This window comes from Oncorhynchus kisutch, linkage group LG14, assembly GCF_002021735.2.
Source record: "Oncorhynchus kisutch isolate 150728-3 linkage group LG14, Okis_V2, whole genome shotgun sequence".
NCBI classification, from domain to species: domain Eukaryota; kingdom Metazoa; phylum Chordata; class Actinopteri; order Salmoniformes; family Salmonidae; genus Oncorhynchus; species Oncorhynchus kisutch.
The window spans coordinates 2,778,227-2,922,405 of record NC_034187.2 but is presented as its reverse complement, the minus strand read 5'-3'; the positions used below and the strand labels follow the sequence as shown (position 1 = coordinate 2,922,405).

Genomic DNA, 144,179 nt, shown 5'->3' with positions numbered 1-144,179 from the left:
AGAAACAGGTACAGTCTAACCCCTGGCCCTGGGGGTATCTAGAAACAGGTACAGTCTAACCCCTGGCACTGGGGGGCGTCTAGAAACAGGTACAGTCTAACCCCTGGCCCTGGGGGTATCTAGAAACAGGTACAGTCTAACCCCTGGCCCTGAGAGGCGTCTAGAAACAGGTACAGTCTAACCCCTGGCCCTGGGGGTATCTAGAAACAGGTACAGTCTAACCCCTGGCCCTGGGGGTATCTAGAAACAGGTACAGTCTAACCCCTGGCCCTGGGGGTATCTAGAAACAGGTACAGTCTAACCCCTGGCCCAGGGGGGGTCTAGAAACAGGTACAGTCTAACCCCTGGCCCTGGGGGTATCTAGAAACAGGTACAGTCTAACCCCTGGCCCTGGGGGGGTCTAGAAACAGGCACAGTCTAACCCCTGGCCCTGTGGGCGTCTAGAAACAGGTACAGTCTAACCCCTGGCCCAGGGGGGGTCTAGAAACAGGTACAGTCTAACCCCTGGCCCTGGGGGCGTCTAGAAACAGGTACAGTCTAACCCCTGGCCCTGGGGGCGTCTAGAAACAGGTACAGTCTAACCCCTGGCCCAGGGGGGGTCTAGAAACAGGTACAGTCTAACCCCTGGCCCTGGGGGCGTCTAGAAACAGGTACAGTCTAACCCCTGGCCCAGGGGGGGTCTAGAACAGGTACAGTCTAACCCCTGGCCCTGGGGGCGTCTAGAAACAGGTACAGTCTAACCCCTGGCCCAGGGGGGGTTTAGAAACAGGTACAGTCTAACCCCTGGCCCTGGGGGCGTCTAGAAACAGGTACAGTCTAACCCCTGGCCCAGGGGGGGTCTAGAAACAGGTACAGTCTAACCCCTGGCCCTGGGGGTATCTAGAAACAGGTACAGTCTAACCCCTGGCCCAGGGGGGGTCTAGAAACAGGTACAGTCTAACCCCTGGCCCTGGGGGTATCTAGAAACAGGTACAGTCTAACCCCTGGCCCAGGGGGGGTCTAGAAACAGGTACAGTCTAACCCCTGGCCCAGGGGGGGTCTAGAAACAGGTACAGTCAATAGCTTAAGAGCAGTGTCACATGTTCTGGCACAAAATGGTATGTATCATTGTACACTGATTCTTCCCCCCCCCCAAGACATAAGGCTGCTGAACAATGAATCAAATGGCCACCGGACAATTTACATTGTACACAGCTGCTACTCGCTGTTTATCATCTATGCATAGTTACTTCACCACTACTTACATGTGTAAATGACCTCAACTAACCTATAACCCTGCACACTGACTCCGTACCCCCTGTATATCGCCTCGCTATTTTATTCTGTTACTGTTTATAATGTTTTCTTGACTGTATTTCTTGGACTGCACTGTTGGTTAAAGGGTTTGTAAGTAATCAGTTCACTGTCAGGTCTACACCTGTTGTATTCAGCACAGGTGACTCATTTAGATTAGATTTGTTTGAGAACAACTAGTCACGGCCAACAGGTTCGATGGAACTTTCATATTATACTGTTTTCTGTGTTGCCCCGACGGCAGTGGATCAAGACTCCTGTCTGTCAACAGTGACTTCTGTCAATAACCACACAGTTTTAGTCATTTAGCAGTAGTGAGAGGGATACATCTTTCATACTGATCCCCCCGTGGGAATCGAACCCACAATCCTGCAAGTGCCATTCTATACCAACTCAGGGTTGCTGTCCTTGTAGTTATGGTAAGAGACCAGTGATGCCCTTCCTCTCTCTCTCTCTCTCTCTCTCTCTCTCTGTCTCTCTCTGCCTCTTTCTCTCTCTTTTTCTCTGCCTCTCTCTCTCTCTCTCTTTCTCTCTGCCTGTCTCTCTCTCTCTGCCTCTTTCTCTCTCTTTCTCTCTGCCTCTCTGCCTCTTTCTCTCGCTGCCTCTCTCTCTCTGCCTCTCTCTCCCTCTGCCTCTCTCTCTTTCTCTTGCTGCCTCTCTCTTTCTCTCTCTCTCTACCTCTCTCTCTACCTCTCTCTCTCTACCTCTCTCTCTCTCTACCTCTCTCTCTCTCTACCTCTCTCTCTCTACCTCTCTCTCTCTCTACCTCTCTCTCTCTCTACCTCTCTCTACCTCTCTCTCTCTCTACCTCTCTCTACCTCTACCTCTCTACCCTCTCTCTACCTACCTCTCTATCTCTCTCACTCTCTACCTCTCTCTCTCTCTCTACCTCTCTCTCTCTCCGTCTCTCTCTCTCTCCGTCTCTACCTCTCTCTCTCCGTCTCTACCTCTCTCTCTACCTCTCTCTGTCTCTACCTCTCTCTCTACCTCTCTCTCTCTCTCTACCTCTCTCTCTCTACCTCTCTCTCTCTACCTCTCTCTCTCTCTCTCTCTCTACCTCTCTCTCTCTACCTCTCTCTCTCTCTCTCTCTCTCTACCTCTCTCTCTCTCTCTCTCTCTCTCTCTCTCTCTCTCTCTCTCTCTCTCTCTCTACCTCTCTCTCTCTCTCTCTCTCTCTCTCTCTCTACCTCTCTCTCTCTCTCTCTACCCCTCTCTCTCTCTCTCTACCTCTCTCTCTCTACCTCTACCTCTCTCTCTACCTCTCTCTCTCTCTCTCTCTCTACCTCTCTCTCTCTCTCTACCTCTCTCTCTCTCTCTACCTCTCTCTCTCTCTACCTCTCTCCTTCTCTACCTCTCTCTCTCCCTGTAGGAGTCTATGGAAACACTTCAGAGGTCTCAGTATGTGTCTGGTCCTGCTGGTGTTCCCAGGATACATGGCATATAAAATCTCCCAGTTCTTCCACATGGACTTCTGGCTCCTCATCCTGGTCTCCAGCTGCATGCTCACCTCTCTGCAGGTAAGACTCACATAACTGTAGGAGTCATCTCTTAACATCTCTTTTCTCTGAAGTAAACCACGTTTTTCTCAGTCTAGAAATGAATGCTAGACTTTTTGTTGTTGTTGGCTGGTCTCCCAGGTGACAGGTACCTTGCTGATCTACTCCCTCTTCATGGTTGACCTGTCCTGTAGCGACCCTATAGACAGCCTGGATGAGATCATCTATTGGGTCAATGCAGGTAACACAAAATACCTGTCCTGTACATACCTGTCCTGTAGTCACCTGTCCTGTAGCCACCTGTCCTGTAGTCACCTGTCCTGTACACTCCTGTCCTGTAGTCACCTGTCCTGTACCCTCCTGTACGTACCTGTCCTCTGTTCTCCTGTCCTGTAGTCACCTGTCCTGTACTCTCCTGTCCTGCCTCACCTGTCCTGTAGTCAACTGTCCTGTAGTGACCTGTCCTGTAGTCACCTGTCCTGTACCCTCCGGTACTTACCTGTCATGTAGTCACCTGTCCTGTACCCTCCTGCACTTACCTGTCCACGACTGTCCTGTAGTCACCTGTCCTGTACTCTCCTGTCCTGTACCCTCCTGTACTTACCTGTCCTGTAGGGACCTGTCCTGTACTCTTCTGTCCTGTAGTCACCTGTCCTATATCCTCCTGTACTTAGCTGTCCTGTAGTGTCCTGTCCTGTACCCTCATGTACTTACCTGTCCTATAGTGTCCTGTCCTATCCTGTACTTACCTGTCCTATAGTGTCCTGTCCTGTAGTGTCCTGTACTTACCTGTCCTATAGTGTCGTGTCCTGTACTTAGCTGTCCTGTAGTGTCCTGTCCTGTACCCTCATGTACTTACCTGTCCTATAGTGTCCTGTCCTGTACTATCCTGTACCTACCTGTCCTATAGTGTCCTGTCCTGTACTATCCTGTACCTACCTGTCCTGTAGTGTCATGTAGTGTCCTGTCCTATAGTGTCCTGTCCTGTAGTGTCCTGTCCTGTTGTACCTGTCCTATAGTGTCCTGTACTATCCTGTACCTACCTGTCCTATAGTGTCCTGTCCTGTTGTACCTGTCCTATAGTGTCCTGTACTATCCTTTACCTACCTGTCCTATAGTGTCCTGTCCTGTCCTATAGTGTCCTGTCCTGTTGTACCTGTCCTATAGTGTCCTGTACTATCCTGTACCTACCTGTCCTATAGTGTCCTGTCCTTTTGTACCTGTCCTGTTGTACCTGTCCTTTTGTACCTGTCCTGTTGTACCTGTCCTGTAGTGTCCTGTCCTGTTGTACCTGTCCTGTAGTGTCCTGTCCTGTTGTACCTGTCCTATAGTGTCCTGTCCTATAGTGTCCTGTCCTGTAGTGTCCTGTCCTGTTGTACCTGTCCTATAGTGTCCTGTACTATCCTGTACCTACCTGTCCTGTAGTGTCCTGTCCTGTTGTACCTGTCCTGTAGTGTCCTGTCCTGTTGTACCTGTCCTGTAGTGTCCTGTCCTGTTGTACCTGTCCTGTTGTACCTGTCCTGTTGTACCTGTCCTAACACTTGTCTTTGTTCTACTAGCTCTGACTTTGCTAAAGCTGTTTTATTGTGGACAGTTTGACTGTGACCGAGCTAGGCCCTCTGGGTAAGAGAGAGTCTGCTAAATGACTCAAATGTGACTCCCAGTCAGCCGCGTGCTGGAGTTCGTTGTGGCTCTCTGCGTGGTGGCCTACGGGACCTGGGAATCTCTGTTTGGGGAGTGGAGCTGGATGGGCGCCTCAGTTATCATCATACACTGCTACTTCAACGTGTGGCTCAGAGCCCAGACCGGCTGGAGGAGCTTCCTGCTTAGACAGGAAGCAGCCAAGAAGATCAACTCCCTCCCCCGGGCCACGGCCAATCAGCTGCAGCAACACAACGACGTTTGTGCCATTTGCTTCCAGGTCAGTCAGTCATAAAACGCTGTATGATGTATCCTACATGTCAACCCTATTCTCTATATGGGCCCTGGTCAAAAGTAGTGCACTTAAAAATGGGATAGGGTGCTATTTGGAACATCAAATCAAATGTATTTATATAGCCCTTCGTACATCAGCTGATATCTCAAAGTGCTGTTCAGAAACCCAGCCTAAAACCCCCAAACAGCAAGCAATGCAGGTGTAGAAGCACGTTGGCTAGGAAAAACTCCCTAGAAAGGCCAAAACCTAGGAAGAAACCTAGAGAGGAACCAGGCTATGTGGGGCGGCCAGTCCTCTTCTGGCTGTGCCGGGTAGAGCGGAACCAGGCTATGAGGGGTGGCCAGTCCTCTTCTGGCTGTGCCGGGTAGAGAGGAACCAGGCTATGAGGGGTGGCCAGTCCTCTTCTGGCTGTGCTGGGTAGAGAGGAACCAGGCTATGAGGGGTGGCCAGTCCTCTTCTTGCTGTGCCGGGTAGAGAGGAACCAGGCTATGAGGGGTGGCCAGTCCTCTTCTGGCTGTGCTGGGTAGAGAGGAACCAGGCTATGAGGGGTGGCCAGTCCTCTTCTGGCTGTATCGGGTAGAGAGGAACCAGGCTATGAGGGGTGGCCAGTCCTCTTCTGGCTGTATCGGGTAGAGAGGAACCAGGCTATGAGGGGTGGCCAGTCCTCTTCTGGCTGTATCGGGTAGAGAGGAACCAGGCTATGAGGGGTGGCCAGTCCTCTTCTGGCTGTGCTGGGTAGAGAGGAACCAGGCTATGAGGGGTGGCCAGTCCTCTTCTGGCTGTATCAGGTAGAGAGGAACCAGGCTATGAGGGGTGGCCAGTCCTCTTCTGGCTGTATCGGGTAGAGAGGAACCAGGCTATGAGGGGTGGCCAGTTCTCTTCTGGCTGTATCGGGTAGAGAGGAACCAGGCTATGAGGGGTGGCCAGTCCTCTTCTGGCTGTATCGGGTAGAGAGGAACCAGGCTATGAGGGGTGGCCAGTCCTCTTCTGGCTGTATCGGGTAGAGAGGAACCAGGCTATGAGGGGTGGCCAGTCCTCTTCTGGCTGTATCGGGTAGAGAGGAACCAGGCTATGAGGGGTGGCCAGTCCTCTTCTGGCTGTGCCGGGTGGAGAGGAACCAGGCTATGAGGGGTGGCCAGTCCTCTTCTGGCTGTGCTGGGTAGAGAGGAACCAGGCTATGAGGGGTGGCCAGTCCTCTTCTGGCTGTGCCGGGTGGAGAGGACCCAGGCTATGAGGGGTGGCCAGTCCTCTTCTGGCTGTGCTGGGTAGAGAGGAACCAGGCTATGAGGGGTGGCCAGTCCTCTTCTGGCTGTGCTGGGTAGAGAGGAACCAGGCTATGAGGGGTGGCCAGTCCTCTTCTGGCTGTGCTGGGTAGAGAGGAACCAGGCTATGAGGGGTGGCCAGTCCTCTTCTGGCTGTGTCGGGTAGAGAGGAACCAGGCTATGAGGGGTGGCCAGTCCTCTTCTGGCTGTGCTGGGTAGAGAGGAACCAGGCTATGAGGGGTGGCCAGTCCTCTTCTGGCTGTATCGGGTAGAGAGGAACCAGGCTATGAGGGGTGGCCAGTCCTCTTCTGGCTGTATCGGGTAGAGAGGAACCAGGCTATGAGGGGTGGCCAGTCCTCTTCTGGCTGTGCTGGGTAGAGAGGAACCAGGCTATGAGGGGTGGCCAGTCCTCTTCTGGCTGTGCTGGGTAGAGAGGAACCAGGCTATGAGGGGTGGCCAGTCCTCTTCTGGCTGTATCGGGTAGAGCGGAACCAGGCTATGAGGGGTGGCCAGTCCTCTTCTGGCTGTGCCGGGTAGAGAGGAACCAGGCTATGAGGGGTGGCCAGTCCTCTTCTGGCTGTGCTGGGTAGAGAGGAACCAGGCTATGAGGGGTGGCCAGTCCTCTTCTGGCTGTGCCGGGTAGAGAGGAACCAGGCTATGAGGGGTGGCCAGTCCTCTTCTGGCTGTGCTGGGTAGAGAGGAACCAGGCTATGAGGGGTGGCCAGTCCTCTTCTGGCTGTATCGGGTAGAGAGGAACCAGGCTATGAGGGGTGGCCAGTCCTCTTCTGGCTGTATCGGGTAGAGAGGAACCAGGCTATGAGGGGTGGCCAGTCCTCTTCTGGCTGTATCGGGTAGAGAGGAACCAGGCTATGAGGGGTGGCCAGTCCTCTTCTGGCTGTGCTGGGTAGAGAGGAACCAGGCTATGAGGGGTGGCCAGTCCTCTTCTGGCTGTGCTGGGTAGAGAGGAACCAGGCTATGAGGGGTGGCCAGTCCTCTTCTGGCTGTATCGGGTAGAGAGGAACCAGGCTATGAGGGGTGGCCAGTCCTCTTCTGGCTGTATCGGGTAGAGAGGAACCAGGCTATGAGGGGTGGCCAGTCCTCTTCTGGCTGTATCGGGTAGAGAGGAACCAGGCTATGAGGGGTGGCCAGTCCTCTTCTGGCTGTGCTGGGTAGAGAGGAACCAGGCTATGAGGGGTGGCCAGTCCTCTTCTGGCTGTATCGGGTAGAGAGGAACCAGGCTATGAGGGGTGGCCAGTCCTCTTCTGGCTGTATCGGGTAGAGAGGAACCAGGCTATGAGGGGTGGCCAGTTCTCTTCTGGCTGTATCGGGTAGAGAGGAACCAGGCTATGAGGGGTGGCCAGTCCTCTTCTGGCTGTATCGGGTAGAGAGGAACCAGGCTATGAGGGGTGGCCAGTCCTCTTCTGGCTGTATCGGGTAGAGAGGAACCAGGCTATGAGGGGTGGCCAGTCCTCTTCTGGCTGTATCGGGTAGAGAGGAACCAGGCTATGAGGGGTGGCCAGTCCTCTTCTGGCTGTGCTGGGTAGAGAGGAACCAGGCTATGAGGGGTGGCCAGTCCTCTTCTGGCTGTGCCGGGTGGAGAGGACCCAGGCTATGAGGGGTGGCCAGTCCTCTTCTGGCTGTGCCGGGTGGAGAGGACCCAGGCTATGAGGGGTGCCAGTCCTCTTCTGGCTGTGCTGGGTAGAGAGGAACCAGGCTATGAGGGGTGGCCAGTCCTCTTCTGGCTGTGCTGGGTAGAGAGGAACCAGGCTATGAGGGGTGGCCAGTCCTCTTCTGGCTGTGTCGGGTAGAGAGGAACCAGGCTATGAGGGGTGGCCAGTCCTCTTCTGGCTGTGCTGGGTAGAGAGGAACCAGGCTATGAGGGGTGGCCAGTCCTCTTCTGGCTGTATCGGGTAGAGAGGAACCAGGCTATGAGGGGTGGCCAGTCCTCTTCTGGCTGTATCGGGTAGAGAGGAACCAGGCTATGAGGGGTGGCCAGTCCTCTTCTGGCTGTGCTGGGTAGAGAGGAACCAGGCTATGAGGGGTGGCCAGTCCTCTTCTGGCTGTGCTGGGTAGAGAGGAACCAGGCTATGAGGGGTGGCCAGTCCTCTTCTGGCTGTATCGGGTAGAGAGGAACCAGGCTATGAGGGGTGGCCAGTCCTCTTCTGGCTGTATCGGGTAGAGAGGAACCAGGCTATGAGGGGTGGCCAGTCCTCTTCTGGCTGTGCTGGGTAGAGAGGAACCAGGCTATGAGGGGTGGCCAGTCCTCTTCTGGCTGTGCTGGGTAGAGAGGAACCAGGCTATGAGGGGTGGCCAGTCCTCTTCTGGCTGTATCGGGTAGAGAGGAACCAGGCTATGAGGGGTGGCCAGTCCTCTTCTGGCTGTATCGGGTGGAGAGGAACCAGGCTATGAGGGGTGGCCAGTCCTCTTCTGGCTGTATCGGGTAGAGAGGAACCAGGCTATGAGGGGTGGCCAGTCCTCTTCTGGCTGTGCTGGGTAGAGAGGAACCAGGCTATGAGGGGTGGCCAGTCCTCTTCTGGCTGTGCTGGGTAGAGAGGAACCAGGCTATGAGGGGTGGCCAGTCCTCTTCTGGCTGTATCGGGTGGAGAGGAACCAGGCTATGAGGGGTGGCCAGTCCTCTTCTGGCTGTGCTGGGTAGAGAGGAACCAGGCTATGAGGGGTGGCCAGTCCTCTTCTGGCTGTATCGGGTAGAGAGGAACCAGGCTATGAGGGGTGGCCAGTCCTCTTCTGGCTGTATCGGGTAGAGAGGAACCAGGCTATGAGGGGTGGCCAGTCCTCTTCTGGCTGTATCGGGTAGAGAGGAACCAGGCTATGAGGGGTGGCCAGTCCTCTTCTGGCTGTGCTGGGTAGAGAGGAACCAGGCTATGAGGGGTGGCCAGTCCTCTTCTGGCTGTATCGGGTAGAGAGGAACCAGGCTATGAGGGGTGGCCAGTCCTCTTCTGGCTGTATCGGGTAGAGAGGAACCAGGCTATGAGGGGTGGCCAGTTCTCTTCTGGCTGTATCGGGTAGAGAGGAACCAGGCTATGAGGGGTGGCCAGTCCTCTTCTGGCTGTATCGGGTAGAGAGGAACCAGGCTATGAGGGGTGGCCAGTCCTCTTCTGGCTGTATCGGGTGGAGAGGAACCAGGCTATGAGGGGTGGCCAGTCCTCTTCTGGCTGTATCGGGTAGAGAGGAACCAGGCTATGAGGGGTGGCCAGTCCTCTTCTGGCTGTATCGGGTAGAGAGGAACCAGGCTATGTGGGGTGGCCAGTCCTCTTCTGGCTGTGCTGGGTAGAGAGGAACCAGGCTATGAGGGGTGGCCAGTCCTCTTCTGGCTGTATCGGGTAGAGAGGAACCAGGCTATGAGGGGTGGCCAGTCCTCTTCTGGCTGTATCGGGTAGAGAGGAACCAGGCTATGTGGGGTGGCCAGTCCTCTTCTGGCTGTGCTGGGTAGAGAGGAACCAGGCTATGTGGGGTGGCCAGTCCTCTTCTGGCTGTATCGGGTAGAGAGGAACCAGGCTATGAGGGGTGGCCAGTCCTCTTCTGGCTGTGCTGGGTAGAGAGGAACCAGGCTATGAGGGGTGGCCAGTCCTCTTCTGGCTGTATCGGGTAGAGAGGAACCAGGCTATGAGGGGTGGCCAGTCCTCTTCTGGCTGTATCGGGTAGAGAGGAACCAGGCTATGAGGGGTGGCCAGTCCTCTTCTGGCTGTGCTGGGTAGAGAGGAACCAGGCTATGAGGGGTGGCCAGTCCTCTTCTGGCTGTGCTGGGTAGAGAGGAACCAGGCTATGAGGGGTGGCCAGTCCTCTTCTGGCTGTATCGGGTAGAGAGGAACCAGGCTATGAGGGGTGGCCAGTCCTCTTCTGGCTGTATCGGGTAGAGAGGAACCAGGCTATGAGGGGTGGCCAGTTCTCTTCTGGCTGTATCGGGTAGAGAGGAACCAGGCTATGAGGGGTGGCCAGTCCTCTTCTGGCTGTGCTGGGTAGAGAGGAACCAGGCTATGAGGGGTGGCCAGTCCTCTTCTGGCTGTGCTGGGTAGAGAGGAACCAGGCTATGAGGGGTGGCCAGTCCTCTTCTGGCTGTGCCGGGTAGAGAGGAACCAGGCTATGAGGGGTGGCCAGTCCTCTTCTGGCTGTGATGGGTAGAGAGGAACCAGGCTATGAGGGGTGGCCAGTCCTCTTCTGGCTGTACCGGGTAGAGAGGAACCAGGCTATGAGGGGTGGCCAGTCCTCTTCTGGCTGTATCGGGTAGAGAGGAACCAGGCTATGAGGGGTGGCCAGTCCTCTTCTGGCTGTGCTGGGTAGAGAGGAACCAGGCTATGAGGGGTGGCCAGTCCTCTTCTGGCTGTGCTGGGTAGAGAGGAACCAGGCTATGAGGGGTGGCCAGTCCTCTTCTGGCTGTGCTGGGTAGAGAGGAACCAGGCTATGAGGGGTGGCCAGTCCTCTTCTGGCTGTGCTGGGTAGAGAGGAACCAGGCTATGAGGGGTGGCCAGTCCTCTTCTGGCTGTGCTGGGTAGAGAGGAACCAGGCTATGAGGGGTGGCCAGTCCTCTTCTGGCTGTATCGGGTCGGAGATTATAACAGAACATGGCCATGATGTTCAAAAAACATCTCTATCCAGGTTTGGTCATGGCCATCTGCTTCCGGGTCAGTCAGGGTCATGGTGACCTCATTGGTCAGAGGATGGTGTCCATACTGGTGAATGGTTTAACCTGTTATGTGAATATGTTTAGGTTACCGTAATAACCCCCAATAAATTCACCATCAACTCAATGAATGATTTCTCCTCCCCGTAAAAATAAGAGAATTTATAAGCCAGATTTATACCAAATAGTTTAACTTGTTACTTTTCTCTTCAGAGCAGGGACCGCTCATTAGATTGACGAGGTTTTTCCGAGCTAAACTGACCAACACGCTCCTCCAACAACACATAAATCCTCACATAATTCTGCTCAAAAAACAAATGCCATATTTCTCTCAAGCCGTGGAATATGGGCTTTTTTTTTTTTTTTAGGTGAGCGCTGATGCCTCCCTATGATCAGCAGTGCTCAAGCACAATATTCATCTGGTCCATTCCCAGGGTGCTGTTGGAGAGATGCATCGACGCGACGCTTCACCACCGTTCTTCGGACAAAATAATAATCTAATGTAAATCATGTAGCACATAGAGGCAGTGGTAGAAACATGGTGGTCATTTCTTTCAGACCTGGAAACAAAATGGATGACAATGGAATGAGACGGACACTTTTTTACATCATGCAGGTTTCTCCCATCGAATAGCCTGACCTAAATGCTGCCTAATCAAATAAAACAAAATGGCCTGACATGTCAACAAACGGAACAGGTCAAAGTGGAAATGGACAGTATGGAACAGGCAATCGGGCTGTACCAGGAGTTTCATCCTGTGGATCAAACTGTCTTTTTTTTGGTGATCAGTGGTTTCAAGTTTGTATCGCTACATTTTTTGACAAGCTGATCATATTGAAAAAGGACATAGTTCTGTATTTCCTGCTTTTGATTCTTATTGTAAATCGGCTCAGGATAACTCCTGATGAAGTTATGTAGCGGATATTCAGAGGTTAAATAGCCAAATTGATTAGTCACAGGAAACAGGACTAATAAAGTCAATGTAACGGCCTGTTTTACAAATGGTGGGTCTACCACATGTATGGGTCTACCACCTGTATGGGTCTACCACCTGTATGGGTCTACCACCTGTATGGGTCTACCACATGTATGGGTCTACCACCTGTATGGGTCTACCACATGTATGGGTCTACCACCTGTATGGGTCTACCACCTGTATGGGTCTACCACATGTATGGGTCTACCACATGTATGGGTCTACCACATCTATGGGTCTATCACCTGTATGGGTCTACCACCTGTATGGGTCTACCACCTGTATGGGTCTACCACCTGTACGGGTCTACCACATGTACGGGTCTACCACCTGTATGGGTCTATGGAGCCTACCGCATGTACGGGTCTACCACCTGTACGGGTCTACCACCTGTACGGGTCTACCACCTGTACGGGTCTACCACCTGTACGGGTCTACCACCTGTATGGGTCTATGGAGCCTACCGCATGTACGGGTCTACCACATGTACGGGTCTACCACATGTACGGGTCTACCACCTGTACGGGTCTACCACCTGTACGGGTCTACCACCTGTACGGGTCTACCACCTGTATGGGTCTATGGAGCCTACCGCATGTATGGGTCTACCACCTGTATGGGTCTACCACCTGTATGGGTCTACCACCTGTATGGGTCTACCACATGTATGGGTCTACCACCTGTACGGGTCTACCACATGTACGGGTCTACCACCTGTATGGGTCTATGGAGCCTACCGCATGTACGGGTCTACCACCTGTACGGGTCTACCACCTGTACGGGTCTACCACCTGTACGGGTCTACCACCTGTATGGGTCTATGGAGCCTACCGCATGTACGGGTCTACCACATGTACGGGTCTACCACATGTACGGGTCTACCACCTGTACGGGTCTACCACCTGTACGGGTCTACCACCTGTACGGGTCTACCACCTGTACGGGTCTACCACCTGTACGGGTCTACCACCTGTATGGGTCTACCACGTGTATGGGTCTACCACATGTATGGGTCTACCACCTGTACGGGTCTACTACGTGTACGGGTCTACCACGTGTATGGGTCTACCACGTGTACGGGTCTACCACGTGTACGGGTCTACCACGTGTACGGGTCTACCACATGTACGGGCCTACCACATGTATGGGTCTACCACGTGTACGGGTCTACCACGTGTACGGGTCTACCACATGTATGGGCCTACCACATGTATGGGCATTCATAAAATTCCATTGCTGGCTGACATGGTAAGGACTACACCCCAGTAAGCATGGGCTGATGTCTTTTTTTGGTGTTTTACCAAAGGTCGGCCTAACACATAGATGGACATTCCTAAAATGTATTTTCAGTGAACACTGTAGGCTGTACCTCAGAAAGGACGGGCCGACGTCTTTTTTGTTGTTGTCCTGTCCAGACTACCCTTGATTTCTACGTCGACTTCCATGTCTAGGTTTGGTTGCGATTTAGTCCGGTCGGGAACCAGCCTTGATTTGGCTCAAACATAGACTTCTATAAATTACGTCTGTTCAACTTTCATTCAGAACCAAAAAATTAACCTGATTTCAACGTCTGGAAAATACGTCTGATCAACTTTCATTCAGAACATAAAATAACATAACTTCAACGTTTGGGAAAATTCGTATTTTAGATGTCTTTCTTTTGTTGTCTTATCTGGGGCAGCAGAACAGCCCTGGTTCAGAGAGTTGGTTAAAGAGGTTTCTATTAGAGCTTGGAGAGGGTTTTGAGTTTGGTTAGTTCTTGTTAGTTCATTTGAGTAATAAACACATCTCTTCCTCTGCAGGAAATGAGCTCAGCCGTGCTGACGTACTGCGGACATTTCTTCCATGGAAACTGCCTGCGTAAGTGGCTCTACGTCCAGGAGACTTGCCCCATGTGCCACCAGGCCGTCCGCCCCACCCCGCCAGCCCCAGCCCACACGGCAGGAGACTTCCAGGCTGCTCCTCTGCCCTCTAGAGGTACTGGGCCAGGCCGGGTAGAGGAGAGGAGACGCTCCAGAGATCAGACTCCAGGCAGGGACGCCACACACCAGCCCCCAGCTAACCTGCTGTCCCCAGGCTCCCCAGATCAGCAGGAAGGGACAGAGAGCCTGGGAGAGGGAACCAGTGGTTCAGATAGAGAGGACAGAACGGGACGCCCACTTAGGAAACCTGTCCAGGATCTCCACTTCAGCTCCACTGGGGACTTTGTAGGCTTCGTCAGCCCAGGCTCTTCTGAGGGTAGTCCTAGTCCAAGGAAGCAGAACCTGGAGCCTTGGGATGGAGCTCATCCTACCAACAGGTACAACGGTGAAGGGGTTGACTACACGATCAAAGGACTATTGGTACAATCTGCTCCCAAAGAGCAGAATGGCAGAGTATTGACTAGAGTGAATGGGGCTAGAGAGAACTGCCAGACTGAGAACAACATTGTAGGAGAAAACCAATGTAGACCTATGTCAGGGACAACAACCAGAAAGACCTCAAGGTCTAAGAGTGTGAGCGGGATAGGAGACGTCACCCAACAGATCCGCGAACACAGGGGACGACCACGGTCACACACTCTAGATGGTGGACATGCACAGCAGGATGAAAGCCAATCAGAACTGGACACGCCCTGGGATGTTAAATCTACCCGGCGACAGAGATCTAGGCTACGCAGTAGCACCAGAACAGAGGAGGAGGGACTCCGTCACAACAGAACAGAGGAGGAGGGACTCCGTCACAGCAGAACAGAGGAGGAGGGACTCAGTCACAACAGAACAGAGGAGGAGGGACTCCGTCACAACAGAACAGAGGAGGAGGGACTCCGTCACAACAGAACAGAGGAGGAGGGACTCCGTCACAGCAGAACAGAGGAGGAGGGACTCCGTCACAGCAGAACAGAGGAGGAGGGACTCCGTCACAGCAGAACAGAGGAGGAGGGACTCCGTCACAGCAGAACAGAGGAGGAGGGACTCCGTCACAGCAGAACAGAGGAGGAGGGACTCCGTCACAGCAGAACAGAGGAGGAGGGACTCCGTCACAGCAGAACAGAGGAGGAGGGACTCCGTCACAGCAGAACAGAGGAGGAGGGACTCCGTCACAGCAGAACAGAGGAGGAGGGACTCCGTCACAGCAGAACAGAGGAGGAGGGACTCCGTCACAGCAGAACAGAGGAGGAGGGACTCCGTCACAGCAGAACAGAGGAGGAGGGACTCCGTCACAGCAGAACAGAGGAGGAGGGACTCCGTCACAACAGAACAGAGGAGGAGGGACTCCGTCACAGCAGAACAGAGGAGGAGGGACTCCGTCACAGCAGAACAGAGGGACTCCGTCACAACAGAACAGAGGAGGAGGGACTCCGTCACAACAGAACAGAGGAGGAGGGACTCCGTCACAACAGAACAGAGGAGGAGGGACTCCGTCACAGCAGAACAGAGGAGGAGGGACTCCGTCACAACAGTACCTTGGCGAAGTGGTGAAGTCCACTGAAAATCCCCACAATGCCTTGTTTTTGTGAAACAACGTTGGAAAACTAATGTCCTACCTTTCAGCTGGCAGTCTGATAATACATGTGTTTATTTAGTTATTTAATTAATGGTGTGTGTACTGGATTGGATTTAGGGGCAAACATGTAAAACCCAAGATAAGAAATGATATCTATGAAATGCACAATTATAGATTAAGGCTGGGCGGTATACTGTATGGGTCAATGATGAGTAAAAAAATTTAAAGTAAAAAAAATTTTTGGCGGAAAAATATAAATTTTTAAACACTTTTGTATGTTCCCTATGCATATTCAGTGTTTGTCGCACAATTTAAAAAAAAACATTTTGACTGTTAAAATGTACCTCCTAAAAAAAATATATATATATAATAATTCGGGGAAAAATATAAAAATATTCAGACCGTTATTTAAAACAAAGAAGAGTAAAGCATGAATATGTTCATGGTCTCAAGTAGTCAACAGCAGAGCAGTAAAACAACTACACAGTATAACGAATCTGAACTGGACAATCCCTCATGTTGAATGATTGTCAACTACGATATCTCTAGACAAATGAAAACCATATCAAATTTAACAAAAAAAATGTATTTTTCTCTTATAGACTGAGCGTCTCTGCATTTCTGATACAAAAATAATGCTGTTTTTTAACATTAAAAATACTGGTTGAGCCAAATGATTTATTTTACGGTGTCATCTCTCGCTCTCTCTTTCCCTCTCACTCAAACACACCGTGTTTTTTACTCAACAACAACGTTGCCTTTAATGCTTAATCAATTACCAAAACTGTGACTCAAATTATTTGCCATGCTGAAACATTTTATCATGAACATGGCAATGAACTTCTAAAAACAGGATATAAATGATACATTATGAGGAATTTTTAAGTGTTAACAATAATTTTTTATACATAAATAGTAAAGTTATTGAAATCCAGTAAGATTTCAATTACAAATGGAATAAGATGGCCCCGACCGATATGGAAGCTCTGCTACTATCTCCTAAGACATGACCGATATGGAAGCTCTGCTACTATCTCCTAAGACATGACCGATATGGAAGCTCTGCTACTATCTCCTAAGACATGACCGATATGGAAGCTCTGCTACTATCTCCTAAGACATGACAGATATGGAAGCTCTGCTACTATCTCCTAAGACATGACCGATATGGAAGCTCTGCTACTATCTCCTAAGACATGACAGATATGGAAGCTCTGCTACTATCTCCTAAGACATGACCGATATGGAAGCTCTGCTACTATCTCCTAAGACATGACAGATATGGAAGCTCTGCTACTATCTCCTAAGACATGACCGATATGGAAGCTCTGCTACTATCTCCTAAGACATGACCGATATGGAAGCTCTGCTACTATCTCCTAAGACATGACCGATATGGAAGCTCTGCTACTATCTCCTAAGACATGACAGATATGGAAGCTCTGCTACTATCTCCTAAGACATGACGGACATGGAAGCTCTGCTACTATCTCCTAAGACATGACAGATATGGAAGCTCTGCTACTATCTCCTAAGACATGACGGACATGGAAGCTCTGCTACTATCTCCTAAGACATGACCGATATGGAAGCTCTGCTACTATCTCCTAAGACATGACCGATATGGAAGCTCTGCTTCTATCTCCTGGATGGCAGGAAGCTTGCCCCCAGTGATGTACTGGTCCGTTCGCACTACCCTCTGTAGTGCCTTGCAGTCGGAGACTGAGCAGTTGCCGTACCAGACAGTGATTTTGAGAATCTCAGGACCCATGCCAAATCTTTTTAGTTTCCTGAGGGGGAATAGGTTTTGTCGTGCCCTCTTCACGGTGTATTTGGACCATGATAGCTTGTTGGTGATGTGGATACCAAGGAACTTGAAGCTCTCAACCTGCTCCACTACAGCCCTGTCGATGTGAATGGGGGCGTGCTCGCTCCTCCTTTTCCTGTAGTCCACAATCATCTCCTTTGTCTTGATCGTGTTGAGGGATAGGTTGTTGTCCTGGCACCACACGGCCAGGTCTCTGACCTCCTCCCTATAGGCTGTCTCGTCGTTGTCGGTGATCAGGCCTACCACTGTTGTGTCATCTGCAAACTTAATGATGGTGTTAGAGTCGTGCCTGGCCGTGCAGTCATGAGTGAACAGGGAGTACAGGAGGGGACTGAGCATGCATGTTTCAGTGTTACTTGCCTCAAATAGGTTTTGATTATGTTTTACTGGTAATGGGAACATACGTAAATGCCAACAAAATAACTTTTTGGTCATTGTGGTGTGTGACCTTTATTTAACTAGGCAAGTCAGCTAAGAATAAATCTTCTTCAAATTCTTCTTTACAATGACAATGACGGCCTACCCTGGCCAAACCCGGACGACGCTGGGCCAATTGTGCGCCGCACTATGGGACTCCCAGTCACGGCTGGATGTGATACAGCCTGGATTCGAACCAGGGACTGCAGTGACGCCTCTTGCACTGAGATGCAGTGCCTTAGACCGCTGCGCCCGTGTGTGCTAACTATTTAACTGTACTAGAATGCTTAAAAGGTAGCTAAAATGTTAAATATCGTATATCGGGGGGCGAACGAAAATATTGGATATCGGTATCTGACAAAAATGTCCTTTCGGTTCGTCCCTAGTATGTACGTACGGTCACTGTGGGGATGACGTCATCGATGCTCTTATTGATAAAGCCAGTGACTGATGTGGTGTACTCCTCAATGCCATCGGAGGAATCCAGGAACATATTCCAGTCTGTGATGCAAAACAGTCCTGTAGCTTAGCATCTGCTTCATCTGACCACTTTCTTATAGACCGAGTCACTGGTACTTCCTGCTTTAGTTTTTGCTTGTAAGCAGGAATCAGGAGGATAGAATTATGGTCAGATTTGCCAAATGGAGGGCGAGGGAGAGCCTTGTATGCGTCTCTGGGTGTGGAGTAAAAGCAAAACCTTGAGACTTCTATAGAAATGGTTCTCCAGCTGTTGTTTACAAATATACATAACGGATGTGAAACTGCTAGCTTACTTAGCGGTGGTACTGATGTAACGGATGTGAAACGGCTAGCTTAGTTAGCGGTGGTACTGATGTAACGGATGTGAAACGGCTAGCTTAGTTAGCGGTGGTACTGATGTAACGGATGTGAAACTGCTAGCTTAGTTAGCGGTGGTACTGATGTAACGGATGTGAAACGGCTAGCTTAGTTAGCGGTGGTACTGATGTAACGGATGTGAAACGGCTAGCTTAGTTAGCGGTGGTACTGATGTAACGGATGTGAAACTGCTAGCTTAGTTAGCGGTGGTACTGATGTAACGGATGTGAAACGGCTAGCTTAGTTAGCGGTGGTACTGATGTAACGGATGTGAAACGGCTAGCTTAGTTAGCGGTGCGCGCTAAATAGCGTTTCAATCGGTGACGTCACTCGCTCTGAGACCTTGAAGTAGTGGTTCCCCTTTGCTCTGCAAGGGCCGCGGCTTTTGTGGAGCGATGGGTAACGATGCTTCGTGGGTGACTGTTGTTGATGTGTGCAGAGGGTCCCTGGTCCGCGCCCGGGTATGGGCGAGAGGACGGTCTAAAGTTATACTGTTACATATACATAGCCCGCTAACCTTTGTCTTACCAGAGGCCGCTGTTCTATCCTGCCGATACAGTATGCCACTGGGGATTTTATTTATTTATTTTACCTTTATTTAACCAGGTAGGCAAGTTGAGAACAAGTTCTCATTTACAATTGCGACCTGGCCAAGATAAAGCAAAGCAGTTCGACAGATAAAACGACACAGAGTTACACATGGAGTAAAAACAAACATACAGTCAATAATGCAGTATAAACAAGTCTATATACAATGTGAGCAAATGAGGTGAGAAGGGAGGTAAAGGCAAAAAAGGCCATGATGGCAAAGTAAATACAATATAGCAATGCTAAACACCCCTAGGGACACTCTTGCCAAGCTGGGCAGGATGTGTCGTTTATTTTCTTTGTTCTGTAGGTAGACCTAAAGGATTTTCTGTCAAAGAATCCTATCAAAACAGAAAGCTCACTGAAAGAATATGCCTATTGGGCCAAAATCAATGATGGGTCTTCTATGGTATAGATAATAGAATGACAATGAAGAAACTTTTTAAGGGTTTATGATTTATTTATTTTTTAAATACTTTGCTACAATGATAGGTTTAGCTAGCTACCCACCTCATTACTTTCTGTTAGTATGTACATTTAGTAAATACACCACAATGATTATATAGATGTGGACACTACGCCACCACACTCCCTTTGTTTGGTCGTCCTCATCTTTCTGAAAATATTTAGCATAGTAAATGACAGTAGCTAAAGCAAGGGGCGATAGCAGCACACAAGTAGACTACAAAGGCATGCTGGAGTGGGCATGCCCTGAGTTCGTGTAGTGAGCACTACTGAAGCAGGCGAGAAGGCAGACGCTCAGCTTTTGGGAAACTTCGGCTGCACGCTCATATGCTCTGCTCGGTCACAAGAATGTATTGGCAGGCTAGCTGCAGGACGAGCAGGCGAATTACTATTTCCCATCGTTTATCAGTGCAATTTTTAACGGTCAACTAGCTGAACAGGTTTAAAGAAGGTTTATTTAATGTTTCCTTCGTTAGATTTGAGCTCATCTAGCTCTGGCTAGCATTAGTTGTTGATCTTGTTGATGCGCATATGGGGAAATATAGCCGACCTTTTCATGGTTGTTTGATCAATAGGACCGTAAAGTTCCCAAATATAAGAGGACTCCTGTGGTGTTTTACATATTTTCAGATGGGTTGCACCAACATCGATTGACTCTTAAGCCGGGTCAAATCAAGGTTGATCGATTAATCTTGTTGCACCAAATTTTAAACCTAGTTTTAAATTAACCCTAGTTAAATTAAATCATTCCTCTTATTTAAATGTAGTTTTCACTTTAAACCTAGATTAATTGTAAGCATGTTGCTCAATTTAATAAAAATATATATACACTTAGATTGGAGATTCATTCTAAACTGCCACTTGAGGTGGTTTAATTGATAATATGGGCAGCATAACTACTGTGGAGAGACCAAAACGAGTTCCTCGGAGAACAATTATTATACAACCTGCTGAAACGGGCCTGATAACGGTAACATTGTTGTGAAGTAACGTTAGCTTTAACGTGCATTATAGGCATGAATATTTAACAGATATTTACGTTTACTAAATATTGGTGGGTCCAATTGTCCGTTGTCATTATGGGGGTTATGAAGAGGGGCAAACATGATGGAGAATCATCTCGCGTATCTATCGAACGCCGTTTGGGTGTTTGCGTGTCAAAAAGATAAAGGGTCAAATAATGACGTGCAAACGTTATAATAATGACACTCAGCATAATCCCATACTCACGCACCCCACGGTAGCTGTTGCAATCTGTAGCAAGGCTGTTGTGCCGGATTAACGTTACTAGGCTGTTGTGCCGGTGTAACAGTATAACTTTAGACCGTCCCCTCGCCCATACCCGGGCGCGAACCAGGGACCCTCTGCACACATCAACAACAGTCACCCACGAAGCATCTTTACTAGTGAAACACTATTTAGCGCGCACCACCGCTAACTATGCTAGCGTTTCACATCCGTTACACTGGTTCATTATCGTTACTAGGCTGTTGTGCCAGTTAATTATCGTTACTAGGCTGTTGTGCCGGTTAATTATCGTTACTAGGCTGTTGTGTCTGTTAATTATCGTTACTAGGCTGTTGTGTCTGTTAATTATCGTTACTAGGCTGTTGAGCTGGTTAATTAACGTCTGTCTGAACTCTTGTTAACGGGTATGCACAAAAACACGAGAGAGAGAGAGCTCAACATTACATTGAAACTACTCAATCAGTGTGAGGAGTGAAGTCTCTGATGGGTGTTGACTAGAGCAGTGAAGTCAAGTATAGTTTCTGACGTCACTATGGGCAGGATTGGTGAGAGTCAGTAAGAGATGATCCGTGCCTTGACTTGTTATATTTCATCACTGAAAATGTCTGTTCACATACATAGGTTGACCCAAACAGTACAAACGTCTTCTGAGCTCGACTCCTAATCTTTGGAAAGTTTTGTTCATTGAGAGATGCATAGAACCTCGTCAGTGACATTGTTTTGAATAGTTCTCCAATCACCGCATCAGACTGAAGATCGATAAGCTCAAGTTGCAGGTCAGTGGGAGCGTTATCCACATTGAAGGTGAAAGGAGAGGAAACCAACAGCATGTAGTTTTCCAACACTTTGAAATCCTCAAAACGACGAGAAATCTCACCGTTTAAAGAGACACAGCAGCAGTGATGTGTGCTTCTCCCTCTGGTCGTCTGATAGGGAACAGACTAGTAGTGTCATCTGATAGGGAACAGACTAGTAGTGTCAGAAGGTCATCTGATAGGGAACAGACTAGTAGTGTCATCTGATAGGGAACAGACTAGTAGTGTCATCTGATAGAGAACAGACTAGTGGTGTCATCTGATAGGGAACAGACTAGTAGTGTCAGAAGGTCATCTGATAGGGAACAGACTAGTAGTGTCATCTGATAGGGAACAGACTAGTAGTGTCATCTGATAGGGAACAGACTAGTAGTGTCAAAAGGTCATCTGATAGGGAACAGACTAGTAGTGTCATCTGATAGGGAACAGACTAGTAGTGTCATCTGATAGGGAACAGACTAGTAGTGTCATCTGATAGGGAACAGACTAGTAGTGTCAGAAGGTCATCTGATAGGGAACAGACTAGTAGTGTCAGAAGGTCATCTGATAGGGAACAGACTAGTAGTGTCAGGTCATCTGATAGGGAACAGACTAGTAGTGTCAGAAGGTCATCTGATAGGGAACAGACTAGTAGTGTCAGAAGGTCATCTGATAGGGAACAGACTAGTAGTGTCAGAAGGTCATCTGATAGGGAACAGACTAGTAGTGTCAGGTCATCTGATAGGGAACAGACTAGTAGTGTCAGAAGGTCATCTGATAGGGAACAGACTAGTAGTGTCAGAAGGTCATCTGATAGGGAACAGACTAGTAGTGTCAGAAGGTCATCTGATAGGGAACAGACTAGTAGTGTCATCTGATAGGGAACAGACTAGTAGTGTCATCTGATAGGGAACAGACTAGTAGTGTCAGAAGGTCATCTGATAGGGAACAGACTAGTAATGTCAGAAGGTCATCTGATAGGGAACAGACTAGTAGTGTCAGAAAGTCGTCTGATAGGGAACAGACTAGTAGTGTCAGAAGGTCATCTGATAGGGAACAGACTAGTAGTGTCAGGTCATCTGATAGGGAACAGACTAGTAGTGTCAGAAAGTCGTCTGATAGGGAACAGACTAGTAGTGTCAGAAGGTCATCTGATAGGGAACAGACTAGTAGTGTCAGGTCATCTGATAGGGAACAGACTAGTAGTGTCAGAAGGTCATCTGATAGGGAACAGACTAGTAGTGTCAGAAGGTCATCTGATAGGGAACAGACTAGTAATGTCAGAAGGTCATCTGATAGGGAACAGACTAGTAGTGTCAGAAAGTCGTCTGATAGGGAACAGACTAGTAGTGTCAGAAGGTCATCTGATAGGGAACAGACTAGTAGTGTCAGAAGGTCATCTGATAGGGAACAGACTAGTAATGTCAGAAGGTCATCTGATAGGGAACAGACTAGTAGTGTCAGAAGGTCGTCTGATAGGGAACAGACTAGTAGTGTCAGAAGGTGGGTGAGATTGTTGGCTTCTACTTGCCGGGTCAGGAGGAGTAATTTTCCCTTAAAGGCTTTGACAAGGCACCTATCAGACACCTTTGGGCACCTATCAGAGGTCACACTGGATAACATTTCAAAACTCAGTCACAGATTTGCCACATACTTATTAACCTCCTCCAATAAATCTTTCCCTGTGGTTGTGCTCTTTATTGACTGCACTGAAGCAAGCTCCTCTGTCATTTCAAAGTTATGACCTCGTAAGAATATTTGTGAAAAGTCATTGCTGCTTTTGCAACTGAGGAAGCAACTCTTTCGATGCACTTGCCCTCTGCTCAGAAGACATATTCCTATATTTCTCTGCCTGCGTCGTCTGGAAGTGTCGGGACAAGTTGTAGTCTTTCAAGACAGCGATGCTCTCTTTGGACACTAAGCACACAGCTTTCCCTGATACCTCAATAAATAAATGTTTCGATGTCCACTCTTGCTGGAACACCCTACATTTGTTGTCTACTTTCCTTTTCTTTGAAATGTTTGAAAAACAATTTTTTAACAGAATTTCTAGCTAGCTACTATTTGTAACTGTGGTGTGTGTGTCAACCTGTCAGTCACTGTCTGTCTTTGTGCAGTTTGTAAGGTTCTGTATTTATTTTCTTAGTCAACCTTGTGTTCTGTTTCTTTGTGTTCTGGAATGTAGCCCTGTTTCTTTTGTGTTCTGGAACGTTGCCCTGTTTCTGTGTGTTCTGGAACGTTGCCCTGTTTCTGTGTGTTCTGGAACATAGCCCTGTTTCTTTTGTGTTCTGGAACGTAGCCCTGTTTCTTTGTGTTCTGGAACGTAGCCCTGTTTCGTTGTGTTCTGGAACGTAGCCCTGTTTCTTTGTGTTCTGGAACGTAGCCCTGTTTCTTTGTGTTCTGGAACGTAGCCCTGTTTCTTTGTGTTCTGGAACGTAGCCCTGTTTCTTTGTGTTCTGGAACGTAGCCCTGTTTCGTTGTGTTCTGGAACGTATCCCTGTCTTTCATGTTTGTTCATTGATTTAACCTGTGTTAGTTACTCACCTGGTCTCATCAGCTCCTTATTTAGTTCAGTTCATTCTGTTTGTGCCTTTGAGGTATTGTTTGCCTTTTCCCAGCTCGTTTGTGAGAACCAGTTACAGCCTCCAGTCCTAGTTGTGACTCATCTGCCTGTTTGTCCACCTGTGTATGAGGATTGCCTGCCTGTGACCACGATTCCTGCCTTCTGCCAAGGCGAAATAAACACCTGCCGTGCTCTACGCGTGAATCTACACCTTTTTCTCGCTGAGTATTCACTACACAGTTGTTATTTATACGTGCTTTCAAAATAAATGTCCCACAATTGGTGGGAGTTAAAATCATTTCACAAAGAAGAATTTGAAGAACTTTTTTTTTTGCGCAAATTCCTTATGTGTTCTGAGCGTGATTCCACAGGCCGTATTGAATCAGGTCGTGGGTCGCATATGGCCCCCAGCCCGACCTTTGCTCAGGCCTGTCTTATGCCATAGTTTGTACATATCAATTGTCAGGAGAACCCATATTTGTTCAAGTCAGCCATATCAGCTCTGTTTCTTTTAAAGGCAGTAAATGAGGCTGAATTAACTGTTTCGCTGCCAGACAAGTCTCTGCTGATAGCCAAGTGTAGCAGTGGTAAGGTGTTGGGACAGCTTTATGTAGGCCCTAACAGTTTGTGGGCCCACACCATTTTAGTGCAAATAATGTATTGTTTTGTGTTGTGTTGTTGTGTAGTGGCTTTGCCACACGAAGAGTTACGTACTAAAATCGCCACTGGGCCCTTACAGTATTCTCCCTGTACAAGTCAGAACCATAGGATAAATAAAGGGGGCATATATAAGCAGACAATGAAAGTGCTTACAATATTTGAATATGTTTCTCTATAACAGGCTATAGGCTACATGTGCACCACCAAGTCAGAACAGTAAGCTAAATTATGAGGGGGAAAGGGACCACATTATTATCAAATTCTGGAAAAAAACAACGTTGAATCATGATGTCGTCAGTGATTTTCAGGTCGGAGCTCTAGAAAGAGGTCAGAGTTCAGGTTGGAGCTCTAGAAAGAGGCCAGAGTTCAGGTTGGAGCTCTAGAAAGAGGTCAGAGTTCAGGTTGGAGCTCTAGAAAGAGGCCAGAGTTCAGGTCGGAGCTCTAGAAAGAGGCCAGAGTTCAGGTTGGAGCTCTAGAAAGAGGCCAGAGTTCAGGTTGGAGCTCTAGAAAGAGGCCAGAGTTCAGGTTGGAGCTCTAGAAAGAGGCCAGAGTTCAGGTTGGAGCTCTAGAAAGAGGCCAGAGTTCAGGTTGGAGCTCTAGAAAGAGGCCAGAGTTCAGGTTGGAGCTCTAGAAAGAGGCCAGGACTTGTAATTCCCAGTTGGATGACTGTTCAAAACGTATTCTCCCAGTCGGAGCTCGTTTTCCCCCGAGTTCCCAGATGTCTTGAATTCACTGAAGTCTGAGATTTTCCAGTTGTTTTGAGTGCGGAAGAAGTCATGTTGGATTGACAGCATGGCCAATGTTAAATGTTTATCCTTTTAAACTTGGAAAAGAGACCCTTAAACCCAGACTTGGACCACACATCCACTCCACTGAATAGCAGGCTAGTGATTGCTTTGCAATGCTTGCAGTTAGAGACTGATTCCTTCCAAACCACTCATTTCCAACTTGTGTAATGTTTATGTGCAATGGCCGATGAGCACCGATATGTTTTATCTATAATTTCTCTTCATTATTTCTCTTCATATGACAAGGATTGAATAAGATTTGCCAGTAGATTGTCGACTTAATTCACAATGACTGCTAGCTCAGATTTTGAAAGTATAATGTTGACATGATCAGTCCAAAGCTTTTGTAGATATAATGTGATTTCACATCAAACTACATTGAGCCCCCTTGGATGGGCACTTTTAATGTAACTATAGCAGCATCCAAGGGGCTTGGATTTTCGAGCTCTCCCTGTAGATTTTACAGCGATGGAGTGTCCCCATGAGTGACAGAACACTGAGCCAATCACGGCGCAACTAGAGAACATTACCAACCCCAACCCCTCTGTATTTTCCACCCGCTGCCCCACCACCACAGAAAGCACTGAGCTAGGCTGAAACACCTGCACTTTGGAGCTGCCTTACTCAAGAAAACAAAAAAAGAGACCGTAGCTGCGTTCAAATACTCATACTAAACTGCACTATGTGTGACGTAAATTGACTATGTAGTCGGCTTATTAGTCATAGTATGGATATAGTAAGTGTGCCAAAAGTTCCCTAAATCCGAAGTATAAAAACAGAGGACACTCTTTCTGTACTTTTAGGGCCCATAATGCAATTCTTCACAAAATGGGCGTGGCTTCACAACGTTTTCAGATGTGAAGAAAATGCCCGGAAAATATGTAGCCGAAATCCGACGAGAACCGATACAAATTCAAATCAAATCAAATCAAATGTATTTATATAGCCCTTCGTACATCAGCTGATATCCGAAAGTGCTGTACAGAAACCCAGCCTAAAACCCCAAACAGCAAGCAATGCAGGTGTACAAAATGTTGAGAAAATGTAATAATAAAGTAATGAATTTTCAAATATGTTACGTTACACGTTTTGTTGGCTGACAATTTGTTAGCTACGCTATCCTTACGAACCGCATAGCATTACATCAGTGTGTTCCGCTATGTTACCTAGTCACCTAACGTTAGCTGGTTAGTAATACATCGAACATGCCAGGCAGTGTATTAACTTTAATACAACTAACACAGATCACTGCACCTGTACATAGCTCATCTGTAATTAGCCCATCCAATCTACCTCATCCCCATACCGTTATTTATTTATTTATCTTGCTCCTTTGCACCCCCAGTATCTCAATTTGCACATTGATTTTCTGTACACCCTACCATTCCAGTGTTTAATTGCTATATTGTAATTACTTTGCCACCATGTCCTATTTATTGCCTTACCACCCTTTCCTACCTCATAGGCACAAGCTGTATATAGACTTTTCTACTGTATTATTGATTGTATATTTGTTTATTTAATGTGTAACTCTGTGTTGTTGATTGTGTCGAACTACTATGCTTTATCTTGGCCAGGTCGCAGTTGCAAATGCGAACTTGTTCTCAACTGGCCAACCTGGTTAAAGAAATATATATATATATATATTTTTTTTAAATGCCCAATGTTTATTGACTTGATTATTCATGGAATTCTTAGCTAAGTGGTATAGTTGTGGTGTGTTCTCAATGGACATGGTTAATTCTGGCTATCTACTCCGATTTCAGAGCCACTCATCTCAGTGTGCCAGAGCGCAGAATAACTGATGAATTTACAAACGCTCAACACCCGTTGAATACGGCCGGTGTCAGTAAACGTTGGCAAAAAAAAAAACGTTATTAAATTGTTGCCAGCAGCACAGTTACAGTCACCAACGCTCTGGGTAACAGGAAAACAGCCTAACCAGCTCTGCTACGATGAGTAGAATGGTCAGAGTGAGGTGTTGTGTCTGGAAGTAGCTAGCAAGTTAGCCAACGTTAGCCAGTTAGCTTGGGTGCCGTTGTTAGGTCAGAACTCTCAGATCAACCCTACTCCTTGGCCAGAGCGCTCTGAATGTACAAACAGACAATCTGATACCGCTCTGAATTTACAAACACCCAGAGCACACTCAGAAGGCACTCTGGCACTCCACATTTAATTTACGAACACACCCGAAATCATAAAATATCTAGCTAGTCATTTGTTATGCTAACAAGCTAGCAAGAGGTTGAATAGCAACAGCATCAACTTCCAGTAGACAGACGAAGCGCTAGTACTCTCAACTGAAAGGATGCCGTTTGTTTACAGTATACTAAAATGAACTAATAGTATGTAGTATATATACTCATTAAGTATGTAGTGAGTATGGGTATTCAAACACAGCTCATGTTTATATGCGGCTTTATTAAATCAATTATTTATTTATTTTTGACATTGTTTTCAAACTGATATGTGACACGTATTAATGCCAAAATAACATGTAAAACAGGCCCAAACAGGTGGAATGACGGTTCGCCACTGGACCAGATCACTGGATTTTGTGTTTCCTAAAGAGGAGAAAGACCGTATTTACGAGGCGTATTCAAACTTTGACAGAGTTATGAGAGACATTTCCGGTTGCAATGGCTGACAACATAATTGACTTTGAACAGCGGTACAAAAGAATGCGAAAAAGAATGCGCGAGTACAACATGGTTCTCCCGGATGCAGTGTTGGGGGGACAGAGCCGTTCAGCACTACACGCAACGAGAAAAGCGTTCACTGAAGCAGAATGTTCAGAGAGAATTCTCAGAGCTCTGCGTAAACAACTTTGCCCCATAGATGAGAACTTTGGAGACAAAGTGTACTACAAACACTTCGACTGTCGAGTGGAAAGGACCCGAGGCGTCATTAATATATAGGGGTTGTTTCTGGACTGGGCATATGACTGACGTAATGTCCTCTGCTCTCAGGCCAAAGGTGCAGCAGAACGAGGTGGCAGGACACACCGTGATCCTCCATTTCTCTGGTGTATCTGCCTTCCTGTGGCTGGATGTGGGTGACGACACAGGACGATTCAGCACCAGCGTATTCCTCATGGTCACCAGGAGCAGAACACTGATTTGATTTGACTGACCTTTGACACCTGGGGTCTCACTAGGACCCAGCACCTAGCCCAGGCCTTAACCATCACTACCCTCGGAGATGTAACCATGACTACCCTCGGAGATGTAACCCTTACTACCCTCAGAGATGTAACCATCACTACCCTCAGAGATGTAACCATGACTACCCTCAGAGATGTAACCGTTACTACCCTCAGAGATGTAACCATCACTACCCTCAGAGATGTAACCATCACTACCCTCAGAGATGTAACCATCACTACCCTCAGAGATGTAACCCTTACTACCCTCAGAGATGTAACCATCACTACCCTCAGAGATGTAACCATGACTACCCTCAGAGATGTAACCATGACTACCCTCAGAGATGTAACCATCACTACCTTCAGAGATGTAACCCTTACTACCCTCAGAGATGTAACCATCACTACCCTCAGAGATGTAACCATCACTACCCTCAGAGATGTAACCATCACTACCTTCAGAGATGTAACCATCACTACCCTCAGAGATGTAACCATCACTACCCTCAGAGATGTAACCCTCACTACCCTCAGAGATGTATCCATCACTACCATCAGAGATGTAACCATCACTACCCTCAGAGATGTAACCATCACTACCCTCAGAGATGTAACCCTTACTACCCTCAGAGATGTAACCATCACTACCCTCAGAGATGTAACCCTCACTACCCTCAGAGATGTAACCATCACTACCCTCAGAGATGTAACCCTTACTACCCTCAGAGATGTAACCATCACTACCCTCAGAGATGTAACCGTTACTACCCTCAGAGATGTAACCATCACTACCCTCAGAGATGTAACCATCACTACCCTCAGAGATGTAACCATCACTACCCTCAGAGATGTAACCCTTACTACCCTCAGAGATGTAACCATCACTACCCTCAGAGATGTAACCATGACTACCCTCAGAGATGTAACCATGACTACCCTCAGAGATGTAACCATCACTACCTTCAGAGATGTAACCCTTACTACCCTCAGAGATGTAACCATCACTACCCTCAGAGATGTAACCATCACTACCCTCAGAGATGTAACCATCACTACCTTCAGAGATGTAACCATCACTACCCTCAGAGATGTAACCATCACTACCCTCAGAGATGTAACCCTCACTACCCTCAGAGATGTATCCATCACTACCATCAGAGATGTAACCATCACTACCCTCAGAGATGTAACCATCACTACCCTCAGAGATGTAACCCTTACTACCCTCAGAGATGTAACCATCACTACCCTCAGAGATGTAACCCTCACTACCCTCAGAGATGTAACCATCACTACCCTCAGAGATGTAACCCTTACTACCCTCAGAGATGTAACCATCACTACCCTCAGAGATGTAACCATCACTACCCTCAGAGATGTAACCATCACTACCCTCAGAGATGTAACCATCACTACCCTCAGAGATGTAACCATCACTACCCTCAGAGATGTAACCCTCACTACCCTCAGAGATGTATCCATCACTACCCTCAGAGATGTAACCCTTACTACCCTCAGAGATGTAACCATCACTACCCTCAGAGATGTAACCCTCACTACCCTCAGAGATGTAACCATCACTACCCTCAGAGATGTAACCCTTACTACCCTCAGAGATGTAACCATCACTACCCTCAGAGATGTAACCATCACTACCCTCAGAGATGTAACCCTCACTACCCTCAGAGATGTAACCCTCACTACCCACAGAGATGTATACTGACTCTGAGAGACCCTATCCAACAGCTAGCCCCTGTCTGTACCCCGTCTGTGCCCTGTGGTCTATACCCTGTATAGTGTTCTGCTTTTGACCAAAGGGTCTTGGTTGGAGCCCTACGGGTCTTGGTTGGAGCCCCACGGGTCTTGGTTGGAGCCCCACGGGTCTTGGTTGGAGCCCCACGGGTCTTGGTTGGTCTTGGTTGGAGCCCCACAGGTCTTGGTTGGTCTTGGTTGGAGCCCCACAGGTCTTGGTTGGAGCCCCACGGGTCTTGGTTGGTCTTGGTTGGAGCCCCACGGGTCTTGGTTGGTCTTGGTTGGAGCCCCACAGGTCTTGGTTGGTCTTGGTTGGTCTTGGTTGGAGCTCCACGGGTCTTGGTTGGAGCCCCACGGTTCTTGGTTGGTCTTGATTGGGTCTTGGTTGGAGCCCCATGGGCCCTGGTCAAAAGGTGTGCACTATATAGGGATTAGGTGCCATTTCGGACATACTTACTGGTCCAATACCCAACAGCTAAACCCTCTCTATCACCTCTTTGAGAGATGTATACTGATCCCCTACAGTACCCAGTACACCCAGAAATTATACTGCGATATAATTTATCTTGGAAGTTGAACACTCCTACTCAGGTATGTGGATGAACAATGTTGTTTGTGAGATTCAATGTAAATAAGGAATTTGCAATAATAAGGTAAATGTAGATACATTTTAGATTAGTCTATTTCAGATTATATTAGTCTATTTCAGATTATATTAGTCTATTTCAGATTATATTAGTCTATTTCAGATTATATTAGTCTATTTCAGATTAGATTAGTCTATTTCAAACTAGATTAGTCTATTTCAGATTATATTAGTCTATTTCAGACTAGATTAGTATTTCAGATTAGATTAGTCTATTTCAGATTAGATTAGTCTATTTCAGACTAGATTAGTCTATTTCAGATTAGATTAGTCTATTTCAGACTAGATTAGTCTATTTCAATATTAGATTAGTCTATTTCAGACTAGATTAGTCTATTTCAATATTAGATTAGTCTATTTCAGATTAGATTAGTCTATTTCAGACTAGATTAGTATTTCAGATTAGATTAGTCTATTTCAGATTAGATTAGTCTATTTCAGATTAGATTAGTCTATTTCAGATTAGATTAGTCTATTTCAGACTAGATTAGTCTATTTCAGATTAGATTAGTCTATTTCAGACTAGATTAGTCTATTTCAGATTAGATTAGTCTATTTCAAACTAGATTAGTCTATTTCAGATTAGATTAGTCTATTTCAAACTAGATTAGTCTATTTCAGATTAGATTAGTCTATTTCAGACTAGATTAGTATTTCAGATTAGATTAGTCTATTTCAGTTTTGATTAGTCTATTTCAGACTAGAATAGTCTATTTCAGACTAGATTAGTCTTATTTCAGATTAGATTAGTCTATTTCAGATTAGTCTATTTCAGACTAGATTAGTCTATTTCAGACTAGAATATAATGCCAATGTTCTGGGTGAGGTTTTTAGTACCGTTACTGTGTCATTGGATGAAGTGATATCCACTATCCACAACGAGGCAGTAAGAAAACATTACCTAAGAAGTTCCCTTTATATTTCACAAGGTCTTCAGTGTCCCTGCTCCACAAACTACACATGTTAACACACGGATTGAAGCAACAGTCCATTTTACCATTAGGAATTTGGCACTCCCTGTTACATGTGCATTTTTCTCATAGGGGGCTCTCAATTTATCCCCATTTAACCCGCCGTTTTAATGTTGTAATACGGTAATTCAGTGAACACGTTGGCAAGCAAGTGAAAAAGTCACAAAGAACCCATTGAAACAGCCCCCCCTGTGCCACTAAATGTCGTAGAAACAGTCACCTCAATATTCGCCTTCCAACCGGCTCATGCCGAGGTGATCTTTGAACCGCTGGAGCGCTTTCTAATCTCTGCAACTACTGATAGCATAGCCCTGCTAGGATTCATTCAGTGAACATCCCAGAGCGAACGGAGTCGAATGTGCAACAGGACCTGTCTTTATCATTGCAGTCCTTATTATAATGACATGTAACGGAAAGTTAAAGGAAATAGCTTTGGATCGATGAACACTTTGCCTCGCTGAAAAGCGTTCCTTCCGTTTTTCTGTAGGATTGTAAGCATATTTATTTCAATGAAAACTCCATGCAGTATTTCCACGTTTTCTCTTTAGAGCAAGCGACGCATCAAAACTTTCTCCAGCGCGACTCCAGGTTCAGTCCTCGCCAGATATAATGTATTACTTCAGATCTTTAGTGACGTGCGCGCTTCTTTTTATTTCATTATCGTATTGTGTACAAGTGGACAGTAAGAAAGGACAAGGCTTTCTTGAGGACATATTGCGGTTTTACGGTGAAAATGGCTCTATTTCAACAGCACACCTTGAACACTTTCTGCTGCTAATATCAACCAGAAGACCAGCTTTTATTGTGGATGAGGAAAACCCACTTATCAATTCTGAGGTACAGTGCGCCATATATTTAAGGCCATTTAACAACTTTCCTCCCAAAACAGTGTGTCCCCCCCCCCCCCCCACCATGAATATTGCATTGATCTTCTTATTCACTACTATTCTGCTAGCAGAGTCCTAACGATGACGTCATTTTCCGATGGTAATGAGGAAACCGTGAAAATAAAAACCTTTCGTTTCAAAAAATGTCAAGGTGGATAACTCATTCAAAGATATGACATTTTAATCCGTTTCTACGGTGCTGATAAGCAAATGCAAGAAGGTATCAATAGAAGAAAAAAATTGAAATAGGTTATCATTTTTTTTTTTTAAGACCACTGTTGAAAAATACAATGTTCAATAATTACTTACTCAGCACAATGTAATGCAATTAACGGTCTTATTTTTATGGAAGCCTATTGAGATAGTAAGTCATAATAATGACAAAGTAAGTCATAATCATGAGATAAGCACGTTTTTATTATGCAATAGTAACCCAGCTAGCTCATTTGATTCCTTGGAAGTTGTTGGAACGTACAATGTTTGGTTTCCCATTGGTTCTGGGAACGAAGCCATACATTTCTTGACCGGTAAAACTGAACTTTTTTTCCCAATGTTCTGAGAACTGAAGCGAAAATGCCTTTCTGGAAACATTTATTTGTAGGTTGCAGGGATGTTCTGAGAACGTTTTACTCTGGTTCCTTGAAAGTGTTCCTGGGAGGAAAATTAAAATTATGAAAACTGAAATTATCTTTAAAACTTTCACTGAATGTTTCAATTAGACTTTTATTAACACTGCTAGCTTCTTTTGGGTAAACTTTTTTTTTTTTTTATAATTCCAAGCACAGATAGGACACTTGGAAATTCATTACCTTAGGCATTAATCATGCAAACACACATTTCTTTATTGTGACACGGCATCAATGAGATTTGAACCTATAGTCCTCTATTCTCTGTCAATGGAATTAATCCACTGGGCAACCAAGATGGAGCTAACATTTTAATCTATTCGAACCACTGAAACTAAAACAAAAAAAAATAATTAAAAAACGATTTAGTCATCTAAAATAATTAACAAACCCGTTTGAAAAAATAAGCTATCTTTGACTCTAAAATAAAAATAGAAACATAATTCATTATGTTCAATTAGTTTCACTCTAAATAGTGGGTGAAACATTTACGGGGTTTTCAAGCTTTTTTTTCTAATGGGGTTTTCAAGTTTCAGAATCTGCGGGTCCCACTGAGATTGAATTGAATTTAAAGGTAGACTCAGCGAGATGACGTTGCAAGGAGCAGCACCACAGATATTGGTTGCGTTCTACTGCTCGGACGTTGCATGCATCAACCAATGGTTGCGTGCCACATCATCGACTGTGCAGTCGGGCACCAGATTGCAATAGCATGCTGATGCATGTCATAGTATGCATTCTGAGAACCCTGTGTTTCTTAGAGCTTGGTCAGAGCGTGGTTGTCCTATGGTTGTTCTGCATACAACTTTCCCACAGCGTTCTGGGAATGATGCAGGATAGTTGCTTGCCTTTGGAGCATTCTCACCACATTTAAGGAACTTTTTTTTTCATGGTATTTCATTACTTTAACAGAACGTTTCCTAAAAGTTACATTTAATTTAAAGTTTGGCAACGTTCTAGGAATGTTCTCCAACTGGTTTGACATTGGGAATGTTTTCAAATTTGAGAATGTTAAGAAACAACTTGATTCTGTAGGAATTTAAATACTTCCGCAGAACATTTCCTACAGGTTTCCTCATTGGTTCTGTTTTAAGGTCATGTTCTCAGAACATTAAGAAAACGTTCCATTAAAAAAAAAAAACACATGAAAACATTTAGTAACGTTCAAAGAAGGTTCTAAGAATGTTATTTAAAAAAAAACGCATACGGTACATTCCTTTCTCAGCTTAAAAAAAACCCACATGAAAACATTTAGTAACGTTCAAAGAAGGTTCTAAGAATGTTATTTAAAAAAAAACCGCATATGGTACATTCCTTTCTCAGCTTAAAAAAAACACACATGAAAACATTTAGTAACGTTCAAAGAAGGTTCTAAGAATGTTATTTTTTTTTTAAACGCATACGGTACATTCCTTTCTCAGCTTAAAAAAAACCGACATGAAAACATTTAGTAACGTTCAAAGAAGGTTCTAAGAATGTTATTTAAAAAAAAAACGCATACGGTACATTCCTTTCTCAGCTTAAAAAAAAACCTCTATCTTCTATCTTGTTAAGTGTGTTCAGGTGTGTTGGCTAATTGGCAACACCTGATCTGAGTGCTTGTTTTCTTTGAAATGTGGTCTGTTTGAATGGACTAAAATAAACATGTTTATGTTGTCTTTATGGGAAGGAGTCATCCAATCCAGTGCAACCTTACAAATAACAACACTATTATCAATGTGGAAACAGACACCCAGCTCATTTTACAGCCTTGTTACTACAAATATAAAAGGTAAGATGAGAAGATGACTTCAAGGTATGTTATGGGTAATTACGTGGTAATAAATGATACATGACCATGTATATTCATTGATGTTTCTTAGGTATTACTCTGAAACAGCCTTCCAGGACTGTATTACCATTAATACGCTAGTCCTTACTTGTACTTACCTTTGGGACTAAAATGTGTTACCATATAATTACATTTTGTGAGTATTTTCCTTGGTATTTCATATATATATTACATTGAAATAGTGGTGTGACTTGGTTTTATATGGTACTAGTGGTGTGACTTGGTATTATCTGGTACTAGTGGTGTGACTAGGTAGTGGTGTGACTTGGTTTTATCTGGTACTAGTGGTGTGACTTGGTTTTATCTGGTACTAGTGGTGTGACTTGGTTTTATATGGTACTAGTGGTGTGACTTGGTAGTGGTGTGACTTGGTTTTATATGGTACTAGTGGTGTGACTTGGTTTTATCTGGTACTAGTGGTGTGACTTGGTTTTATCTGGTACTAGTGGTGTGACTTGGTAGTGGTGTGACTTGGTTTTATCTGGTACTAGTGGTGTGACTTGGTAGTGGTGTGACTTGGTTTTATATGGTACTAATGGTGTGACTTGGTAGTGGTGTGACTTGGTTTTATATGGTACTAGTGGTGTGACTTGGTAGTGGTGTGACTTGGTTTTATATGGTACTAGTGGTGTGACTTGGTAGTGGTGTGACTTGGTTTTATCTGGTACTAGTGGTGTGACTTGGTAGTGGTGTGACTTGGTTTTATATGGTACTAGTGGTGTGACTTGGTAGTGGTGTGACTTGGTTTTATATGGTACTAGTGGTGTGACTTGGTAGTGGTGTGACTTGGTTTTATATGGTACTAGTGGTGTGACTTGGTAGTGGTGTGACTTGGTTTTATCTGGTACTAGTGGTGTGACTAGGTATTATATGGTACTAGTGGTGTGACTAGGTTTTATATGGTACTAGTGGTGTGACTTGGTTTTATCTGGTACTAGTGGTGTGACTTGGTAGTGGTGTGACTTGGTTTTATCTGGTACTAGTGGTGTGACTAGGTATTATATGGTACTAGTGGTGTGACTAGGTTTTATCTGGTACTAGTGGTGTGACTTGGTTTTATATGGTACTAGTGGTGTGACTAGGTTTTATATGGTACTAGTGGTGTGACTTGGTTTTATATGGTACTAGTGGTGTGACTTGGTTTTATCTGGTACTAGTGGTGTGACTTGGTTTTATATGGTACTAGTGGTGTGACTTGGTTTTATCTGGTACTAGTGGTGTGACTAGGTAGTGGTGTGACTTGGTTTTATATGGTACTAGTGGTGTGACTTGGTTTTATCTGGTACTAGTGGTGTGACTAGGTAGTGGTGTGACTTGGTTTTATATGGTACTAGTGGTGTGACTTGGTTTTATCTGGTACTAGTGGTGTGACTAGGTTTTATATGGTACTAGTGGTGTGACTAGGTTTTATCTGGTACTAGTGGTGTGACTTGGTTTTATCTGGTACTAGTGGTGTGACTTGGTAGTGGTGTGACTTGGTTTTATCTGGTACTAGTGGTGTGACTAGGTATTATATGGTACTAGTGGTGTGACTAGGTTTTATCTGGTACTAGTGGTGTGACTAGGTTTTATATGGTACTAGTGGTGTGACTTGGTTTTATATGGTACTAGTGGTGTGACTTGGTTTTATCTGGTACTAGTGGTGTGACTTGGTTTTATATGGTACTAGTGGTGTGACTTGGTTTTATCTGGTACTAGTGGTGTGACTAGGTAGTGGTGTGACTTGGTTTTATATGGTACTAGTGGTGTGACTTGGTTTTATCTGGTACTAGTGGTGTGACTAGGTAGTGGTGTGACTTGGTTTTATATGGTACTAGTGGTGTGACTTGGTTTTATCTGGTACTAGTGGTGTGACTAGGTTTTATATGGTACTAGTGGTGTGACTAGGTTTTATCTGGTACTAGTGGTGTGACTTGGTTTTATCTGGTACTAGTGGTGTGACTTGGTTTTATATGGTACTAGTGGTGTGACTAGGTTTTATATGGTACTAGTGGTGTGACTTGGTTTTATATGGTACTAGTGGTGTGACTAGGTTTTATCTGGTACTAGTGGTGTGACTAGGTTTTATCTGGTACTAGTGGTGTGACTTGGTTTTATCTGGTACTAGTGGTGTGACTTGGTAGTGGTGTGACTTGGTAGTGGTGTGACTTGGTAGTGGTGTGACTTGGTTTTATATGGTACTAGTGGTGTGACTAGGTTTTATATGGTACTAGTGGTGTGACTTGGTTTTATCTGGTACTAGTGGTGTGACTAGGTAGTGGTGTGACTTGGTTTTATCTGGTACTAGTGGTGTGACTAGGTAGTGGTGTGACTTGGTTTTATATGGTACTAGTGGTGTGACTAGGTATTATATGGTACTAGTGGTGTGACTTGGTTTTATATGGTACTAGTGGTGTGACTTGGTTTTATATGGTACTAGTGGTGTGACTAGGTTTTATATGGTACTAGTGGTGTGACTTGGTTTTATCTGGTACTAGTGGTGTGACTTGGTTTTATCTGGTACTAGTGGTGTGACTTGGTAGTGGTGTGACTAGGTTTTATATGGTACTAGTGGTGTGACTTGGTAGTGGTGTGACTTGGTTTTATATGGTACTAGTGGTGTGACTTGGTAGTGGTGTGACTTGGTTTTATATGGTACTAGTGGTGTGACTTGGTAGTGGTGTGACTTGGTTTTATATGGTACTAGTGGTGTGACTTGGTAGTGGTGTGACTTGGTTTTATCTGGTACTAGTGGTGTGACTAGGTATTATATGGTACTAGTGGTGTGACTAGGTTTTATATGGTACTAGTGGTGTGACTTGGTTTTATCTGGTACTAGTGGTGTGACTTGGTAGTGGTGTGACTTGGTTTTATCTGGTACTAGTGGTGTGACTAGGTATTATATGGTACTAGTGGTGTGACTAGGTTTTATCTGGTACTAGTGGTGTGACTTGGTAGTGGTGTGACTTGGTTTTATCTGGTACTAGTGGTGTGACTAGGTAGTGGTGTGACTTGGTTTTATATGGTACTAGTGGTGTGACTAGGTATTATATGGTACTAGTGGTGTGACTTGGTTTTATATGGTACTAGTGGTGTGACTAGGTAGTGGTGTGACTTGGTTTTATATGGTACTAGTGGTGTGACTAGGTATTATATGGTACTAGTGGTGTGACTTGGTTTTATATGGTACTAGTGGTGTGACTTGGTTTTATATGGTACTAGTGGTGTGACTAGGTTTTATATGGTACTAGTGGTGTGACTTGGTTTTATCTGGTACTAGTGGTGTGACTTGGTTTTATCTGGTACTAGTGGTGTGACTTGGTAGTGGTGTGACTAGGTTTTATATGGTACTAGTGGTGTGACTTGGTAGTGGTGTGACTTGGTTTTATATGGTACTAGTGGTGTGACTTGGTAGTGGTGTGACTTGGTTTTATATGGTACTAGTGGTGTGACTTGGTAGTGGTGTGACTTGGTTTTATATGGTACTAGTGGTGTGACTTGGTAGTGGTGTGACTTGGTTTTATCTGGTACTAGTGGTGTGACTAGGTATTATATGGTACTAGTGGTGTGACTAGGTTTTATATGGTACTAGTGGTGTGACTTGGTTTTATCTGGTACTAGTGGTGTGACTTGGTAGTGGTGTGACTTGGTTTTATCTGGTACTAGTGGTGTGACTAGGTATTATATGGTACTAGTGGTGTGACTAGGTTTTATCTGGTACTAGTGGTGTGACTTGGTTTTATATGGTACTAGTGGTGTGACTTGGTTTTATATGGTACTAGTGGTGTGACTTGGTTTTATCTGGTACTAGTGGTGTGACTTGGTTTTATATGGTACTAGTGGTGTGACTTGGTTTATATGGTACTAGTGGTGTGACTTGGTTTTATATGGTACTAGTGGTGTGACTTGGTTTTATCTGGTACTAGTGGTGTGACTAGGTAGTGGTGTGACTTGGTTTTATATGGTACTAGTGGTGTGACTTGGTTTTATCTGGTACTAGTGGTGTGACTAGGTAGTGGTGTGACTTGGTTTTATATGGTACTAGTGGTGTGACTTGGTTTTATCTGGTACTAGTGGTGTGACTAGGTTTTATATGGTACTAGTGGTGTGACTAGGTTTTATCTGGTACTAGTGGTGTGACTTGGTTTTATCTGGTACTAGTGGTGTGACTTGGTTTTATATGGTACTAGTGGTGTGACTTGGTTTTATCTGGTACTAGTGGTGTGACTTGGTAGTGGTGTGACTAGGTTTTATATGGTACTAGTGGTGTGACTTGGTAGTGGTGTGACTTGGTTTATATGGTACTAGTGGTGTGACTTGGTAGTGGTGTGACTTGGTTTTATATGGTACTAGTGGTGTGACTTGGTAGTGGTGTGACTTGGTTTTATATGGTACTAGTGGTGTGACTTGGTAGTGGTGTGACTTGGTTTTATCTGGTACTAGTGGTGTGACTAGGTATTATATGGTACTAGTGGTGTGACTAGGTTTTATATGGTACTAGTGGTGTGACTTGGTTTTATCTGGTACTAGTGGTGTGACTTGGTAGTGGTGTGACTTGGTTTTATCTGGTACTAGTGGTGTGACTAGGTATTATATGGTACTAGTGGTGTGACTAGGTTTTATCTGGTACTAGTGGTGTGACTTGGTAGTGGTGTGACTTGGTTTTATCTGGTACTAGTGGTGTGACTAGGTAGTGGTGTGACTTGGTTTTATATGGTACTAGTGGTGTGACTAGGTATTATATGGTACTAGTGGTGTGACTTGGTTTTATATGGTACTAGTGGTGTGACTAGGTAGTGGTGTGACTTGGTTTTATATGGTACTAGTGGTGTGACTAGGTATTATATGGTACTAGTGGTGTGACTTGGTTTTATATGGTACTAGTGGTGTGACTTGGTTTTATATGGTACTAGTGGTGTGACTAGGTTTTATATGGTACTAGTGGTGTGACTTGGTTTTATCTGGTACTAGTGGTGTGACTTGGTTTTATCTGGTACTAGTGGTGTGACTTGGTAGTGGTGTGACTAGGTTTTATATGGTACTAGTGGTGTGACTTGGTAGTGGTGTGACTTGGTTTTATATGGTACTAGTGGTGTGACTTGGTAGTGGTGTGACTTGGTTTTATATGGTACTAGTGGTGTGACTTGGTAGTGGTGTGACTTGGTTTTATATGGTACTAGTGGTGTGACTTGGTAGTGGTGTGACTTGGTTTTATCTGGTACTAGTGGTGTGACTAGGTATTATATGGTACTAGTGGTGTGACTAGGTTTTATATGGTACTAGTGGTGTGACTTGGTTTTATCTGGTACTAGTGGTGTGACTTGGTAGTGGTGTGACTTGGTTTTATCTGGTACTAGTGGTGTGACTAGGTATTATATGGTACTAGTGGTGTGACTAGGTTTATCTGGTACTAGTGGTGTGACTTGGTTTTATATGGTACTAGTGGTGTGACTAGGTTTTATATGGTACTAGTGGTGTGACTTGGTTTTATATGGTACTAGTGGTGTGACTTGGTTTTATCTGGTACTAGTGGTGTGACTTGGTTTTATATGGTACTAGTGGTGTGACTTGGTTTTATATGGTACTAGTGGTGTGACTTGGTTTTATATGGTACTAGTGGTGTGACTTGGTTTTATCTGGTACTAGTGGTGTGACTAGGTAGTGGTGTGACTTGGTTTTATATGGTACTAGTGGTGTGACTTGGTTTTATCTGGTACTAGTGGTGTGACTAGGTAGTGGTGTGACTTGGTTTTATATGGTACTAGTGGTGTGACTTGGTTTTATCTGGTACTAGTGGTGTGACTAGGTTTTATATGGTACTAGTGGTGTGACTAGGTTTATCTGGTACTAGTGGTGTGACTTGGTTTTATCTGGTACTAGTGGTGTGACTTGGTTTTATATGGTACTAGTGGTGTGACTAGGTTTTATATGGTACTAGTGGTGTGACTTGGTTTTATATGGTACTAGTGGTGTGACTAGGTTTTATCTGGTACTAGTGGTGTGACTAGGTTTTATCTGGTACTAGTGGTGTGACTTGGTTTTATCTGGTACTAGTGGTGTGACTTGGTAGTGGTGTGACTTGGTAGTGGTGTGACTTGGTTTTATATGGTACTAGTGGTGTGACTAGGTTTTATATGGTAACTAGTGGTGTGACTTGGTTTTATCTGGTACTAGTGGTGTGACTAGGTAGTGGTGTGACTTGGTTTTATCTGGTACTAGTGGTGTGACTAGGTAGTGGTGTGACTTGGTTTTATATGGTACTAGTGGTGTGACTAGGTATTATATGGTACTAGTGGTGTGACTTGGTTTTATATGGTACTAGTGGTGTGACTTGGTTTTATATGGTAACTAGTGGTGTGACTAGGTTTTATATGGTACTAGTGGTGTGACTTGGTTTTATCTGGTACTAGTGGTGTGACTAGGTAGTGGTGTGACTTGGTTTTATATGGTACTAGTGGTGTGACTAGGTAGTGGTGTGACTTGGTTTTATCTGGTACTAGTGGTGTGACTTGGTTTTATATGGTACTAGTGGTGTGACTTGGTTTTATATGGTACTAGTGGTGTGACTTGGTAGTGGTGTGACTTGGTTTTATCTGGTACTAGTGGTGTGACTTGGTTTTATATGGTACTAGTGGTGTGACTTGGTTTTATATGGTACTAGTGGTGTGACTTGGTAGTGGTGTGACTAGGTTTTATATGGTACTAGTGGTGTGACTAGGTTTTATCTGGTACTAGTGGTGTGACTAGGTTTTATATGGTACTAGTGGTGTGACTTGGTTTTATCTGGTACTAGTGGTGTGACTTGGTTTTATATGGTACTAGTGGTGTGACTTGGTTTTATCTGGTACTAGTGGTGTGACTTGGTAGTGGTGTGACTAGGTTTTATATGGTACTAGTGGTGTGACTAGGTTTTATCTGGTACTAGTGGTGTGACTAGGTTTTATATGGTACTAGTGGTGTGACTTGGTTTTATCTGGTACTAGTGGTGTGACTAGGTAGTGGTGTGACTGGTTTTATCTGGTACTAGTGGTGTGACTTGGTAGTGGTGTGACTTGGTTTTATCTGGTCCTAGTGGTGTGACTTGGTAGTGGTGTGACTTGGTTTTATATGGTACTAGTGGTGTGACTTGGTTTTATATGGTACTAGTGGTGTGACTTGGTTTTATATGGTACTAGTGGTGTGACTTGGTTTTATATGGTACTAGTGGTGTGACTTGGTTTTATATGGTACTAGTGGTGTGACTTGGTTTTATATGGTACTAGTGGTGTGACTTGGTTTATATGGTACTAGTGGTGTGACTAGGTAGTGGTGTGACTTGGTATTATCTGGTACTAGTGGTGTGACTTGGTTTTATATGGTACTAGTGGTGTGACTAGGTAGTGGTGTGACTTGGTTTTATATGGTACTAGTGGTGTGACTAGGTATTATATGGTACTAGTGGTGTGACTTGGTTTTATATGGTACTAGTGGTGTGACTTGGTTTTATATGGTACTAGTGGTGTGACTAGGTTTTATATGGTACTAGTGGTGTGACTTGGTTTTATCTGGTACTAGTGGTGTGACTTGGTTTTATCTGGTACTAGTGGTGTGACTTGGTAGTGGTGTGACTAGGTTTTATATGGTACTAGTGGTGTGACTTGGTAGTGGTGTGACTTGGTTTTATATGGTACTAGTGGTGTGACTTGGTAGTGGTGTGACTTGGTTTTATATGGTACTAGTGGTGTGACTTGGTAGTGGTGTGACTTGGTTTTATATGGTACTAGTGGTGTGACTTGGTAGTGGTGTGACTTGGTTTTATCTGGTACTAGTGGTGTGACTAGGTATTATATGGTACTAGTGGTGTGACTAGGTTTTATATGGTACTAGTGGTGTGACTTGGTTTTATCTGGTACTAGTGGTGTGACTTGGTAGTGGTGTGACTTGGTTTTATCTGGTACTAGTGGTGTGACTAGGTATTATATGGTACTAGTGGTGTGACTAGGTTTTATCTGGTACTAGTGGTGTGACTTGGTTTTATATGGTACTAGTGGTGTGACTAGGTTTTATATGGTACTACTTGTGTGACTTGGTTTTATATGGTACTAGTGGTGTGACTTGGTTTTATCTGGTACTAGTGGTGTGACTTGGTTTTATATGGTACTAGTGGTGTGACTTGGTTTTATATGGTACTAGTGGTGTGACTTGGTTTTATATGGTACTAGTGGTGTGACTTGGTTTTATCTGGTACTAGTGGTGTGACTAGGTAGTGGTGTGACTTGGTTTTATATGGTACTAGTGGTGTGACTTGGTTTTATCTGGTACTAGTGGTGTGACTAGGTTTTATATGGTACTAGTGGTGTGACTAGGTTTTATCTGGTACTAGTGGTGTGACTTGGTTTTATCTGGTACTAGTGGTGTGACTTGGTTTTATATGGTACTAGTGGTGTGACTAGGTTTTATATGGTACTAGTGGTGTGACTTGGTTTATATGGTACTAGTGGTGTGACTAGGTTTTATCTGGTACTAGTGGTGTGACTAGGTTTTATCTGGTACTAGTGGTGTGACTTGGTTTTATCTGGTACTAGTGGTGTGACTTGGTAGTGGTGTGACTTGGTAGTGGTGTGACTTGGTTTTATATGGTACTAGTGGTGTGACTAGGTTTTATATGGTACTAGTGGTGTGACTTGGTTTTATCTGGTACTAGTGGTGTGACTAGGTAGTGGTGTGACTTGGTTTTATCTGGTACTAGTGGTGTGACTAGGTAGTGGTGTGACTTGGTTTTATATGGTACTAGTGGTGTGACTAGGTATTATATGGTACTAGTGGTGTGACTTGGTTTTATATGGTACTAGTGGTGTGACTTGGTTTTATATGGTACTAGTGGTGTGACTAGGTATTATATGGTACTAGTGGTGTGACTTGGTTTTATATGGTACTAGTGGTGTGACTTGGTTTTATATGGTACTAGTGGTGTGACTAGGTTTTATATGGTACTAGTGGTGTGACTTGGTTTTATATGGTACTAGTGGTGTGACTTGGTTTTATATGGTACTAGTGGTGTGACTTGGTTTTATATGGTACTAGTGGTGTGACTTGGTAGTGGTGTGACTTGGTTTATCTGGTACTAGTGGTGTGACTTGGTTTTATATGGTACTAGTGGTGTGACTTGGTTTTATATGGTACTAGTGGTGTGACTTGGTAGTGGTGTGACTAGGTTTTATATGGTACTAGTGGTGTGACTAGGTTTTATCTGGTACTAGTGGTGTGACTAGGTTTTATATGGTACTAGTGGTGTGACTTGGTTTTATCTGGTACTAGTGGTGTGACTTGGTTTTATATGGTACTAGTGGTGTGACTTGGTTTTATCTGGTACTAGTGGTGTGACTTGGTAGTGGTGTGACTAGGTTTTATCTGGTACTAGTGGTGTGACTAGGTTTTATCTGGTACTAGTGGTGTGACTAGGTTTTATATGGTACTAGTGGTGTGACTTGGTTTTATCTGGTACTAGTGGTGTGACTAGGTAGTGGTGTGACTTGGTTTTATCTGGTACTAGTGGTGTGACTTGGTAGTGGTGTGACTTGGTTTTATCTGGTACTAGTGGTGTGACTTGGTAGTGGTGTGACTTGGTTTATATGGTACTAGTGGTGTGACTTGGTTTTATATGGTACTAGTGGTGTGACTTGGTTTTTATATGGTACTAGTGGTGTGACTTGGTTTTATATGGTACTAGTGGTGTGACTTGGTTTTATATGGTACTAGTGGTGTGACTTGGTTTAATCTGGTACTAGTGGTGTGACTTGGTTTTATATGGTACTAGTGGTGTGACTTGGTTTTATATGGTACTAGTGGTGTGACTAGGTAGTGGTGTGACTTGGTATTATCTGGTACTAGTGGTGTGACTTGGTTTTATCTGGTACTAGTGGTGTGACTTGGTTTTATATGGTACTAGTGGTGTGACTAGGTAGTGGTGTGACTTGGTTTTATCTGGTACTAGTGGTGTGACTAGGTAGTGGTGTGACTTGGTTTTATATGGTACTAGTGGTGTGACTTGGTTTTATCTGGTACTAGTGGTGTGACTTGGTTTATATGGTACTAGTGGTGTGACTAGGTAGTGGTGTGACTTGGTTTTATCTGGTACTAGTGGTGTGACTAGGTAGTGGTGTGACTTGGTTTTATATGGTACTAGTGGTGTGACTAGTAGTGGTGTGACTTGGTTTTATCTGGTACTAGTGGTGTGACTTGGTAGTGGTGTGACTTGGTTTTATATGGTACTAGTGGTGTGACTTGGTTTTATATGGTACTAGTGGTGTGACTTGGTTTTATCTGGTACTAGTGGTGTGACTAGGTAGTGGTGTGACTTGGTTTTATCTGGTACTAGTGGTGTGACTTGGTAGTGGTGTGACTTGGTTTTATATGGTACTAGTGGTGTGACTTGGTTTTATATGGTACTAGTGGTGTGACTTGGTTTTATCTGGTACTAGTGGTGTGACTTGGTTTTATCTGGTAATAGTGGTGTGACTTGGTTTTATATGGTACTAGTGGTGTGACTAGGTAGTGGTGTGACTTGATTTTATCTGGTACTAGTGGTGTGACTTGGTAGTGGTGTGACTTGGTTTTATCTGGTACTAGTGGTGTGACTTGGTATTATATGGTACTAGTGGTGTGACTTGGTTTATATGGTACTAGTGGTGTGACTTGGTATTATATGGTACTAGTGGTGTGACTTGGTTTTATATGGTACTAGTGGTGTGACTTGGTTTTATATGGTACTAGTGGTGTGACTTGGTTTTTATATGGTACTAGTGGTGTGACTTGGTTTTATCTGGTACTAGTGGTGTGACTTGGTTTTATCTGGTACTAGTGGTGTGACTTGGTTTTATCTGGTACTAGTGGTGTGACTTGGTAGTGGTGTGACTTGGTTTTATATGGTACTAGTGGTGTGACTTGGTAGTGGTGTGACTTGGTTTTATATGGTACTGGTGGTGTGACTTGGTAGTGGTGTGACTTGGTTTTATCTGGTACTAGTGGTGTGACTTGGTAGTGGTGTGACTTGGTTTTATATGGTACTAGTGGTGTGACTTGGTTTTATATGGTACTAGTGGTGTGACTTGGTTTTATCTGGTACTAGTGGTGTGACTAGGTAGTGGTGTGACTTGGTTTTATATGGTACTAGTGGTGTGACTTGGTTTTATCTGGTACTAGTGGTGTGACTAGGTTTTATATGGTACTAGTGGTGTGACTAGGTTTTATCTGGTACTAGTGGTGTGACTTGGTTTTATCTGGTACTAGTGGTGTGACTTGGTTTTATATGGTACTAGTGGTGTGACTAGGTTTTTATATGGTACTAGTGGTGTGACTTGGTTTTATATGGTACTAGTGGTGTGACTAGGTTTTATCTGGTACTAGTGGTGTGACTAGGTTTTATCTGGTACTAGTGGTGTGACTTGGTTTTATCTGGTACTAGTGGTGTGACTTGGTAGTGGTGTGACTTGGTAGTGGTGTGACTTGGTTTATATGGTACTAGTGGTAGTGATTAGGTTTTATATGGTACTAGTGGTGTGACTTGGTTTTATCTGGTACTAGTGGTGTGACTAGGTAGTGGTGTGACTTGTTTATCTGTACTAGTGGTGTGACTAGGTAGTGGTGTGACTTGGTTTTATATGGTACTAGTGGTGTGACTAGGTATTATATGGTACTAGTGGTGTGACTTGGTTTTATATGGTACTAGTGGTGTGACTTGGTTTTATATGGTACTAGTGGTGTGACTAGGTTTTATATGGGTACTAGTGGTGTGACTTGGTTTTATCTGGTACTAGTGGTGTGACTAGGTAGTGGTGTGACTTGGTTTTATATGGTACTAGTGGTGTGACTAGGTAGTGGTGTGACTTGGTTTTATCTGGTACTAGTGGTGTGACTAGGTAGTGGTGTGACTTGGTTTTATATGGTACTAGTGGTGTGACTTGGTAGTGGTGTGACTTGGTTTTATCTGGTACTAGTGGTGTGACTTGGTTTTATATGGTACTAGTGGTGTGACTTGGTTTATATGGTACTAGTGGTGTGACTTGGTAGTGGGTGTGACTAGGTTTTATATGGTACTAGTGGTGTGACCTAGGTTTTATCTGGTACTAGTGGTGTGACTAGGTTTTATATGGTACTAGTGGTGTGACTTGGTTTTATTCTGGTACTAGTGGTGTGACTTGGTTGTATATGGTACTAGTGGTGTGACTTGGTTTTATCTGGTACTAGTGGTGTGACTTGGTAGTGGTGTGACTAGGTTTTATATGGTACTAGTGGTGTGACTAGGTTTTATCTGGTACTAGTGGTGTGACTAGGTTTATATGGTACTAGTGGTGTGACTTGGTTTTATCTGGTACTAGTGGTGTGACTAGGTAGTGGTGTGACTTGGTTTATCTGGTACTAGTGGTGTGACTTGGTAGTGGTGTGACTTGGTTTTATCTGGTCCTAGTGGTGTGACTTGGTAGTGGTGTGACTTGGTTTATATGGTACTAGTGGTGTGACTTGGTTTTATATGGTACTAGTGGTGTGACTTGGTTTTTATATGGTACTAGTGGTGTGACTTGGTTTTATATGGTACTAGTGGTGTGACTTGGTTTTCATATGGTACTAGTGGTGTGACTTGGTTTTATATGGTACTAGTGGTGTGACTTGGTTTTATATGGTACCTAGTGGTGTGACTAGGTAGTGGTGTGACTTGGTATTATCTGGTACTAGTGGTGTGACTTGGTTTTATATGGTACTTAGTGGTTTGTGGACTAGGTTAGTGGTGTGACTTGGTTTTTATATCGGTACTAGTGGTTGTGACGTATGTATTATATGGACTGTGGTAGTGACTGGCTTTTATATTGGTACTAGTGGTGTGCACTTGGTTTATATGGTATAGTGGCTGTGACTAGGTTTTTTATATGGTACTAGTGGTGTGACTTGGTTTTATCTGGTACTAGTGGTTGTGACTTGGTTTTATCTGGTACTAGTGGTGTGACTTGGTAGTGGTGTGACTGGTTTTATAGGTACTAGTGGTGTGACTTGGTAGTGGTGTGACTTGGTTTTATATGGTACTAGTGGTGTGACTTGGTAGTGGTGTGACTTGGTTTTATATGGTACTAGTGGTGTGACTTGGTAGTGGTGTGACTTGGTTTTATATGGTACTAGTGGTGTGACTTGGTAGTGGTGTGACTTGGTTTTATCTGGTACTAGTGGTGTGACTAGGTATTATATGGTACTAGTGGTGTGACTAGGTTTTATATGGTACTAGTGGTGTGACTTGGTTTTATCTGGTACTAGTGGTGTGACTTGGTAGTGGTGTGACTTGGTTTTATCTGGTACTAGTGGTGTGACTAGGTATTATATGGTACTAGTGGTGTGACTAGGTTTTATCTGGTACTAGTGGTGTGACTTGGTTTTATATGGTACTAGTGGTGTGACTAGGTTTTATATGGTACTAGTGGTGTGACTTGGTTTTATATGGTACTAGTGGTGTGACTTGGTTTTTATCTGGTACTAGTGGTGTGACTTGGTTTTATATGGTACTAGTGGTGTGACTTGGTTTATATGGTACTAGTGGTGTGACTTGGTTTTATATGGTACTAGTGGTGTGACCTTGGTTTTATCTGGTACTAGTGGTGTGACTATGGTAGTTGTGTGACTTGGTTTTATATGGTACTAGTGGTGTGACTTGGTTTTATCTGGTACTAGTGGTGTGACTAGGTAGTGGTGTGACTTGGTTTTATATGGTACTAGTGGTGTGACTTGGTTTTATCTGGTACTAGTGGTGTGACTAGGTTTTATATGGTACTAGTGGTGTGACTAGGTTTTATCTGGTACTAGTGTGTGTGACTTGGTTTTATCTGGTACTAGTGGTGTGACTTGGTTTTATATGGTACTAGTGGTGTGACTAGGTTTTATATGGTACTAGTGGTGTGACTTGGTTTTATATGGTACTAGTGGTGTGACTAGGTTTTATCTGGTACTAGTGGTGTGACTAGGTTTTATCTGGTACTAGTGGTGTGACTTGGTTTATCTGGTACTAGTGGTGTGACTTGGTAGTGGTGTGGACTTGGTAGTGGTGTGACTTGGTTTTATATGGTACTAGTGGTGTGACTAGGTTTTATATGGTACTAGTGGTGTGACTTGGTTTTATCTGGTACTAGTCGTGTGACTAGGTAGTGGTGTGACTTGGTTTTATCTGGTACTAGTGGTGTGACTAGGTAGTGGTGTGACTTGGTTTATATGGTACTAGTGGTGTGACTAGGTATTATATGGTACTAGTGGTGTGACTTGGTTTATATGGTAATAGTGGTGTGACTTGGTTTTATTATGGTACTAGTGGTGTGACTAGGTTTTATATGGTACTAGTGGTGTGACTTGGTTTTATCTGGTACTAGTGGTGGTGACTAGGTAGTGGTGTGACTTGGTTTTATATGGTACTAGTGGTGTGACTAGGTAGTGGTGTGACTTGGTTTATCTGGTACTAGTGGTGTGACTAGGTAGTGGTGTGACTTGGTTTTATATGGTACTAGTGGTGTGACTTGGTTTTATATGGTACTAGTGGTGTGACTTGGTTTATATGGTACTAGTGGTGTGACTTGGTAGTGGTGTGACTTGGTTTATCTGGTACTAGTGGTGTGACTTGGTTTTATATGGTACTAGTGGTGTGACTTGGTTTTATATGGTACTAGTGGTGTGACTTGGTAGTGGTGTGGACTAGGTTTTTATATGGTACTAGTGGTGTGACTAGGTTTTATCTGGTACTAGTGGTGTGACTAGGTTTTATATGGTACTAGTGGTGTGACTTGGTTTTATCTGGTACTAGTGGTGTGACTTGGTTTTATATGGTACTAGTGGTGTGACTTGGTTTTATCTGGTACTAGTGGTGTGACTTGGTAGTGGTGTGACTAGGTTTTATATGGTACTAGTGGTGTGACTAGGTTTTATCTGGTACTAGTGGTGTGACTAGGTTTTATATGGTACTAGTGGTGTGACTGGTTTTATCTGGTACTAGTGGTGTGACTAGGTAGTGGTGTGACTGGTTTTATCTGGTACTAGTGGTGTGACTTGGTAGTGGTGTGACTTGGTTTTATCTGGTACTAGTGGTGTGACTTGGTAGTGGTGTGACTTGGTTTTATATGGTACTAGTGGTGTGACTTGGTTTATATGGTACTAGTGGTGTGACTTGGTTTTATCTGGTACTAGTGGTGTGACTTGGTTTTATATGGTACTAGTGGTGTGACTTGGTTTTATATGGTACTAGTGGTGTGACTTGGTTTAATCTGGTACTAGTGGTGTGACTTGGTTTTATATGGTACTATAGTGGTGACTTGGTTTTATATGGTACTAGTGGTGTGACTAGGTAGTGGTGTGACTTGGTATTATCTGGTACTAGTGGTGTGACTTTGGTTTTATCTGGTACTAGTGGTGTGACTTGGTTTTATATGGTACTAGTGGTGTGACTAGGTAGTGGGTGTGACTTGGTTTTATCTGTACTAGTGGTGTGACTAGGTAGTGGTTGTGACTTGGTTTTAATATGGTACTAGTGGTGTGACTTGGTTTTATCTGGTACTAGTGGTGTGACTTGGTTTTATATGGTACTAGTGGTGTGACTAGGTAGTGGTGTGACTTGGTTTTATCTGGGTACTAGTGGTGTGACTAGGTAGTGGTGTGACTTGGTTTTATATGGTACTAGTGGTGTGACTAGGTAGTGGTGTGACTTGGTTTTATCTGGTACTAGTGGTGTGACTTGGTAGTGGTGTGACTTGGTTTTATATGGTACTAGTGGTGTGACTTGGTTTTATATGGTACTAGTGGTGTGACTTGGTTTTATATGGTACTAGTGGTGTGACTTGGTTTTATATGGTACTAGTGGTGTGACTTGGTTTTATCTGGTACTAGTGGTGTGACTTGGTTTTATCTGGTAATAGTGGTGTGACTTGGTTTTATATGGTACTAGTGGTGTGACTAGGTAGTGGTGTGACTTGATTTTATCTGGTACTAGTGGTGTGACTTGGTAGTGGTGTGACTGGTTTTATCTGGTACTAGTGGTGTGACTTGGTATTATATGGTACTAGTGGTGTGACTTGGTTTTATATGGTACTAGTGGTGTGACTTGGTATTATATGGTACTAGTGGTGTGACTTGGTTTTATATGGTACTAGTGGTGTGACTTGGTTTTATATGGTACTAGTGGTGTGACTTGGTTTTATATGGTACTAGTGGTGTGACTTGGTTTTATCTGGTACTAGTGGTGTGACTTGGTTTTATCTGGTACTAGTGGTGTGACTTGGTTTTATCTGGTACTAGTGGTGTGACTTGGTAGTGGTGTGACTTGGTTTTATATGGTACTAGTGGTGTGACTTGGTAGTGGTGTGACTTGGTTTTATATGGTACTAGTGGTGTGACTTGGTAGTGGTGTGACTTGGTTTTATCTGGTACTAGTGGTGTGACTTGGTAGTGGTGTGACTTGGTTTTATCTGGTACTAGTGGTGTGACTTGGTTTTATCTGGTACTAGTGGTGTGACTTGGTAGTGGTGTGACTTGGTTTATATGGTACTAGTGGTGTGACTTGGTTTTATCTGGTACTAGTGGTGTGACTTGGTTTTATCTGGTACTAGTGGTGTGACTTGGTTTTATCTGGTACTAGTGGTGTGACTTGGTTTTATCTGGTACTAGTGGTGTGACTAGGTATTATATGGTACTAGTGGTGTGACTTGGTTTTATCTGGTACTAGTGGTGTGACTTGGTTTTATCTGGTACTAGTGGTGTGACTTGGTAGTGGTGTGACTTGGTTTATCTGGTACTAGTGGTGTGACTTGGTAGTGGTGGTGACTTGGTTTATATGGTACTAGTGGTGTGACTTGGTAGTGGTGTGACTTGGTTTTATATGGTACTAGTGGTGTGACTTGGTAGTGGTGTGACTTGTGTTTATATGGTACTAGTGGTGTGACTTGGTAGTGGTGTGACTTGGGTTTTATTGGTACTAGTGGTGTGACTGGTAGTGGTGTGACTTGGTTTTATATGGTACTAGTGGTGTGACTTGGTAGTGGTGTGACTTGGTTTTATATGGTACTAGTGGTGTGACTTGGTAGTGGTGTGACTTGGTTTTATATGGTACTAGTGGTGTGACTTGGTAGTGGTGTGACTTGGTTTTATCTGGTACTAGTGTGTGACTAGGTATTATATGGTACTAGTGGTGTGACTAGGTTTTATATGGTACTAGTGGTGTGACTTGGTTTTATCTGGTACTAGTGGTGTGACTTGGTGGTGGTGTGACTTGGTTTTATCTGGTACTAGTGGTGTGACTAGGTATTATATGGTACTAGTGGTGGTGACTAGGTTTTATCTGGTACTAGTGGTGTGACTTGGTTTTATATGGTACTAGTGGTGTGACTAGGTTTTATATGGTACTAGTGGTGTGGACTAGGTTTTATATGGTACTAGTGGTGTGACTTGGTTTTATATGGTGCTAGTGGTGTGACTTGGTTTTATCTGGTACTAGTGGTGTGACTTGGTTTATATGGTACTAGTGGTGTGACTTGGTTTTATCTGGTACTAGTGGTGTGACTAGGTAGTGGTGTGACTTGGTTTTATATGGTACTAGTGGTGTGACTTGGTTTTATCTGGTACTAGTGGTGTGACTAGGTAGTGGTGTGACTTGGTTTTATATGGTACTAGTGGTGTGACTTGGTTTTATCTGGTACTAGTGGTGTGACTAGGTTTTATATGGTACTAGTGGTGTGACTAGGTTTTATCTGGTACTAGTGGTGTGACTTGGTTTTATCTGGTACTAGTGGTGTGACTTGGTTTTATCTGGTACTAGTGGTGTGACTTGGTAGTGGTGTGACTTGGTAGTGGTGTGACTTGGTTTTATATGGTACTAGTGGTGTGACTAGGTTTTATATGGTACTAGTGGTGTGACTTGGTTTTATCTGGTACTAGTGGTGTGACTAGGTAGTGGTGTGACTTGGTTTTATCTGGTACTAGTGGTGTGACTAGGTAGTGGTGTGACTTGGTTTTATATGGTACTAGTGGTGTGACTAGGTATTATATGGTACTAGTGGTGTGACTTGGTTTATATGGTACTAGTGGTGTGACTTGGTTTTATATGGTACTAGTGGTGTGACTAGGTTTTATATGGTACTAGTGGTGTGACTTGGTTTTATCTGGTACTAGTGGTGTGACTTGGTTTTATCTGGTACTAGTGGTGTGACTTGGTTTTATCTGGTACTAGTGGTGTGACTTGGTAGTGGTGTGACTAGGTTTATATGGTACTAGTGGTGTGACTTGGTAGTGGTGTGACTTGGTTTTATATGGTACTAGTGGTGTGACTTGGTAGTGGTGTGACTTGGTTTTATATGGTACTAGTGGTGTGACTTGGTAGTGGTGTGACTTGGTTTTATATGGTACTAGTGGTGTGACTTGGTAGTGGTGTGACTTGGTTTTATCTGGTACTAGTGGTGTGACTAGGTATTATATGGTACTAGTGGTGTGACTAGGTTTATATGGTACTAGTGGTGTGACTTGGTTTTATCTGGTACTAGTGGTGTGACTTGGTAGTGGTGTGACTTGGTTTTATCTGGTACTAGTGGTGTGACTAGGTATTATATGGTACTAGTGGTGTGACTAGGTTTTATCTGGTACTAGTGGTGTGACTTGGTTTTATATGGTACTAGTGGTGTGACTTGGTTTTATATGGTACTAGTGGTGTGACTTGGTTTTATATGGTACTAGTGGTGTGACTTGGTTTATCTGGTACTAGTGGTGTGACTAGGTAGTGGTGTGACTTGGTTTTATATGGTACTAGTGGTGTGACTTGGTTTTATCTGGTACTAGTGGTGTGACTAGGTAGTGGTGTGACTTGGTTTTATATGGTACTAGTGGTGTGACTTGGTTTTATCTGGTACTAGTGGTGTGACTAGGTTTTATATGGTACTAGTGGTGTGACTAGGTTTTATCTGGTACTAGTGGTGTGACTTGGTTTTATCTGGTACTAGTGGTGTGACTTGGTTTTATATGGTACTAGTGGTGTGACTAGGTTTTATATGGTACTAGTGGTGTGACTTGGTTTTATATGGTACTAGTGGTGTGACTAGGTTTTATATGGTACTAGTGGTGTGACTAGGTTTTATCTGGTACTAGTGGTGTGACTTGGTTTTATCTGGTACTAGTGGTGTGACTTGGTTTTATCTGGTACTAGTGGTGTGACTTGGTAGTGGTGTGACTAGGTTTTATATGGTACTAGTGGTGTGACTTGGTAGTGGTGTGACTTGGTTTTATATGGTACTAGTGGTGTGACTTGGTAGTGGTGTGACTTGGTTTTATATGGTACTAGTGGTGTGACTTGGTAGTGGTGTGACTTGGTTTTATATGGTACTAGTGGTGTGACTTGGTAGTGGTGTGACTTGGTTTTATCTGGTACTAGTGGTGTGACTAGGTATTATATGGTACTAGTGGTGTGACTAGGTTTTATATGGTACTAGTGGTGTGACTTGGTTTTATCTGGTACTAGTGGTGTGACTTGGTAGTGGTGTGACTTGGTTTTATCTGGTACTAGTGGTGTGACTAGGTATTATATGGTACTAGTGGTGTGACTAGGTTTTATCTGGTACTAGTGGTGTGACTTGGTTTTATATGGTACTAGTGGTGTGACTAGGTTTTATATGGTACTAGTGGTGTGACTTGGTTTTATATGGTACTAGTGGTGTGACTTGGTTTTATCTGGTACTAGTGGTGTGACTTGGTTTTATATGGTACTAGTGGTGTGACTTGGTTTTATATGGTACTAGTGGTGTGACTTGGTTTTATATGGTACTAGTGGTGTGACTTGGTTTTATCTGGTACTAGTGGTGTGACTAGGTAGTGGTGTGACTTGGTTTTATATGGTACTAGTGGTGTGACTTGGTTTTATCTGGTACTAGTGGTGTGACTAGGTAGTGGTGTGACTTGGTTTTATATGGTACTAGTGGTGTGACTTGGTTTTATCTGGTACTAGTGGTGTGACTAGGTTTTATATGGTACTAGTGGTGTGACTAGGTTTTATCTGGTACTAGTGGTGTGACTTGGTTTTATCTGGTACTAGTGGTGTGACTTGGTTTTATATGGTACTAGTGGTGTGACTAGGTTTTATATGGTACTAGTGGTGTGACTTGGTTTTATATGGTACTAGTGGTGTGACTAGGTTTTATCTGGTACTAGTGGTGTGACTAGGTTTTATCTGGTACTAGTGGTGTGACTTGGTTTTATCTGGTACTAGTGGTTGTGACTTGGTAGTGGTGTGACTTGGTAGTGGTGTGACTTGGTTTTATATGGTACTAGTGGTGTGACTAGGTTTTATATGGTACTAGTGGTGTGACTTGGTTTTATCTGGTACTAGTGGTGTGACTAGGTAGTGGTGTGACTTGGTTTTATCTGGTACTAGTGGTGTGACTAGGTAGTGGTGTGACTTGGTTTTATATGGTACTAGTGGTGTGACTAGGTATTATATGGTACTAGTGGTGTGACTTGGTTTTATATGGTACTAGTGGTGTGACTTGGTTTTATATGGTACTAGTGGTGTGACTAGGTTTTATATGGTACTAGTGGTGTGACTTGGTTTATCTGGTACTAGTGGTGTGACTAGGTAGTGGGTGTGACTTGGTTTTATATGGTACTAGTGGTGTGACTAGGTAGTGGTGTGACTTGGTTTTATCTGGTACTAGTGGTGTGACTAGGTAGTGGTGTGACTTGGTTTTATATGGTACTAGTGGTGTGACTTGGTTTTATATGGTACTAGTGGTGTGACTTGGTTTTATATGGTACTAGTGGTGTGACTTGGTAGTGGTGTGACTTGGTTTTATCTGGTACTAGTGGTGTGACTTGGTTTATATGGTACTAGTGGTGTGACTTGGTTTTATATGGTACTAGTGGTGTGACTTGGTAGTGGTGTGACTAGGTTTTATATGGTACTAGTGGTGTGACTAGGTTTTATCTGGTACTAGTGGTGTGACTAGGTTTTATATGGTACTAGTGGTGTGACTTGGGTTTTATCTGGTACTAGTGGTGTGACTTGGTTTTATATGGTACTAGTGGTGTGACTTGGTTTTATCTGGTACTAGTGGTGTGACTTGGTAGTGGTGTGACTAGGTTTTATATGGTACTAGTGGTGTGACTAGGTTTTATCTGGTACTAGTGGTGGTGACTAGGTTTTATATGGTACTAGTGGTGTGACTTGGTTTATCTGGTACTAGTGGTGTGACTAGGTAGTGGTGTGACTTGGTTTTATCTGGTACTAGTGGTGTGACTTGGTAGTGGTGTGACTTGGTTTTATCTGGTACTAGTGGTGTGGACTTGGTAGTGGTGTGACTTGGTTTTATATGGTACTAGTGGTGTGACTTGGTTTTATATGGTACTAGTGGTGTGACTTGGTTTTATATGGTACTAGTGGTGTGACTTGGTTTTATATGGTACTAGTGGTGTGACTTGGTTTTATATGGTACTAGTGGTGTGACTTGGTTTAATCTGGTACTAGTGGTGTGACTTGGTTTTATATGGTACTAGTGGTGTGACTTGGTTTTATATGGTACTAGTGGTGTGACTTGGTTTTATATGGTACTAGTGGTGTGACTTGGTAGTGGTGTGACTTGGTTTTATCTGGTACTAGTGGTGTGACTTGGTTTTATATGGTACTAGTGGTGTGACTTGGTTTTATATGGTACTAGTGGTGTGACTTGGTAGTGGTGTGACTAGGTTTTATATGGTACTAGTGGTGTGACTAGGTTTTATCTGGTACTAGTGGTGTGACTAGGTTTTATATGGTACTAGTGGTGTGACTTGGTTTTATCTGGTACTAGTGGTGTGACTTGGTTTTATATGGTACTAGTGGTGTGACTTGGTTTTATCTGGTACTAGTGGTGTGACTTGGTAGTGGTGTGACTAGGTTTTATATGGTACTAGTGGTGTGACTAGGTTTTATCTGGTACTAGTGGTGTGACTAGGTTTTATATGGTACTAGTGGTGTGACTTGGTTTTATCTGGTACTAGTGGTGTGACTAGGTAGTGGTGTGACTTGGTTTTATCTGGTACTAGTGGTGTGACTTGGTAGTGGTGTGACTTGGTTTTATCTGGTACTAGTGGTGTGACTTGGTAGTGGTGTGACTTGGTTTTATATGGTACTAGTGGTGTGACTTGGTTTTATCTGGTACTAGTGGTGTGACTTGGTTTTATATGGTACTAGTGGTGTGACTAGGTAGTGGTGTGACTTGGTTTTATCTGGTACTAGTGGTGTGACTAGGTAGTGGTGTGACTTGGTTTTATATGGTACTAGTGGTGTGACTAGGTAGTGGTGTGACTTGGTTTTATCTGGTACTAGTGGTGTGACTTGGTAGTGGTGTGACTTGGTTTTATATGGTACTAGTGGTGTGACTTGGTTTTATATGGTACTAGTGGTGTGACTTGGGTTTTATATGGTACTAGTGGTGTGACTTGGTTTTATATGGTACTAGTGGTGTGACTTGGTTTATCTGGTACTAGTGGTGTGACTTGGTTTTATCTGGTAATAGTGGTGTGACTTGGTTTTATATGGTACTAGTGGTGTGACTAGGTAGTGGTGTGACTTGATTTTATCTGGTACTAGTGGTGTGACTTGGTAGTGGTGTGACTTGGTTTTATCTGGTACTAGTGGTGTGACTTGGTATTATATGGTACTAGTGGTGTGACTTGGTTTTATATGGTACTAGTGGTGTGACTGGTATTATATGGTACTAGTGGTGTGACTTGGTTTTATATGGTACTAGTGGTGTGACTTGGTTTTATATGGTACTAGTGGTGTGACTTGGTTTTATATGGTACTAGTGGTGTGACTTGGTTTTATCTGGTACTAGTGGTGTGACTTGGTTTTATCTGGTACTAGTGGTGTGACTTGGTTTTATCTGGTACTAGTGGTGTGACTTGGTAGTGGTGTGACTTGGTTTTATATGGTACTAGTGGTGTGACTTGGTAGTGGTGTGACTTGGTTTTATATGGTACTAGTGGTGTGACTTGGTAGTGGTGTGACTTGGTTTTATCTGGTACTAGTGGTGTGACTTGGTAGTGGTGTGACTTGGTTTTATCTGGTACTAGTGGTGTGACTTGGTTTATCTGGTACTAGTGGTGTGACTTGGTAGTGGGTGTGACCTTGGTTTTATATGGTACTAGTGGTGTGACTTGGTTTTATCTGGTACTAGTGGTGTGACTTGGTTTTATCTGGTACTAGTGGTGTGACTTGGTTTTATCTGGTACTAGTGGTGTGACTTGGTTTTATCTGGTACTAGTGGTGTGACTAGGTATTATATGGTACTAGTGGTGTGACTTGGTTTTATCTGGTACTAGTGGTGTGACTTGGTTTTATCTGGTACTAGTGGTGTGACTTGGTAGTGGTGTGACTTGGTTTTATCTGGTACTAGTGGTGTGACCTTGGTAGTGGTTGTTGGACTTGGTTTTATATGGTACTAGTGGTGTGACTTGGTAGTGGTGTGACTTGGTTTTATATGGTACTAGTGGTGTGACTTGGTAGTGGTGTGACTTGGTTTTATATGGTACTAGTGGTGTGACTTGGTAGTGGTGTGACTTGGTTTATCTGGTACTAGTGGTGTGACTTGGTAGTGGTGTGACTTGGTTTATATGGTACTAGTGGTGTGACTTGGGTAGTGGTGTGACTTGGTTTTATATGGTACTAGTGGTGTGACTGGTAGTGGTGTGACTTGGTTTTATATGGTACTAGTGGTGTGACTTGGTAGTGGTGTGACTTGGTTTTATCTGGTACTAGTGGTGTGACTAGGTATTATATGGTACTAGTGGTGTGAACTAGGTTTTATATGGTACTAGTGGTGTGACTTGGTTTTATCTGGTACTAGTGGTGTGACTTGGTAGTGGTGTGACTTGGTTTTATCTGGTACTAGTGTGGTGACTAGGTATTATATGGTACTAGTGGTGTGACTAGGTTTTATCTGGTACTAGTGGTGTGACTTGGTTTTATATGGTACTAGTGGTGTGACTAGGTTTATATGGTACTAGTGGTGTGACTAGGTTTTATATGGTACTAGTGGTGTGACTTGGTTTTATATGGTGCTAGTGGTGTGACTTGGTTTTATCTGGTACTAGTGGTGTGACTTGGTTTTATATGGTACTAGTGGTGTGACTTGGTTTTATCTGGTACTAGTGGTGTGACTAGGTAGTGGTGTGACTTGGTTTTATATGGTACTAGTGGTGTGACTTGGTTTTATCTGGTACTAGTGGTGTGACTAGGTAGTGGTGTGACTTGGTTTTATATGGTACTAGTGGTGTGACTTGGTTTTATCTGGTACTAGTGGTGTGACTAGGTTTTATATGGTACTAGTGGTGTGACTAGGTTTTATCTGGTACTAGTGGTGTGACTTTTTTTTATCTGGTACTAGTGGTGTGACTTGGTTTTATCTGGTACTAGTGGTGTGACTTGGTAGTGGTGTGACTTGGTAGTGGTGTGACTTGGTTTTATATGGTACTAGTGGTGTGACTAGGTTTTATATGGTACTAGTGGTGTGACTTGGTTTTATCTGGTACTAGTGGTGTGACTAGGTAGTGGTGTGACTTGGTTTTATCTGGTACTAGTGGTGTGACTAGGTAGTGGTGTGACTTGGTTTTATATGGTACTAGTGGTGTGACTAGGTATTATATGGTACTAGTGGTGTGACTTGGTTTTATATGGTACTAGTGGTGTGACTTGGTTTTATATGGTACTAGTGGTGTGACTAGGTTTTATATGGTACTAGTGGTGTGACTTGGTTTTATCTGGTACTAGTGGTGTGACTTGGTTTTATCTGGTACTAGTGGTGTGACTTGGTTTTATCTGGTACTAGTGGTGTGACTTGGTAGTGGTGTGACTAGGTTTTATATGGTACTAGTGGTGTGACTTGGTAGTGGTGTGACTTGGTTTTATATGGTACTAGTGGTGTGACTTGGTAGTGGTGTGACTTGGTTTTATATGGTACTAGTGGTGTGACTTGGTAGTGGTGTGACTTGGTTTTATATGGTACTAGTGGTGTGACTTGGTAGTGGTGTGACTTGGTTTTATCTGGTACTAGTGGTGTGACTAGGTATTATATGGTACTAGTGGTGTGACTAGGTTTTATATGGTACTAGTGGTGTGACTTGGTTTTATCTGGTACTAGTGGTGTGACTTGGTAGTGGTGTGACTTGGTTTTATCTGGTACTAGTGGTGTGACTAGGTATTATATGGTACTAGTGGTGTGACTAGGTTTTATCTGGTACTAGTGGTGTGACTTGGTTTTATATGGTACTAGTGGTGTGACTTGGTTTTATCTGGTAATAGTGGTGTGACTAGGTTTTATATGGTACTAGTGGTGTGACTAGGTTTTATCTGGTACTAGTGGTGTGACTTGGTTTTATCTGGTACTAGTGGTGTGACTTGGTTTTATATGGTACTAGTGGTGTGACTAGGTTTTATATGGTACTAGTGGTGTGACTTGGTTTTATATGGTACTAGTGGTGTGACTAGGTTTTATCTGGTACTAGTGGTGTGACTAGGTTTTATCTGGTACTAGTGGTGTGACTTGGTTTATCTGGTACTAGTGGTGTGACTTGGTAGTGGTGTGACTTGGTAGTGGTGTGACTTGGTTTTATATGGTACTAGTGGTGTGACTAGGTTTTATATGGTACTAGTGGTGTGACTTGGTTTTATCTGGTACTAGTGGTGTGACTAGGTAGTGGTGTGACTTGGTTTTATCTGGTACTAGTGGTGTGACTAGGTAGTGGTGTGACTTGGTTTTATATGGTACTAGTGGTGTGACTAGGTATTATATGGTACTAGTGGTGTGACTTGGTTTTATATGGTACTAGTGGTGTGACTTGGTTTTATATGGTACTAGTGGTGTGACTAGGTTTTATATGGTACTAGTGGTGTGACTTGGTTTTATCTGGTACTAGTGGTGTGACTAGGTAGTGGTGTGACTTGGTTTTATATGGTACTAGTGGTGTGACTAGGTAGTGGTGTGACTTGGTTTTATCTGGTACTAGTGGTGTGACTAGGTAGTGGTGTGACTTGGTTTTATATGGTACTAGTGGTGTGACTTGGTTTTATATGGTACTAGTGGTGTGACTTGGTTTTATATGGTACTAGTGGTGTGACTTGGTAGTGGTGTGACTTGGTTTTATCTGGTACTAGTGGTGTGACTTGGTTTTATATGGTACTAGTGGTGTGACTTGGTTTTATATGGTACTAGTGGTGTGACTTGGTAGTGGTGTGACTAGGTTTTATATGGTACTAGTGGTGTGACTAGGTTTATCTGGTACTAGTGGTGTGACTAGGTTTTATATGGTACTAGTGGTGTGACTTGGTTTTATCTGGTACTAGTGGTGTGACTTGGTTTTATATGGTACTAGTGGTGTGACTTGGTTTTATCTGGTACTAGTGGTGTGACTTGGTAGTGGTGTGACTAGGTTTTATATGGTACTAGTGGTGTGACTAGGTTTTTATCTGGTACTAGTGGTGTGACTAGGTTTTATATGGTACTAGTTGGTGTGACTTGGTTTTATCTGGTACTAGTGGTGTGACTAGGTAGTGGTGTGACTTGGTTTTATCTGGTACTAGTGGTGTGACTTGGTAGTGGTGTGACTTGGTTTTATCTGGTACTAGTGGTGTGACTTGGTAGTGGTGTGACTTGGTTTTATATGGTACTAGTGGTGTGACTTGGTTTTATATGGTACTAGTGGTGTGACTTGGTTTTATATGGTACTAGTGGTGTGACTTGGTTTTATATGGTACTAGTGGTGTGACTTGGTTTTATATGGTACTAGTGGTGTGACTTGGTTTAATCTGGTACTAGTGGTGTGACTTGGTTTTATATGGTACTAGTGGTGTGACTTGGTTTTATATGGTACTAGTGGTGTGACTTGGTTTTATATGGTACTAGTGGGTGTGACTTGGTAGTGGTGTGACTTGGTTTTATCTGGTACTAGTGGTGTGACTTGGTTTTATATGGTACTAGTGGTGTGACTTGGTTTTATATGGTACTAGTGGTGTGACTTGGTAGTGGTGTGACTAGGTTTTATATGGTACTAGTGGTGTGACTAGGTTTTATCTGGTACTAGTGGTGTGACTAGGTTTTATATGGTACTAGTGGTGTGACTTGGTTTTATCTGGTACTAGTGGTGTGACTTGGTTTTATATGGTACTAGTGGTGTGACTTGGTTTTATCTGGTACTAGTGGTGTGACTTGGTAGTGGTGTGACTAGGTTTTATATGGTACTAGTGGTGTGACTAGGTTTTATCTGGTACTAGTGGTGTGACTAGGTTTTATATGGTACTAGTGGTGTGACTTGGTTTTATCTGGTACTAGTGGTGTGACTAGGTAGTGGTGTGACTTGGTTTTATCTGGTACTAGTGGTGTGACTTGGTAGTGGTGTGACTTGGTTTTATCTGGTACTAGTGGTGTGACTTGGTAGTGGTGTGACTTGGTTTTATATGGTACTAGTGGTGTGACTTGGTTTTATCTGGTACTAGTGGTGTGACTTGGTTTTATATGGTACTAGTGGTGTGACTAGGTAGTGGTGTGACTTGGTTTTATCTGGTACTAGTGGTGTGACTAGGTAGTGGTGTGACTTGGTTTTATATGGTACTAGTGGTGTGACTAGGTAGTGGTGTGACTTGGTTTTATCTGGTACTAGTGGTGTGACTTGGTAGTGGTGTGACTTGGTTTTATATGGTACTAGTGGTGTGACTTGGTTTTATATGGTACTAGTGGTGTGACTTGGTTTTATATGGTACTAGTGGTGTGACTTGGTTTTATATGGTACTAGTGGTGTGACTTGGTTTTATCTGGTACTAGTGGTGTGACTTGGTTTTATCTGGTAATAGTGGTGTGACTTGGTTTTATATGGTACTAGTGGTGTGACTAGGTAGTGGTGTGACTTGATTTTATCTGGTACTAGTGGTGTGACTTGGTAGTGGTGTGACTTGGTTTTATCTGGTACTAGTGGTGTGACTTGGTATTATATGGTACTAGTGGTGTGACTTGGTTTTATATGGTACTAGTGGTGTGACTTGGTATTATATGGTACTAGTGGTGTGACTTGGTTTTATATGGTACTAGTGGTGTGACTTGGTTTATATGGTACTAGTGGTGTGGACTTGGTTTTATCTGGTACTAGTGGTGTGACTTGGTTTTATCTGGTACTAGTGGTGTGACTTGGTTTATCTGGTACTAGTGGTGTGACTTGGTAGTGGTGTGACTTGGTTTTATATGGTACTAGTGGTGTGACTTGGTAGTGGTGTGACTTGGTTTTATATGGTACTAGTGGTGTGACTTGGTAGTGGTGTGACTTGGTTTTATCTGGTACTAGTGGTGTGACTTGGTAGTGGTGTGACTTGGTTTTATCTGGTACTAGTGGTGTGACTTGGTTTTATCTGGTACTAGTGGTGTGACTTGGTAGTGGTGTGACTTGGTTTTATATGGTACTAGTGGTGTGGACTTGGTTTTATCTGGTACTAGTGGTGTGACTTGGTTTATCTGGTACTAGTGGTGTGACTTGGTTTTATCTGGTACTAGTGGTGTGACTTGGTTTTATCTGGTACTAGTGGTGTGACTAGGTATTATATGGTACTAGTGGTGTGACTTGGTTTTATCTGGTACTAGTGGTGTGACTTGGTTTTATCTGGTACTAGTGGTGTGACTTGGTAGTGGTGTGACTTGGTTTTATCTGGTACTAGTGGTGTGACTTGGTAGTGGTGTGACTTGGTTTTATATGGTACTAGTGGTGTGACTTGGTAGTGGTGTGACTTGGTTTTATATGGTACTAGTGGTGTGACTTGGTAGTGGTGTGACTTGGTTTTATATGGTACTAGTGGTGTGACTTGGTAGTGGTGTGACTTGGTTTTATCTGGTACTAGTGGTGTGACTTGGTAGTGGTGTGACTTGGTTTTATATGGTACTAGTGGTGTGACTTGGTAGTGGTGTGACTTGGTTTTATATGGTACTAGTGGTGTGACTTGGTAGTGGTGTGACTTGGTTTTATATGGTACTAGTGGTGTGACTTGGTAGTGGTGTGACTTGGTTTTATCTGGTACTAGTGGTGTGACTAGGTATTATATGGTACTAGTGGTGTGACTAGGTTTTATATGGTACTAGTGGTGTGACTTGGTTTTATCTGGTACTAGTGGTGTGACTTGGTAGTGGTGTGACTTGGTTTTATCTGGTACTAGTGGTGTGACTAGGTATTATATGGTACTAGTGGTGTGACTAGGTTTTATCTGGTACTAGTGGTGTGACTTGGTTTTATATGGTACTAGTGGTGTGACTAGGTTTTATATGGTACTAGTGGTGTGACTAGGTTTTATATGGTACTAGTGGTGTGACTTGGTTTTATATGGTGCTAGTGGTGTGACTTGGTTTTATCTGGTACTAGTGGTGTGACTTGGTTTTATATGGTACTAGTGGTGTGACTTGGTTTTATCTGGTACTAGTGGTGTGACTAGGTAGTGGTGTGACTTGGTTTTATATGGTACTAGTGGTGTGACTTGGTTTTATCTGGTACTAGTGGTGTGACTAGGTAGTGGTGTGACTTGGTTTTATATGGTACTAGTGGTGTGACTTGGTTTTATCTGGTACTAGTGGTGTGACTAGGTTTTATATGGTACTAGTGGTGTGACTAGGTTTTATCTGGTACTAGTGGTGTGACTTGGTTTTATCTGGTACTAGTGGTGTGACTTGGTTTTATCTGGTACTAGTGGTGTGACTTGGTAGTGGTGTGACTTGGTAGTGGTGTGACTTGGTTTTATATGGTACTAGTGGTGTGACTAGGTTTTATATGGTACTAGTGGTGTGACTTGGTTTTATCTGGTACTAGTGGTGTGACTAGGTAGTGGTGTGACTTGGTTTTATCTGGTACTAGTGGTGTGACTAGGTAGTGGTGTGACTTGGTTTTATATGGTACTAGTGGTGTGACTAGGTATTATATGGTACTAGTGGTGTGACTTGGTTTTATATGGTACTAGTGGTGTGACTTGGTTTTATATGGTACTAGTGGTGTGACTAGGTTTTATATGGTACTAGTGGTGTGACTTGGTTTTATCTGGTACTAGTGGTGTGACTTGGTTTTATCTGGTACTAGTGGTGTGACTTGGTTTTATCTGGTACTAGTGGTGTGACTTGGTAGTGGTGTGACTAGGTTTTATATGGTACTAGTGGTGTGACTTGGTAGTGGTGTGACTTGGTTTTATATGGTACTAGTGGTGTGACTTGGTAGTGGTGTGACTTGGTTTTATATGGTACTAGTGGTGTGACTTGGTAGTGGTGTGACTTGGTTTTATATGGTACTAGTGGTGTGACTTGGTAGTGGTGTGACTTGGTTTATCTGGTACTAGTGGTGTGACTAGGTATTATATGGTACTAGTGGTGTGACTAGGTTTTATATGGTACTAGTGGTGTGACTTGGTTTTATCTGGTACTAGTGGTGTGACTTGGTAGTGGTGTGACTTGGTTTTATCTGGTACTAGTGGTGTGACTAGGTATTATATGGTACTAGTGGTGTGACTAGGTTTTATCTGGTACTAGTGGTGTGACTTGGTTTTATATGGTACTAGTGGTGTGACTTGGTTTTATATGGTACTAGTGGTGTGACTTGGTTTTATCTGGTACTAGTGGTGTGACTAGGTAGTGGTGTGACTTGGTTTTATATGGTACTAGTGGTGTGACTTGGTTTTATCTGGTACTAGTGGTGTGACTAGGTAGTGGTGTGACTTGGTTTTATATGGTACTAGTGGTGTGACTTGGTTTTATCTGGTACTAGTGGTGTGACTAGGTTTTATATGGTACTAGTGGTGTGACTAGGTTTTATCTGGTACTAGTGGTGTGACTTGGTTTTATCTGGTACTAGTGGTGTGACTTGGTTAAATATGGTACTAGTGGTGTGACTAGGTTTTATATGGTACTAGTGGTGTGACTTGGTTTTATATGGTACTAGTGGTGTGACTAGGTTTTATCTGGTACTAGTGGTGTGACTAGGTTTTATCTGGTACTAGTGGTGTGACTTGGTTTTATCTGGTACTAGTGGTGTGACTTGGTAGTGGTGTGACTTGGTAGTGGTGTGACTTGGTTTTATATGGTACTAGTGGTGTGACTAGGTTTTATATGGTACTAGTGGTGTGACTTGGTTTTATCTGGTACTAGTGGTGTGACTAGGTAGTGGTGTGACTTGGTTTTATCTGGTACTAGTGGTGTGACTAGGTAGTGGTGTGACTTGGTTTTATATGGTACTAGTGGTGTGACTAGGTATTATATGGTACTAGTGGTGTGACTTGGTTTTATATGGTACTAGTGGTGTGACTTGGTTTTATATGGTACTAGTGGTGTGACTAGGTTTTATATGGTACTAGTGGTGTGACTTGGTTTTATCTGGTACTAGTGGTGTGACTAGGTAGTGGTGTGACTTGGTTTTATATGGTACTAGTGGTGTGACTAGGTAGTGGTGTGACTTGGTTTTATCTGGTACTAGTGGTGTGACTAGGTAGTGGTGTGACTTGGTTTTATATGGTACTAGTGGTGTGACTTGGTTTATATGGTACTAGTGGTGTGACTTGGTTTTATATGGTACTAGTGGTGTGACTTGGTAGTGGTGTGACTTGGTTTTATCTGGTACTAGTGGTGTGACTTGGTTTTATATGGTACTAGTGGTGTGACTTGGTTTTATATGGTACTAGTGGTGTGACTTGGTAGTGGTGTAACTAGGTTTTATATGGTACTAGTGGTGTGACTAGGTTTTATCTGGTACTAGTGGTGTGACTAGGTTTTATATGGTACTAGTGGTGTGACTTGGTTTTATCTGGTACTAGTGGTGTGACTTGGTTTTATATGGTACTAGTGGTGTGACTTGGTTTTATCTGGTACTAGTGGTGTGACTTGGTAGTGGTGTGACTAGGTTTTATATGGTACTAGTGGTGTGACTAGGTTTTATCTGGTACTAGTGGTGTGACTAGGTTTTATATGGTACTAGTGGTGTGACTTGGTTTTATCTGGTACTAGTGGTGTGACTAGGTAGTGGTGTGACTTGGTTTTATCTGGTACTAGTGGTGTGACTTGGTAGTGGTGTGACTTGGTTTATCTGGTACTAGTGGTGTGACTTGGTAGTGGTGTGACTTGGTTTTATATGGTACTAGTGGTGTGACTTGGTTTTATATGGTACTAGTGGTGTGACTTGGTTTTATATGGTACTAGTGGTGTGACTTGGTTTTATATGGTACTAGTGGTGTGACTTGGTTTATATGGTACTAGTGGTGTGACTTGGTTTTATATGGTACTAGTGGTGTGACTTGGTTTAATCTGGTACTAGTGGTGTGACTTGGTTTTATATGGTACTAGTGGTGTGACTTGGTTTTATATGGTACTAGTGGTGTGACTAGGTAGTGGTGTGACTTGGTATTATCTGGTACTAGTGGTGTGACTTGGTTTTATCTGGTACTAGTGGTGTGACTTGGTTTTATATGGTACTAGTGGTGTGACTAGGTAGTGGTGTGACTTGGTTTTATCTGGTACTAGTGGTGTGACTAGGTAGTGGTGTGACTTGGTTTTATATGGTACTAGTGGTGTGACTTGGTTTTATCTGGTACTAGTGGTGTGACTTGGTTTTATATGGTACTAGTGGTGTGACTAGGTAGTGGTGTGACTTGGTTTTATCTGGTACTAGTGGTGTGACTTGGTAGTGGTGTGACTTGGTTTTATATGGTACTAGTGGTGTGACTTGGTTTTATATGGTACTAGTGGTGTGACTTGGTTTTATATGGTACTAGTGGTGTGACTTGGTTTTATATGGTACTAGTGGTGTGACTTGGTTTTATATGGTACTAGTGGTGTGACTAGGTAGTGGTGTGACTTGGTTTTATCTGGTACTAGTGGTGTGACTTGGTTTTATATGGTACTAGTGGTGTGACTTGGTTTTATCTGGTACTAGTGGTGTGACTTGGTATTATATGGTACTAGTGGTGTGACTTGGTTTTATATGGTACTAGTGGTGTGACTTGGTATTATATGGTACTAGTGGTGTGACTTGGTTTTATATGGTACTAGTGGTGTGACTTGGTTTTATATGGTACTAGTGGTGTGACTTGGTTTTATATGGTACTAGTGGTGTGACTTGGTTTTATCTGGTACTAGTGGTGTGACTTGGTTTTATCTGGTACTAGTGGTGTGACTTGGTTTTATCTGGTACTAGTGGTGTGACTTGGTAGTGGTGTGACTTGGTTTTATATGGTACTAGTGGTGTGACTTGGTAGTGGTGTGACTTGGTTTTATCTGGTACTAGTGGTGTGACTTGGTAGTGGTGTGACTTGGTTTTATCTGGTACTAGTGGTGTGACTTGGTTTATCTGGTACTAGTGGTGTGACTTGGTAGTGGTGTGACTTGGTTTTATATGGTACTAGTGGTGTGACTTGCTTTATCTGGTACTAGTGGTGTGACTTGGTTTATCTGGTACTAGTGGTGTGACTTGGTTTTATCTGGTACTAGTGGTGTGACTTGGTTTTATCTGGTACTAGTGGTGTGACTTGGTTTTATCTGGTACTAGTGTGTGACTTGGTTTTATCTGGTACTAGTGGTGTGACTTGGTTTTATCTGGTACTAGTGGTGTGACTTGGTTTTATCTGGTACTAGTGGTGTGACTAGGTATTATATGGTACTAGTGGTGTGACTTGGTTTTATCTGGTACTAGTGGTGTGACTTGGTTTTATCTGGTACTAGTGGTGTGACTTGGTTTTATCTGGTACTAGTGGTGTGACTTGGTAGTGGTGTGACTTGGTTTTATATGGTACTAGTGGTGTGACTTGGTTTTATCTGGTACTAGTGGTGTGACTTGGTATTATATGGTACTAGTGGTGTGACTTGGTTTTATATGGTACTAGTGGTGTGACTTGGTTTTATCTGGTACTAGTGGTGTGACTTGGTTTTATCTGGTAATAGTGGTGTGACTTGGTTTTATATGGTACTAGTGGTGTGACTAGGTAGTGGTGTGACTTGGTTTTATCTGGTACTAGTGGTGTGACTTGGTTTTATATGGTACTAGTGGTGTGACTTGGTTTTATCTGGTACTAGTGGTGTGACTTGGTATTATATGGTACTAGTGGTGTGACTTGGTTTTATATGGTACTAGTGGTGTGACTTGGTATTATATGGTACTAGTGGTGTGACTTGGTTTTATATGGTACTAGTGGTGTGACTTGGTTTTATATGGTACTAGTGGTGTGACTTGGTTTTATATGGTACTAGTGGTGTGACTTGGTTTTATCTGGTACTAGTGGTGTGACTTGGTTTTATCTGGTACTAGTGGTGTGACTTGGTTTTATCTGGTACTAGTGGTGTGACTAGGTTTTATATGGTACTAGTGGTGTGACTTGGTAGTGGTGTGACTTGGTTTTATCTGGTACTAGTGGTGTGACTTGGTAGTGGTGTGACTTGGTTTTATCTGGTACTAGTGGTGTGACTTGGTAGTGGTGTGTCTTGGTTTTATATGGTACTAGTGGTGTGACTTGGTAGTGGTGTGACTTGGTTTTATCTGGTACTAGTGGTGTGACTTGGTAGTGGTGTGACTTGGTTTTATCTGGTACTAGTGGTGTGACTTGGTTTTATCTGGTACTAGTGGTGTGACTTGGTAGTGGTGTGACTTGGTTTTATATGGTACTAGTGGTGTGACTTGCTTTTATCTGGTACTAGTGGTGTGACTTGGTTTTATCTGGTACTAGTGGTGTGACTTGGTTTTATCTGGTACTAGTGGTGTGACTTGGTTTTATCTGGTACTAGTGGTGTGACTTGGTTTTATCTGGTACTAGTGGTGTGACTTGGTTTTATCTGGTACTAGTGGTGTGACTTGGTTTTATCTGGTACTAGTGGTGTGACTTGGTTTTATCTGGTACTAGTGGTGTGACTAGGTATTATATGGTACTAGTGGTGTGACTTGGTTTTATCTGGTACTAGTGGTGTGACTTGGTTTTATCTGGTACTAGTGGTGTGACTTGGTTTTATCTGGTACTAGTGGTGTGACTTGGTAGTGGTGTGACTTGGTTTTATATGGTACTAGTGGTGTGACTTGGTTTTATCTGGTACTAGTGGTGTGACTTGGTATTATATGGTACTAGTGGTGTGACTAGGTAGTGGTGTGACTAGGTATTATATGGTACTAGTGGTGTGACTAGGTAGTGGTGTGACTAGGTATTATCTGGTACTAGTGGTGTGACTAGGTAGTGGTGTGACTTGGTTTTATCTGGTACTAGTGGTGTGACTAGGTATTATATGGTACTAGTGGTGTGACTAGGTAGTGGTGTGACTTGGTTTTATCTGGTACTAGTGGTGTGACTAGGTAGTGGTGTGACTTGGTTTTATCTGGTACTAGTGGTGTGACTAGGTATTATCTGGTACTAGTGGTGTGACTAGGTAGTGGTGTGACTAGGTATTATATGGTACTAGTGGTGTGACTAGGTAGTGGTGTGACTAGGTATTATATGGTACTAGTGGTGTGACTAGGTATGATATGGTCTTAGTGGTGTGACTAGGTAGTGGTGTGACTAGGTATGATATGGTACTAGTGGTGTGACTAGGTATGATATGGTACTAGTGGTGTGACTAGGTAGTGGTGTGACTAGGTATGATATGGTACTAGTGGTGTGACTAGGTAGTGGTGTGACTAGGTATGATATGGTACTAGTGGTGTGACTAGGTATTATCTGGTACAAGTGGTGTGACTAGTGGTTAGAGTGTAGAGGTGGCAGGTAGTCTAGTGGTTATAGTGTAGGGGAGGCAGGTAGCCTAGTGGTTAGAGTGTAGGGGAGGCAGGTAGTCTAGTGGTTAGAGTGTAGGGGAGGCAGGTAGCCTAGTGGTTAGAGTGTAGGGGAGGCAGGTAGCCTAGTGGTTAGAGTGTAGAGGTGGCAGGGTAGCCTAGTGGTTAGAGTGTAGAGGAGGCAGGTAGCCTAGTGGTTAGAGTGTAGGGGAGGCAGGTAGCCTAGTGGTTAGAGTGTAGGGGAGGCAGGAAGCCTAGTGGTTAGAGTGTAGAGGCGGCAGGGTAGCCTAGTGGTTAGAGTGTAGAGGAGGCAGGTAGCCTAGTGGTTAGAGTGTAGAGGAGGCAGGTAGACTAGTGGTTAGAGTGTAGGGGAGGCAGGTAGCCTAGTGGTTAGAGTGTAGGGGCGGCAGGTAGCCTAGTGGTTAGAGTGTAGGGGCGGCAGGTAGCCTAGTGGTTAGAGTGTAGAGGATACAGGTAGTCTAGTGGTTAGAGTGTAGAGGTGGCAGGTAGCCTAGTGGTTAGAGTGTAGGGGAGGCAGGTAGCCTAGTGGTTAGAGTGTAGGGGCGGCAGGTAGCCTAGTGGTTAGAGTGTAGGGGCGGCAGGTAGCCTAGTGGTTAGAGTGTAGGGGAGGCAGGTAGCCTCGTGGTTAGAGTGTAGGGGAGGCAGGTAGCCTCGTGGTTAGAGTGTAGGGGAGGCAGGTAGCCTAGTGGTTAGAGTGTAGAGGAGGCAGGTAGCCTAGTGATTAGAGTGTAGGGGAGGCAGGTAGCCTAGTGGTTAGAGTGTAGGGGCGGCAGGTAGCCTCGTGGTTAGAGTTTAGGTGCGGTAGGTAGACTAGTGGTTAGAGTGTAGGGGAGGCAGGTAACCTAGTGGTTAGAGTGTAGGGGTGGCAGGTAGCCTAGTGGTTAGAGTGTAGGGGCGGCAGGTAGCCTAGTGGTTAGAGTGTAGGGGTGGCAGGTAGCCTAGTGGTTAGAGTGTAGGGGAGGCAGGTAGCCTCGTGGTTAGAGTGTAGGGGAGGCAGGTAGCCTCGTGGTTAGAGTGTAGGGGAGGCAGGTAGCCTAGTGGTTAGAGTGTAGAGGAGGCAGGTAGCCTAGTGATTAGAGTGTAGGGGAGGCAGGTAGCCTAGTGGTTAGAGTGTAGGGGCGGCAGGTAGCCTCGTGGTTAGAGTTTAGGTGCGGTAGGTAGACTAGTGGTTAGAGTGTTGGGCCTGTAACCGAAAGGTTTTAAATCGAATCCTCAAGCTGACAAGGTAAAAATCTGTCGTTCTTCCCCTGATCAAGGCAGGTTACCCACTGTTCCTAGGCTGTCAGAGTAAATAAGAATTTGTTCTTGAAACTTCTCTAGGATAGGGGGCAGCATTTGGAATTTTGGATGAAAAGCAAGCCCAAATTCAACTGCCTGCTACTCATCCCCAGAAGATAAGATATGCATGTTATTAGTAGATTTGGATAGAAAACACTGTGAAGTTTCTAAAACTGTTTGAATCATGTCTGTGAGTATAACAGAACTTATGTAGCAGGCGAAACCCCGAGGACAAACCATTCAGATTCTTTTTTTTGAGGTCACCCTCTTTTCAATGAGGTTTCATTGGGAATCCAGATTTCTAAGGGACCTTCTTGCAGTTCCTACCGCTTCCACTGGATGTCACCAGTCTTTAGAAATTGGTTGAGGTTATTCCTTTGTGTAATGAAGAAGTACGGCCATCTTGAACGAGGGTCACTTCATGTGTTCTGTTTGATAGAGGTGCATGACCAGAAAGCATGCTTCAGTTTGTTTTCTTCCTGTATTGAACATAGATCATCCCGTCTTCAATTTTATCGATTATTTACTTTAAAAAATACCTAAAGTTGTATTACAAAAGTAGTTTGAAATGTTTTTGGCAAAGTATACAGGTAACTTTTGAGATCTTTTGTAGTCACGTTGAGCAAGTTGGAACCGGTGTTTTTCTGGATCAAACGCACCAAATAAATGGACATTTTGGATATATAGACGGAATGAATCGAACAAAAGGACCATTTGTGATGTTTATGGGACATATTGGAATGCCAATAAAAGAAGCTCGTCAAAGGTAAGGCATGATTTATATTTTAATTTCTGCGTTTTGTGTCGCGCCTGCAGTGTTGAAATGTTTTCTCTCTTTTGGTTTTGGAGGTGCTCTCTTCAGATAATAGTAATAGTAATATATAATAATATAATCGCATCGTTTGCTTTCGCAGAAAAGCCTTTTTGAAATCTGACATGTTGGCTGGATTAACAACACGTGTAGCTTTAATTTGCTATCTTACATGTGTAATGTCGGGTCGCAATTGTAAATGAGAACTTGTTCTCAACTTGCCTACCTGGTTAAATAAAGGTAAAATAAATAAAAAATAAAAATAAAAATGTCATGAAAGTTTGATTTTTATAGTCATTTATTGGAATTTGGCGCTCTGCATTTTCTCCGGCTTTTGGCCAAGTGGGACGCTACCGTCCCACATATTCCAGAGAGGTTTTAACTGAGTTGCCTAGTTAAATAAAGGTTAAATAAATAAAAAATGTGTCTCATCATTATGACTTACTACCTCATATCTCAAACTTACTATCTCATATCTCATCATTATGACTTACTACCTCATATCTCATCATTATGACTTACTATCTCATATCTCATAAATATGACTCACTATCTCATAATTCTAACTAACTTTCTCATTACTTGTAGTCAGATCTTGGGGGGGGTTTTGGTGGTGGGAATGGGGCTTCCATATATTTTGATCAGCCAGGAAAATAAATATAAATACAAAAAAATATATATAAATATATATAAATACATATATATAAATACATATATATAAATACATATATATAAATACATATATATAAATACATATATATAAATACATATATATAAATACATATATATAAATATATATAAATATATAAATATATATAAATACATATATATAAATATATAAATATATATAAATACATATATATAAATATATATAAATACATATATATAAATATATATAAATACATATATATAAATATATATAAATACATATATATAAATATATATAAATACATATATATAAATAAATATATATATATAAATATATATAAATAAATATATATAAATACATATATATAAATAAATATATATATATAAATACATATATATAAATATATATAAATACATATATATAAATAAATATATATATATAAATATATATAAATATATATAAATAAATATATATATATAAATATATATAAATAAATATATATAAATACATATATATAAATATATATAAATATATATAAATATATATAAATAAATATATATATATAAATATATATAAATAAATATATATAAATACATATATATAAATATATATAAATATATAAATATATATAAATACATATATATAAATATATAAATATATATAAATACATATATATAAATATATATATATATATAAATATATATAAATATATATATATATATAAATATATATAAATACATATATATAAATATATATAAATAAATATATATAAATATATATAAATATATATAAATATAAATATATATATATATAAATATATTACATGAATATGTTGGATCGTATTATTGTCTTATTCAATCACCACTGCTGTATCTGGAATGATCCCTTATTGTTCCATTATATCACAGTTATAAACATAACACATGGCTAAATGGAACCACGCTGTGTTATATCCTAATGTTGACAGTAATGTGAACCCCTTCTCTCTGTCCCCTGCAGTGTCCCTCTGTGGGCCAGATCTTGTCCCACTATGGGTTGACTAACGCCAGTCAGCTGACAGTGGAGCATCTGGAGAGGATCTGTCCTGCTGTGTTGACTCAGGTGCTGCTGCCCTCCTGCCCATATAAAACCCCCACGGCCCTGCATCCTGTTACCTACCACGGTGAGTACCATATTAACCCACGGCCCTGCTTCCTGTTACCTACCACAGTGAGTACCATATTAACCCACGGCCCTGCTTCCTGTTACCTACCACGGTGAGTACCATATTAACCCACGGCCCTGCATCCTGTTACCTACCACGGTGAGTACCATATTAACCCACGGCCCTGCATCCTGTTACCTACCACGGTGAGTACCATATTAACCCACGGCCCTGCATCCTGTTACCTACCACAGTGAGTACCATATTAACCCACGGCCCTGCATCCTGTTACCTACCACGGTGAGTACCATATTAACCCACGGCCCTGCATCCTGTTTCCTACCACAGTGAGTACCATATTAACCCACGGTACTGAAACCTGTTACCTACCAGGGTGAATACCATATTAACCCACGGTACTGAAACCTGTTACCTACCACGGTGAGTACCATATTAACCCACGGTACTGAAACCTGTTACCTACCACGTTGCGTACCATATTAACCCACGGTACTGAAACCTGTTACCTACCACGGGGAGTACCATATTAACCCACGGTACTGAAACCTGTTACCTACCACGTTGAGTACCATATTAACCCACGATACTGAAACCTGTTACCTACCACGTTGAGTACCATATTAACCCACGGTACTGAAACCTGTTACCTACCACGGTGAGTACCATATTAACCCTCGGTACTGAAAGCGGTTACCTACCACGGTGAGTACCATATTAACCCTCGGTACTGAAACCTGTTACCTACCACGGTGAGTACCATATTAACCCTCGGTACTGAAACCTGTTACCCACCATGTTACCCACATGACCTACCATGTTACCCACATGACCTACCATGTTACCTACATGACATACCATGTTACCCACATGACCTACCATGTTACCCACATGACCTACCATGTTACCTACATGACCTACCATGTTACCCACCATGTTACCCACATGACCTACCATGTTACCCACCATGTTACCTACATGACCTACCATGTTACCTACATGACCTACCATGTTACCCACATGACCTACCATGTTACCTACATGACCTACCATGTTACCCACCATGTTACCCACATGACCTACCATGTTACCCACCATGTTACCTACATGACCTACCATGTTACCTACATGACCTACCATGTTACCCACATGACCTACCATGTTACCCACCATGCTACCCACATGACCTACCAGGTTACCCACCATGCTACCTACATGACCTACCATGTTACTTACCATGTTACCTACATGACCTACCATGTTACCTACCATGTTACCTACATGACCTACCATGTTAACTACCATGTTACCCACATGACCTACCATGTTACCTACATGACCTACCATGTTACCTACATGACCCACCATGCTACCCACATGACCTACCATGTTACCTACATGACCTACCATGTTACCTACATGACCTACCATGTTAACTACCATGTTACCTACCATTACCTACAATGTGCTGAATTTGAGCCAGATCTTCCCAGAACTGGATCTGGTACCTCTCAGTTTTGGACTGTTTCGTTCTGGAACACATTTACCAGGATCCGGTACCTCTCAGTTTTGGACTGTTTCGTTCTGGAACACATTTACCAGGATCCGGTACCTCTCCTGGCATGAAAAATAATTGTCACTATTTGCAATATAAAAATTCTAATAAACACAATCAGAGTTAATTCAAATTCAATTCAAATTCTCCTGCCCCCTAAAAAACATAATGTGAAAATGGGTTTGATATTTGAAGAATTGATTCATGTTGGACTGGCCCGGGTTTATGGTTTGCGCAATATTGTGGCCTATGTAGACCAACGCATGGCCATTGCTGTGGTGAGAGAGAGAAGCAAATAGAAAATGTACCTGAATTAATGCTTGATGCCCCTGTGCTATACGAACCACGAGTTAAAGCTTGATACACCTGTTCTGGTCCATATGGACCTGAGACTCAGCTTTATAATCAACCTCATTGTTCTTGGGGACAGAGGGAGCATGAAGGAATGAGATGATTATCTGGGCTGTTGAGAACACACACACACACACACACACACACACACACACACACACACACACACACACACACACACACACACACACACACACACACACACACATGAACACACACACACACACACACACACACACACACACACATACACACACATGAACACACACACACACACACACACACACATGAACACACACACACACACACACATACACACACATGAACACACACACACACACACACACACACACACACACACACACACACACACACACACATGAACACACACATACACACACATGAACACACACACACACACACACACACACACATGAACACACACACACACACACACACACACACACACACACACACACACACACACACACACACACACACACACACACACACACATACACACACATGAACACACACACACACACACACACACACACACACACACATACACACACATGAACACACACACACACACATGAACACACACACACACAGACACACGCTCACTGATAGCTAGCTGATGATAGCAGCAAGGTTTCAGATGCACATTCCTGCAGGGAGCAATTCCTGTGTGTGATCAAAGAAAACCCAATGTGCCCTAATACTGTCATAAGATAACCTTACTACCCCAAAGTACCCTATAACCTAATACTGTCATAAGATAACCTTACTACCCCAAAGTACCCTATAACCTAATACTGTCATAAGATAACCTTACTACCCCAAAGTACCCTATAACCTAATACTGTCATATATGAGCTTTGATCTGCTGCTGTCTGATCTTAGGTAGATGTTGGACATCTTGATGCTGTGATGGTATTGATGCTGTGATGGTATTGATGCTGTGATCAGTATTGATGCTGTGATGGTATTGATGCTGTGATCAGTATTGATGCTGTGATGGGTATTGATGTTGTGATCAGTATTGATGCTGTGATGGTATTGATGGTATTGATGCTGTGATCAGTATTGATGCTGTGATGGGTATTGATGATGTGATGGGTATTGATGATGTGATAGGTATTGATGCTGTGATCAGTATTGATGCTGTGATGGGTATTGATGCTGTGATGGGTATTGATGCTGTGATGGGTATTGATGCTGTGATCAGTATTGATGCTGTGATGGGTATTGATGCTGTGATGGGTGTTGATGCTGTGATGGGTATTGATGCTGTGATGGGTGTTGATGATGTGATAGGTATTGATGCTGTGATGGGTGTTGATGATGTGATAGGTATTGATGCTGTGATGGGTGTTGATGATGTGATAGGTATTGATGCTGTGATGGGTGTTGATGATGTGATGGGTATTGATGCTGTGATCAGTATTGATGCTGTGATGGGTATTGATGCTGTGATGGGTGTTGATGATGTGATAGGTATTGATGCTGTGATGGGTATTGATGATGTGATGGGTATTGATGCTGTGATCAGTATTGATGCTGTGATGGGTATTGATGCTGTGATCAGTATTGATGCTGTGGTCAATATTGATGCTGTGATCAGTATTGATGCTGTGATCAGTATTGATGCTGTGGTCAATATTGATGCTGTGATCAGTATTGATGCTGTGGTCAGTATTGATGCTGTGATCAGTATTGATGCTGTGATGAGTATGGATGCTGTGATCAGTATTGATGCTGTGATGAGTATGGATGCTGTGATCAGTATTGATGCTGTGATGAGTATGGATGCTGTGATCAGTATTGATGCTGTGATGAGTATGGATGCTGTGATCAGTATTGATGCTGTGATGAGTATGGATGCTGTGATCAGTATTGATGCTGTGATGAGTATGGATAGGATGGGTCAGTAACATTGAGTGTATTTACATGCACACTAACAATTCAACATTTAACCTACTATGTTAATAGACCAATTATAGCATTAGCCTTGTAATCACCTTATCTTAATCGGCGTACGGTCAACATCAAAGTAGGCACATCCTGATTAAAAACACCCTGGTTTTCTGATCAATCTATGAAATTATTAGGACATGTAAACAGTTTTAAATGATTAGGACATGTGAACAGCTTTAAATGATTAGGACATGTAAACATTTTTAAATGATTAGGACACGTGAACAGTTTTAAATGATTAGGACATGTAAACAGTTTTAAATGATTAGGACACGTGACCGTTTTAAATGATTAGGACATGTGAACCGTTTTAAATTATTAGGACATATGGCCAGTTTTAAATGATTAGGACATATGAGCAGTTTTAAAATATTAGGACACGTAAACAGTTTTAAATTATTAGGACACGTGTACAGTTTTAAATGATTAGGACATGTGAACAGTTTAAAATGATTAGGACATGTGAACAGTTTTAAATGATTAGGACATGTGAACAGTTTTAAATTATTAGGACGCAATGATTAGGACATGTGAACAGTTTTAAATGATTAGGACACGTGAACAGTTTTAAATGATTAGGACACGAAAACAGTTTTAAATGATTAGGACATGTGAACAGTTTAAAATGATTAGGACATGTGAACAGTTTAAAATGATTAGGACATGTGAACAGTTTTAAATGATTAGGACACAATGATTAGGACATGTGAACAGTTTAAAATGATTAGGACACAATGATTAGGACATGTGCCCCGTTTTAAATTATTAGGACACGTGAACAGTTTTAAATGATTAGGACAAAATGATTAGGACATGTGACCAGTTTTAAATGATTAGGACACGTAGGCAGTTTTAAATGATTAGGACAAAATGATTAGGACATGTGACCAGTTTTAAATGATTAGGACACGTGAACAATTTTAAATGATTAGGACACGAAAACAGTTTTAAATGATTAGGACATGTGAACAGTTTTAAATGATTAGGACATGTAGACAGTTTAAAATGATTAGGACATGTGAACCGTTTTAAATGATTAGGACATGTTAACAGTTTTAAATGATTAGGACACTTGGCCAGTTTTAAATTATTAGGACATGTGAACAGTTTTAAATGATTAGGACATGTGAACAGTTTTAAATGATTAGGACATGTGAACAGTTTTAAATGATTAGGACACAATGATTAGGATATGTGCACAGTTTTAAATGATTAGGACAAAATTATTAGGACATGTGACCAGTTTTAAATGATTAGGACACAATGATTAGGACATGTGCACAGTTTTAAATGATTAGGACATGTGAACAGTTTTAATCAGGGTTCCAGAGGTGGATCTGATCTGGGCCAGCAGCAGGTTTTAATCAGGGTTCCAGAGGTGGATCTGATCTGGGCCAGCAGCAGGTTTTAATCAGGGTTCCAGAGGTGGATCTGATCTGGGCCAGCAGCAGGTTTTAATCAGGGTTCCAGGGGTGGATCTGATCTGGGCCAGCAGCAGGTTTTAATCAGGGTTCCAGAGGTGGATCTGATCTGGGCCAGCAGCAGGTTTTAATCAGGGTTCCAGAGGTGGATCTGATCTGGGCCAGCACAACCAGCCTCTTATTCACCTCTGAAGTGAGTTTGGAAAAACTGAAAATATGCAGAAAGTTTTCACATACAAATCAATTAGACTTTACAAACAAATGACATGGTCATTGTGGTAGAATGTTTATTTTGATTGGTGATTTTTTTTATGCATTTATCCAAAGTGCCATCAGGCAGCCTGATTTTCAGATGTGTCCATGTAAACAGGATGATTAGGGAAATCATTCTTCATGAAAAGGTTTAAACAAATGAATATATTGATCTGACTATCCACAATAATGGTATTATTCTGTGCATGTACCCATGCTCAATATGTATCTCTTTCTCTTGTCCTGTCCAGTGTGGGGTTATGGCTTCCTGTCTGTCACCATTATTAACCTGGCCTCTCTCCTGGGCCTGGCACTCATCCCCTTCACCAAGAAGCCGTACTTTCCCAAGGTGCTCACCTACTTCATCGGCCTGGCCATCGGCACGCTCTTCTCCAATGCTGTCTTGCAGTTAATACCAGAGGTAGGATCTCTCTAATGCTGTTTAATACCGTGATATCATAAATGTGATCGGTGGAGTTGTCACACAGGCAGCTAACAAAAATATATGGAAATATCTGCTCTACCCAAAATGACAACCAACTAATTGCAGCATTACCTCAAAAAATGGAAGAGGCAAGTGGAAGAGGGAAAAAGTAAGGAACTTGTCTTGTCGACTCTGCACTAAAGACCAAAATTGGTTCAAGAAAATTGTGATGAATAAAAAATAAATACCAGTCTAATTTAAAGGGCCGAACAATGTTTAACGATATAGAGGAGAAAATAGTTGTCGATTTTGGATGTACCGATTCCACGGCACATGGTTTATGAACTGACACATAAAAAGACGCTGGATTCATAACATAATTTTTCCATTTAAATTATTATACAAAATTATTTCAACCAATATAATGTTATATTATATTTATATATATATATATATGGGGGATACAACCTTCTCAGCTCTGCAGATTTTGCTGTGAAGAGACAGAGTCATTAGATCATTTGTTTCGGTATTGTATGTAGTTCGTTTTTGGTCACAGGCCCAGGAATGGCTAAAGAATTACAACATTTACCTGGAGCTAACTCTGGGTGATCTGAAAAGTCAATCTTATCAATAATATAATTATTATTTTAGCAACAAAAAAAATGTTTATCTTTCATTTACAATCTGTAGAAACTTTGAGAATAGAAAGGTTCAGAACTTGTGAAACATCACAACACAGTTAAACATATATATGGCAAATAGAAATCCAATGTGGATGGTGTTGTGTGTGTCTCTTTTATGTGTGTATGTATGGATTTCTGTTGCTATTCGAACAGTTATAGAAGCAACAAAAAAGTATTTAGCCAGCCACCAATTGTGCAAGTTCTCCCACTTAAAAAGATGAGAGAGGCCTGTAATTTTCATCATAGGTACACTTCAACTATGACAGACAAAATTAGAAAAAAAATCCAGAAAATCACATTGTAGGATTTTTTATGAATTTATTTGCAAATTATGGTGGAAAATAAGTATTTGGTCAATAACAAAAGTTTCTCTCAATACTTTGTTATATACCCTTTGTTGGCAATGACAGAGGTCAAACGTTTTCTGTAGGTCTTCACGAGGTTTTCACACACTGTTGCTGGTATTTTGGCCCATTCCTCCATGCAGATCTCCTCTAGAGCAGTGATGTTTTGGGGCTGTTGCTGGGCATCACGGACTTTCAACTCCCTCCAAAGATTTTGTATGGGGTTGAGATCTGGAGACTGGCTAGGCCACTCCAGGACCTTGAAATGCTTCTTACGAAGCCACTCCTTCGTTGCCTGGGCGGTGTGTTTGGGATCATTGTCATGCTGAAAGACCCAGCCACTTTTCATCTTCAATGCCCTTGCTGATGGAAGCAGGTTTTCACTCAAAATCTCACGATACATGGCCCCATTCATGGCCCCATTCATTCTTTCCTTTACACAGATCAGTCATCCTGGTCCCTTTGCAGAAAAACAGCCCCAAAGCTTGATGTTTCCACCCCCATGCTTCACAGTAGGTATGGTGTTCTTTGGATGCAACTCAGCATTCTTTGTCCTCCAAACACGACGAGTTGAGTTTTTACCAAAAAGTTATATTTTGGTTTCATCTGACCATATGACATTCTCCCAATCTTCTTCTGGATCATCCAAATGCTCTCTAGCAAACTTCAGATGGACCTGGACATGTACTGGCTTAAGCAGGGGGACACGTCTGGCACTGCAGGATTTGAGTCCCTGGCGGCGTAGTGTGTTACTGATGGTAGGCTTTGTTACTTTGGTCCCAGCTTTCTGCAGGTCATTCACTAGGTCCCCCCGTGTGGTTCTGGGATTTTTGCTTTTGTTCTGGGATTTTTGCTTTTGTGATCATTTTGACCCTACAGGGTGAGATCTTGCGTGGAGCCCCAGATCGAGGGAGATTATCAGTGGTCTTATCAGTGGTCTTGTATGTATTCCATTTCCTAATAATTGCTCCCACAGTTGATTTCTTCAAACCAAGCTGCTTACCTATTGCAGATTCAGTCTTCCCAGCCTGGTGCAGGTCTACAATTTTGTTTCTGGTGTCCTTTGACAGCTCTTTGGTCTTGGCCATAGTGGAGTTTGGAGTGTGACTGTTTCAGGTTGTGGACAGGTGTCTTTTATACTGATAACAAGTTCAAACAAGTGCCATTAATACAGGTAACGAGTGGAGGACAGAGGAGCCTCTTAAAGAAGAAGTTACAGGTCTGTGAGAGCCAGAAATCTTGCTTGTTTGTTGGTGACCAAATACTTATTTTCCACCATAATTTGCAAATAAATTCATAAAAAATCCTACAATGTGATTTTCTGGATATTTTTTCTCATTTTGTCTGTCATAGTTGAATTGTACATATAATGAAAATTACAGGCCTCTCTCATCTTTTTAAGTGGGAGAACTTGCACAATTGGTGGCTGACTAAATACTTTTTTGCCCCACTGTATGTAATAATGTGTTTATGTATGTATGTACAGTACCAGGTTTTCATCAAGGATCTCTACTTTGCTCCGTTCATCTTTCTCTCGATCCTGACTAGTCTCCCAGTCCCTGCCGCTGAAAAAACATCCCCACAGCATGATGCTGCTACCACCATGCTTCACCGTAGGGATGGTGCCAGGTTTCCTCCAGATGTGATGCTTGGCATTCAGGCCAAAGAGTTCCATCTTGGTTTCATCAAACCAGAGAATCTTGTTTCTCATGGTCTGAGAGTCCTTTAGGTGCCTTTTGGTAAACTCCAAGCGGGCTGTAATGTGCCTTATACTGAGGAGTGGCTTCCGTCTGGCCACTCTACCATAAAGGCCTGATTGGTGAAGTGCTGCAGAGATGATTGTCCTTCTGGAAGGTTCTCCCATCTCCACAGAGGAACTCTAGAGCTCTGTCAGAGTGTCCATTGGGTTCTTGGTCACCTCCCTGACCAATGCCCTTCTCCCCTGATTGCTCAGTTTGGCCGGGCGACCAGAGCTAGGAAGAGTCTTCGTGGTTCCAAACCTCTTCCACTTAAGAATGACGGAGGCCACTGTGTTCTGGGGAGCTTCAATGATGCAGAAATGTTTTGGTACCCTTTCTCAGATCTGTAGCTTGGCACAATCCTGTCTCTGAGCTAGTCAGGATCGAGAGAAAGATGAACGGAGCAAAGTAGAGATCCTTGATGAAAACCTTCTAATATTAAGGGACAAAAGTACAGTAGGAGCCAAAATGTATTTTCAGTCGGTGCTACCCTAGAAAAGAATACATTATAAATGTCTCATAATAGTTGATCTTTGAGCTTTTTCATCAAAGTTGTTATTAAGTGTCACCAGCGTTGATTGAATATGGAGACTGAGTCTTAGTGGTCAAACGGAGGGAGAAGAGATGGCCATGGTTGTGTTAAATAATGGATATATTTACTGTTTTAGTCTTTCAACTCTATTCATGCTTAATTTACTGTGTTACTGCTACCTAGGGTTGTAAAATGACTGCTACCTCGGGTTGTAAAATGACTGCTACCTCGAGTTGTAAAATGACTGCTACCTCGGGTTGTAAAATGACTTCTACCTCGGGTTGTAAAATGACTGCTACCCAGGGTTGTAAAATGACTGCTACCTCGGGTTGTAAAATGACTGCTACCTAGGGTTGTAAAATGACTGCTACCTAGGGTTGTAAAATGACTGCTACCTCGGGTTGTAAAATGACTGCTACCTAGGGTTGTAAAATGACTGCTACCTAGGGTTGTAAAATGACTGCTACCTAGGGTTGTAAAATGACTGCTACCTAGGGTTGTAAAATGACTGCTACCTAGGGTTGTAAAATGACTGCTACCTAGGGTTGTAAAATGACTGCTACCTAGGGTTATAAAATGACTGTGTTACTGCTACCTAGGGTTGTAAAATGACTGCTACCTAGGGTTGTAAAATGACTGCTACCTAGGGTTGTAAAATGACTGTGTTACTGCTACCTAGGGTTGTAAAATGACTGTGTTACTGCTACCTAGGGTTGTAAAATGACTGTGTTACTGCTACCTAGGGTTGTAAAATGACTGCTACCTAGGGTTGTAAAATGACTGCTACCTAGGGTTGTAAAATGACTGCTACCTAGGGTTGTAAAATGACTGCTACCTAGGGTTATAAAATGACTGTGTTACTGCTACCTAGGGTTGTAAAATGACTGTGTTACTGCTACCTAGGGTTGTAAAATGACTGTGTTACTGCTACCTAGGGTTGTAAAATGACTGTAACTTTCCCCACATTCCCTGGATGTCCTGCTTTTCCCCCTCATAATGCCAGGAATCTTCCACCCAGGAATTGTTGGTACCCTACTGTTACCACATGCATGTTTTCCCCCAACACCAACAGGCCCTGGGATTTGATCCCAGAGCGGATGACTACATTCTGAAAGCCGTTGGAATATTTGGTGGATTTTACCTGCTGTTCTTCACAGAGAAAGTACTGAAGATGGCACTAAGAACAGAGCATGAGGTATTGTCTACTTTAAACCATTTAAACAGCACATATATATATATATACACAGTGTACCTGTAACTTCGCATTAATCAGAGACGTAGCAATGTTACAAGTTGCTTTCTCTAGGGTGTGTATTTCCTGTCTGTTTTTTGAGAGCCTTATGATTGATTAATTGATTGATTTAATTAATTGATTGATTGTGACAAGGTTCTGTGCCTACTACACTGTGTCGATTTGGCCCGGGTTCATTTCCTGTCTGTACATCTCTGGTCATCTAGCCAGCGTCATTTCCTGTCTGTACATCTCTGGTCATCTAGCCAGTGTCATTTCCTGTCTGTAGATCTCTGGTCATCTAGCCAGCGTCTGTGTGTTCCGTCTCTGTATGTTTACCATAGGGCCCTGGTCAGAGCTCGTACAGGGAGTACTGTAGGGTACCCTTTGAGACATACCCATGCTCTCATTTTTTAACCACAAAACGATGTATAAAAAATGATGTCTTTGCAGCATGGCCACAGCTGTTCTGTGCCTGTACTGTGTCGATTTGACCAGGCTTCGTTTATTGTCTCTCTGTACATCTATCATCTTTGTCCTGTCTCTAGTATTTTTAACATCTTTGTCCTGTCTCTGTATGTTTAACATCTTTGTCCTGTCTCTAGTATGTTTAACATCTTTGTCCTGTCTCTAGTATGTTTAACATCTTTGTCCTGTCTCTGTATGTTTATCATCTTTGTCCTGTCTCTGTATATTTAACATCTTTGTCTTGTCTCTGTATGTTTATCATCTTTGTCCTGTCTCTGTATGTTTAACATCTTTGTCCTGTCTCTGTATGTTTAACATCTTTGTCCTGTCTCTGTATATTTAACATCTTTGTCCTGTCTCTGTATGTTTAACATCTTTGTCCTGTCTCTGTATGTTTATCATCTTTGTCCTGTCTCTGTATGTTTATCATCTTTGTCCTGTCTCTGTATGTTTAACATCTTTGTCCTGTCTCTCTATGTAAAACTTCTTAGGGCTAGGTCCTTTTTTATCTCCACTTCCTGTCTGAATGATGTGCCCAAAGTAAACTGCCTGTTACTCAGGCCCAGAAGCCAGGATATGCATAGAATTGGTACCATTGGATAGAAAACACTTTGCAGTTTGTAGAAATGTTAAAATAATGTATGACACAATTGATATGGTGGGAGACAATCCAAAGAAAAACCAACCCAATTTTTATTTTTTGGAAAGCTATATATATGCAATTCCAGCTCCCAGATTGCAATTCCTATGGCTTCCACTAGATGTCAACAGTCTTTGTTCAAGGTTCCAGGCTTGTTTTTTCCAAAATGAGGAAGATTTTTGAGTTTGGTACAGGGAGTCACAGTTAGAAATCAGTCTGTGGGCGCGTGACGAAGGAGACTCGCACCTGCTAATTTCACTTTTCTATAGAACATACTTCTTTCCCTATGAAATATTATAGTTTATTTACATTTTAGGGTACCTGAGGATTGGTTAGAAACATAGTTTGACTTGTTTTAACAAAGTTTAGCGGTAGCTTTTTGGATTCCTTTGTCTGCATGTTGAACTCAAATCAATGATGCCAACTAAATTGACTTTTTGGGATATAAAGAAGGATTTTATCGAACAAAACAACCATGCATGTTGTAGCTGGGACCCTTTGGATTACAAATCAGAGGAAAATTTTCAAAAAGTAAGTGATTTATTTAATTGCTATTTGTGATTTTATGAAGCCTGTGTTGGTTGAAAAATATGTTGATGTGGGGCTGTGTCCTCAAACAATCACATGGCATGCTTTCGCTGTAAAGCCTTCTGTACTTCTTTTGACATCGTTGTCCTGTCTCTCCAGCAGTAACCTTAAGCCTGCATCCCAAATTACACCCTATTCCAAATATAGTACACTTCTTTTGACCGCAGCCAATAGGAACAGGGTGCGCCATCTGGAATACACAAATGCTCTCTTTTTAACCATCTTCTTTGTCCTGCCTGTGCAGCATGGCCACAGTCACTTCTCTCCTCCAGGTCAACTGAGGCAGAACTCTCTCCAGAATGGAGATGTGTCTGAGAAGAAAGAGTCTATCACCATGACTACGTGTACCATCAGCAGCATCAGTACAGACAACACCAGCCCAGACCCTCCAGTGTCATCCACGGAACCACCACCTCAGGTACCAGCTCTGACGTTTCCTATAGGTACTGACATCAGGTCAGCTTCCCCTAATCCTAACCTACAAAGAATACAAAACTGACCCCAGATCAGCGTCTAGGGGCAACTTCATCCTCCACCGGCTACCAAGCAGTGTTCTGTTCACTAGACAGAAAAGAGGAGAAAACGTTTTGAAAGGGAGGAAGTACTTCTGTGAATTTGTTGAACAAGAACTAATTTATTTAGTGTCCGTAAAAATGTTTTGGTACCTTGGGCTCTGAACACGACCCAGGTGTGAGTCACAAAGTGCTCAACTGACCTTGAACAGTCATAGCTGTCTATGGCTATCTGTGGCCTGTCTGTGGCCTGTCTGTAGCTTGTCTGTAGCTTGTCTGTAGCGTATCTGTGGCCTGTATGTGGCTGTCTCTAGCCCGTCTGTAGCCTGCCTGTGGCTGTCTGTAGCCTGTCTGTAGCCTGTCTGTAGCTTGTCTGTAGCCTGTCTGTAGCTTGTCTGTAGCCTGTCTGTAGCTTGTCTGTAGCCTGTCTGTATCCTGTCTGTAGCCTGTCTGTTTCCTGTCTGTATCCTGTCTGTATTCTATCTTTAGCCTGTCTGTTTCCTGTCTGTAGCCTGTCTGTAGCCTGTCTGTAGCTTGTCTGTAGCCTGTCTGTAACCTGTTTGTGGCTTTCTCACCAAAGACAGAGGGGTTAGACGGGGTTAAATGAGAGAGGTCAATACTCACAGTAGTAACACAGTAGTAACACAGTAGTAACACAGTAGTAACACAGTAACAACACAGTAACACAGTAGTAACACAGTAGTAACACAGTAGTAACACAGTAGTAACACAGTAGTAACACAGTAATAACACAGTAACACAGTAGTAACACAGTAGTAACACAGTAACACAGTAGTAACACAGTAGTAACACAGTAATAACACAGTAGTAACACAGTAATAACACAGTAGTAACACAGTAGTAACACTGTAGTAACACTGTAGTAACACTGTAGTAACACTGTAGTAACACAGTAGTACAGTAGTACAGTAGTAACATAACAGAAATATGACAAACACATAGATGTCCTGCAACAGGGATCACCAGTGTATTGATATCAAACCACACGCAGGACACACTGGGGCCTGAGGGATGCCAGTTGGGGCATCCTGACCTAAAACGACATTTACAGCAGCGCTGAGTATTAAGCCTAGTTATTTATTGAGCTGTTATCTGTGACGTTATTGATTGGGGAAATCATGTTAATTATTAATGTATAACCATTAGTTATCTGGCTCAAGTGGAGGAGAATGGCCTTGTTACACATCACAGATACTGAGCAAAATGGACGAGACTGACGCTGTCACACAGGGCTAAGGGAAATGGGTCTCTGTTCATAGTCTCCTGTGGGACAGAGTCTGCATGCCAAATGGTACCCTATTCTCTTTTTGGAGAATGGACTCTGGTCAAATGTCGTTCCCTCCAGGGAATAGGGTACCATTTGGCATGCTGCCTCTGTCACACAGGAGACTATGAACAGAGTCCCATTTCCCTTAGCCCTGTGTGACAGCGTCAGTGGGACTGATCACAGGCCTGCGTATCCTAGACTCTTGATAAAAGCAAGAATTGTCTCGCTTGTACACAAAGACGGCTTGTTCTGGCCTGGGCCAATAAGGAGTTGGTTTGTCACGGCAGCAGAGAAGCTACTGACCATCGTCTTTACATACTGCATCAGATTGTTATTTACATACTGCATCAGATTGTTATTTACATACTGCATCAGATTGTTATTTACATACTGCATCAGATTGTTGTTTACATACTGCATCAGATTGTTATTTACATACTGCATCAGATTGTTATTTACATACTGCATCAGATTGTTATTTACATACTGCATCAGATTGTTGTTTACATACTGCATCAGATTGTTATTTACATACTGCATCAGATTGTTATTTACATACTGCATCAGATTGTTATTTACATACTGCATCAGATTGTTATTTACATACTGCATCAGATTGTTATTTACATACTGCATCAGATTGTTGTTTACATACTGCATCAGATTGTTGTTTACATACTGCATCAGATTGTTATTTACATACTGCATCAGATTGTTATTTACATACTGCATCAGATTGTTATTTACATACTGCATCAGATTGTTATTTACATACTGCATCAGATTGTTATTTACATACTGCATCAGATTGTTATTTACATACTGCATCAGATTGTTATTTACATACTGCATCAGATTTTTCAGATTGAAGTGAAAAAAAAACATCATTCTGTTACATAGTAAACATATTATATAGTAAATATGTTATATTATCTAGACTATGACATATTATATAGTAAATATGTTATATTATCTAGACTATGACATATTATATAGTAAATATGTTATATTATCTAGACTATGACATATTATATAGTAAATATGTTATATTATCTAGACTATGACATATTATATAGTAAATATGTTATATTATCTAGACTATGACATATTATATAGTAAATATGTTATATTATCTAGACTATGACATATTATATAGTAAATATGTTATATTATCTAGACTATGACATATTATATAGTAAATATGTTATATTATCTAGACTATGACATATTATATAGTAAATATGTTATATTATCTAGACTATGACATATTATATAGTAAATATGTTATATTATCTAGACTATGACATATTATATAGTAAATATGTTATATTATCTAGACTATGACATATTATATAGTAAATATGTTATATTATCTAGACTATGACATATTATATAGTAAATATGTTATATTATCTAGACTATGACATATTATATAGTAAATATGTTATATTATCTAGACTATGACATATTATATAGTAAATATGTTATATTATCTAGACTATGACATATTATATAGTAAATATGTTATATTATCTAGACTATGACATATTATATAGTAAATATGTTATATTATCTAGACTATGACATATTATATAGTAAATATGTTATATTATCTAGACTATGACATATTATATAGTAAATATGTTATATTATCTAGACTATGACATATTATATAGTAAATATGTTATATTATCTAGACTATGACATATTATATAGTAAATATGTTATATTATCTAGACTATGACATATTATATAGTAAATATGTTATATTATCTAGACTATGACATATTATATAGTAAATATGTTATATTATCTAGACTATGACATATTATATAGTAAATATGTTATATTATCTAGACTATGACATATTATATAGTAAATATGTTATATTATCTAGACTATGACATATTATATAGTAAATATGTTATATTATCTAGACTATGACATATTATATAGTAAATATGTTATATTATCTAGACTATGACATATTATATAGTAAATATGTTATATTATCTAGACTATGACATATTATATAGTAAATATGTTATATTATCTAGAGTATGATATTACTCTTATGTACAATCCAGTTTTACTCCCCTTTACTCTTCCTCCTTCCTCTGTGACTTCCTGTCCCGGCAGGAAGTCCATGTCAGTAATGTGATGTGCCACTGGCTGCGGGGTCAGCGCATCGCTAACATAAAGACGGTGGCCTGGATGATCACACTGAGTGACGCTCTGCACAACTTCATCGACGGCCTGGCGATCGGAGCCTCTTTTACCGTGTCTGTCGTCGCTGGTTTCAGTACCTCCATCGCCATCGTCTGTGAGGAGTTCCCCCACGAGCTAGGTGAGAGATCAATCAATCATATGGGACGGCAGGGTAGCCTAGTGGTTTGAGCGTTGGGCTAGTAACCGGAAGGTTGCAAGATCAAATCCCCGAGCTGACAAGGTACAAATCTGTCGTTCTGCCCCTGAACAGGCAGTTAACCCACTGTTCCTAGGCCGTCATTGAAAATAAGAATTTGTTCTTAACTGACTTGCCTAGTAAAATAAAGGTTAAATTAAAACATTTAAAAAAGTATGTATCTAGAATTGCCTTCATTTTTTACAAGCAGTTGTCATTAAGTGATTGTACAGTAACAACAGTAAGCAACTTTGGCTGAACTAAACCGACCTTCATCTGAAAAAACGATAGATTCATTTTTTAAAATAACTTTTAAACTATTTTTTTGTTTGTTAATAAACATAACTAAAAGTGGTGCTGGTTCCTCGATGTGTCGACTGTGTTCCTGAACCTGTCGCTGTCTCTCCGGCCCTTCCTGCAGGGGACTTTGTGATCCTGCTGAATGCTGGGATGAGTATCCCCCAGGCCGTCTTCTTCAACCTGCTGTCAGCCATGTCCTGCTACATCGGCCTGGCCTTCGGCATCCTGCTGGGGAGCAACTTCGCCCCCAACGCCATCTTCGCCATCGCTGGGGGAATGTTCCTCTACATAGCACTGGCAGATATGGTGAGTAGAATGTTCCTGGTAGATATGGTGAGTAGAATGTTCCTGGTAGATATGGTGAGTAGAATGTTCCTGGTAGACATGGTGAGTAGAATGTTCCTGGTAGACATGGTGAGTAGAATGTTCCTCTACATAGTACTGGTAGATATGGTGAGTAGAATGTTCCTGGTAGACATGATGAGTAGAATGTTCCTGGTAGACATGGTGAGTAGAATGTTCCTGGTAGACATGGTGAGTAGAATGTTCCTGGTAGACATGGTGAGTAGAATGTTCCTGGTAGACATGGTGAGTAGAATGTTCCTGGTAGACATGGTGAGTGACATGGGAGAATCTCAATTGCATTTCCTTGAATCCTTGCATTTCTCGCAGCTCGGGGGGGGGGGGGTCTTGAGGTGAGGAGAGAGGATGCTAGGAATCAAGGAAATGCAATTGAGCTTCTCCCATGATGCTTCCTCCATCTTCAATGCCACCTGATCTGCTTCAACTCCCAGATTACACTGCTTATCCTTTAGATCCCCAACTGACTGACTAACTGAATTTACTTCAGTCTTTAACTTGTATGTGCTGTCTTCTGCCGTTCATCAACCTCAAGCAGGGCGTACATGTATTAGAGAATCAGGACCTAACTTTTCAATAGCTCAGTAGTATATCTATATTGAGTTTAGTATGAAGGTTCTCTGGTCATGCAGGGAGAGCAGACGGGTCATTATTCTTTTTAAGGACCCAACCACTGAATGACCCAGTGGACAGTCAGTTTCTCATCATACCATACTGTACGTGTTATCACAGCTGCAGAGCTGCTTCTACCCCCCACCCCAGGAGGGAGGGAGAGACTGAGGGAGGGACTGAGGGAGGGAGGGAGGGAGGGAGGGAGGGAGGGAGGGAGGGAGGGAGGGAGGGAGGGAGGGAGGGAGGGAGGGAGGGAGGGAGGGAGGGGGAGTGAAAGAGAGAGGGAGAGGGAGAGACTGAAATTATTCTGATGTCTTGGGAAGAAACAGAATGCGATATTTAACTGTTGGTTTAAAACCGGTTGGTTCTGATTTCAGTTCCCGGAGATGAACGCCATCATGAATGAACAGGACGGGTCGACGGTGACCAATGTTATCTTCTTCCTGATCCAGAACGCCGGGCTGCTCACCGGGTTCGCTATCATCCTGCTCATCACCATGTTCGTTGGTGAGATCAACCTGGGTTAGAGCCGATGCTGTAGCTATAGAATCACTAGATGATTGACAGGGGGGTTGTTTTGAAGCCACTGCGCCACCATCTTTAAAAAAAAAAATCAAAAACGTAGACTTAATTTCATTCCTATGGAGGACTGCTCCTTCTGAGGAGTACCAATATGGTGGACGGTGGCTTCAGAGCCTGTCATTGACCAATATATAGCATCGGGCAATCTAGTGTTTATACACATCATTGGGTAGAGCTGGGTGAGAGGGAAGAGAAGAACAAGGGAGGGAGAGAAAAACGAGAATGAGAGGAACAATGAGAGAAATATATCATTTCAAAGAACAAAACGTGAATGAACAGAGCAGCTTTCATTCCACTCCGATCTCACATCGGCCCACGTCTTGTCTTACACTAATTGTTTACTGGGAAACGGAATACTTGTCCTTTTGTTTAGTTTTTTTCTTGTGACTAGCATTATATTTAAATAGAGGGAACAATCACGTAACTAGTGTAAATGAAATAAAGAAACAATGTATTTAAAACAAACGTTTTCAATAAATTATTTTTTCAGTCTTTACAATGTTCTTGTGCTTTTACTTGATCTGATTGACTGGATCTGTTGTCTCCACCAATGATTTATATATACACTAGATGACTGATAGGGGGCGCTGTTGAATCACCGTGCCTCCATCTTGGAACTCCCCCATCATAGTAACAAGTATTTAGGAATCTATAGAAATCCATTTATGAATGTCTACATTCGTCTTTTCCACATTTCTTCTATTACAGACACCTTCATTCATACTTTTAAATTATATTATGTGAGCTAAACATAACAAATAAAAAATGGAGTATATAAAAACATTTTCTTTCAAGTAATATCTAACAATTTCACAACAAATACCTAATACACATTAAATCTAAGTATTGGAATTAAGAATATATAAATATATGGATGAGCAACGTCAGCGCGGCACAGACTAAGATACAGTAGAATAGAATACAGTATATACATATGAGATGAGTAATGCATAGACTAAGATACAGTAGAATAGAATACAGTATATACATATGAGATGAGTAATGCATAGACTAAGATACAGTAGAATAGTATAGAATACAGTATATACATATGAGATGAGTAATGCATAGACTAAGATACAGTAGAATAGAATACAGTATATACATATGAGATGAGTAATGCATAGACTAAGATACAGTAGAATAGAATACAGTATATACATATGAGATGAGTAATGCATAGACTAAGATACAGTAGAATAGAATACAGTATATACATATGAGATGAGTAATGCATAGACTAAGATACAGTAGAATAGAATACAGTATATACATATGAGATGAGTAATGCATAGACTAAGATACAGTAGAATAGAATACAGTATATACATATGAGATGAGTAATGCATAGACTAAGATACAGTAGAATAGAATACAGTATATACATATGAGATGAGTAATGCATAGACTAAGATACAGTAGAATAGTATAGAATACAGTATATACATATGAGATGAGTAATGCATAGACTAAGATACAGTAGAATAGAATACAGTATATACATATGAGATGAGTAATGCATAGACTAAGATACAGTAGTATAGAATACAGTATATACATATGAGATGAGTAATGCATAGACTAAGATACAGTAGTATAGAATACAGTATATACATATGAGATGAGTAATGCATAGACAAAGAGACAGTAGAATAGAATACAGTATATACATATGAGATGAGTAATGCATAGACTAAGATACAGTAGAATAGTATAGAAAACAGTATATACATATGAGATGAGTAATGCATAGACTAAGATACAGTAGAATAGAATACAGTATATACATATGAGATGAGTAATGCATAGACTAAGATACAGTAGAATAGAATACAGTATATACATATGAGATGAGTAATGCATAGACTAAGATACAGTAGAATAGAATACAGTATATACATATGAGATGAGTAATGCATAGACTAAGATACAGTAGAATAGAATACAGTATATACATATGAGATGAGTAATGCATAGACTAAGATACAGTAGAATAGAATACAGTATATACATATGAGATGAGTAATGCATAGACTAAGATACAGTAGAATACAGTATATACATATGAGATGAGTAATACATAGACTAAGATACAGTAGAATAGAATACAGTATATACATATGAGATGAGTAATACATAGACTAAGATACAGTAGAATAGAATACAGTATATACATATGAGATGAGTAATGCATAGACTAAGATACAGTAGAATAGAATACAGTATATACATATGAGATGAGTAATGCATAGACTAAGATACAGTAGAATAGTATAGAATACAGTATATACATATGAGATGAGTAATGCATAGACTAAGATACAGTAGAATAGAATACAGTATATACATATGAGATGAGTAATGCATAGACTAAGATACAGTAGAATAGAATACAGTATATACATATGAGATGAGTAATGCATAGACAAAGAGACAGTAGAATAGAATACAGTATATACATATGAGATGAGTAATGCATAGACTAAGATACAGTAGAATAGTATAGAATACAGTATATACATATGAGATGAGTAATGCATAGACTAAGATACAGTAGAATAGAATACAGTATATACATATGAGATGAGTAATGCATAGACTAAGATACAGTAGAATAGAATACAGTATATACATATGAGATGAGTAATGCATAGACTAAGATACAGTAGAATAGAATACAGTATATACATATGAGATGAGTAATGCATAGACTAAGATACAGTAGAATAGAATACAGTATATACATATGAGATGAGTAATGCATAGACTAAGATACAGTAGAATAGAATACAGTATATACATATGAGATGAGTAATGCATAGACTAAGATACAGTAGAATAGAATACAGTATATACATATGAGATGAGTAATGCATAGACTAAGATACAGTAGAATAGTATAGAATACAGTATATACATATGAGATGAGTAATGCATAGACTAAGATACAGTAGAATAGAATACAGTATATACATATGAGATGAGTAATGCATAGACTAAGATACAGTAGTATAGAATACAGTATATACATATGAGATGAGTAATGCATAGACTAAGATACAGTAGTATAGAATACAGTATATACATATGAGATGAGTAATGCATAGACAAAGAGACAGTAGAATAGAATACAGTATATACATATGAGATGAGTAATGCATAGACTAAGATACAGTAGAATAGTATAGAAAACAGTATATACATATGAGATGAGTAATGCATAGACTAAGATACAGTAGAATAGAATACAGTATATACATATGAGATGAGTAATGCATAGACTAAGATACAGTAGAATAGAATACAGTATATACATATGAGATGAGTAATGCATAGACTAAGATACAGTAGAATAGAATACAGTATATACATATGAGATGAGTAATGCATAGACTAAGATACAGTAGAATAGAATACAGTATATACATATGAGATGAGTAATGCATAGACTAAGATACAGTAGAATAGAATACAGTATATACATATGAGATGAGTAATGCATAGACTAAGATACAGTAGAATACAGTATATACATATGAGATGAGTAATACATAGACTAAGATACAGTAGAATAGAATACAGTATATACATATGAGATGAGTAATACATAGACTAAGATACAGTAGAATAGAATACAGTATATACATATGAGATGAGTAATGCATAGACTAAGATACAGTAGAATAGAATACAGTATATACATATGAGATGAGTAATGCATAGACTAAGATACAGTAGAATAGTATAGAATACAGTATATACATATGAGATGAGTAATGCATAGACTAAGATACAGTAGAATAGAATACAGTATATACATATGAGATGAGTAATGCATAGACTAAGATACAGTAGAATAGAATACAGTATATACATATGAGATGAGTAATGCATAGACAAAGAGACAGTAGAATAGAATACAGTATATACATATGAGATGAGTAATGCATAGACTAAGATACAGTAGAATAGTATAGAATACAGTATATACATATGAGATGAGTAATGCATAGACTAAGATACAGTAGAATAGAATACAGTATATACATATGAGATGAGTAATGCATAGACTAAGATACAGTAGAATAGAATACAGTATATACATATGAGATGAGTAATGCATAGACTAAGATACAGTAGTATAGAATACAGTATATACATATGAGATGAGTAATGCATAGACTAAGATACAGTAGAATAGAATACAGTATATACATATGAGATGAGTAATGCATAGACTAAGATACAGTAGTATAGAATACAGTATATACATATGAGATGAGTAATGCATAGACTAAGATACAGTAGTATAGAATACAGTATATACATATGAGATGAGTAATGCATAGACAAAGATACAGTAGAATAGAATACAGTATTTACATTTGAGATGAGTAATGCATAGACTAAGATACAGTAGAATAGAATACAGTATATACATATGAGATGAGTAATGCATAGACTAAGATACAGTAGAATAGAATACAGTATATACATATGAGATGAGTAATGCATAGACTAAGATACAGTAGAATAGAATACAGTATATACATATGAGATGAGTAATGCATAGACTAAGATACAGTAGTATAGAATACAGTATATACATATGAGATGAGTAATGCATAGACTAAGATACAGTAGTATAGAATACAGTATATACATATGAGATGAGTAATGCATAGACAAAGAGACAGTAGAATAGAATACAGTATATACATATGAGATGAGTAATGCATAGACTAAGATACAGTAGAATAGTATAGAAAACAGTATATACATATGAGATGAGTAATGCATAGACTAAGATACAGTAGAATAGAATACAGTATATACATATGAGATGAGTAATGCATAGACTTAGATACAGTAGAATAGAATACAGTATATACATATGAGATGAGTAATGCATAGACTAAGATACAGTAGAATAGAATACAGTATATACATATGAGATGAGTAATGCATAGACTAAGATACAGTAGAATAGAATACAGTATATACATATGAGATGAGTAATGCATAGACTAAGATACAGTAGAATAGAATACAGTATATACATATGAGATGAGTAATGCATAGACTAAGATACAGTAGAATAGAATACAGTATATACATATGAGATGAGTAATACATAGACTAAGATACAGTAGAATAGGATACAGTATATACATATGAGATGAGTAATGCATAGACTAAGATACAGTAGAATAGTATAGAATACAGTATATACATATGAGATGAGTAATGCATAGACTAAGATACAGTAGAATAGAATACAGTATATACATATGAGATGAGTAATGCATAGACTAAGATACAGTAGAATAGAATACAGTATATACATATGAGATGAGTAATGCATAGACTAAGATACAGTAGAATAGAATACAGTATATACATATGAGATGAGTAATGCATAGACTAAGATACAGTAGAATAGAATACAGTATATACATATGAGATGAGTAATGCATAGACTAAGATACAGTAGAATAGAATACAGTATATACATATGAGATGAGTAATGCATAGACTAAGATACAGTAGAATAGAATACAGTATATACATATGAGATGAGTAATGCATAGACTAAGATACAGTAGAATAGTATAGAATACAGTATATACATATGAGATGAGTAATGCATAGACTAAGATACAGTAGAATAGAATACAGTATATACATATGAGATGAGTAATGCATAGACTAAGATACAGTAGAATAGTATAGAAAACAGTATATACATATGAGATGAGTAATGCATAGACTAAGATACAGTAGAATAGAATACAGTATATACATATGAGATGAGTAATGCATAGACTTAGATACAGTAGAATAGAATACAGTATATACATATGAGATGAGTAATGCATAGACTAAGATACAGTAGAATAGAATACAGTATATACATATGAGATGAGTAATGCATAGACTAAGATACAGTAGAATAGAATACAGTATATACATATGAGATGAGTAATGCATAGACTAAGATACAGTAGAATAGAATACAGTATATACATATGAGATGAGTAATGCATAGACTAAGATACAGTAGAATAGAATACAGTATATACATATGAGATGAGTAATACATAGACTAAGATACAGTAGAATAGGATACAGTATATACATATGAGATGAGTAATGCATAGACTAAGATACAGTAGAATAGTATAGAATACAGTATATACATATGAGATGAGTAATGCATAGACTAAGATACAGTAGAATAGAATACAGTATATACATATGAGATGAGTAATGCATAGACTAAGATACAGTAGAATAGAATACAGTATATACATATGAGATGAGTAATGCATAGACTAAGATACAGTAGAATAGAATACAGTATATACATATGAGATGAGTAATGCATAGACTAAGATACAGTAGAATAGAATACAGTATATACATATGAGATGAGTAATGCATAGACTAAGATACAGTAGAATAGAATACAGTATATACATATGAGATGAGTAATGCATAGACTAAGATACAGTAGAATAGAATACAGTATATACATATGAGATGAGTAATGCATAGACTAAGATACAGTAGAATAGTATAGAATACAGTATATACATATGAGATGAGTAATGCATAGACTAAGATACAGTAGAATAGAAGACAGTATATACATATGAGATGAGTAATGCATAGACTAAGATACAGTAGAATAGAATACAGTATATACATATGAGATGAGTAATGCATAGACTAAGATACAGTAGTATAGAATACAGTATATACATATGAGATGAGTAATGCATAGACTAAGATACAGTAGAATAGAATACAGTATATACATATGAGATGAGTAATGCATAGACTAAGATACAGTAGTATAGAATACAGTATATACATATGAGATGAGTAATGCATAGACTAAGATACAGTAGAATAGAATACAGTATATACATATGAGATGAGTAATGCATAGACTAAGATACAGTAGTATAGAATACAGTATATACATATGAGATGAGTAATGCATAGACTAAGATACAGTAGTATAGAATACAGTATATACATATGAGATGAGTAATGCATAGACAAAGATACAGTAGAATAGAATACAGTATATACATATGAGATGAGTAATGCATAGACTAAGATACAGTAGTATAGAATACAGTATATACATATGAGATGAGTAATGCATAGACTAAGATACAGTAGAATAGAATACAGTATATACATATGAGATGAGTAATGCATAGACTAAGATACAGTAGTATAGAATACAGTATATACATATGAGATGAGTAATGCATAGACTAAGATACAGTAGTATAGAATACAGTATATACATATGAGATGAGTAATGCATAGACAAAGAGACAGTAGAATAGAATACAGTATATACATATGAGATGAGTAATGCATAGACGAAGATACAGTAGAATAGTATAGAAAACAGTATATACATATGAGATGAGTAATGCATAGACTAAGATACAGTAGAATAGAATACAGTATATACATATGAGATGAGTAATGCATAGACTAAGATACAGTAGAATAGAATACAGTATATACATATGAGATGAGTAATGCATAGACTAAGATACAGTAGAATAGAATACAGTATATACATATGAGATGAGTAATGCATAGACTAAGATACAGTAGAATAGAATACAGTATATACATATGAGATGAGTAATGCATAGACTAAGATACAGTAGAATAGAATACAGTATATACATATGAGATGAGTAATACATAGACTAAGATACAGTAGAATAGGATACAGTATATACATATGAGATGAGTAATGCATAGACTAAGATACAGTAGAATAGAATACAGTATATACATATGAGATGAGTAATGCATAGACTAAGATACAGTAGAATAGAATACAGTATATACATATGAGATGAGTAATGCATAGACTAAGATACAGTAGAATAGAATACAGTATATACATATGAGATGAGTAATGCATAGACAAAGAGACAGTAGAATAGAATACAGTATATACATATGAGATGAGTAATGCATAGACTAAGATACAGTAGAATAGTATAGAAAACAGTATATACATATGAGATGAGTAATGCATAGACTAAGATACAGTAGAATAGAATACAGTATATACATATGAGATGAGTAATGCATAGACTAAGATGCAATAGTATAGAATACAGTATATACATATGAGATGAGTAATGCATAGACTAAGATACAGTAGAATAGTATAGAATACAGTATATACATATGAGATGAGTAATGCATAGACTAAGATACAGTAGAATAGTATAGAATACAGTCTATACATATGAGATGAGTAATGCATAGACTAAGATACAGTAGTATAGAATACAGTATATACATATGAGATGAGTAATGCATAGACTAAGATACAGTAGAATAGTATAGAATACAGTATATACATATGAGATGAGTAATGCATAGACTAAGATACAGTAGAATAGTATAGAATACAGTCTATACATATGAGATGAGTAATGCATAGACTAAGATACAGTAGTATAGAATACAGTATATACATATGAGATGAGTAATGCATAGACTAAGATACAGTAGAATAGAATACAGTATATACATATGAGATGAGTAATGCATAGACTAAGATGCAATAGTATAGAATACAGTATATACATATGAGATGAGTAATGCATAGACTAAGATACAGTAGAATAGAATACAGTATATACATATGAGATGAGTAATGCATAGACTAAGATACAGTAGAATAGAATACAGTATATACATATGAGATGAGTAATGCATAGACTAAGATACAGTAGAATAGAATACAGTATATACATATGAGATGAGTAATGCATAGACTAAGATACAGTAGAATAGTATAGAAAACAGTATATACATATGAGATGAGTAATGCATAGACTAAGATACAGTAGAATAGAATACAGTATATACATATGAGATGAGTAATGCATAGACTAAGATACAGTAGAATAGAATACAGTATATACATATGAGATGAGTAATGCATAGACTAAGATGCAATAGTATAGAATACAGTATATACATATGAGATGAGTAATGCATAGACTAAGATACAGTAGAATAGAATACAGTATATACATATGAGATGAGTAATGCATAGACTAAGATACAGTAGAATAGAATACAGTATATACATATGAGATGAGTAATGCATAGACTAAGATACAGTAGAATAGAATACAGTATATACATATGAGATGAGTAATGCATAGACTAAGATACAGTAGAATAGAATACAGTATATACATATGAGATGAGTAATGCATAGACTAAGATACAGTAGAATAGTATAGAAAACAGTATATACATATGAGATGAGTAATGCATAGACTAAGATACAGTAGAATAGAATACAGTATATACATATGAGATGAGTAATGCATAGACTAAGATGCAATAGTATAGAATACAGTATATACATATGAGATGAGTAATGCATAGACTAAGATACAGTAGAATAGTATAGAATACAGTATATACATATGAGATGAGTAATGCATAGACTAAGATACAGTAGAATAGTATAGAATACAGTCTATACATATGAGATGAGTAATGCATAGACTAAGATACAGTAGAATAGTATACAGTATATACATATGAGATGAGTAATGCATAGACTAAGATACAGTAGTATAGAATACAGTATATACATATGAGATGAGTAATGCATAGACTAAGATACAGTAGAATAGAATACAGTATATACATATGAGATGAGTAATGCATAGACTAAGATACAGTAGTATAGAATACAGTATATACATATGAGATGAGTAATGCATAGACTAAGATACAGTAGAATAGAATACAGTATATACATATGAGATGAGTAATGCATAGACTAAGATACAGTAGTATAGAATACAGTATATACATATGAGATGAGTAATGCATAGACTAAGATACAGTAGTATAGAATACAGTATATACATATGAGATGAGTAATGCATAGACAAAGATACAGTAGAATAGAATACAGTATATACATATGAGATGAGTAATGCATAGACTAAGATACAGTAGTATAGAATACAGTATATACATATGAGATGAGTAATGCATAGACTAAGATACAGTAGAATAGAATACAGTATATACATATGAGATGAGTAATGCATAGACTAAGATACAGTAGTATAGAATACAGTATATACATATGAGATGAGTAATGCATAGACTAAGATACAGTAGTATAGAATACAGTATATACATATGAGATGAGTAATGCATAGACAAAGAGACAGTAGAATAGAATACAGTATATACATATGAGATGAGTAATGCATAGACTAAGATACAGTAGAATAGTATAGAAAACAGTATATACATATGAGATGAGTAATGCATAGACTAAGATACAGTAGAATAGAATACAGTATATACATATGAGATGAGTAATGCATAGACTAAGATACAGTAGAATAGAATACAGTATATACATATGAGATGAGTAATGCATAGACTAAGATACAGTAGAATAGAATACAGTATATACATATGAGATGAGTAATGCATAGACTAAGATACAGTAGAATAGAATACAGTATATACATATGAGATGAGTAATGCATAGACTAAGATACAGTAGAATAGAATACAGTATATACATATGAGATGAGTAATGCATAGACTAAGATACAGTAGAATAGAATACAGTATATACATATGAGATGAGTAATACATAGACTAAGATACAGTAGAATAGTATAGAATACAGTATATACATATGAGATGAGTAATGCATAGACTAAGATACAGTAGAATAGTATAGAATACAGTCTATACATATGAGATGAGTAATGCATAGACTAAGATACAGTAGTATAGAATACAGTATATACATATGAGATGAGTAATGCATAGACTAAGATACAGTAGAATAGTATAGAATACAGTATATACATATGAGATGAGTAATGCATAGACTAAGATACAGTAGAATAGTATAGAATACAGTCTATACATATGAGATGAGTAATGCATAGACTAAGATACAGTAGTATAGAATACAGTATATACATATGAGATGAGTAATGCATAGACTAAGATACAGTAGAATAGAATACAGTATATACATATGAGATGAGTAATGCATAGACTAAGATGCAATAGTATAGAATACAGTATATACATATGAGATGAGTAATGCATAGACTAAGATACAGTAGAATAGAATACAGTATATACATATGAGATGAGTAATGCATAGACTAAGATACAGTAGAATAGAATACAGTATATACATATGAGATGAGTAATGCATAGACTAAGATACAGTAGAATAGAATACAGTATATACATATGAGATGAGTAATGCATAGACTAAGATACAGTAGAATAGTATAGAAAACAGTATATACATATGAGATGAGTAATGCATAGACTAAGATACAGTAGAATAGAATACAGTATATACATATGAGATGAGTAATGCATAGACTAAGATACAGTAGAATAGAATACAGTATATACATATGAGATGAGTAATGCATAGACTAAGATGCAATAGTATAGAATACAGTATATACATATGAGATGAGTAATGCATAGACTAAGATACAGTAGAATAGAATACAGTATATACATATGAGATGAGTAATGCATAGACTAAGATACAGTAGAATAGAATACAGTATATACATATGAGATGAGTAATGCATAGACTAAGATACAGTAGAATAGAATACAGTATATACATATGAGATGAGTAATGCATAGACTAAGATACAGTAGAATAGAATACAGTATATACATATGAGATGAGTAATGCATAGACTAAGATACAGTAGAATAGTATAGAAAACAGTATATACATATGAGATGAGTAATGCATAGACTAAGATACAGTAGAATAGAATACAGTATATACATATGAGATGAGTAATGCATAGACTAAGATGCAATAGTATAGAATACAGTATATACATATGAGATGAGTAATGCATAGACTAAGATACAGTAGAATAGTATAGAATACAGTCTATACATATGAGATGAGTAATGCATAGACTAAGATACAGTAGAATAGTATACAGTATATACATATGAGATGAGTAATGCATAGACTAAGATACAGTAGTATAGAATACAGTATATACATATGAGATGAGTAATGCATAGACTAAGATACAGTAGAATAGAATACAGTATATACATATGAGATGAGTAATGCATAGACTAAGATACAGTAGAATAGAATACAGTATATACATATGAGATGAGTAATGCATAGACTAAGATACAGTAGAATAGAATACAGTATATACATATGAGATGAGTAATGCATAGACTAAGATACAGTAGAATAGTATAGAAAACAGTATATACATATGAGATGAGTAATGCATAGACTAAGATACAGTAGAATAGAATACAGTATATACATATGAGATGAGTAATGCATAGACTAAGATACAGTAGAATAGAATACAGTATATACATATGAGATGAGTAATGCATAGACTAAGATACAGTAGAATAGAATACAGTATATACATATGAGATGAGTAATGCATAGACTAAGATACAGTAGAATAGAATACAGTATATACATATGAGATGAGTAATGCATAGACTAAGATACAGTAGAATAGAATACAGTATATACATATGAGATGAGTAATGCATAGACTAAGATACAGTAGAATAGTATAGAAAACAGTATATACATATGAGATGAGTAATGCATAGACTAAGATACAGTAGAATAGAATACAGTATATACATATGAGATGAGTAATGCATAGACTAAGATACAGTAGAATAGAATACAGTATATACATATGAGATGAGTAATGCATAGACTAAGATACAGTAGAATAGTATAGAAAACAGTATATACATATGAGATGAGTAATGCATAGACTAAGATACAGTAGAATAGTATAGAATACAGTATATACATATGAGATGAGTAATGCATAGACTAAGATACAGTAGAATAGTATAGAAAACAGTATAAACATATGAGATGAGTAATGCATAGACTAAGATACAGTAGAATAGAATACAGTATATACATATGAGATGAGTAATGCATAGACTAAGATACAGTAGAATAGAATACAGTATATACATATGAGATGAGTAATGCATAGACTAAGATACAGTAGAATAGTATAGAAAACAGTATATACATATGAGATGAGTAATGCATAGACTAAGATACAGTAGAATAGTATAGAATACAGTATATACATATGAGATGAGTAATGCATAGACTAAGATACAGTAGAATAGTATAGAAAACAGTATAAACATATGAGATGAGTAAAGCAAAATATGTACACATTATTAAAGTGACATTAAAAGTGACTAGTGTTCCATTCCTTAAAGTGGCCAGTGATTCCTAGTCTGTCTATAGGCTGCAGCCTCTAATGTTTATTACATCCAATTTGTCCATTATTAAAGTGGCTGGAGTTGAGTCAGTGTGTTGGCAGCAGCCACTCAATGTTAGTGGTGGCTGTTTAACAGTCTGATGACCAGAGAGTTGAGTCAGTGTGTTGGCAGCAGCCACTCAATGTTAGTGGTGGCTGTTTAACAGTCTGATGACCAGAGAGTTGAGTCAGTGTGTTGGCAGCAGCCACTCAATGTTAGTGGTGGCTGTTTAACAGTCTGATGACCAGAGAGTTGAGTCAGTGTGTTGGCAGCAGCCACTCAATGTTAATGGTGGCTGTTTAACAGTCTGATGACCAGAGAGTTGAGTCAGTGTGTTGGCAGCAGCCACTCAATGTTAGTGGTGGCTGTTTAACAGTCTGATGGCCTTGAGACAGAGAGTTGAGTCAGTGTGTTGGCAGCAGCCTCTCTGTGTTAGTGGTGGCTGTTTAACAGTCTGATGGCCTTGAGACAGAGAGTTGAGTCAGTATGTTGGCAGCAGCCACTCAATGTTAGTGGTGGCTGTTTAACAGTCTGATGGCCTTGAGACAGAGAGTTGAGTCAGTGTGTTGGCAGCAGCCTCTCTGTGTTAGTGGTGGCTGTTTAACAGTCTGATGGCCTTGAGACAGAGAGTTGAGTCAGTGTGTTGGCAGCAGCCACTCAATGTTAGTGGTGGCTGTTTAACAGTCTGATGACCAGAGAGTTGAGTCAGTGTGTTGGCAGCAGCCACTCAATGTTAGTGGTGGCTGTTTAACAGTCTGATGGCCTTGAGACAGAGAGTTGAGTCAGTGTGTTGGCAGCAGCCTCTCTGTGTTAGTGGTGGCTGTTTAACAGTCTGATGGCCTTGAGATAGAGAGTTGAGTCAGTATGTTGGCAGCAGCCACTCAATGTTAGTGGTGGCTGTTTAACAGTCTGATGGCCTTGAGACAGAGAGTTGAGTCAGTATGTTGGCAGCAGCCACTCAATGTTAGTGGTGGCTGTTTAACAGTCTGATGGCCTTGAGACAGAGAGTTGAGTCAGTATGTTGGCAGCAGCCACTCAATGTTAGTGGTGGCTGTTTAACAGTCTGATGGCCTTGAGACAGAGAGTTGAGTCAGTGTGTTGGCAGCAGCCACTCAATGTTAGTGGTGGCTGTTTAACAGTCTGATGGCCTTGAGACAGAGAGTTGAGTCAGTGTGTTGGCAGCAGCCACTCAATGTTAGTGATGGCTGTTTAACAGTCTAATGGCCTTGAGATATAAGCTGTTTTTCAGTCTTTCGGTCCCAGCTTTGACGCACCTGTACTGACCTCGCCTTCTGGATGATAGCGGGGTGAACAGGCAGTGGCTCGGATGGTTGTTGTCCTTGATATTTTTGGCCTTCCTGTGACATCGGGTGGTGTAGGTGTCCTGGAGGGCACGTAGTTTGTCCCCAGTGATGAGTTGTGCAGACAGCACCACCCTCTGGAGAGCCCTGCGGTTGTGGGTGGAGCAGTTGCCGTTCCAGGCGGTGATACAGCCCGACAGAATGCTCTCAATTGTGCATCTGTAGAAGTTTGTAAGGGTTTTAGGTGACAAACCAAATTTATTCAGCCTCCTAAGGTTGAAGAGGCACTGTGGCGCCTTCAGCACGCTGTCTGTGTGGGTGTTTGTCAGTGATATGTACACCGAGGCTAAATGAATAAATTGGCCCCAAAAAAATGTAACGGACAATTCTGTATACTGTCTTGTGTAAGATTTAAATTGACACAATACCTGTTAGCAAAGGTGTCAGCTAGAGATGATATGCAGGAGCTTGCAGGGATTTGTAGTTTTAAATCACGATTTTGTAGTCTTCAACGATGTCTACTTTGACGCTAATTAGCATTTTCAAAATCTGAGAGTAAATAGAGCCGAATATATTGAGAAATGTCACCTTGTCCTAGAGAGAGTTTTACATGGTTAAAAAAGATGTCTCGCCAGGGTAAGTCTACACGAAACACTGCCCTTATTTGAAGTGTTTCCCTATGGGGAAAAAATGAAGGGTGGAAAAAAACAATTGGAACCATTTCCCTGTTTGACTGCTAGGTTTTATGGGTATTATGACTCATACTGTGGGGCTCTATGGCCAATACATACTGTAGCATCAGCAGTTCAGGGTTTATATACAATAAGGGTACTAAACTCATTCCAAGGAGGGTTTGCAGGTTTTTCCTTTCGAATCAAATTGTATTGGTCAGTTAAGCCCTAGACAACCAGGTGAGGGGAGGTCTTTACTAATTAGTTACTTTAATTCACCAATCAAGTACAAGGGAGGAGCGAAAACCTGCAGACACTTGGTCCTCCGTGGAATGAGTTTGACAGGTGATATTTATTGAACAAAAAGATGAACTCAACATGCAACAATTTCACAAATTTTACTGAGTTACAGTTCATACAAGGAAATCTGTTAATTGAAATCAATTCATGAGGCCCTAATCTATGGATTTCCCATGACTGGGCAGAGGTGCAGCCTGGGAGGGCAGGCCCAGCCAATCAGAACGAGTTTTTCCCCACAAAAGGGCTTTATTACAGACAGAAGTACTCCTCAGTTTTATCAGCTGTCTGGGTGGCTGGTCTCAGACGATCCCGCAGGTGAAGAAGCCGGGTGTGGAGGTCCTGGGTTGACGTGGTTACACCTGGCCTGTGGTTGTGAGGCCGGTTGGACGTAGTGCCAAATTCTCTAAAACGACGTGGGAGGTGGCTTATGGTAGAGAAATTAACATTAAATTCTCTGTCAACAGCTCTTGTGGACATTCCTGCAGTCAGCATGCCAATTGCACACTCCCTGGAAACTTGAGACATCTGTGGCATTGTGTTGTTTGACAAAACTGCACCTTTTTAGTAGCCTTTTATGGGTCCCCAGCACAAGGTGCACCTGTGTAATGATCATGCTGTTTAATCAGCTTCTTGATATGCCACACCGTGGCCAGGTGGACGGATTATATTGGCAAAAGAGAAATGCTCAATAACAGGGATGTAAACAAATTTGTGCACAACATTTTAGAGAAATAAACTTTTTGTGCGAATGGAACATTTCTGTGATCTTATATTTCAACTCATGAACCATGGGACCAACACTTTACCTGTTGCGTTTATATTTATGTTCAGTAATAAATAAATTGGTCTCCACCGGACTCAATCTCTTTGCTGTAGAAAAATGATTCAATAATGTGTGAGCTAGGCCATTTAACATACGCTCTTATTCAGAGCGATTTAGAATAGTGAGTCATTTCAAATCAAATCAAAGTTTATTTGTCACGTGTGCCGAATACAACCTTCACCTTACAGTGAAATGCTGAATACAACAGGTGTAGTAGACCTTACAGTGAAATGCTGAATACAGCAGGTGTAGTAGACCTTGCAGTGAAATGCTGAATACAACAGGTGTAGTAGACCTTACAGTGAAATACTGAATACAACAGGTGTAGTAGACCTTACAGTGAAATGCTGAATATAACAGGGGTAGTAGACCTTACAGTGAAATGCTGAATACAACAGGTGTAGTAGACCTCACAGTGAAATGCTGAATACAACAGGTGTAGTAGACCTTACAGTGAAATGCTGAATACAACAGGTGTTGACCTCACAGTGAAATGCTGAATACAACAGGTGTTGACCTCACAGTGAAATACTGAATACAACAGGTGTAGTAGACCTTACAGTGAAATGATGAATACAACAGGTGTAGACCTTACAGTGAAATGCTGAATACAACAGGTGTAGTAGACCTTACAGTGAAATGCTTAATACAACAGGTGTAGTAGACCTTACAGTGAAATGCTGACTTACAGGCTCTAACCAATAGTGCAAAAAAGGTATTAGGTGAACAATAGGTGGGTAAAGAAATAAAACAACAGTAAAAAGACAGGCTACATACAGTAGAGAGGCTATATACAGTAGAGAGGCTAAATACAGTAGAGAGGCTATATACAGTAGAGGCTATATACAGTAGAGAGGCTATATACAGTAGAGAGGCTATATACAGTAGAGAGGTTATATACAGTAGAGAGGCTATATACAGTAGAGAGGCTATATACAGTAGAGAGGCTATATACAGTAGAGAGGTTATATACAGTAGAGAGGCTATATACAGTAGAGAGGCTATATACAGTAGAGAGGCTATATACAGTAGAGAGGCTATATACAGTAGAGGGGCTACATACAGTAGAGAGGCTATATACAGTAGAGAGGCTATATACAGTAGAGAGGTTATATACAGTAGAGGCTATATACAGTAGAGGGGCTACATACAGTAGAGAGACTATATACAGTAGAGAGGCTATATACAGTAGAGAGGCTATATACAGTAGAGAGGCTATATACAGTAGAGAGGCTATATACAGTAGAGAGGCTATATACAGTAGAGGGGCTACATACAGTAGAGAGGCTATATACAGTAGAGAGGCTATAACAGTAGAGAGGCTATATACAGTAGAGGGTATATACAGTAGAGAGGCTATTTACAGTAGAGAGGCTATATACAGTAGAGAGGCTATATACAGTAGAGAGGCTATATACAGTAGAGGCTATATACAGTAGAGAGGCTATAACAGTAGAGAGGCTGTATACGGTAGAGAGGCTATATACAGTAGAGAGGCTATATATGGTAGAGAGGCTATATACAGTAGAGAGGCTATATATGGTAGAGAGGCTATAACAGTAGAGAGGCTGTATACGGTAGAGGGGCTATATACAGTAGAGAGGCTATGTACAGTAGAGAGGTTATATACAGTAGAGAGGCTATATATGGTAGAGAGGCTATAACAGTAGAGAGGCTGTATACGGTAGAGGGGCTATATACAGTAGAGAGGCTATATATGGTAGAGAGGCTATATACAGTAGAGAGGCTGTATACGGTAGAGGGGCTATATACAGTGTTAGAAATTGGATATGTAGACGGGCGAGTCGGTCAAGGATCGATTCAGACAAGGTGGTAAATTGTATGACAAGCTACAGTTTATTCAGAGTGAAGATATCTAGAACAGCGTAATTACGGCTCTCCCGCTGGTTCGTACGGAACTGCAGACGAAGAGACCGATACAATCAGTACACCACTTATATATAGAATAGAAAGTAGGTTGATTCTGGAAGATCGGATCTTTGGATTGGTTCAGCTGGGGTGTAGTCTGTAGTCTTCCGCCATTGGCTCAGTTGTCTGTCCGTCATCGTAGAATCCTCTTCGGGCACACAATGTTCAGCTACAACGGAGATTATGTGTGTGCGCTGGTTTTGGCAATTAGTGTAATGCGGGAGCTATCCTGTAGGGGACCGCACAGGCTCTACTTTGAGTTGTAGCCCTTTATTAACAATTGTTTGGTCACCTGCATAAGAAATAGCATTTCTCTACAACAGTAGAGAGGCTATAACAGTAGAGAGGCTGTATACGGTAGAGAGGCTATATACAGTAGAGAGGCTATAGACAGTAGAGAGGCTTTATACAGTAGCAAGGCTACATACAGACACCGGTTAGTCAGGCTGATTGAGGTAGTATGTACATGTAGATATGGTTAAAGTGACTATGCATATATGATGAACAGAGAGTAGCAGAAGCGTAAAAAGAGGTGGTGGCGGGACACAATGCGGACATTCTAGTGCTGGTACCGAAACCACAACCCTTGCGTTGTAAGCCTCAATGCTATACCATTTGAGCCACACGGAATCCTATGAATATAGCATAGCAAGATAACAAGATAGCAAGATAGCAAGATAATATTTAACTTGTTTAGCTGCCGCCTTGCTTTATCTTTCCACATAAACTGGCCATGTGTTTCTATTACAGCATTTCTTCATCCATTTTACAATGGTGCCAATAAACTGCAGAATGAAAAGTAGGATGGAGCGAATGAATGAATGGATGGATGTTCCTGTCAGCCAATGGGAAACAAGACATACCCTAAACCCCTCCTATGTCAGTGAATGCGGACGTCAGATCCACAATCAACAGAACCGATAATTGTTCCCCTCCAACAGGATTTATATTTCTCAGAGACGTATCAAAATCAGGTGGGGTTTTTTCTTCTCTTACAAATCGTTTCCATTACAGCTGAAAGATGAATCTTACACGTTTTTTGATGGCATGCAAATATATATGATCTGACTATCGGCCTAGTTAAATTACGGTTAGATAAAAAGATAACTTGCTATCTAGCTAGGTAACAATTCGGAGTAAATAGCTAGGTTTAGTTTTACAGTAGAGTTACGTGCTATTTGCTAATCGATAGAAACGAATAACTAATATAGCTAGGTATCAAATAGCTAGGGAAGATCAGGTTTGATATTCGTATTAATTGGATTACTGAAATATAGGGCATTGACACTGGTCAGTTGTCTGGGACCCGACATTGAATCGCACTGAACTCTGTCAGGCAGAGATGAGCGTTTGAATAAGGACAGTTTTCTCTATAAGCCAAAATGTTGAATACAATTTGATATTTTAACGTACTTGACCAGTTTTCCATACGGTTGGTTCTTTTTTGGCGGTAGGAATGTGAGACAATATATCCACAGGAAAGCATAATTGCATCCGTTTTTCACAGCGCTGGTGCATCGTTCAGATGTATATCACATTAGCTCGAGCCGGTTGTGTACATGCTTCAGGTAGAAATATGAATGCTCTTCCAGCGCTTTGAAAAATTAGACATAATTATATATTCCTGTGGATATATTGTCTCACATTTCTACTGCCAAAAGGACCAACCATATGGACAACCGGTAAAGAAAGTTCAAATATAATTTGATAAAAAAATCTGGCGGCCTGTAGCGGTCACGAGAGGAAACTTTCCTGATCAAGTATTTCTACTTGCACATCTATCACTCCAGTGTTAATTGCTAAATTATAAATATTTCGCCACTATTGACCTATTTATTGCCTTACCTCCTTACTTAATTTGCACACATTGTATATATATTTCTCTATTGTGTTATTGACTGTATGTTTGTTTTACTCCATGTGTAACTCTGTGTTGTTGATTGTGTCGAACTGCTTTGCTTTATCTTGGCCAGGTCGCAGTTGTAAATGAGAACTTGTTCTCAACTAGCCAACCTGGTTAAATAAAGGTGAAATAAACAATACAATTCAAATCCTAATTTCCGCCTGAGTTGGGTTTCCAGGCAATGCAGTCAGGTGACATTCAGGTGAGGCGAGAGGGCTGTGGGTGTCACGAAATTTCGTCAGCGGGTGATTGTCAAGCAGATAACTGTTGGTCTCACGGTAATTTACCGTTAATTAATATAAACACATTTAGCATCTCCTGGCTTCAACACAGCCTACAAGCCACTGAGCAGACCTTTGGAACATCTACATTTGATAAAAGTCTAATAAATCCATTATTTATTTTAGACAGGTCTAAAGAAACATGATATGAAGAAAATGTAGTCTATTTCAGAAGAACAGAATAGTTTACTCTGACTTGTCCTTATGTTAGGGTCCTGATCTGGCTATGCCAAATGGCTGTGGGCTATACTAGTTCACTTAGCAGACAAGATCTGCTTAGAATTCCGTGGCATTATTTTATATTATTTTATAGTATGAAGAATACAATTGAAGAAAGCTGTAAAACGCACATACTGCTATTCTGTGTTGTTTGGTCAACAAAGAAACAGGTCCTCCTAGATGCTTAATTTAGAGTCATTAATAATGTATCTTTAGTTGTTCTACAAACATTGGCCTCTATGTTTTGGTGTTTAATACATTGTAAGGCTGCATGATGGGACTCTAATGATGATTGGAAAAAAGTTGCTTGAAATGCATGAGCTCTGCATTGTTTGTTTTTGTGAGAAGCACTTGATAATGCCTCGGATTTCCCAGCGGGATCCCGTTTATGTGACCACGATGCACCCTAAAATATCCATACCTTTTTGTAGCCCTTCTCCCTGAGTGCTGCCTGCTCCGAAGAACCTCTCGTCTCACTCACACGGCTCTCCATCACGTGATCGGGTCTTTCTCACAGACTGCAAGTGAAGACGGACACATCGGGGACGCAACTGTGCCCATCCTCATCCAATTCCGAGGTGCATATTGAAGATATTGGAAGAACTGTCCACATTTTACTTTTCGTCAGCCAACAAGATGAGTAGGCCTAACGAACAGCAAAAGCATTAGCCTATGTCAATCTACTATCCCCATAGTACATATTCTGTGTGAGGAAAAATATATTCCAAACATAGTCTGGGATAGTTGTGAGATGCGATAGATCCCAAATTAATACAACCACTAGGATCAAAATCGGGTTTTTTAACGCAACGTGGCTGACGCAACAGATCAGAATGTTTAGCTTAAAATGCTGATGAACTATTAGACTGTTTCTTCACATTATGTAAAGATAAACAATGTGCTTAATATTAGCATAATATTAGGAAAGTTGAGAAATAAATATAGTAGACCTAGCCTATAGAAAGCTGATGGGATCCTCCTCTTTTTAATAGAGGCCATCACTCTGTTTTCTCACTCCACTCTGTTTCCTTCACTTTGTTTCCTTTACTCTGTTTCCTTCACTCTGTTTCACTCTGTTTTCTCACTTCACTCTGTTTCCTTCACTCTGTTTTCTTCAATCTGTTTTCTCACTTCACTCTGTTTCCTTCACTCTGTTTCCTTCACTCTGTTTTCTCACTTCCCTCTGTTTCCTTCACTCTGTTTTCTCTCTATTGCATAGCTAATAGAAATGTTGCGCAACATGGGCTCTCATGAAGTGTTTGATTCGATTTTCAAACACATTTGCATTGATGTCAGTGTGATTAGAGGGACAATAGAGTGATGAGAATCAGGCAGGTAGCAAGTTTGGTAGGCTACTAATGACCATCAGCAGCATCAGAGCTCGGAGAAGCTTAATTACCGTGACTAAACGGTGACGTGGAATTTGACTGGCGTCATGACTCGTGACCGCCGGTGTGGCGCTAATACGGTCACCGCAACAGCCCTAGGCGAGACCATGGAGATCCTATTAAATTACTAGAGGGGCTAGCTATTGTCATAAACCCTCAAAGTTCCAGAATGGGTTGAAAAACGGCAGCCAAATCTAGCTTCAGATTTTTACACCAAATAATGTGATTTTAACCAAAGATTTTTGGTATCCATTACTGGGAGTTCCAGGATTGGTACTGTTTGTCGTAGGCCAAGATGGACTCTTAAAGAGTCTAACCTTAACTTTCCTCCTTAATGGAAAATTCCACCCAAAAACTATATTTTGGTAGTTGTTTCATTAGACCACTATTTGATCATTGTAGTCCTAGAATGTTTTGCTTGTCAGCAATCAAGTTTTCAACGTAACTTTCAAAATTAAAAAATCATCACCGTAATGATGTATTTCGCACCTTTTTATGTTATTTTCAGAGGTAGACTGGCTCTGGCAGCAAAAACAGCCAGATGCTCCAGGTAGACTGGCTCTGGCAGAAAAAACAGCCAGACGCTCCAGGTAGACTGGCTCTGGCAGCAAACACAGCCAGGACGCTCCAGGTAGACTGGCTCTGGCAGCAAAAACAGCCAGGACGCTCCAGGTAGACTGGCTCTGGCAGCAAAAACAGCCAGATGCTCCAGGTAGACTGGCTCTGGCAGCAAAAACAGCCAGGACGCTCCAGGTAGACTGGCTCTGGCAGCAAAAACAGCCAGGACGCTCCAGGTAGACTGGCTCTGGCAGCAAAAACAGCCAGATGCTCCAGGTAGACTGGCTCTGGCAGCAAAAACAGCCAGATGCTCCAGGTAGACTGGCTCTGGCAGCAAAAACAGCCAGATGCTCCAGGTAGACTGGCTCTGGCAGCAAAAACAGCCAGATGCTCCAGGTAGACTGGCTCTGGCAGCAAAAACAGCCAGATGCTCCAGGTAGACTGGCTCTGGCAGCAAAAACAGCCAGATGCTCCAGGTAGACTGGCTCTGGCAGCAAAAACAGCCAGATGCTCCAGGTAGACTGGCTCTGGCAGCAAAAACAGCCAGGACGCTCCAGGTAGACTGGCTCTGGCAGCAAAAACAGCCAGATGCTCCAGGTAGACTGGCTCTGGCAGCAAAAACAGCCAGATGCTCCAGGTAGACTGGCTCTGGCAGCAAAAACAGCCAGATGCTCCAGGTAGACTGGCTCTGGCAGCAAAAACAGCCAGATGCTCCAGGTAGACTGGCTCTGGCAGCAAAAACAGCCAGATGCTCCAGGTAGACTGGCTCTGGCAGCAAAAACAGCCAGATGCTCCAGGTAGACTGGCTCTGGCAGCAAAAACAGCCAGATGCTCCAGGTAGACTGGCTCTGGCAGCAAAAACAGCCAGGACGCTCCAGGTAGACTGGCTCTGGCAGCAAACACAGCCAGACGCTCCAGGTAGACTGGCTCTGGCAGCAAAAACAGCCAGACGCTCCAGGTAGACTGGCTCTGGCAGCAAACACAGCCAGACGCTCCAGGTAGACTGGCTCTGGCAGCAAAAACAGCCAGATGCTCCAGGTAGACTGGCTCTGGCAGCAAAAACAGCCAGATGCTCCAGGTAGACTGGCTCTGGCAGCAAAAACAGCCAGATGCTCCATCTAAACTTGAACCGATTCTCAATTGCGATACGCTTCTAGAAATATAAAGCCCTCTACTTTCATATCACATCAAAATAAACTCACAATTGCAAAATACACTCTGTATACTGTGTTAACCAGGCTTTATCGCAGTTGCAGCCGAGAGTATTTTTCAGTGACGACACGATTTTGGTGGTCTTTTTCCAATACACAGTTGTTTGGAGCATGCGAGATAGGTATAATTAGAACAGGCAGGATTCTTTAATGCAGGATTTGTTAATGCAGGATTTGTTAATGCAGGATTTGTTCATGCAGGATTTGTTCATGCAGGATTTGTTCGTGCAGGATTTGTTAATGCAGGATTCTTTAATGCAGGATTCTTTAATGCAGGATTCTTTAATGCAGGATTTGTTCATGCAGGATTTGTTCATGCAGGATTTGTTCATGCAGGATTTGTTAATGCAGGATTTGTTCATGCAGGATTTGTTCATGCAGGATTTGTTAATGCAGGATTTGTTAATGCAGGATTTGTTAATGCAGGATTTGTTCATGCAGGATTTGTTCATGCAGGATTTGTTCATGCAGGATTTGTTCATGCAGGATTTGTTCATGCAGGATTTGTTCATGCAGGATTTGTTCATGCAGGATTCTTAGATAAAACATAGAAAAAGACCTTGCTGCAGATTTAAATAGCTTGTTATTGTATATTCTGCCCAACTTCAGTCAGGGTTCGCTCCAAATCATGGAAAATAAGTAATTTCGTGCCTTAGTTGCACTTTTTCAGCTTCTGTTGCACTTTTCCACTGGGATGAATATATATTTGATCTCTTCATTGGGTCACCAGACACCGGTCTGGCTGATGTGTAGGCTACTTTTCTCCTCTTTTTTTTTCCCAGTAGAAAGTTCAAATTCAAGATTAACTTTTAAGCAAAACATTAGGAAATGTAGTTGGCTACATTCTTTCAATGATAAACATTATAAATATGATGGCCATTCTCAGAACACATCGTTATGTCTACTGCTCTATCACTCAGTACACTTGTTATGGTTCCATCAGTAATTCACATTGTTCAGCCTGGCAGATGAAAATGCACACGATATACTTACGTTGTCCTATTCAATGATCAATGAAATGGGTTAATAAATAGCCTAACGCAATGGCTGGCTACTACTGCCTGCGTTTACTACAGACACATTCAGATGAACGTAGGAGAACTCACTGTTCACCATATAGTGGTTCACTTTAGAGAGGAGCAAAGCTTCTCTCCTGACACTTGTCACAACATTTATACGATCAAAATAAACTTCACGTGTCATTTTGTTTTTCTAATGATCTGTTGCTTGGTAAACATGCCTGGGAGAGAATAAATAATATCAAAGGAAGGATGGGCTTGGATCACGACATATGCCGCCGCATTCATGTGCTAGTCAGAACTAGGAAACTCTGAAATGTTTGACTTGCTAACTGGTTGAAGTTTCCTAGTTCTGACTAGCACGTGAATGCGGCCGCATATGTCGTGATCCAAGCCCATCCTTCCTTTGATATTATTTATAGGCAGACTAAAACGACCCTATGGCCTCAGCCAAGTAGGCAGACTAAAACGACCCCATGGCCTCGGCCAAGTAGGCAGACTAAAACGACCCCATGGCCTCAGCCAAGTAGGCAGACTAAAACGACCCCATGGCCTCAGCCAAGTAGGCAGACTAAAACGACCCCATGGCCTCGGCCAAGTAGGCAGACTAAAACGACCCCATGGCCTCAGCCAAGTAGGCAGACTAAAACGACCCCATGGCCTCAGCCAAGTAGGCAGACTAAAACGACCCCATGGCCTCAGCCAAGTAGACAGACTAAAACGACCCTATGGCCTCAGCCAAGTAGACAGACTAAAACGACCCTATGGCCTCAGCCAAGTAGACAGACTAAAACGACCCTATGGCCTCAGCCAAGTAGGCAGGAAATGACTAAATTGAATAACAATGACTAGTTACGGGATTCTGATTCAATACAAGATGTTTGGAGAAAGGGAGACTTGTGCCCTGAGACGAGTGGCTGTAAAACATTCACTAAACCCTAAACCTCAACTAAACATTGTAATGAATAATGTATAAATTGAGCAAGTTGAGGTGAATAAACTGCTTGGAGGAACCCTGGATTGTAAACTGTCATGGTCAAAACATATTGATACAACAGTAGCTAAGATGGGGAGGAGTCTGTCTATAATAAAGCGCTGCTCTGCCTTCTTAACAACACTGTCAACAAGGCAGGTCCTACAGGCCCTAGTTTCTACCTTCTTAACAACACTATCAACAAGGCAGGCCCTACAGGCCCTAGTTTCTACCTTCTTAACAACACTATCAACAAGGCAGGTCCTACAGGCCCTAGTTTCTACCTTCTTAACAACACTATCAACAAGGCAGGTCCTACAGGCCCTAGTTTCTACCTTCTTAACAGCACTATCAACAAGGCAGGTCCTACAGGCCCTAGTTTCTACCTTCTTAACAGCATTATAAACAAGGCAGGTCCTACAGGCCCTAGTTTCTACCTTCTTAACAGCACTATCAACAAGGCAGGTCCTACAGGCCCTAGTTTCTACCTTCTTAACAACACTATCAATAAGGCAGGTCCTACAGGTCCTAGTTTCTACCTTCTTAACAACACTATCAACAAGGCAGGTCTTACAGGCCCTATTTTCTACCTTCTTAACAACACTATCAACAAGGCAGGTCTTACAGGCCCTAGTTTCTACCTTCTTAACAACACTATCAACAAGGCAGGTCCTACAGGCCCTAGTTTCTACCTTCTTAACAGCACTATCAACAAGGCAGGTCCTACAGGCCCTAGTTTCTACCTTCTTAACAACACTATCAACAAGGCAGGTCTTACAGGCCCTAGTTTCTACCTTCTTAACAGCACTATCAACAAGGCAGGTCCTACAGGCCCTAGTTTATACCTTCTTAACAACACTATCAACAAGGCAGATCCTACAGGCCCTAGTTTCTACCTTCTTAACAGCATTATTAACAAGGCAGGTCCTACAGGCCCTGGTTTCTACCTTCTTAACAACACTATCAACAAGGCAGGTCCTACAGGCCCTAGTTTCTACCTTCTTAACAACACTATCAACAAGGCAGGTCCTACAGGCCCTAGTTTCTACCTTCTTAACAGCACTATCAACAAGGCAGGTCCTACAGGCCCTAGTTTCTACCTTAACAACACTATAAACAAGGCAGGTCCTACAGGTCCTAGTTTCTACCTTCTTAACAGCACTATCAACAAGGCAGGTCCTACAGGTCCTAGTTTCTACCTTCTTAACAACACTATCAACAAGGCAGGTCCTACAGGCCCTAGTTTCTACCTTCTTAACAGCACTATCAACAAGGCAGGTCCTACAGGCCCTAGTTTCTACCTTCTTAACAGCACTATCAACAAGGCAGGTCCTACAGGCCCTAGTTTCTACCTTAACAACACTATAAACAAGGCAGGTCCTACAGGTCCTAGTTTCTACCTTCTTAACAGCACTATCAACAAGGCAGGTCCTACAGGTCCTAGTTTCTACCTTCTTAACAACACTATCAACAAGGCAGGTCCTACAGGCCCTAGTTTCTACCTTCTTAACAGCACTATCAACAAGGCAGGTCCTACAGGCTCTAGTTTCTACCTTCTTAACAACACTATCAACAAGGCAGGTCCTACTGGCCCTAGTTTCTACCTTCTTAACAGCACTATCAACAAGGCAGGTCCTACAGGTTCTAGTTTCTACCTTCTTAACAGCACTATCAACAAGGCAGGTCCTACAGGCCCTAGTTTCTACCTTCTTAACAACACTATCAACAAGGCAGGTCCTACAGGCCCTAGTTTCTACCTTCTTAACAGCACTATCAACAAGGCAGGTCCTACAGGTTCTAGTTTCTACCTTCTTAATAACACTATAAACAAGGCAGGTCTTACAGGCCCTAGTTTCTACCTTCTTAACAACACTATCAACAAGGCAGGTCCTACAGGCCCTAGTTTCTACCTTCTTAACAACACTATCAACAAGGCAGGTCTTACAGGCCCTAGTTTCTACCTTCTTAACAACACTATCAACAAGGCAGGTCTTACAGGCCCTAGTTTCTACCTTCTTAACAGCACTATCAACAAGGCAGGTCCTAGTTTCTACCTTCTTAACAACACTATCAACAAGGCAGATCCTACAGGTCCTAGTTTCTACCTTCTTAACAACACTATCAACAAGGCAGATCCTACAGGCCCTAGTTTCTACCTTCTTAACAGCATTATTAACAAGGCAGGTCCTACAGGCCCTGGTTTCTACCTTCTTAACAACACTATCAACAAGGCAGGTCCTACAGGCCCTAGTTTCTACCTTCTTAACAACACTATCAACAAGGCAGGTCCTACAGGCCCTAGTTTCTACCTTCTTAACAGCACTATCAACAAGGCAGGTCCTACAGGCCCTAGTTTCTACCTTAACAACACTATAAACAAGGCAGGTCCTACAGGTCCTAGTTTCTACCTTCTTAACAGCACTATCAACAAGGCAGGTCCTACAGGTCCTAGTTTCTACCTTCTTAACAACACTATCAACAAGGCAGGTCCTACAGGCCCTAGTTTCTACCTTCTTAACAGCACTATCAACAAGGCAGGTCCTACAGGCCCTAGTTTCTACCTTCTTAACAGCACTATCAACAAGGCAGGTCCTACAGGCCCTAGTTTCTACCTTAACAACACTATAAACAAGGCAGGTCCTACAGGTCCTAGTTTCTACCTTCTTAACAGCACTATCAACAAGGCAGGTCCTACAGGTCCTAGTTTCTACCTTCTTAACAACACTATCAACAAGGCAGGTCCTACAGGCCCTAGTTTCTACCTTCTTAACAGCACTATCAACAAGGCAGGTCCTACAGGCTCTAGTTTCTACCTTCTTAACAACACTATCAACAAGGCAGGTCCTACTGGCCCTAGTTTCTACCTTCTTAACAGCACTATCAACAAGGCAGGTCCTACAGGTTCTAGTTTCTACCTTCTTAACAGCACTATCAACAAGGCAGGTCCTACAGGCCCTAGTTTCTACCTTCTTAACAACACTATCAACAAGGCAGGTCCTACAGGCCCTAGTTTCTACCTTCTTAACAGCACTATCAACAAGGCAGGTCCTACAGGTTCTAGTTTCTACCTTCTTAACAGCACTATCAACAAGGCATGTCCTACAGGCCCTAGTTTCTACCTTAACAACACTATCAACAAGGCAGGTCCTACAGGCCCTAGTTTCTACCTTAACAACACTATCAACAAGGCAGGTCCTACAGGTCCTAGTTTCTACCTTCTTAATAACACTATCAACAAGGCAGGTCCTACAGGCCCTAGTGTCTACCTTCTTAACAACACTATCAACAAGGCAGGTCCTACAGGCCCTAGTTTTGTCACACCTGGACAACTGTTCTGTCGTGTGGTCAGGTGACACAAAAAAATTACTTATTGTATTGTAATGATTTTCAAATTGTATAAACTGCCTTAATTTTGCTAGACCCCAGGAAGAGTAGCTGCTGCCTTGGCAGCAACTAATGGGGATCCATAATAAACCCCAGGAAGTGGCAGGAACTAATGGGGATCCATAATAAACCCCAGGAAGAGTAGCTGCTGTCTTGGCAGGAAATGGATTCATAATTACAAAGTACAGAGTAGACTCAAGTTTATGACTATGTCTGTTGGACTGAGCGGTAGGTTGTATTGAGTAGACTGTCAGCGTTGGACTGAGTAGACTGTCAGCGTTGGACTGAGCGGTAGGTTGTACTGAGTAGACTGTCAGCGTTGGACTGAGCTGTAGGTTGTATTGAGTAGACTGTCAGCGTTGGACTGAGCGGTAGGTTGTATTGAGTAGACTGTCAGCGTTGGACTGAGCGGTAGGTTGTATTGAGTAGACTGTCAGCGTTGGACAATGGTAGGTTGTATTGAGTAGACTGTCAGCGTTGGACAATGGTAGGTTGTATTGAGTAGACTGTCAGCGTTGGACTGAGCGGTAGGTTGTATTGAGTAGACTGTCAGCGTTGGACTGAGCGGTAGGTTGTATTGAGTAGACTGTCAGCGTTGGACAATGGCAGGTTGTATTGAGTAGACTGTCAGCGTTGGACTGAGCGGTAGGTTATATTGAGTAGACTGTCACCGTTGGACTGAGTAGACTGTCAGCGTTGGACTGAATGGTAGGTTGTATTGAGTAGACTGTCAGCTCTCACTGTGTCCTCTCTATTATAGGACAGAGCAGTGCCACCCACCAGTGCCATGGCTGGCATCACTATCCGAAGATTTGAGGAAGATGACAAGGAGACCGTGAAGGAGATCTTCACCATGGGGATGAGCGAGCACGTCCCTTCCTCCTTCATGCACCTCCTCAAACAGCCCCTGACCCAGATGATCCTGATGGTCACGTTCTGCGCCCTGCTGGCCAGCTCCAAGTCCGTCTTGCTGCCTGTAGTAGGGGTCACTCTCCTCCTGGCTGGGGCCAAGCAGCTGGTGGGCTACCTCTTCAACAGCTACATCGACACCTCCCTGAGGAAGGACCTCGACCACATCCAGGAGACCTACCTGGAGAACAAGGACTCGTGTTTCTGGGTGGCTGAGAGCGACGGCCGGGTCGTGGCAACGGTGGCCTGCCTGCCCGCGGAGAGGGAACCAGGCTGCATGGAGCTGAAGAGGTTGTCTGTACGTCGTACACACCGGGGGATGGGCATCGCCAAGGCCCTCAGCAGGACAGTGGCAGACTTCAGCAGGGAGAGGGGCTTCCCTGCGGTCGTCCTCTACACGTCTGTAGTGCAGACTGATGCACAGAGGCTGTATGAGAACGTGGGCTACACACGGGTCAGAGAGTTCGTCATCCCTGAGCCCATCGCCAAAATCACCAACTTTACTCTGATAGAGTTTAAACTGGACTTACTGCAGGGGAGGAAATAGGAGGACTGGACTTACTGCAGGGGGGGAAATAGGAGGACTGGACTTACTGCAGGGGGGGAAATAGGAGGACTGGACTTACTGCAGGGGAGAAATAGGAGGACTGGACTTACTGCAGGGGAGAAATAGGAGGACTGGACTTACTGCAGGGCGGAAATAGGAGGACTGGACTTACTGCAGGGCGGAAATAGGAGGACTGGACTTACTGCAGAGGGGGAAATAGGAGGACTGGACTTACTGCAGGGGGGGAAATAGGAGGACTGGGCTTACTGCAGGGGGAGGAATAGGAGGACTGGACTTACTGCAGGGGGGGAAATGGGAGGACTGGACTTACTGCAGGGGGGGGAATGGGAGGACTGGACTTACTGCAGGGGGGGAATAGGAGGACTGGACTTACTGCAGGGGGGGAATAGGAGGACTGGACTTACTGCAGGGGGGAATAGGAGGACTGGACTTACTGCAGGGGGAAATAGGAGGACTGGACTTACTGCAGGGGGGGAAATAGGAGGACTGGACTTACTGCAGGGGGGAAATAGGAGGACTGGACTTACTGCAGGGGGAGGAATAGGAGGACTGGACTTACTGCAGGGGGGGGAAATGGGAGGACTGGACTTACTGCAGGGGGGGGAATGGGAGGACTGGACTTACTGCAGGGGGGGAATAGGAGGACTGGACTTACTGCAGGGGGGAATAGGAGGACTGGACTTACTGCAGGGGGAAATAGGAGGACTGGACTTACTGCAGGGGGGGAAATAGGAGGACTGGACTTACTGCAGGGGGGAAATAGGAGGACTGGACTTACTGCAGGGGGGAAATAGGAGGACTGGACTTACTGCAGGGAGGAAATAGGAAGAGGACAGAACTTACTGCAGGGAGGAAGTAGGAAGAGGACAGAACTTACTGCAGGGAGGAAATAGGAAGAGGACAGAACTTACTGCAGGGGGGAAATAGGAAGAGGACAGAACTTACTGCAGGGAGGAAATAGGAAGAGGACAGAACTTACTGCAGGGGGGAAATAGGAAGAGGACAGAACTTACTGCAGGGAGGAAATAGGAAGAGGACATAACTTACTGCAGGGGGGAAATAGGAAGAGGACAGAACTTACTGCAGGGGGGAAAGGAATGTTATAATATCTGTACATTATAGGAACACCTTTATTCACAAAAATACAATGATTAATGTTTTACTTTAGCTTGAGATTAAGAATCAGCGGAAGAGACATTTATAAGTGCATGAAGAGGTACAAAAGATGCCTGTTTTATTGAAACTACTTTCAGTTCCTGTTGATACTATGTCCAGTCTTCTGCCAGCACATGATGGCAATAAGGGGAAGAAGGATTGGGAGACTAACTGCCAATAACACAAAAAGCTCAACAGAGACAGAGACATCTTTGTAATCAGGTTAAAGGACATCACCCTGGGCGGGGTGAACTTCAGTAGGGGATAAAAAGGGAAGACGCCATCTTGAAAACTGAGTGTGTTTACTCCGGAGTTGCAATCCTTATTAAACAAACTAACCTCTGATCAAAGAAGTTTTCTGTGGTCTCGTGTATGAACTGAGGGCAGAAATCCCTTACAGGGGGAAATAGGGTGAGGACTGGACTTACTGCAGGGAGGACTGGACTTACTGCAGGGAGTACTGGACTTACTGCAGGGAGGACTGGACTTACTGCAGGGAGGAAATAGGGTGAGGGCTGGACTTACTGCAGGGGAGGACTGGACTTACTGCAGGGAGGACTGGACTTACTGCAGGGAGGAAATAGGGTGAGGACTGGACTTACTGCAGGGGAGGACTGGACTTGTTTCTGGGTGGCTGAGAGCGACGGCTGGGTGGTGGCAACGGTGGCCTGCCTGCCCGCCGAGAGGGAACCAGGCTGCATGGAGCTGAAGAGGTTGTCGGTACGTCGGACACACCGGAGGATGGGCATCGCCAAGGCCCTCAGCAGGACAGTGGCAGACTTCAGCAGGGAGAGGGGCTTCCCTGCGGTCGTCCTCTACACGTCTGTAGTGCAGACTGATGCACAGAGGCTGTATGAGAACGTGGGCTACACACAGGTCAGAGAGTTCGTCATCCCTGAGCCCATCGCCAAAATCACCAACTTTACTCTGATAGAGTTTAAACTGGACTTACTGCAGAGGGGGAAATAGGAGGACTGGACTTACTGCAGAGGGGGAAATAGGAGGACTGGACTTACTGCAGAGGGGGAAATAGGAGGACTGGACTGCAGGGGGGGAAATAGGAGGACTGGGCTTACTGCAGGGGGGAAATAGGAGGACTGGACTTACTGCGGGGGGAAATAGGAGGACTGGACTTACTGCAGGGGGGAAATAGGAGGACTAGACTGGAGGGGGAAGGGGAATAGGAGGACTGGACTGGAGGGGGGAGGGGAATAGGAGGACTGGAGGGGGGGGGAAATAGGAGGACTGGACTTACTGCAGGGGGAAATAGGAGGACTTACTGCAGGGGAGGAAATAGGAGGACTGAACTTACTGCAGGGGGGGAAATAGGAGGACTTACTGCAGGGGAGGAAATAGGAGGACTTACTGCAGGGGGGAAATAGGAGGACTTACTGCAGGGGAGGAAATAGGAGGACTTACTGCAGGGGGGAAATAGGAGGACTGGACTGGAGGGGGGGGAAATAGGAGGACTTACTGCAGGGGAGGAAATAGGAGGACTTACTGCAGGGGAGGAAATAGGAGGACTTACTGCAGGGGAGGAAATAGGAGGACTTACTGCAGGGGAGGAAATAGGAGGACTTACTGCAGGGGGGAAATAGGAGGACTGGACTTACTGCAGGGGAGGAAATAGGAGGAGTTACTGCAGGGAGGGAAATAGGAGGACTGGACTTACTGCAGGGAGGGAAATAGGAGGACTGGACTTACTGCAGGGAGGGAAATAGGAGGACTGGACTTACTGCAGGGGGGGAAATAGGAGGACTGGGCTTACTGCAGGGGGGGAAATAGGTGCACTGGATTTACTGCAGGGGGGAAATAGGAGGACTTACTGTAGGGAGGACTGGACTTACTGCAGGGGAGGAAATAGGGTGAGGACTGGACTTACTGCAGGGGGGGAAATAGGGTAAGGACTGGACTCACTGCAGGGAGGACTGAAAGGACAACAGGACACAGACAGACACACTCGCGAGCACACACACACACACACCCACACACACACACCCACACACACAGACTCACACACGCACCCACACCCACACACACCCACACCCACACAGACACCCACACAACACACACACACACACACACACACACACACACACACACACACACACACACACACACACACACACACACACACACACACACACACAAGTGCTCTGTAGTGCTAGTTAATTCCATCTGCTCTACTGGACAGGTGCAGAAACAGGATAGGGGTCCATCTGCTCTACTGGACAGGTGCAGAAACAGGATAGGGGTCCATCTGCTCTACTGGACAGGTGCAGAAACAGGATAGGTTTCATTCCAGCCTGTATGACTGTGTCTGGACTTTGCCATGGTTGATCTACGGTTGTTGAATAATATTTATGGTCATGAACCTCCTCAGTACCAGTGCTAGGCAGCACTGAGTGCAAATGGGACTAAATTACTGCTATAATGGACATTTTTAACAGTTGTTTAATTTAGTCAATTAATGTGTGTAATTTTGTGCATACTGAACATTCGTTTTGACTTAATGTGTCAATTAAAAGGGGTTGAATCATTTGTTCTGGTTCTTTTTGTTTTTCTCCTGATTTTATTGGATAAGCAGGAGAATTATGGGTCAATTCAAATCTGGACCTCAGAACCAGTCCTACCGCTGATCTTCCATGTGTCCCCTCTAATCAGGACACGTTCAGGTCTCAGACGCCCATGAGGGAGCTGGCCAGATAGACCAGAAAAACAGGGAGGACCACGACCAAGGCACTCTTCATATATTTAAAATTACTTTTATTGTTATGGCATGTTCAATGGAACAAATATGATTTATTTTTTAAATTCAGACGCGCTTCAGCATAGGCCTTCGTCTTGGAGTACCTTCTATCTATAAAGATCTACTATTTTGTACCCTAGGAAAGCTTCCCTTCTGTTTTCTACAAGAAAACTAGCAGTACTTTAGATTTCAATACCCCCCTACTGTCTGCCTATGATTCAATACCCCCCTACTGTCTGCCTGTGACTCAATACCCCCCTACTGTCTGCCTGTGACTCAATACCCCCCTACTGTGTGCCTGTGATTCAATACCCCCCTACTGTCTGCCTGTGATTCAATACCCCCTACTGTCTGCCTGTGACTCAATACCCCCCTACTGTGTGCCTGTGATTCAATACCCCCCTACTGTCTGCCTGTGATTCAATACCCCCCTACTGTCTGCCGGTGATTCAATACCCCCCTACTGTCTGCCTATGATTCAATACCCCCCTACTGTCTGCCTGTGACTCAATATGCCCCTACTGTCTGCCTGTGACTCAATACCCCCCTACTGTCTGCCTGTGATTCAATACCCCCCTACTGTCTGCCTGTGACTCAATACCCCCCTACTGTCTGCCTGTGACTCAATACCCCCCTACTGTCTGCCTGTGACTCAATACCCCCCTACTGTCTGCCTATGACTCAATACCCCCCTACTGTCTGCCTGTGACTCAATACCCCCCTACTGTCTGCCTGTGACTCAATACCCCCCTACTGTCTGCCTGTGACTCAATACCCCCCTACTGTCTGCCTGTGACTCAATACCCCCCTACTGTCTGCCTGTGACTCAATACCCCCCTACTGTCTGCCTGTGACTCAATACCCCCCTACTGTCTGCCTGTGACTCAATACCCCCCTACTGTCTGCCTGTGACTCAATACCCCCCTACTGTCTGCCTGTGACATTCCTTATCTTAAATGTGTTATTAGTTTATCTCCAGCCCAGTCTGTTTCTCTAGTGAGCGGTCTTCTCTTCACAGGGATCAGATGAGATGGACGGCTATCGGTTCTGTATATACCGAGATGAAGACTACTCCGTGGTCAGGGAGGTCCACACGGTTCGTTGAGCAACTGGATGCTGAGGCTCTCAGACAGACCTGGGTACAGCTCACCCTGTTGTGTGCTGTCCTGGCCCTATCTGTTTCTGTCATGGAGGCAGACCTGGGTACAGCTCACCCTGCTCTGTGCCGTCCTGGCCCTATCTGTTTCTGTCATGGAGGCAGACCTGGGTACAGCTCACCCTGCTCTGTGCCGACCAGGCCACGGGCGTGACGGTACCTGTTCAACCACGGGATCCAGCTAGGTCCTCCATTTTAATTAATTAATCTACACACAAAACCCCATAATGACAAAGCAAAAACAGGTTTTTAGACATTTCAGCAAATGTATTAGAAAAAATTAAATAAACAATATCACATTTCCATAAATATTCAGACTCTTTACTCATTACTTTGCTGAACCACCTTTGGCAGCGATTACAGCCTCAAGTCTTCTTGGGTATGACACTACAAGCTTGGCACACCTGTATTTGGGGAGTTTCTCCCATTCTTCTCTGCAGATCCTCTCAAGCTCTGTCAGGTTGGATGGGGAGAGTTACTATTTTCAGGTCTCTCCGGAGATGTTCGATCTGGTTCAAGTCCGGGCTCTGGCTGGGCCACTCAAGGACATTATGTCATGTGCCTTTTGGTAAACTACCAGCAGGATGTCATGTGCCTTTTGGTAAACTACCAGCAGGATGTCATGTGCCTTTTGGTAAACTACCAGCAGGATGTCATGTGCCTTTTGGTAAACTACCAGCAGGATGTCATGTGCCTTTTGGTAAACTACCAGCAGGATGTCATGTGCCTTTTGGTAAACTACCAGCAGGATGTCATGTGCCTTTTGGTAAACTACCAGCAGGATGTCATGTGCCTTTTGGTAAACTACCAGCAGGATGTCATGTGCCTTTTGGTAAACTACCAGCAGGATGTCATGTGCCTTTTGGTAAACTACCAGCAGGATGTCATGTGCCTTTTGGTAAACTACCAGCAGGCTGTCAGGTGCCTTTTGGTAAACTACCAGCAGGATGTCATGTGCCTTTTGGTAAACTACCAGCAGGCTGTCAGGTGCCTTTTGGTAAACTACCAGCAGGATGTCAGGTGCCTTTTGGTAAACTACCAGCAGGATGTCATGTGCCTTTTGGTAAACTACCAGCAGGATGTCATGTGCCTTTTGGTAAACTACCAGCAGGATGTCATGTGCCTTTTGGTAAACTACCAGCAGGATGTCATGTGCCTTTTGGTAAACTACCAGCAGGCTGTCATGTGCCTTTTGGTAAACTACCAGCAGGCTGTCATGTGCCTTTTGGTAAACTACCAGCAGGATGTCATGTGCCTTTTGGTAAACTACCAGCAGGATGTCATGTGCCTTTTGGTAAACTACCAGCAGGATGTCATGTGCCTTTTGGTAAACTACCAGCAGGATGTCATGTGCCTTTTGGTAAACTACCAGCAGGCTGTCATGTGCCTTTTGGTAAACTACCAGCAGGATGTCATGTGCCTTTTGGTAAACTACCAGCAGGATGTCATGTGCCTTTTGGTAAACTACCAGCAGGATGTCATGTGCCTTTTGGTAAACTACCAGCAGGATGTCATGTGCCTTTTGGTAAACTCCCAGCAGGATGTCATGTGTCTTTTGGTAAACTACCAGCAGGATGTCATGTGCCTTTTGGTAAACTACCAGCAGGATGTCATGTGCCTTTTGGTAAACTACCAGCAGGATGTCATGCGCCTTTTGGTAAACTACCAGCAGGATGTCATGTGCCTTTTGGTAAACTACCAGCAGGATGTCATGCGCCTTTTGGTAAACTACCAGCAGGATGTCATGCGCCTTTTGGTAAACTACCAGCAGGATGTCATGCGCCTTTTGGTAAACTACCAGCAGGATGTCATGCGCCTTTTGGTAAACTACCAGCAGGATGTCATGCGCCTTTTGGTAAACTACCAGCAGGATGTCATGTGCCTTTTGGTAAACTACCAGCAGGATGTCATGTGCCTTTTGGTAAACTACCAGCAGGATGTCATGTGCCTTTTGGTAAACTACCAGCAGGATGTCATGTGCCTTTTGGTAAACTACCAGCAGGATGTCATGTGCCTTTTGGTAAACTACCAGCAGGATGTCATGTGCCTTTTGGTAAACTACCAGCAGGATGTCATGTGCCTTTTGGTAAACTACCAGCAGGATGTCATGTGCCTTTTGGTAAACTACCAGCAGGATGTCATGTGCCTTTTGGTAAACTCCCAGCAGGATGTCATGTGTCTTTTGGTAAACTACCAGCAGGATGTCATGTGCCTTTTGGTAAACTACCAGCAGGATGTCATGTGCCTTTTGGTAAACTACCAGCAGGATGTCATGTGCCTTTTGGTAAACTACCAGCAGGATGTCATGCGCCTTTTGGTAAACTACCAGCAGGATGTCATGCGCCTTTTGGTAACCTACCAGCAGGATGTCATGCGCCTTTTGGTAAACTACCAGCAGGATGTCATGTGCCTTTTGGTAAACTACCAGCAGGATGTCATGTGCCTTTTGGTAAACTACCAGCAGGATGTCATGTGCCTTTTGGTAAACTACCAGCAGGATGTCATGTGCCTTTTGGTAAACTACCAGCAGGATGTCATGTGCCTTTTGGTAAACTACCAGCAGGATGTCATGTGCCTTTTGGTAAACTACCAGCAGGATGTCATGTGCCTTTTGGTAAACTACCAGCAGGATGTCATGTGCCTTTTGGTAAACTCCCAGCAGGATGTCATGTGCCTTTTGGTAAACTCCCAGCAGGATGTCATGTGCCTTTTGGTAAACTCCCAGCAGGATGTCATGTGCCTTTTGGTAAACTACCAGCAGGATGTCATGTGCCTTTTGGTAAACTACCAGCAGGATGTCATGTGCCTTTTGGTAAACTACCAGCAGGATGTCATGTGCCTTTTGGTAAACTACCAGCAGGATGTCATGTGCCTTTTGGTAAACTACCAGCAGGATGTCATGTGCCTTTTGGTAAACTCCCAGCAGGATGTCATGTGCCTTTTGGTAAACTACCAGCAGGATGTCATGTGCCTTTTGGTAAACTACCAGCAGGATGTCATGTGCCTTTTGGTAAACTACCAGCAGGATGTCATGTGCCTTTTGGTAAACTACCAGCAGGATGTCATGTGCCTTTTGCTAAACTACCAGCAGGATGTCATGTGCCTTTTGGTAAACTACCAGCAGGCTGTCATGTGCCTTTTGGTAAACTACCAGCAGGCTGTCATGTGCCTTTTGGTAAACTACCAGCAGGCTGTCATGTGCCTTTTGGTAAACTACCAGCAGGCTGTCATGTGCCTTTTGGTAAACTACCAGCAGGATGTCATGTGCCTTTTGGTAAACTACCAGCAGGATGTCATGTGCCTTTTGGTAAACTACCAGCAGGATGTCATGTGCCTTTTGGTAAACTACCAGCAGGCTGTCATGTGCCTTTTGGTAAACTACCAGCAGGATGTCATGTGCCTTTTGGTAAACTACCAGCAGGCTGTCATGTGCCTTTTGGTAAACTACCAGCAGGATGTCATGTGCCTTTTGGTAAACTACCAGCAGGCTGTCATGTGCCTTTTGGTAAACTCCCAGCAGGATGTCATGTGCCTTTTGGTAAACTACCAGCAGGATGTCATGTGCCTTTTGGTAAACTACCAGCAGGATGTCATGTGCCTTTTGGTAAACTCCCAGCAGGATGTCATGTGCCTTTTGGTAAACTACCAGCAGGATGTCATGTGCCTTTTGGTAAACTACCAGCAGGATGTCATGTGCCTTTTACTGAGGAGTGGCTACCGTCTGGCCACTCTACCATAAAGGCCTGATTGGTGGAGTGCTGCAGAGATGGTTGTCCTTATGGAAGGTTCTCATCTCCACAGAGGAACTCTGGAGCTCTGTCAGAGTGTCCATAGGGTTGTTGGTCACCTCCCTGACCAAGGCCCTTCTCCTCTGATTGCTCAGTTTGGCGGGCCAGCTTTAGGAAGAGTCTTGGTTCCAAACTTCTTCCACTTAAGAATGATGGAGGCCACTGTGTTCTTGGGGACCTTCAATACTGCAGAAATGTTTTGGTACCCTTCCTCAGATCTGTGCCTCGACACAATCCTGTCCCGGAGCTCTACGGACAATTCCTTTGACCTCATGGCTTGGTTTTTGCTCTGACATTCACTGTAAACTGTGGGACCTTCTATAGATATGTAGACAGGTGTGTTGCCTTTCCAAATCATGTCCAATCAATTGAATTTACCACAGGTGGACTCCAATCAAGTTGTAGAAACATCTCAAGGATGATCAATGGAAACATGATGCACCTCTAGTCTCATAGCAACGGGTCTGAATATTTATGTAAATAAGGTATTTCTGTTATTATTATTATTTTTTACATTTGCAAAAAAAAAACATCTAAACCTGTTTTCGCTTTGTCATTATGGTATGGAACGCGGTTTGGGTCTTTGCGTGTCAAAAAAGAAAAATCAAATAACACAAATTGAAGTGTTAAAATAAGCTTGTTGACCAATCAGGACCTAAATGACTGCACGTCAGATAATAATTTAACGCGTTCATACATTTTTTTACTTAGTGTAATCAATGTGTAATAACTATCACTCGTATTTCATACGTCACAACGATTCATCGATATGTATGCTATGACGCTGGAAAGTCTTATGTCTCCATACCTGCCCTTCCCCAATCTCTGTTACGACAGTGCTGGACAAAAAAATCTGCTAGCTGATGGATGCAAACAATGTTCTAACCCCAAAACATAGCTAACGACAAGTCTGTTTCAGTAGCTACAGCTATCTAGCTAGGTGTCATCATCTAAAATAACCCCTAATTTATAAGACAGTTCTTATTTCATTAATGGAGGTCGGACCCATCTATGTGAAGCTAGCCACAATAAGGCTTAGCCACAATAGTGGAATTTGCGTCTAGCCTTCAAAATAAAGGTATGTAATTGACAGAGATGCAAATTAATATAAATATTATAATGCATGTAATAATAATTTAATAGATCATGCTAAACGAGATTGACATGTTGTATAAAATCAACAAACGACAATAATTTGTTTATTTCACAAATCTTTTGAAATCACACTGGATGTATTAGACTTTAGAATTGCATTGGGGGGGGGGGATCCTTATTTCACTGTACGGCCTTAACCAATGGATTGTGGATCGATGACATGGGGTATCAGTCTACTCAGTGACACCCAGAGAACATTAGTGTCGTAGCTCTTATTGTGGGACTCATTTATTGTACGAGTCAAACCTACTATGTGTATTGAACACCATACCACAGGGAAAACAATACTGTGTGGACGTTTTGGAGTCTAACAACTCTGAGGAGGACATTGGGAAAAAAGAGTTTGGGTACTGAGTAGACTGTTACCCCATTTGATCCCCAATAATTAGGTAAAACTGGACAGTGTAATATGAATGTCAATACACACAAATAGGCTGACTGGGGAGGTGATTTCACACAGTCACTGTGCCACAACGCTAATATTTGCGTAAACTCTGCCCAGTTGTGTTCTGTCTCCTAGTAGACTGATAAACCTTTTTTATTGCTCAACATTTCAACCTTGTTTAACATTATCTAGTCTAAATATGGCATGAATCCACCAATTGTAACCTTCTGAGTCACTTTCAAAGCGGGACTTTTATTTTGAAAGGGAACCGTAAATTCCACTATTGCTGTTAACCGGGTCCGGTCCAGTCTCACTAGACAGAGGAAGCAGAGCTGGCTGCTTATAAACATTCGGTTTGGGTAATAGGGTTAAGTGGCTGGCTAGCTAGTTATTTACACGAACTAAAGTAACATTTTAATAGACGAACAACAAGTGGCAACCTAGATAATACTTACTCAGAAGGATTCCGAAATCATTACTAAGAATAATGATAAATGACTGCAGGTTCTACTTGTCATTGTTTCCAGGCTGGTTGTATTGGTGCTAACTAGGTACCAAGGTAAAGATATTTAGCTACCCCAGAAGTTGCTAAAAAAAACATCTGTATTAAAGACATTGTTCGTTTGATCCTGAACTTATTTCAAATGCTCACGGAAACGTTTTCCCCATTCGGTGGAACAAATCATGTATTTATTACCAACGTAGTATTCTAAACACATCTTTGTGGCCGTTATATGCTCACGTGACCCTCAACTAACCCGCACACTGACTCGGTAGCCCCTGTATATAGCCTCGTTATTGTTATAATTTTTTTAAATTTTAAAAACTTGACACCCGTAAATATTTTCTTAACTCATCTTGAACAGCACAGTTGGTTAAGGGCTTGTAGTAAGTAAGCATTTCACGGTCAGGTCTACTACACATATTGTATTCGGCGCATGTAATAAAGTGTGATTTGATGCTTGTTTGCAGACTTTTTGTACAGATTTGACAGTGCTACTGATAGTAGTAGAATTTGCACGTGCAAATTCAGCACACACAACATTCTATAATATAATTGTGTTATTTTGACGTGTCAAATTAAAATCTGATTTATCGCGTGAAAATAGTGTTATTTGATGTGTATTGTAAGGAAGTGCTATTTCCTATGCAAATGACCAGCTTACTGCTATTGCATTACTATAACGGAGACAACACATAGCAACGTATTTTCACAGTAAAACATGTTAGGGCACACACAGAATATCTCTCACACACACACTCACTTAAACCATCCACAACACTGTCGAAACAGGATACATCCTAGCCACAGGTGCTAGCCTGCAAGGACACACAGACTTGCCAAGATAAGAACGCACACACATTACACACACTCACTGGGAGGACACACAGACTTGACTTGCCAAGACTAGAACGCACACACATTACACACACTCACTGCGAGGACACCAAGATAAGAACGCACACACATTACACACACTCACTGGGAGGACACACAGACTAGACTTGCCAAGACAGGAACGCACACACATACACACACTCACTCCCTCTCCTGGGAATGGGCTCCAAAGACAAAGAACTCTTCCAACTGCCAATGGGACGGCGACACCAGTCTGGAGGGAACTGCCAATCGACTACCAGCAACCAACCAGAGGCCTGGATCTACCAGAATCTACCTACGTCATACCCATGCATAAAATGAACTGCACACAATGTATCGGGGCTCTTTTCTGAAGGTTCCCTATGGACTAGACGAATGAGAGTCCGTGCACGCTATGCCAGATATCTCTACACTGTTAAAATAAACTGCCTTTACTATACCTGATCCACCCTGTCCAGTGTTTCAACTTGGTCTACTGTATCGATTCATCAACAGTATCTTTATTGACAGGCAAAGACCCAAACGCGTCCATATTATGGGGTATTGTGTGTGGATTGAAGATTTGTATTTATTTAAACCATTTTAGAATAACACCCAAGTAACAAAATGTGGGGAAAGTAAAGGGGTCTGAATATTTTCCGAATGCACTATGTACATACTGTAACGACCCTGGGTTTATAAGCGCGGAAATCGACGCTGCCGCACGAGCATGCTTTGCGGCACAAGTCGATAGCGCGCCGGACCTCGGGCTCGAAGGTCGAGGGTTCTGGAGACCTGCTCCCTGCTGTTTCTTTACAATACCATGGAAACATAACTATTTTTAATAGTGTGCTATCTCATTCGCTTACCTTTAATAGAAAAAAATTACAAAGTTAATCAAATATATTTATGTTGGTGTTTCTGTCTTGCTGTTGAGTCACTTGGCAAAACTTCTCTCAACTGCCACATAGCTTAAGCCCACCATAGAAGCAGCACCCACGTTAAAACAGATGAGTGATCTGTTACCGGTATGGCACTATGGTTCAATACATGGCTAAATAGATAGTGGACATACAGACTAGTGCTCATACTGGTGTCTGTGCCTTCCTGTCACAGAAGCAGTGGCCACTTCCTAAGACACATATCTATGCAGTAGCTGAGCCCAGGGGACAAGGTCAGAGGTAGAGGGTCCTACATCAACTAGACGTAGGAGGTTACAAGAGGTAGAGGATCCTACATCAACTAGACGTAGGAGGTTACAAGAGGTGGAAGACCTACATCAACTAGACATAGGAGGTTACAAGAGGTAGAGGATCCGACATCGACTAGACATAGGAGGTTACAAGAGGTAGAGGATCCTACATCAACCAGACATAGGAGGTTATAAGAGGTAGAGGATCCTACATCGACTAGACATAGGAGGTTACAAGAGGTAGAGGATCCTACATCGACTAGACATAGGAGGTTACAAGAGGTAGAGGATCCTACATCGACTAGGTTAGATCCAGACTTGAGTGCAAAGTCACTCCCTCCTTCAGCCTTCATCTCTCCTGCCAGATGCTCCTGCCAGATGCTCCTGCCAGATGCTCCTGCCAGATGCTCCTGCAAGCTGCTCCTGCCAGATACTCCTGCAAGCTGCTTCTGCCAGATGCTCCTGCCAGATGCTCCTGCCAGATGCTCCTGCCAGATGCTCCTGCAAGATGCTCCTGCCAGATGCTCCTGCAAGTTGCTCCTGCCAGATGCTCCTGCAAGCTGCTCCTGCCAGATGCTCCTGCCAGATGCTCCTGCCAGATGCTCCTCTCTAGTGCTCTCTGATCGGAGCAGTGTAAAGAGGTGTTGAATGATGCCTGTTACATCCTGTGTGTTTGCTGCCCCCTAACCTCGTCCAACTGTCCATTGTTTTGTTCCCTCTAATGTGGACAATAAAGTTGCATTGTGTTGACTGGCTGTGAGGTGGCAGCTTGCTACTGGTCTGGCCATGTGTCTGTCTGCATTGTTTTTGTGAGAGGATATGAGAGTACACCCCCCCCCCCCCCCCCCCCACACACACCTCCATCCTCTCTGCCCTCTCCTCCTCCTCCTCCTCCTCATTAGAATAGAGGTGCAGAATCACTGCAGTGATTCATTCTGCCAGCATCCCAAATGGCAACCTATTCCCTATATTGTGCACTTCTCTTGAACAGGACTCTGGTCTAAAGTCGTGCACTATAAAGGAAATAGGATGTCATTTTAAATATTCCTCTATCAGTCCTGTCCTAGTTCTGCTGCTCTCAACCCTGGCCGGCTGTATCAGGCTAACTAACTTAGCTAGCTTAGGAAACAGTAACACGAGCTCTTTATATTCATCCCTGTGTTCTGTGCCAGGGAGCTGCACTGTTTACACAGACAGAGGCCCTTGCTTCAGCATTTGCTTCCTTTACAAAAACCCATGAATAGAGATTGAATGTAGAATTTAAAAAAGCCTGTATCCTGCAGTTATCTGACAAAGACCACTAATCCATCTAGCAGGTGTACAGTGGGGTCTGTTAGCTGTGTCTATCTAGTAGGTGTACAGTGGGGTCTGTTAGCTGTGTCTATCTAGTAGGTGTACAGTGGGTCTGTTAGCTGTGTCTATCTAGCAGGTGTACAGTGGGTCTGTTAGCTGTGTCTATCTAGTAGGTGTACAGTGGGTCTGTTAGCTGTGTCTATCTAGTAGGTGTACAGTGGGGTCTGTTAGCTGTGTCTATCTAGCAGGTGTACAGTGGGGTCTGTTAGCTGTGTCTATCTAGTAGGTGTACAGTGGGGTCTGTTAGCTGTGTCTATCTAGTAGGTGTACAGTGGGGTCTGTTAGCTGTGTCTATCTAGTAGGTGTACAGTGGGGTCTGTTAGCTGTGTCTATCTAGTAGGTGTACAGTGGGGTCTGTTAGCTGTGTCTATCTAGCAGGTGTGCAGTGGGTCTGTTAGCTGTGTCTATCTAGTAGGTGTACAGTGGGGTCTGTTAGTTGTGTCTATCTAGCAGGTGTACAGTGGGGTCTGTTAGCTGTGTCTATCTAGCAGGTGTACAGTGGGGTCTGTTAGCTGTGTCTATCTAGTAGGTGTACAGTGGGGTCTGTTAGCTGTGTCTATCTAGTAGGTGTACAGTGGGTCTGTTAGCTGTGTCTATCTAGCAGGTGTACAGTGGGGTCTGTTAGCTGTGTCTATCTAGCAGGTGTACAGTGGGGTCTGTTAGCTGTGTCTATCTAGTAGGTGTACAGTGGGGTCTGTTAGCTGTGTCTATCTAGTAGGTGTACAGTGGGGTCTGTTAGCTGTGTCTATCTAGTAGGTGTACAGTGGGGTCTGTTAGCTGTGTCTATCTAGTAGGTGTACAGTGGGGTCTGTTAGCTGTGCCTATCTAGTAGGTGTACAGTGGGGTCTGTTAGCTGTATCTATCTAGTAGGTGTACAGTGGGGTCTGTTAGCTGTGTCTATCTAGTAGGTGTACAGTGGGTCTGTTAGCTGTGTCTATCTAGTAGGTGTACAGTGGGTCTGTTAGCTGTGTCTATCTAGTAGGTGTACAGTGGGTCTGTTAGCTGTGTCTATCTAGTAGGTGTACAGTGAGTCTGTTAGCTGTGTCTATCTAGTAGGTGTACAGTGGGGTCTGTTAGCTGTGTCTATCTAGTAGGTGTACAGTGGGGTCTGTTAGCTGTGTCTATCTAGTAGGTGTACAGTGGGGTCTGTTAGCTGTGTCTATCTAGTAGGTGTACAGTGGGTCTGTTAGCTGTGTCTATCTAGTAGGTGTACAGTGGGTCTGTTAGCTGTGTCTATCTAGTAGGTGTACAGTGGGGTCTGTTAGCTGTGTCTATCTAGTAGGTGTACAGTGGGTCTGTTAGCTGTGTCTATCTAGTAGGTGTACAGTGGGTCTGTTAGCTGTGTCTATCTAGTAGGTGTACAGTGGGTCTGTTAGCTGTGTCTATCTAGTAGGTGTACAGTGGGGTCTGTTAGCTGTGTCTATCTAGTAGGTGTACAGTGGGTCTGTTAGCTGTGTCTATCTAGTAGGTGTACAGTGGGGTCTGTTAGCTGTGTCTATCTAGTAGGTGTACAGTGGGTCTGTTAGCTGTGTCTATCTAGTAGGTGTACAGTGGGGTCTGTTAGCTGTGTCTATCTAGTAGGTGTACAGTGGGTCTGTTAGCTGTGTCTATCTAGTAGGTGTACAGTGGGGTCTGTTAGCTGTGTCTATCTAGTAGGTGTACAGTGGGTCTGTTAGCTGTGTCTATCTAGTAGGTGTACAGTGGGGTCTGTTAGCTGTGTCTATCTAGTAGGTGTACAGTGGGGTCTGTTAGCTGTGTCTATCTAGTAGGTGTACAGTGGGTCTGTTAGCTGTGTCTATCTAGTAGGTGTACAGTGGGGTCTGTTAGCTGTGTCTATCTAGTAGGTGTACAGTGGGTCTGTTAGCTGTGTCTATCTAGTAGGTGTACAGTGGGGTCTGTTAGCTGTGTCTATCTAGTAGGTGTACAGTGGGTCTGTTAGCTGTGTCTATCTAGTAGGTGTACAGTGGGTCTGTTAGCTGTGTCTATCTAGTAGGTGTACAGTGGGTCTGTTAGCTGTGTCTATCTAGCAGGTGTGCAGTGGGTCTGTTAGCTGTGTCTATCTAGTAGGTGTACAGTGGGGTCTGTTAGCTGTGTCTATCTAGTAGGTGTACTCTATTCTCTATGGGCTCTGGTCCAAAGTAGTGCACTCTATTCTCTATGGGCTCTGGTCCAAAGTAGTGCAATCTATTCTCTATGGGCTCTGGTCCAAAGTAGTGCACTCTATTCTCTATGGGCTCTGGTCCAAAGTAGTGCACTCTATTCTCTATGGGCTCTGGTCCAAAGTAGTCCACCCTATTCCCTCTGGGCTCTGGTCCAAAGTAGTGCACTCTGTACAGGGTGGGCCCTGTACACACAACAGCAGACCCACTGATGCGTTCCAAACGTCATCCTATTACCCATTTAGAGTGCACTACATTGGACCAGAGCCCAGAGGGAATAGAGTGCACTACTTTGGACCAGAGCCCATAGAGAATAGAGTGCACTACTTTGGACCAGAGCCCAGAGGGAATAGAGTGCACTACTTTGGACCAGAGCCCAGAGGGAATAGAGTGCACTACTTTGGACCAGAGCCCAGAGGGAATAGATTGCACTACTTTGGACCAGAGCCCAGAGGGAAAAGAGTGCACTACTTTGGACCAGAGCCCAGAGGGAATAGATTGCACTACTTTGGACCAGAGCCCAGAGGGAAAATAGTGCACTACTTTGGACCAGAGCCCAGAGGGAATAGATTGCACTACTTTGGACCAGAGCCCAGAGGGAAAAGAGTGCACTACTTTGGACCAGAGCCCAGAGGGAAAAGAGTGCACTACTTTGGACCAGAGCCCAGAGGGAATAGGGTGGACTAGCCAGGAGGGGACAGGCTGGCTGGGGCAACTTCACCTGGGTCTTTGTGTTGACTCCCACAACGACAAGGACAAGCAGGGTTTCATGTCATAGATCCTCATCATTCTAGAATGTGCTGAAAATGGCAGCCATTTTGGGATATTAGTTCTATGAAATTCTATGGAACTGAAGTGAAGTGAATGGATAGCCTCCTGGTTTACAGAGAGAGGCCCAGGCTGGGGTTGAGGCCTTTCCTTTAGAGCAGTGTTGTTTAAAGGTGCAGTAAGTTACTGGGATGTGACTATTATGATACACAGTTTTCATTCAGTGTACGAGTGAAGGATCCATAGTACTTGTTGTTCACTGTTTACATTTTTTGGGGGGAGTGTGAAACGGGTGTTCGGTCTCTCCGTCTCGTCTCTCGAACAGCCCAAAAAAACGGGTCCGTTGCTACGGAAACGGGAAGGTGGGGACAGACAGAGATGATCTAGTTTTATAAAATGATGTTTGCATCAAATACTTTACTCCTTAAAAGTTTTGTACGCAGTATACACTGTATATACACACAAGTATGTGGACACCCCTTCAAATTAATGGATTCGGCTATTCCAGCCACACCGGTTGCTGACAGGTGTATACATTTGAGCACACAGCCATGCAATCTCCATAGACAAACATTCTCAGTAGAAGGGACTTACTAAAGAGCTCAGTGACTTTCAACGTGGCACGGTCATGGAATGCCACCTTTCCAAAAAGTCAGTGTGTCAACTGTAAGTGCTGTTATTGTGAAGTGGAAACGTCTAGGAGCAACAACGGCTCAGACGCGAAGTGATAGACCACACCAGCTCACAGAACAGGACCGCTGAGTGCTGAAGTGCGAAGCGCGTAAAAATCGTCTGTCCTCGGTTGCAGCACTACCGAGTTACAAACTGCCTCTGGAAGCAACTTCAGCACAAGAACTGTTCGTCAGGAGCTTTATGAAATGGGTTTCCATGGCCGAGCAGCTGCACACAAGCCTAAGATCACCATACACAATGCCAAGAGTCGGCTGGAGTGGTGTAAAGCTCGCCGCCATTGGGCTCTGGAGCAGTGGAAAGGTGTTTTCTGGAGTGATGAATCACGCATCACCAACTGGCAGTCCGACGGATGAATCTGGTTTGGCGGATGCCAGGAGAACGCTACGTGCCCCAATGCATAGTGCTAACTGTAAAGTTGGGTGGAGGCAGAATAATGGTCTGGGGCTGTTTTTCATGGTTTCGGGCCCCTTAGTTCCAGTGAAGGGAAACCTTAATGCTACAGCAACTTTGTTGCACCAGTTTAGGGAAGGCCCTTAACCTGTTTCAGCATGACGATACCCCCGTGGACAAAGTGAGGTCATCACAGAAATATGTCGCCATTGGTGTGAAAGAACTTGACTGGCCTGCACAGATCCCTGACCTCAACCCTATCGAAAACCTTTGGGATGAATTGGAACACCAACTGCGACCCAGGCCTAATAGCCCAACATCAGTGCCCGACCTCACTAATGCTCTTGTGTCTGAATGGAAGTAAGTCCCTGCAGCAACGTTCCCACATCTAGTGGAAAGCCTTTCCCGGAAGAGTGGAGGCTGTTATAGCATCAATGTTCCAGCATCTAGTGGAAAGCCTTCCCAGAAGAGTGGAGGCTGTTATAGCAGCAATGTTCCAACATCTAGTGGAAAGCCTTCCCAGAAGAGTGGAGGCTGTTATAGCAGCAATGTTCCTACATCTAGTGGAAAGCCTTCCCAGAAGAGTGGAGTCTGTTATAGCAGCAATGTTCCAACATCTAGTGGAAAGCCTTCCCAGAAGAGTGGAGGCTGTTATAGCAGCAATGTTCCAACATCTAGTGGAAAGTCTTCCCAGAAGAGTGGAGGCTGTTATAGCAGCAATGTTCCAACATCTAGTGGAAAGCCTTCCCAGAAGAGTGGAGGCTGTTATAGCAGCAAAGGGCGAGGACCAACTCCATATTAATGCCCATGATTTTGGAATTAGATGTTGGACAAGCAGGTGTCCACATACTTTTGGTCATTTAGTGTATATCGCATATGTGAAGAACGATGACTGTCAATAATGAACAGCTGCAGTATGTCTCGATTCTACCCCGTATTATTCTGTCATATATACGCGTGTAAAAGAATATAAAGACACATGTAATTATTTTTAATTTGATGATTGACACGACTGAAAAGTAGGCGGATATTTTCGTATCTAAAATGGTTTGTGAAATGTTGCTTCAGTATACTTTTCTCGAGTTGTGAATTGTGTCGCACAAGAGATAAATGGATGGGATTGCGCCTGGTGAAAACCGTACAGCCTATTGTGCAATATATTCCACAACGCTAACCAAATACACCAGCGACACCATTTGGGAGATAAAAGTTTGTGAGTGTTTCTGATCGACAGTTATCTTCCTACAATGCCGTCTTCAGAGCACAGGATTTCCTGATTGGTTTCTTTAGAAATGCACTGAAAGAGAGACGAGCAGATAATGATCAATAATCATGATCAATAATCAATGATCAATAATCATGATTGATAATCAATGGTCAATAATCATGGTCAATAATCAATAGTCAATAATCATGGTCGATAATCAATAGTCAATAATCAATAGTCAATAATCATGGTCAATAATCAATGGTCAATAATCATGGTCAATAATCAATAGTCAATAATCAATGGTCAATAATCAATAGTCAATAATCAATGGTCAATAATCAATAGTCAATATTCAATGGTCAATAATCAATGGTCAATAATCATGGTCAATAATCATGATCAATAATCAATTTTCAATAACCATGATTGATAATCAGTTATCATGATCAATAATCAATCATGAATAACCATGATTGATAATCAATGATCAATATTCATGGTCAATAATCAATGGTGAATAATCATGATAAAAAAATCAATGATGAATAACCATGTTTGATAATCAATGGTCAATAATTATGGTCAATAATCAATGGTCAATAATCATGGTCAATAATCAATGGTCAATTATCATGGTCAATAATCAATGGTCAATAATCATGGTGAATAATCAATGACAAAGTTGTTGTGAAGATGGATGTTGCGCGTTTGACACAAATCGTCTGTACTAGTTATTTCAGGCCCTGGTCTTGTCCCCGTCTTGAATACTGTCT

At 42.2% G+C, this 144,179-nt stretch overlaps 4 protein-coding genes across 8 annotated transcripts in view; all 4 read left to right on the top strand.

Annotated features, from left to right (window-relative positions):
- LOC109880868 (RING finger protein 145) overlaps positions 1–15,775 on the top strand; it is a 32,345-nt gene extending 16,570 nt beyond the window's left edge. For both annotated transcript variants that reach the window (XM_031787641.1, XM_031787642.1), the window contains 4 exons: positions 2,663–2,810; positions 2,931–3,030; positions 4,454–4,710; positions 13,406–15,775. In XM_031787641.1, the coding sequence (XP_031643501.1) occupies positions 2,663–2,810; positions 2,931–3,030; positions 4,454–4,710; positions 13,406–15,064 (2,164 nt within the window). In that variant the 3' untranslated portion in view covers positions 15,065–15,775. The remainder of the gene's footprint in view (positions 1–2,662; positions 2,811–2,930; positions 3,031–4,453; positions 4,711–13,405) is intronic.
- A 16,284-nt stretch (positions 15,776–32,059) lies between these two features.
- Positions 32,060–93,552, top strand: slc39a8 (solute carrier family 39 member 8). 2 transcript variants are annotated; one of them, XM_031787639.1, is made up of 8 exons: positions 32,060–32,628; positions 74,630–74,792; positions 80,603–80,772; positions 85,146–85,268; positions 87,245–87,418; positions 90,940–91,147; positions 91,626–91,810; positions 92,854–93,552. In XM_031787639.1, the coding sequence occupies exons 1-8, from the start codon at positions 32,401–32,403 to the stop codon at positions 93,001–93,003; spliced, it is 1,401 nt and encodes a 466-aa protein (XP_031643499.1). In that variant the 5' UTR covers positions 32,060–32,400; the 3' UTR covers positions 93,004–93,552. The 2 variants fall into 2 exon arrangements, with proteins under 2 accessions (XP_031643499.1, XP_031643500.1); XM_031787640.1 differs by lacking the exons at positions 32,060–32,628; positions 74,630–74,792 and adding an exon at positions 75,006–75,027.
- Positions 93,553–112,340: 18,788 nt separating this feature from the next.
- Positions 112,341–125,398, top strand: LOC109885473 (N-acetyltransferase 8). 3 transcript variants are annotated; one of them, XM_031787638.1, is made up of 3 exons: positions 112,341–112,454; positions 123,177–123,868; positions 123,901–125,398. In XM_031787638.1, exons 1-3 carry the CDS (start codon positions 112,368–112,370, stop codon positions 123,902–123,904), a joined length of 783 nt encoding a protein of 260 aa, XP_031643498.1. In that variant the 5' UTR covers positions 112,341–112,367; the 3' UTR covers positions 123,905–125,398. The 3 variants fall into 3 exon arrangements, with proteins under 3 accessions (XP_031643498.1, XP_031643497.1, XP_020332906.2); XM_020477317.2 differs by adding an exon at positions 114,315–114,461 and having other exon boundaries at positions 112,346–112,454; positions 123,177–125,398; XM_031787637.1 differs by having other exon boundaries at positions 112,343–112,454; positions 123,177–125,398.
- On the top strand, positions 125,161–126,225 carry LOC109885472 (probable N-acetyltransferase camello). The gene is made up of 3 exons (XM_020477316.2): positions 125,161–125,188; positions 125,465–125,556; positions 125,634–126,225. Exons 1-3 carry the CDS (start codon positions 125,161–125,163, stop codon positions 126,015–126,017), a joined length of 504 nt encoding a protein of 167 aa, XP_020332905.2. The 3' UTR covers positions 126,018–126,225.
- The last annotated feature ends 17,954 nt before the right edge of the window (positions 126,226–144,179 follow it).

Bases quoted from the DNA above. Each gene is read 5' to 3' on its own strand.
- slc39a8 (XM_031787639.1), top strand. From the start codon at position 32,401: ATGTATTACTTCAGATCTTTAGTGACGTGCGCGCTTCTTTTTATTTCA. The intron at 74,793-80,602 runs GTGAGTACCATA...TGTCCTGTCCAG, and splicing joins GCATCCTGTTACCTACCACG to TGTGGGGTTATGGCTTCCTG. The intron at 87,419-90,939 runs GTACCAGCTCTG...CTGTCCCGGCAG, and splicing joins CCACGGAACCACCACCTCAG to GAAGTCCATGTCAGTAATGT.
- LOC109885473 (XM_031787638.1), top strand. From the start codon at position 112,368: ATGCGGACGTCAGATCCACAATCAACAGAACCGATAATTGTTCCCCTC. The intron at 112,455-123,176 runs GTGGGGTTTTTT...TCTCTATTATAG, and splicing joins CAGAGACGTATCAAAATCAG to GACAGAGCAGTGCCACCCAC.
- LOC109885472 (XM_020477316.2), top strand. From the start codon at position 125,161: ATGTCCAGTCTTCTGCCAGCACATGATG. The intron at 125,189-125,464 runs GCAATAAGGGGA...AAATAGGGTGAG, and splicing joins TCTTCTGCCAGCACATGATG to GACTGGACTTACTGCAGGGA. The intron at 125,557-125,633 runs GTGAGGGCTGGA...GGAGGAAATAGG, and splicing joins TACTGCAGGGAGGAAATAGG to GTGAGGACTGGACTTACTGC.